Below are 122,082 nucleotides of genomic sequence, written 5' to 3'. Positions count from 1 at the left end.
GAATGAATTCCTTGTTTTGCTTTGTTTGCTGCATGGCTTTTGCTTTCCCTATTAAACTGTCTTTATTTCAACCCACAAGTTTTCTCATTTTTACACTTCCAGTTCTTCATGCTGCTTGTGCAGGAGTGAGGGAGCAGCTGCATGGTGCTTAGTTGCTGGCTGGGATTAAACCACCACAAGGAAGTGGTTTAATCCAAGGAGATAGATTTCATTTAAAGTAAGGAGGTATTAATGTCATTGTGTAAGGCCCTGGTAAAATCTCATATGGGGTACTGTGAAAACGTCTAAGCAATTGTTCTATAGCTAAGTCTGAACTAAAAGAGGGCTAGAGGGAAGCTAGGTCCATCACCAGAGACCTTGAGAGTCTTTCATAAGGACAGATATTAGGATGGTTCAGCTTGTTTACTGCAACAAAACAAAACTGGAGAGGAGACACAGGTGCTGTCTATAAATATATCAGGAAACTAAACATGAAGGATGAAAACCATCTAATTGAAGGGGAAAGACACAAGAACAAACAGATATGTACTATTCAGTAATAAACATATCAGGAAATCAGAATAATAGTTTCTAGTCACTACTGCAATTGAATAATGAAACTGCTTTCCATGGAATTAGTGGGAACAAAAATATTTCTGTTTTTAATATGGCACTTGATAAATGTATGAGGTGATTGTACAACAGAGCTTTTTTGTAGTGGCAGGGAACTAGGCCCTGTCATTCAGGAGGAATGTTCTGTGTTACCATGCCAATTCATAGAATAAACAGCAGAACATTTTGTCCAGATTTATGATTAATAATATGGGAAGGACCTGTCAGTTTTCTCTGAATAGGAGGCAAGGTTCAGAAGTCCTTACAAATGCAAAAGTCAGATTGTGTTTCTGTGACTTCAATACAGCATGTGATGTCAGCATTCTATAGTAAAGAATAGAAAGAAGGAAATAAACAAAAGAACTTTTAAGTGAGATGAAAAAAGCGCAGGTAAGCTGCAGATAGTTCTTCAAGGATCAAGTCACAGACTGAGCCTGTTTGGCCAAATTTAGAAATATATCCTCTGAGAGAAGGCTCTCTGAGAGAGACTGTCAGACTCAGCCCTCCTTATCATGGCTTGGTCGATCACTGGATCATGTGACAGGGATCCCAAATGCTTCGCTTCAGCACCGTCCAGCATCACATCATCACCTGCCGCATCCCAAATATGGACCATCCAACTTATTATGGATTCCTCAGACCTTCAGGTGTAATCCTTTCTTAGGCTGTGAAGGTCCTTTATGGACATGGACTCAGTAATGGCTTCTGTGCCTGAGTCAGTTGGTGGTTTTGAGGTTCCTTCCCCTGCATCTTTTGAGGTCCCTTCCCCTGCATCATCATCATCTTTCACTGGGCGATCAGTTTTGGTTATGTGCTTCTTCCTCGTGACAGGAGCCACTGTCAGTGGCTTAGACTCTCCATCTGGTTTGGGCTTGCTGTATGGTTTGACTGCAGTCTGAGTGACTGGGGTGGCTGCAGGCTTTGCTGATTTATCTTCCTGTCTCTCTACCATTACATGCTGCAGTGTGCGATAGGCATATGCCAAAGCCCAACATATTGCAAGGAGCTTGTTCTCATTGGAATTGTCATTGTATTTCTCTTTCAGATATTTCCCCACCTCAGCTGGTTTCTGAACTTGTTCAGGGGGGAAATTGCAAACCACTGGGTCAGAGAATTTCTTCAGGATTTGGCCCATATCCTCCCATTCCCCACACCACTCAGGATGTTTCACCTCTGGGTCAGGTGCCTCAGCAGTCACCCTGGAAATCTGAGCTCTCATTCTAGACAAGCTGTGAATCACATGGAGGAAGATTACCAGATTAAATACCAGGAGGATGGTGTCTAACATCCAGGGGAAACTGAACACTCTCAAAACACCTATCCTCTTCTAACAATGCGGGTGCAATTACTAATAATTTCCCAAAATAGGCTACTGAAGCTAGGACTGGGGTTAGGAGGGAGAAACCATTTATCATACACACTTTGAACAGCTGCCTGTACCTCTGTCAACTTCTTATAAATCATTATCACCGAGCACAGCAAAATAGAAATCCAAATTTGTGTCCCTGCTCTGCAAAAATTCCTTACCAAGGATAAGATCAGAGCAAGTTGTGGATAAGCAAGTAGGCCGAGGGACCAGAAAGGCACTAGTACCTTAAACAAGCCTACGGACCAGAAATACATGAATATGTCAAGCCAGAGAGACATTATGAACTCAACCAACATGATGACTATTTTACCCCAACACAGAATAAGTAAATTCAAAGCAAAATGTAATTAGCACAGGCTTTTCACTTTCCTTCGAGCCCCACACTGGATGCCACTAAATTTGTGCTGGTTTGGCCAAATTTAGAAATATATCCTCTGAGAGAAGGCACAACCACCCTCCCCCACCAGGTTCGGGAAAAAAATAAATTTTCCTCAAAGGAAAGTGAAAGAGATAAAAACTATTTATTTAACAAACATGCAGGAAAAGGATAATGATGGTAAATAATAAAACCTCTTGCTCTGCTGAGAGAAACCTGGGAAAATTTCAGAGTCCTTCTGTAGATCTCTCTCTCCCCCTCCTTGCAGCTGGGACGGGGTGGTGGGCCCACCTCCAGGGCCAAGGCCTTGGTGGAAATTCCTCCCAATGTGTTCTGATGTTGAAACAGTCCAGCAGAGGAAAAAAAAAAAACCAAAGTCCCCGGGAAACAAAAGTTCAACGCTCTCTCTCTGGAGAAAGAAAAAGGAGCTGAAAAACTGGCCAAAACCAAGCCGGGTGCCTTCGCCACTCTCGCTCCCCTGCCGCAGCTGAAAAAAAAGTCTCTATCTCTGTGTGACCTTGAACAAGCTGCAAACTGCTTTGAAGAAGTTTTCCTCAGGTTCTCCTCTCCCCTCTCAGGCTCAGTTTAAAGGCACAGAAAGGCACTAAATTAATTTCTGGGCATGGGGCAGCAATAGGGGATACACATCACAAAGTCAGCCAAGACGTTGGCCCAGAGCTCTCCGTGGATACCAATACAACTATGTATCAACTTACACCCTTTTGGCTGTGTTCTGCTTTTGTGGTACATAGTGTTTGAATTCAGTCCTTATGAATTTAATCCTTACAACTGTTAAGAGCAGCCTGGTCTGAAGCTGGTCCACTTAGCAGAGCCTTAAATTCTGTGTGCTGCACTTCCTTAACATGCAGCAGGAGGTTAACAGGTGAATGTGTAGACTGGCCCAGAGCTGCCAGCAGAGCTACTAACCAGTGTTAATTGATGTAATCAATCCACAATTTTACCTCGAAAAACAGAAATAAAAAAAAAGCTGGTCTCCTATATGCAACGAGTTGAAGGTGTTAAATTTATTGACATAACACTAGATTTGTTTCAACAGAGAGCGAGCTTATGCCAACAAGCTCACGCCAGCAGGGAATTGAGTAACATTTCATTTGAAATGTAGCATTGTGCATTTTCTGGAACCTTTTATAACATTGAGTGGCTCATCACACATACATGAGGCTCAGAATTACTGAAACAGAATCATTTAACACTCTGAAGTTTGAGGATATTTAGATGTTTCATTGTCCAAATACTTTACTTCAAAAGTGTATCTGGTCCCCTGAAGAGATTGTTTTCCAGGGCAGGCAGGGCTGATTCTATCACCTTTCTCTCCTGTTTGCATTGAGTTTGTGATACTTGATCTTCTGTAACAGGGCTGTGAGCACTTCACTGTCAAGGCTGATAGCAGAACATCACTCTGTCATTTCTTTACTTCAGAAGCTGCTAATCAGTGATGCAGAGGGTGACTCAATTCTTTATCCTCAGTGAATCAATCCTGTTTAGGTACAAGTGTCCCTATGTCACAGAGATATCTATAATTCAGTCACAAAAGGCTGGTAGCATTTTAAAGGTTCCCAAACTGATTTATACATAGTCAATGGATATTCTGAGTTTCATGATAAATAATGCTTCAGTACCTGCTCTGTCATTCTTATTGTGTACTTCACATATTTGTATATGATTGCTTGAAAATCACAAGGGTACAGCTACTTCAAATCACAGTTTTACCTCTCTGTTTCTTTTCTCTCATGATATAAATTCCTAAGTAGTGTACTGTCATCAACTCTAGCAAGAAGCCATAAAATCTCTTCCTCAACAATTTTAAAACTTCCACCAGAGGTTTTTTGAAATTTGTGCTATATATGCTGTTTTTCTCAGTCTAGAGAAGAACTAATGTCTATGGCAATATGCAGAAATTAAGCAGAATATTTTAGCAACAAATCTTTATTTAGAGTTGAAATAATTAAAAAACAAAAGTCAATTTTCCTTCCCTTGCCTTTCTGAACATGCACACAGCTGGTAAGTTGGCATAATGGTCTTTCTAATTGAAAGAAATAACTACAAAAACATACCCAAGGTCCAAATATTGTAAAATATTGATGTATTAATTTTACAGTTTTATGGAAAAAGATAAAGAGATTTAACCAATATCAAGGATACACTCTTCAGTACAACGAAGTCCCACTAGATGAAGGCACCTCAGCTGCAATAATAGAAGGAATAAGTGGAAGTACAACAGTTTAAAACACATGCTATAGAAAGGTAGCAATGTTGAAAGAATTTTGAGGGAAACATTTCATTTTGCCCAGATTTGGCTATCAACTAAAAAATTAAAAATCACAGAAATAGCCACTTTTACTATGAGCCATATGAGCCATCTCATAAAACTCAAGTGTCAAGCAGCTGTGCTGGAATCTTTGGGTTTATATGGAACATAAGCTGCACCTTTGGAATTCTTTCGGAAGTCCTGCAGAATTAAGAGAGCAACAAATTTTTTCTCTAAATCCCATTTATATTTAGCCACTAGCTCAAAAGAAATCTTTCCAAAGTACTGCAGTCTGAGTGACTGGGGTGGCTGCAGGCATTGCTGCTTTAAGAATTTTCCCCTTCAGCCCAAGCCTTATGTAGCTTTCAGGTATGTTAGATTTTACAAAGGAGGTCATAGATTGATTATTCTTGACTTTCCTTGACCTTTCTTGTTCTGAAATAGAAATTTTAATAACTAACTTAATAAACATGATCAGTGACTCTCTTCATGATGCTTCCATCCTACAAACCTCATTCAGAACTCCCATGTTGTGCTTTCAGATCACAGGGAACACATATAATATTCCACAGGATAATTAGTTGCCAATAATTTTGGTATCTACCAACTTGAATTCATGGGTCCATCCTTGTTCCAGGTGGCATTCTCCCAGAGGTGATGATCCCTCAGTGCATGACTGACAAAATGCATAACATCAGAAAGGAAAATAAAATATGGAAGTCAGCCTTCAGAACCTTTTTCACTTGGAGAGGTGATTTTTTAGGTATTATCAATGAATTCTCATGTATATTCCTAAGAGAACATTGTTGATGAGGTGGCATTTTAAAAAGAGGTATTTTTATTTGAAAGGATTTTACCAACAAAAATCTCTATCTTAGCATTTTGATTTCTATAGTTGTGTTCTGCAAATACTTTGTTTTAAGACTAAAAATGGTGGATGTAACTAGAAAAAGGAAAAGCAAGAGGAGGGTGATAAAAATAAATCTGTAGGATGAAGAAATATGATCAAAGGCTGCCTTCAGTGGCTTTTGGGGTAGAAGGAAATCACTGTGTTTGCACCAGTATCCTGTGCTACTACACCTAGATGTTTCAAGTGGGAATGAAATGAGAAAGGACTGATGCCACAGCCAAGAAGCTGTGGAACTACCCACCTCTTTACATGCCTTTAAATGCCTTTGAAATTTTGGCATTTTTTAGTGCATAAAGCAGGCAAAAAGGGAAAATTTTCTTAGCTTGAAAACTTACTGAATGCTTTATTTTTTATTAGTGATACAAAGGAACTCACTTAAAGGTAGGTTCCTTGTGAAGTCTTCCTAATGCTTTAATCTCTTTGTTATGAACACGCTTTAGAATGTCAAGGAATAATTACAACTAATAGAGCTTTAGCTCCTCTCAATAATACAGTGAGTTCAGAGATAAGCTAACTATATTCCAGTCTTCCAGATATTTTCTGAAGCAAGATTTTGAAACAGTGTTGATATAGCTTAGCTGGAAAGGCTTCCAGAAGATACCTAATTATTGTGAACACTGTCATTTCAGAGCAGATATTTGTGCTTAAGTACTGTATATATTGGTTTTTAGACAGAAATGACTATATTTCTACTTGAAAGAACTGACTGTTCCTGTCATGTTGCACTCCACCAATGCATGATGTGAAACCCTAACAGACCCAATTTTACCACATATTTGTTCTTTTTCATTACTTGGAACATTGTCCCTGCATGTTCTGGTAGGTAAACAGGAACATGAATGGAAACCTAGGTTTATGAAATGGGAGTTTATCAAATGGGAGTGTTCATGTTCCTGATTAGGAGAATGATTTGCTATCCATTGTGTTTTCCTCTCTCTGACAGCCCTCTGTCCCCCCTCTTCCCGAGGAGCCGAGACACCTCCCATCCCCAGAAGGCAGTCTCCAGGTGAGGCCCCAGCCCAGCCTGGGCTGACACTGGGTGCTGCTGCAGAAAGAGGTGGGGCTACCACAGCCACAGCTCCCTCCACCCTTCCACCCACCTGAGTTCAGCTGCTGCTGCTGCTTTGCCAGTGGCAATTGTCCCTGTGCACTGTAACCTCAGCATCCTCGGAGCACCCAGCAGTTTCCAGGCACTTGCAGCCCTCTCGTTAATGTCTTTCTTTTTCCCCAAGTGGCTGACTCCTGTTTTTCAAGGCTACTGTTTTCCATCTCCTCGCTTAAATACTGTAAGTACAGCTTCTGCTGTGGCTCTTTAGTTACTGCCTTTGTGAAATTCACCTCTCTTGTACTGAATAGTGGGAGTTACTTGCTCAAAGTCTCTGAGGTTTGTTGTGGTCTCTGCTCCTGTTTGTGGTGTTCAAATGGACCTTTAGCATTTCAGTTTTTAGCTGGATTAAAACATGAAACCACAACAACTCAAAATGTTGGTGGTTTCCTGGCTGATGTTTTCCTACTTTGTAGTAAATTGCCAGTGTGTCCTTCCTCTGAATGCTGGTGCATAGTGAAGTAGAAGTGAGAAGAGAAGCATTTCCATCCCTACTTGTTTGCTGGAACCAGTTTTCTAAGAACACAAAGAAGAGGAACTAATGTATGTTGATCAGCTCTCAGAGTGCTGAGGCAGGTGGTTCTGCTGCCTGCTGAAATCTACCTGGCCCAGGTTTTAGGAAGGAGCTAGGTTGGAGGGTATCTGTCTGGCTCAGTTCCTTGGGCTCTGAAGCTGAAGTAAAGGAATACATGACTAAGGACCTCAGGTGGCTGCAGCAGTGTGATTACACATTCAAACTAAAAATCATCCCAGAACCCCGAGGCTGCAGCAAGAAGGCCTATTTCAAGCTGTCTTGCTTCCTAACCCAGTTTGGTGCCACTGTGAACTCCATGGTGTCACCCCAATTCTGTATTCTTACAGACATTCCACATAAATGTTATTATCATCTATGGATTATTCTCTCTTTAATTGCATCCTAGGAGTTGCAGAAAGAACATCAGTGTGTTAGCACTTTGAAGACATCACAGACTAACTTTTCATATCGACAGTGCCCAGGGATATTTTCAGTTGAAGAGCACACTTGCAATTCTGGCCAAATTTCCAGTAAAATTTGCACAGCTGCCCAAAATGTTGCCTTTTTTTTCTTTACAAAACATCACATAATTTTTGCAATTGTATTTTACACTCTGAATTGGAAATTGGAGGAAATAAGCATGGCACCAACTATTTAAAATGGAATTGATTTAGGATACCAAAATAAGGGGCACTGTCTGAGAGTTTTGACTGTCTTCTTTTTCTTCAGACTTCTTCCTATGTTTGTCTTTTTTGTTTGTTTGATTGGTTTCCTCTTTATGTTTATTCTCCTGTTCCAGTGCACTTTATCTTGATAGGAAGGACTGATAAAAAAAATTATCAGGTGTTTTAGTGCTGTTCTGTCTAAACTTGATTCAAGGATATGGAATACACATAATAAGGAGACTGCATTTTTCCCAGGGGGAATTTGTGTGTAGTAAAGAATACATATTCTGTAGCATTTGAAGTTTTCCTTATGCCTCCTGTGTTATTGCTCTTTCCATCTCTAATTCTCCAGATAGTTTGTGTGTTTTGCATATATACTAGAAATAATAATGCCAAAATCTTACCTAATTTTCTAGTATAAGCCAGAAAAGAATTTTCCCTCTTCCAGTCTTGCAACAGCTACTGAATGAGTTCATAACATGCCTACAACTCACCTAATACAGTTTATGGTCTGGTTTACCATTCCTTCATTACCATCTTTCTGAGTTGGACTTTCCATGAAAGACTGCCTGTTTATAACTGTTACTTGTTTGCAGTAATTTAAATCAGCATTTGACTATGACTCTTTAAGCATCTGCTATTAACCTGATTTTGCTGACAATCCAAGCACAGGAGTTTAAGGGAAGAAGTCTTGGTCTCAAGGAGCAGTTCTAACATAGGCTATGGTCACTTCAAACTTTTTGCTTCAGGTTTTCATGTTCTAAATGTCATTAACAATTTCTAGGTGCAAACCTAACTTCCAGCATTAGGGTTCATTGGTATTTACTGCATTTATTTTTCTGAATACCTGTATAAATCATCTCTTGGGGTACCCACAAGTTATGTGGCAATGAACTACATAACATCAGAATCACTGTGATTTTATACTCTTCTTTTCAGGTATCTTCTTGAAGGATGGAATTTGTATGGAAACGATGGTGGTATCTTCAGCTGGGCTGTATATTGATAGTGAATTTGGTTTATGCCAATCTAGAGTATCAAAAAGAAACTCCTCCAAGCCTGCGTGAGATTGACCATCAGTGCTGGCAGGTATCGTCCCAAGGGCTGGTGGAAATGAAGAAACTCAAGGTAGCAGATACAGTCATTGCTCTCTGGGACTTCATGATGTTCCTAAAGGAATCCCCTAAGCCCAAGCACAATGAACTCTTCAATGACTTAGCCCAGAACTTCTGGGATATGTATGTAGACTGTGTGCTCTCAAGATCCCATGGAATGGGCAGAAGACAATTAACATCTCCCAAATATTCTTCCACATACTCACACAGAACTTTAGAAGGTAACTACATGATATGGTACTAACATTAAACTGAACCAACGCTTCATCCTCATCCTCGATTGTTTAGACAACTCAATATACTAATTTACAATTTTCTGTCTCTACTTGTCCAACCTGTTTGCATCTTTCAATGGTAGCTACTTTCTCAATACACGAGTCACAAGTTGTTAGGGTACTACATTTCAATATTTAATGAAGTGTAAAAAAGGCTGGGTATGCATGTGGGAGTGTGTGGAAATGGATGCTGCATTCTCTGTTTATCGCTGTGTGCATATAAATGACAGTACATTAATAAAGTAATTACAATACTAAAAAGTTCGCTGGTATTAGGAGTTCAGTCTCAGCTTTGGGTAGTCATTGCTCTGTAGAAGGGAAGCTCAAATCCCTGACAGTTTGAGCCCTATTCTTCCTACTAAAACTACTGACATATAATGTGATGTCATGGTCACTGTGAATCACTAAACAGTGACAGATTCTGGTCATCATGATTGGGGTGAGTATGAACTGAGATCATGTAGGTGACTTTACATCTTACTAATCAGTCCTAGATCTGTTGTCCCCCTTCCTCCTCAGCAGCAGACTTTTTTCTGATGTACCCTGTCAGATGACTCAGGTTTTCAGAACTGAACATGAAGATTATTTAATCATAGCATTTCTAACATATTGCTTGGACAATAACTACCTGTCTTTCATAATCTTGCAGGGTCTGCTTTCACCAATCCATTTTAGGCCAGAAGGGGAGAAAATGAAGATACTTAAGGCAACATCAAAATGAAGGAGCACAAAATCACAACATATATTGTAGATGCTTGGACAAATCCTGTGGCATGGTTCAATCTTTTTTTAATCTTCTTTTTGTATAAAGTAATTAATCACTCCTAAACTGATAAGTACACAAATCCCCACACTACCACTTTTGCTTTCCTGTCTTGCAGTCTACCAAGCTTGCCTTTTCCTCACTGCACGTGTGAATGCTTTTGTATTTTGAGTCAACACCTTTGTTCTCCCACGTAAACTTTAAAGTCTGGATGTGTCATATTTTTGTAGAATCTTGTCTTTTCCAATAATTCTCTTTTTGAAAGTTAATTTTGATGGAAACCCAATATATTTTTATACATTATGTAACAGAGAAAATGTAAACAAATGCATTTTATACATTGTCTTGCACATGCTCTTAATGTTAAGAATTGCAAAAAAAAAAAGAGGGGGGACATTAAGCTAAAGGGAAGGATTATGCTCATTGTAATGTCCTGTGCAGTCTAAACTTTGTATTTTATCATTGCTTAGTCTATGGATTAATTAAAGTATTTTTCTAAGCAGCAAGGTCTGAATAGCAGTAGTTTTCTTGTCTACTAACATGTTATTTGAAAAACTGCTACTATGTGACATTAAGAACAGTGCTTTAATCAAGACTCCAGATAAGGGGATGCAGTCCATCCCTGTCACTGCAGGCAGCATCGCAGCTGAGACGGGACCCAGGCACCAAGTGGTTCCAAAGAGGGACAGACTGACTTGGCTACTGCTCTCAGTATAAACCACAGAGAATGGATAAAATAATTCAGGGAGATTAACTGCCTACTTAAACCAATTCTTCTGAGTATAAAAAGCCTGAGAAATACTGAATATTCTCTGCTTTACTCCTTGGGCAGTGCAGCTTGTTCAGTCCCTGTTGTGTTTTAGCCTTTTACGAGATTCCAGGTGGTTTTAATTATTTTGGAAATAGTACTTATGCTGTAACAGCATATAAACCTTCATAAGTAACAAGAAATCCATCCCACATAATGCCTAGCTCATATATCGTTTGTAAAATATCCAACAGGTCGCACAGATTTGTAAACATTCATTTAGGTAAACGCAATATTCAACTGCATCTCCTGTATGTCTCCTACAGTATTCTGGAGAGGGTACAAAAGTAGTGAGAGATTTTTCTGACTCATAAACATCACTTCAAGTTCCTGATAGAAATAATATTTTTGAGCAAATGGAGTTACTACACACCCAAGCACAACAACTTCAGGAATTGATACATTATGATGAGCAGCAGTTTGAGAGCCATCACCTTACCTGCCCCAGCAATACCCAGTTTATAAAGCTGTGTACTGGATTGCATTTGTAACAAATGTAACTGGCATAAATCACATAAACAAATGCCCCTTGTTCACCTACATTGATCACCTACAGAAGTGTCAAAGTATAATACATTTTAAAGGAATTGTTTCTGATATTAGTGAGCTTTTAATTGAATGCCAGAGCAACATATCCTATGCAGTTTTAAAAGCTTCATCCTTCTTCAGGCAGTAAGCCTTTGTTTTAATTAGTTTTCTATAAGACACAAAAGTGCCTAGCATTACCATAATTGGCTGCAGAATGTTTGAACAATCAATTGCTATAGTCACCCTGCGGTGTCTGGCAAAGGGGCAGCTGATTGTGAACCCCATGAACACAGCAGCAGCAAAACTAATTCCAGGCAGACACACTATAGTGTACATCTATGAAAGCTGTGGAAAGGCACAGCTGACTACTCCTGGGATGTTAACAGGAGGGGTTAACAGTGAATGGGATGATCTTTTCTTCCACCAGCACCCCCTCTGTTTCCATCCCTGGCTTACAGCAGGGACAGCAAGCCCAGTTTCTTGGGTGTTGTATGTTCCCCCCTGCAACAGCCAAACTATGTTCCATGGCTGTCTGGCAAAATCAAATGTTGTTTGTGCTGCTGTAAGCCTTGTGTTAGTGCTGATTTATGAAGAATAAATGTATGTATTTGGGAAAATTCTGTCTCCTTCATTCTCCAGTCATTATTAATTAATATTAATACTCAATTAACAAGAGTATTTGCATTTGCAGCTGCTCATTTGCAGTCACAGTGTCTGTAGCAGAAGCAATACAATTGGGGAAGAAATGCCATGGGGCTCACTTTGTGCCTGATTTAAAGTTTTTGCATAAGCAAAACTGATTTCCAGTTAGAAGTTCTCTATCCATACCTTGGCTATAGTGTATTGCTGTAACCTTGGCTATAGTGAATTGCTGTAACCTTTGCTCAGAAACTGGAAGGACATATAATCCTCTACATTTTTTTTCAATGGGTCTTTGCCTTGCTGCCAGTAGTAATGAGTCACCCACACACTCACCTAAGTGCAAGCATGTAAAAAACCCTCAAAATGTCACAGGCTTTGGTCTCCTAGTAAAATTTGTTTGGTTTGGTTTTAATTGTGAAAAGACAACACACCATACATTCTCTAAACCAGTAATAAAGCAGCAAGTCTGCTGCAGAGCTGTCAGAGAAATATAACCACAAAAAACTGAGCAAGACTTTACTTGACACAGAGGAGTTCAGTTAGAGAATCTTTATATACCTTAGCTAACCTTTCTTGCAGGCAGGCAAAAAATACGTACAGGCTAGTTTAATAAAACAAACTTTATACAGATAATTTTGGGAAAATGTATAATGAAACTAGATTATAGCTAAAAATTATCAGTCAGCAAATGGTCAGCATAAAAAATTAAATTAGCATAGCTCAATTTAATTTCTTTAGCTTTAAGTACTAGACAACTTTCTTACTCAACAAGGGTTTAACAGACCTGCCCATAAGAAAATCCTTCTGATCTTTGGAAAACACATGCAGAGATTTTTCTAAACTTCAAATACTATTTTTCATACATATGTTTTATTTATTTCATTATTTTCTTAGAGTTTTTCTTTTTATAGAATTTAAATAGTCAATTTTTAAACAAAACTATTTGCCTTTATTTTTAGTGCCACCACTGCTATATCTTGTTATAGAGACAAACAAATTTTTATGACATGCTTATACACACACCTATTACCTCTTCCATGAAGCAAAAAAAGGGAGTTGGAATACGCTAGCTTAAATTTATTTTATTTTTTTCCAGCTGGCAGTTAAAATAGCAAAAGTTTGTGCTTTTCTCAAGATGTTGCTTACAGGCAAAAATGACAGACTAAGTGCCAGTTTGTATGTCACAGCATAAAAGCTTGCAATGTCACAGAAATTTATGCCCTAGCACTGGATAGCAACTGGTTTTAAAATGAAGAGCCTCAGGGAATCTTCTCTATTGTAACAGCAATTTCTGGCATGGCCCAAATTAAAAAAGAAAACTGCTCAGAAATGGAGTCATCTGCAAAAAGGTCTGCTGCTCACCAGTTTGTGGAGGTATTCTAGATGTGCCAGGGTGGAAGAAGATGAATTTTTTTTGGAGACAATAGGAATAAAAAGCTCAACAATTACTTAGATTAGTAAGATCAGTTAAAGAGCTGTGAGCAACCCAAATGGAGCAGGACATTCCAGCATGTCTCTCCAACAGGCTGGGAGAAACTGTTGGCACAAACAAGCTTCTTAGTGAGTGTTTAGATGAAAACTGACATGTCAGAAGTCCTGATGCTAAAAGTGGCAGTTCAAGAAACAAAATGGATTTGGATAAAAACCGTGTGGATATGGTATCCAGGAAAATGAAGAATTGAAAGTGTTTATGTGAAAATTTATCACCCTGCTCAATGAGATGCTTAAACTGCAATGTATGGAATGCGTCAGCAAGAGATGGAAATGCAAATAGTGGACTGCTGACAGTGGATATTAGCACACAAAGTTACTAGACTAACATATCTTTGTACCATACTGTACAGGGGACTTTATTAATAAAACATCCCCACATTTTATTAATTAAGGAAAAATATAATTTTACTCTTATGATATTCTAAGCAATTTATCAACTCATTAAAAACATATTTATCTTGTATCTACATATAGGTAACTACGTATTAATACAGCACTCTTTGGAACAGCATTTATTCTACAGGTACCGATTTTTTCTTGACTGAGTCCAATGTTTTATCTCTTTTGATCTTTTTTAAGGCTCCTTTAAAAACAGAGACCCTTCTAGGAGCATGGTCTGTAACAGCCAGTGGCCCTCCACCGTACTGACGAGGTGTACTTTCCACAGTTACTAAGCGACCAGGTCCGACCTGAAATACAAAATAAATACATTGCTTGACTTTCATGCTAGTCTTGCAAATGAGATGAGATGTGAATAATGAACTGCCTTTTGAAAATATTATTCAGTTGGTGGAGACATCTGCTGAGGTCTCTGAGGGTTACTAAAACTATCCTTTATACTAAATTCACAATTTGTCCCCATCAATACAAAAGAAAGGAGAGAGTGTTTTTTCAGCTGGTACTTTTATGTGCTCTGCTTTTCTGCCTTCATGTCTGATCTTATGAATGGAAAAAAAGAAAATCAAGCCTTTATTCCAATAGAAGTTTGCTGTACAATGTTATTTGGATTTGAATAGAATATCAGCCACAGTTTGCAACCTCCCTATAAATTATTACTTACTACTTCAAATAAAAAAAAAAAGGAACAGGCCTTCTTTCTCTCAGAATGCAATTGCATAGAACTACTGCTCCAAAAAATCTCCAAGACTGAAAGACACATACCCTTTCCAGATTCATTACTACTCTTTATACTGAATAGGTTGGAGTCTTGGCATAAATATCCCTGAGTGACAGCTCTGTCTTCTAATCATGACCTACTGAAAGAAAATGCAACTCCTTGAGTGCATGTGGTTCACATGTTTGACTACTTGACCTTGACTGCTTTGCAACAACCATCTTAGCTTAATTTTCATCTCTCCCTGCTAAGGGTGTGTCCTGGGTTGCAGTGTATTCTATTACCATCCTCATGAGCTGTTGAAATCAGGTGGGGCAGTGTTTCCTTGCCTCCTCCCCCCAGACTATCTTGCTGTTAATGGCCCATCATTGTCCTGCTGCATGACTCAGAGATAACTCCCTCCGGACTATCTTCTGTTAATGAGCCTAATCAACACTTGGCCTCATGACTCATCACCCCATTGTGAGATGCTCCACCCAGAGGGAGGAACCAAGCATTCCATCCTGGATATAATCTGAGAGTCTGAAGACCAGAAACAACCCTTCCACTGGATTTCCAGAGGACAGGAGCTACACAGCCACCACTGGACCTGAGGAGGAGCAGACCCTTTTCTACAGGATCACCGCTTCAGAGGACTGCAGCCACCATTCTACCAGACTGCTACCACCACCCTGCCTAACAGGGTGTCAGGTTGTATCTTGACTCTGTCAGTTTGAACCAGTGTTTTATTTTCCCCATTAAATTGTTATTCTGACTTGGTGCCTCCCACTGGTTTGTTTTCAAACTAATACAGGGTGTTTGGTAGAGAAGAGGAAGATGGCTGCATTAAAAAAATTTCCAGCCATATCTGTCATTTGTAATTGTCCTAAGCAGTGTACCCAAGGAATTTTATATGATGTTGCTAAAACATTTGTTTTCTCAATACACCTTTTCTGCAAAATGGACTAACCTTTTCCTTGTTTTTATCTACAGTTATTGAAATATTGATTATAGAACCAAGAAGCTACTTTCTTGTTAAATCCTCTCCCTCCAAGATATGAACATTCTTGGCTTGAGGTTCAAGCCTTTAAAATAAAATCTAATAGTATGTTTCTCTTCACTAACGATTTCCAGATTACTCATGTTTATATCAAAAATTTTCAGATACTTTCTGCAAAATATTGCTGTTTAACAGTCTCACTGTTGTTTATGCAAGTACCTAAATAATTTTTCCAACCCACTTCATCTTGCATTCACAGATGTTTTCCTCCATATCTTTCTGAAGTTTAAGAAAATGAGAGAAAAATTCTAGTCCAGCACTCTGAGACAATCCCCTTGCTTCCTATTAAGCTCCTTGCCTCTCCATCACATCAAACATGAACTTCATCTTTCCTTTTTCAAGTTGCAGCCACCTTAGTTATCATTATTCATTCATGCCAGGGAGCCCGTGATAATAGAATCTCTTGCCCTCATACAAGTTTGAAAACAGCACCTCATGTTTATCCTTTTTCATTTTTCCTCACATGCAGGAGTAACTTGCAACACGAAACTATCCCCCTAAAATTCTCCTCAGCTGTGACGCTTACAGAGAAACAACCCAGTTAGCACAAAACCAGTTATTGGCTAGACTGAGGATTTCCCTATGTCTTGTCATAACATCTAAATATGCTGCTAGGTGTGAATTAGATCTTAACAAAGGCTTTTTATTTTCTCACACTTCAATTAACTGATAGAAATGAGAAAAAATGTTTTCTGCAGATGCAACAAGTGGCTTATCTGCAGACAGTCAGGACGTGTTACTGATAAAGGACACCTCTACAGATGTATCAAAGATTGCACAGATGTACCCAACAATGAAAGGAGGAGGACTTGACCTCAGCAAGGTTTCATGAACGGCTCTCTCACAAGAGCTACATGTCACATAGCATAGGGATCATCCTGCCCACGCTTTTTCAGAGTAATTTGCAGATCTGAATCTCATTCTGGCCAACTGCTTGTCTAAGGATATGTCAGAATGGAAAGTGGTGATTTGCAGAAGATACAGATTCTTTCTTATGTACTTGCACTTGTCAATATAACATTATTAAAGAAAGCATAAGCAGCAGCACGTATACAGCCAGAATAAACCCCATACCACTTACCTATTAATGAAAATAAAACAGTGTCATTAAGGATTACTTACTGTTGTATGGAGTTTTTTAATATCAGTAGAATGGACTGGTCCATTTTGAACTTTTGCTTTAGATCCGGAAGCCTCTATTGATATTTCCTGAAGCCTTTTTGCTTTCTAAAGATAGTAAGAAAAAAGGCAAAATTGTTTTAATGTGCATTAATTGTGTAATTTGCACTAGTTTGAAAACATACAAACAAAATGACAAAATAAATGAGGTTATAATTCTATTTGCCTTTAATTTTAAGTACCCTTCCCCTGGTTTTTGACTCTTGCTTGTACTGATGACCCTAAAACAGAATAAATGGACATGGCATTGCAAGGGCGGGAAGGGAGTCCCTGCTTGCACTGAGCTGTGGGCTGTACTCTGTGCAATGCAGCCCTGGGTGCTGTGAGCCTCCATGGCCACAAGAGCACACTGCTGCCTCACGATCAGCTTTCACCCCAGGCAGAGCACACAGCCACCTCTCCAGGCAGACCCAGCTGTACTGAGGCATCACAACTCAATCTCAATACAACCCGGATGAATGACTTCACGGTTTTTTTTTCCCTGAACTTCATGAGCTTTTGGTCAGCCCATCTGTCCAGTTTCTGAACAGCAACCCTACATCCCAGCATGTGGATTGCTTCCTCCAGCTCAGTGTCATAGAATTACAGAATCACAGAATGGTTTGGGTTGGAAGGGACCTTAAAGTTTATCTAGTTGCAACTCCCATTCCATGGGCAGGGACACCAGACCAGGTTGCTCAGAGCCCCATCCAGCCTGGTCTTTAACACTTCCAGGGATGGGGCATTCACACCTTGAACTTGATGAGGATTGATACTGATTCAATATCCAAATCACTAATGAAAATGTTAAATCAACACTGTATTATCAACCCTGTAACTAACTCTGAGGAATATCACTCAAAACTGACCACTAGTTAGATTTTAGTCACTGACCACTGTCCTTTAGAGCCCATTAGTCCAGCCAGTTTTTCACACAGCTTGTAGTCCACCTGTATGTAATCTATCCCCATTTTGACTACAAGAATGCTACACACAGGACCATGCTGAAAACCTAGCCAAAGCCAAGGGAATAGGCATCCACTTTCCTTTTTCTCCAGGACAAATAATTTTATCACAGAAGGCAACTATGTTGGCAAGGCATGATTTGTCCTTGGTAAATCCATGACAGTCTATACCAATCTCCTTCTCCCTCATGTGCCTAAAACTGCTTTCCAGGGACTCAGTTAAAACTAGCGAGTCTCTAGTTCTTCAGATCCTTTTTCTGGCCCTTTTTCATTTCTAATTCTAGCATACATCTTTCCATAGGCCAGGGAGGTGCTTGCATAGAAAGAAAATTGTTCTCCTTTGCAACTCCTTTGGGAAATGAAGAAAAATTAAATTTAGCTACCAAAGTTTTTCTTTTAAGTCTGATTTCATTCATTTTGCAACTTAATCTGGTTGCCAAACCAGGGCTCTAATATTCTTATGTTCTTCTGGGAAAGCACAAATATTGCTAGAAGAAAATGCTTTTTTCCTAAATTATTTCCCACCTTGAAAGATTTTTGCTGTACTAAAAAAAGAGAGTCAAGAATTAGAAAAAATGAAGTAAGAATGAACAGACTTGTAGTTTCAACAGTTTCATAAGAAATATATATATATAAATCCACCCCTCAACTGCAAGTGACAACGTTGATCTCCAATTTGTGATGGTAGTCAGAAGAATCAAAGATTGTATAACTTTTCCAATACATCTTATGGTTACTTCTTCTATGTCTGTGTGAATAAAAAAATTACGATCACTTCTACTTGAATATCCACATAATTCATTAAGAAATGTGTTTGGAACTTCACAATTATTATAAATACATCATGAATGTAAATTTTTTGCTCCATCAGGTTTCTTACCTTCAATGCCTCATAGTTTGATGTCCGAGTCATGACATTTTCCCAAGATTTATTTATCAGTTCTTTCTGTGGATGGGTAGCTTGGATCTGTAACGTAAATGAGACTTACAGCATGCAACAAAATCCTGTTCTTCTGATCTCTTCTGATTTCATTGCTTGTACTGTTTGAAAAGAATGTTCACCTACACCTCTTTGACTACCTTAGCTCATCCCTCTCACCTGAGACTGGATAATAATGTTCTAATAAAGTACTTGCCTTTTAAAACATTCACTTATGCACTGCCCTTAAAAAACAAAGAGAGGCTTACTTTGTGCAAACTAATTTCCCTCTCTTCCAAAACATATGTTGGACAAGGCCCAGCTCTTTCAGGAATACTTTCTGTATATTCTTACTCTCAAATGTTTAATAAAAGAATCAGTTCAGGTGACAAAAGTGCAGTCATCATAATGCAGGACAATCCCCAAAACACTAGCATGAGATTTCAGACAACTGGACCAACTGATCTTATTTTTCAGAAAGCAGGAGAGGGTGAGACAACAGATGAGCAAAACCACCAAATGTTTGCCTTATAACCAAAGCTGGAAAATGTCTATATCTTCTCATTCTCAGCATGCTGGGAAGTGCAAAGCCCTACTTTCTGAAGTAATAAACCTTTGTGAATATTCAGCAAGGGAGCTTATAATAGAGACTTATATTTCATTTTAAGAAGCAGGTGTAGTTGTAATAGGTACTTTGTATTGTTATCTGCTACAGACGAACACAGGTGCAACTCTAGTAACATAATGATCATTTCTTGTTAGCCCATTGCTGATGCATCGCCAATGACACTGCTTCATTTTTTCATGTTGCTCTCTAAATACTGTGGAAATTATACAAGCTGGGAGGACTGAGGTTATTCTAATTTAATTTAAAGTTAAAATTTTGCTGCTGAGACAGATTAAAACATTTTCAAGCAGTGTACACATACAGGATTCTCAACATTATATAATAAGAAAATCTGCACATAAATGGACAAAAAAGCTTAGGTGGGCTCTCATTTAAATACTCCTTGTCTTACTTCTTTATATGTTTTTTCCTCCTCTTGGATTTTCTGTTGCTGTTGAATTTTAAGCACTTCCATCTGCAGAGCAACAACTGTTCCTCCAGTATCTTCTGACACCTTTGAAATAGCTTTCAAGGTTCTCTCATCTGACGAAACAGGCCTGAATTCTTCTTTTATTTCTGCACATATTTCACTCCAAACCTCTCCAACCTGTGGTGAAACATACACCACAGTACTTGATATTTATCTCATTTTCCAGTTCCAATTATCCAAAATAATATAGAGAAACCATCTCTCTCTTTACTGTTTGAATTCCCAGAATTTTTATGCAAGGTTAGACTGCACTAATACTGTGCCAAATTCATTCCTGATAAGCCTCCCTAAGCCTTCCCAAGTCCAAACTTGATTCCAAAGAGGAGTAACAAGAATGCTGATAACTACAGCAAGTCAGAAGAAATAGAGATAGCTCCAAGACACCAAATTACAAAAGCAAAGTGTTGAGTCCTACTGCCTACTTCTTAAAGTCTCAAATTGCAGACATTATTAGAGTAAACTGCAACATGAGCCATCAACAGAAGCTGGAATTATAAACCAAACACTGAGTCTTGCGATTTCCTGAACACTGCAAGCTCTCACAGAGTTTGTTCCTAAGGATAAAATTATCATAAACTAGGCATCTTTTGAGCAGGACAGCTCTCACAAAGCTTGTTACCCTGCTCTAGTTTCCTATAGCCACACCATTTTTAACTTTACACAGAACGGATAGATGGATGGATGGATGGATGGATGGATGGATGGATGGATGGATGGATGGATGGATACTGCATGTGGGGATAAAGACAGGAAAGCACAGAAGAACCTTTATAAGAATGTGTTTTTCATGTAATTTTTAATAGTGTCCCCCTAAACTGACCTTACTGGGCAAGGACACAGTCCTACTCTCCAGTCCTTCCCCAATTTCTTACTCCTGACACATTCCTGTCTTGATCTGGCAAACAGTTAGAACTATTTTTTCCTGAGTTATTTTTAACTAGCATTAGTTTCTAGTCTTATTTTCTGCATGGTCACAAACATTTGTAGCAGTATGAAGCAAGAACCTGGGGACTGAGGCAATGTTGGAGGTGGGATTGTTTCTTTTGCTGGTGAATACTGGCTTTCACTATGTGAAATTATAGGTGACTTGTGACAGAGGGGACAGATTTTGAAGGATTATTTGTTTGTTGTGTCCTGAGATATACTTGCTATTTTTGAGAATGCAGGTACAGTAGTAATATTTGCTTGAACTATACTCACTTTAAAGTCAAGATAATGTTGTATAATAGCAAGTGTAACAAAATCCTTAGTAGATAAGCCAGGTACATTTTCAAAACCTAAAAGAATATTAATCACATCAGTATGATGAATTTATCTTAAAATATAATATTCTAAAAGAAGACATCTGGTCATATAAACACATGAAAATCTTCATCACACATACACCAGTCAGTTACTCTTGATCCCGAGCAGGCTTTTGCTGATAAAAACCCCCTGTTTCTCCGTAATACTTTCTCTCTATAGTAAAATTTTTACTTATGAATGGCTTCATCAGCCTTCCAATCACTTGGTAGGCCAGGATGCTACACTTTCGTGGTAAGGGTTTGATTTCTGTTAAAACAGCTGACTCTAGAGATCACCGGTTCTAGGGCAGCAGTTCAGCACATAAAGAGTTTGCTTTAACTGTGAAGTAACCAACAGGAAGATTATACTGGTGCTTTGTTCCAAAGCTGTGTAATGAGGTTGTCCTCCACCTTGTACACTTTTGTCTTCAGCATAATGCCTTGAGCATCATGACTCCATCTTTTAAAAATGTTTCTAGTATGTGCAAAAGAATAAGACAAGGAAGTATGGTTGCTGAGACTATGTTACATTTTTTTTTCCCACTGAATGATAATGGTACTTAATTAAGAAAAAAACTAAGCACAGTCTATCAGATCTCTTTCAAGACTTCATCATATCATCTGTGTGGTAACTGGGAAAGTAGCATCTGTCTAGAGTATAATTACATCATGTTTTGAAGCTAAGAAATACTGTAAATAAAGACCATTTACCACCACTGCTTTTCTAGATCATTGTGTTACAGGCTGTTATTGAGCTTAATAGTAAGAGGAAGTTGCAGAGAAAAGACTATAAAATATTTCTGTATGTTATTATCTTTCATATCATTTTAGTACTTCACAGGACAATGTATATAACTAATGTGGAAGATATCTGTGAATATAGGACAAAGCTGGAAGAAAATCTTATGCCTTTTTATTTTAGTAAAGAATCCAGCTGTGATCCAACATTTAATATAATTAACACTACTAAAATTAGTAAGAACCTGGGTTACAACAGAGGAGCAAATAGCTATAAATTATTAGAGAAACTAAGGGTGTTTTCGAACCAGTTCATTCTCTAGGTAAAGCAGAGAACCGGCTGAAGCAATCTCAGAACAATTACTGATTATCTTTGAACCTGCAGAGGATGGACATGAAAACAAAAGTAAGCCTACAAGAAAATCCCTGAAACCAATAATTAGACAAATAATGTTTATGCAGCTAAATGTTAACAGCAAAAAAAAATTAATATCCAACATGAATTACTGAAAACTAAGACCCAACTTTTGTCTACAAACAGAAAAAAAATCTCATGGATGTGGAAGAATTTATCACTTATCTTGACTTCAGTCTAGGTTTTAAGTCAAGGGTATAATAAGTATTCATATTCAGTGTGTAAAAAACGAAAAATTAGGAGGAACTACCACACTTTGAAAGAAAAGATTAAAATGCAAATTAATCTTGCCACTCTGAAAAATTATCTAAAACCACAGAATTTAATTCAGTAAGGACAAATAAAAAATTCTAATTGTAGGAATAGCCATCTGTACTAACCCAGGATGGTAGATGACTGTACAACATTCTAAGCTGAATGAGCAAACAATATCATGCCCCTAAGAATACAGCTATTGTTACATTAATGTCTGAATGTTTATTACAAGATGTGTAGAATAACATAACTCTATTTGGCTCTGAGGCTTCTGTTGGAATACTGTGTTCAGTTTTGGGAAGAATTTGAATAAATTGGAAAGACTCCAGGAAAAAAAAAAGAACAATTAGAGATTACGTTAGAAAATACAATCAATGAGTAATATCTTTTTAAATCTAAAGAAATAAATGTAGAAGTGCTAAAATATGTGAAAGAGATATCATGTGTGGGAAAATAAATAGCAGAGAATTTCAAACAAATTTTAGGTTTAGTCCTAAGAAAACTCTTCCTAGCGGTACGGGCAGCAAAGTAGTGGGGAAGTCCTGAAATCCCAAACAAGGACTTTTAAAAACATAAGGAGCAAGCATCTATTAATTAGAGAGTATTGATGATGCATCTCAACGTTTCCTTTGACCTTGTTTTTTTTTCTAGTGACTTTATCGATCACCAGTGAACAAGTTTAATGACAAATATGACGCTGACAAGGCAATTCATTTGTCTTACCTAGCTTGCAAAATAATGAATAAATTTTTGCCCGTATGCTCTCTGAAATTTCCATGATAGCAAAGGTGGGACAGTTGGCAGGCACAGGAATGATCTTTTGCTGTCTCTGGAAGCTGGTAGCAATAGGTTTCTTAATGTCTAATAATATAAAAACACAAAACCAGAGTAGAAAAATGAAGAGGTAGTAGGTTCCCAAACTTAGAGGAAATCCATCTTATTCTGTAGACACCATGTAAATTTTGATTGTTTGGCCAAGAATTTGAACATAATTTTTCGTCAGGAAATTTTAATTAGCATGACCAAAAATTTGTGAGAATAGCACTCACTTCTTTTTACACCATACAACAAAACACAATGCCTGTTGTGGAAGAAATTAAGTAGTTTAACTGTCCAGCATTAGAAAAGCTGGTCATGGTTCTGTTCAATACTTGGTTAATTCCCAGTTGATGTAGAAAATGCTATATAGTGGCCAGAATGAAAAGAAAATAAATGAATAAATAAAATGAAATAGAAAACAAATGAAACAGAAGATTGTTTAGGTTTGGTAAGGATTCCAGTGTAAAGTTATAAATGCTGATATTTACTGTCATCAGGATTCAAACTACAAAAGAAAATAATGTCATTATTTTACTGGACTGGTCACAGTTTCACACGCATCATCAAACTTACCAACAATCACTCCATATTGGTCATGTTTGACTCCCAAATCCAACTCCTCCTGTCTCCATAGCTGTATTAGAAGGTTAGCAGCTGTTTGATCTCTCTTCCCTCGCCAGATACTCATGTGCAAAGTGGTTTTAGGGTTGTCACAAAATTCAACCAGGATTCCAAGAATTATATTGCACAGGTTCTTTTCCTTTAACTTGGTCAAGGAAAAAGTAAAGAAAGTTTTAATCTGTTCAAAACACAGTGATGTCTACCTTCTGAGAAATTGGGTAATATGTAATCAAGTAACTGCAAGCTTTTCATCACTAGTTTTGCACAAAACTCGTGTATAAACTCGTAAATCCTTAAAGTTTCTGGAATCCTGCTATGCAAAGTTCCATAAATCAAGGAACATGAGGGGCATGAGTGTAGGATCATACAAGATGCACATTCCTGTGTGTAGAATTACTCAGTAGGTTTTGTGTACATGCCTCCAGGATCGCGTGCTGGAGAATACATTGCTACCAAAGTTTACTGTTTTAAGAAACAGACTCTGAAGGCAGAGGCTGAGCAGTACAGCACATCTTCTGTTTTGTGGCCAGATCTTTTGGCAGCAGCTGTGAGGAGGCAAGGGCTTCAAACTGAAAGAGGGAAGGTTTTGATTAGGTACTGGGAAAAAATTCCTTACTTTGAGGATGGCAAGGGACTAGAACAGCTTGCCCAGAGAAGCTGTGGATGTCCCAGCCCTGAAGGCTGGATGGGACAGGCTGGATGGGGCTTTGAGCAACCTGGTCTACTGGAAGGTGTCCCTGCCCATGGCAGGGGAGCTGGAACTGGATGATCTTTAAGGTCTGTTCCAACCCAGGCCATTCTATGATTCTGTTATTCTGAGGGTCTGCAGCCTTGTACTGCAAGAACATCAGGAGTTGGTAGTACAACCAGTAAGAATGAGGAGTGAATGAACAAAGGAAGGTGTGTTGTGATTTTGTAAGAGGTGAAATGTCTGTGCCAGCTGTGTGTCCAAGACCCCCAGAAGTAGCCATACACACAAGATACACATACAAAGTAACTTCAAACATAAAAACTGTTAAAGCCATCAAGTGTTCTTACTAACTTCAATATGAACTGAAGTGCTTTTCTAAAGAGAGGTGTCATCCAAACTATGAGCTTAGTTTGAGTTTTCTTTTCAAAAATAGTATAGTTCTGTTAAGTTAAAAACTTCCTCTGTCAAATATGTATTAACAAAAAAAAAGAAAAAAGATACAGGGAAAATATATACAATAAATTCTGAGCAGATGTCTGGGTCTGTCTCAGGGAATTAAATGCACTGATTTTTTGGTTTTTGTTGTTTTTTTGTTTTTTTTTTTTTGTAGTATAACAGTCTTAGGAGATACTGCAGCAAAAATAATGCAATTTTCCATGTTGTTTTCCTACTCTTTCGTTCTACAAAACCAATAATAAAAATACCTACTGCCAACAAATCCAGAAGGAGAAAAATGCCCTGTTTTTCAATAAAATAGTCCTCTCCAATGTAACATCCAATGACACAGGACCTTAAACAGAAATAATTTCACTTATGTAGAAACACTTTTATGCTTCAGAACATTCTACAACCATCTCATTTATTTTGCTGAATTGCATACCATTTGGGATGCAATGTGCTTCATACCTTCAGGGAGTAGAAAAATCATGTTTCACGTGCCTTTTCATTTACACCTATAACTAAATATACCCTGCTTGACTGCTCTTTCTTCTCCTGCAGATGGCACATCTTCCTTGAAGCAGCCTAAGAAATTTGGCAGGTTCACAATGAATTGGAGTATGTATTTAAACTGAAACGAACTCAGTAAACGAGCTTAAAATTTAACCAGATCATGTCCCTAATCTGGTTTATTGTAGGGCTGTGTGAATATTTCTGCCAGCAAAATCAAGGGGGTGAGTCAAGCAAGACTTTTTTTTGGCAAGGGTTTGCTTCTCCCAGATTAAAATAATCATATAGCCAGCATTCATGTGGCTTTTGCTTCCTTATTTCCTCAGCTATGATCATTAACAGAGAAAATAAAGAGATCTCCTGCATCAGTATTTTCTCCCAGCAAACATATTCGGTTTTCAAGTATTTATCAACCTCTGCCTTAGAAAAAATTAACTTTTTATTTTCCTCCTATGTATTGGCAATCTTTCTGGCCCAATATAGCCAGTTTACAAACAATTCTTATGCTTACACAGTTTTTTGTTAATATTGGTCTGTTCTTGAGTACTGTTTACTTCTCTAAAGTTATTTACAGACTCTAGCCATATGCATCTCTTAGAAAGTCTTGAGTAGCTCTGCATGTCAGGAGGTCACTCAGTGCAGGGAGTGAGGCTGTCATACTGAATCTGTATTTGGAATATACTGCATGTAAGATTTTCTATTTCATTTGCATCATTTTTAATTAGTCAAATTTTATTAAGAATTTTTGTACACTGTAAATAGAAGAAAGGCCTATATGTGCAGAGAAAGATCATAGCACTGCAGACCTAAAAAATACAAGACTTGACATTTTTCCGAGTTACTGCTGCAAAAATACTTCACTAACCACAAGCAGTCGAGTGCACTGAGGAGGAGACAATTGTGGCCTAATCCACTATATAACTTCTCTGGATCCATCTTAAAGAATGGGATAAGTATAGCAATTCCTTCACAGCTGAAGAGTTCCTGTTGAAATGTTAATTAAAGCAATGTTTCTTAAGCAATATTTACTAAATGTAAACATGTAAGAAAATACAATGGAAACTGAGAAATGTAAGTATTTATACTGTAATAAATTTGGTCCACAAAAGCAGGATATACTCCTTATACATAAGAAAAAGAGATTTTCAGTTTTTCCAAAGTGCTAATTCATTTCTTAACACACTTCCATAAAGCAATTTCAAAATAATGTAAATTAACAATCAAGTATCTTCAGCACTTGCTAGTGGATTTCTGAGTGTTTTTGCATTTTAGCTGTGTCAAGAAACATGACTTGTTAACAACGAACAGTTGACACCTGCCTTTAAATTAAAACAGAAAAAAAGTGTCCCTTAAATGAAAATAAAACATGTTTTGGCAATGTCTGCACAGTATAAGATAGAAAGATACATACCTTTCTGTGGAGATCATTATCACAGAGAACAGACAAAATAAACAAGGTATCAGCTTGGATTTCCAGTAGAAGGGTACTTTCTTTCTCTTTAGATTTGTTTGCTGCATACTTTAAGATGTCTGTAAATGGATATATTTTATATAAATGAATGCCCCTATACGCAATTCAAAATTCTATTACAGCTGTTGCTTTTTAAAAAAACTCAAATTTACATGAAAGGATTTTTAAAGTAAGTTCAGTTTTATCTCCTGTGTTTTTATAACAGCTTACAGAAGTGCAGCACTTTGATGCTGCAGTTTCATGGCCTTTACTCTTGGTGACAAGAGTTAATGACAGCAGTTTGCACTGATTTCTCCCTTGTTCAGACTCTGTGCTGCCCTTTGTATTGTGCCAGTGCAAGGAATTCAGGGACCTGATGTGAATTAAGGAACTCTCAGAAAAAGACAACAAACTAACTGGTTCACTCTACTGTGCAGCTTCACAAACGTTTGAACTGACAGTGGAAATGTGGGAAAGACATGAAATACCACCGTTGCTGAGAAAATCTGCCTTGGAGCCAGTCTGTGAAAGAGGGCATTCATACACAAAGCTCCCCTAGAGTAAGAAAAGTTACTTGATTCTGATATGTAAGGTATAGTGCTAATGTTGCTTTCAATAAAAGCTGTAGATTTCCACTGGAGTTCAACTGACGCTATAAAATACTTTATTTCTAGGCTTTTTATTAGAACATACTCTTTGAATTCCAAAGGATCTTTCCTGTTTTGTTTCCTTCAGAGTACTGAAAACTTTCTGTTACTGTAAGAAAAGAACTTAAACCAGTTTGTTTTGGAACTTAAACCAAAATTTAACAGTAGGTATGTGTTACTGAACAGGAAATGAATGCTCTAAAATTGCAGGAGCAGTGGTTAAGCAGTTTTGTTCTGCTTTTTTTCTTCATGTTTTTCATACAAAGGCACCTTGTTATTAGTTTTATTCTGTGCTAAAGAGGAGTTGTGGAAAGCAACACTGTAATAGATTTAGGTGGAAAACTACTCATGGGCTGGAGTTTCTGGGGACTACCACTATGAAAACAAGATGTACCAAATGCAGCAACATAAAGTGAGAATGGGCAGCTTTTGCTCTGAAATTAAACACCTAGACTTTTAGAACTGTCTGTTTTGCTTAATTCATTCAATGGGTGTTGAAACGTAAAAAAATTTAAAATAAAATCAGTTACATTTTGGATTAATTGGTAGAGGTTTTTTAGTTTTTCAGCAGTCAAAGGAATAACACACTAAAAACACAGCACACAAAAATACATGAACATTCTTAGCATCAACAGAAATGTACTAATTAAACAACAGCAATACAAATTGTGCTTTACCCAGTAGCTGGCTAATTGCTCCCTGGTCACACAAATTAATGTTCACAGCATCATCATAAAGGGACACAACAAATCTCAGCACTCGGAGGCCATAGCCCATTTGTGTAAGTTTGTTGCCACAACCACCTGTTCCATGGAAACTGTTACCTTGACCAAAGAAAGGATCTGTGGAGCAATATCAATGAATAGTGGTTTTTGCAGACAGTGTATGTTCAGAATGATAATGTGCTCAGGAAAAATAAAACCAAAAAACACCCCAAAACACAACAACAACAAAAACCCCCAAATCTCCTTGAAGTTAGAAATTACTCTTGTTTAAAACCATCTAGTAATATGCCTTTCCGTGTATGACTATACTTTTTACATGCATAAGAAAGGTAAGATTTTGGTCAACATTTGAAATTATTGTACATTTTTTAATCTTACTAGGTTCATGAGCAGTTTTCAAAACTCAAAATATGTTCTTTAGCATGACATTTAATAGCAACATTTTGATCTCCATTCAACCCAAATAAAAATTTCTTCCCAGGAAGACATACCAATTTTATAATGAAAAATATCTATCCTTAGAAATCTGGTCAACAAAACTGAGTGCCCTTAGTTATCTTTTTGCTTAGCCCACACTCTTATCTGATGCCCAGAAGCCAGCTTTAGTCCGGACCCTGTCTCTCTGAGTTAACATGTCCTGTCTCATGGCAGGAATTACTGGTCTCACTTGCCCACAAGGGAAGTTCCTGGCTCACGTAAAACACAGACAGTAGAGGTGTTTGGCTGCCCACACAGATGAAGGAATATCAGTATAGTGGTACACAGGGAAAGGGGCACCAGCTTATCCATCAGCAGAAAATAAAAAGGATGGCTGTTTGTTTTTTTGGAAACATTTGATTCCTAAGTGACTTATCGAAAAACAATCATTCTGACATCATGAGTTTTACATTTTCCTTTCCTGTCAAAGAAAGTAAGTTCAGCTGAACTGTTTTGAGGTTACCTGTGTGTGAAAGCCATGAGCACCCACTGACCTTGGCCTATACACCATTCTAGGAACACAAGGAGAAGAGTATTCGCTTGGCAGGACAAATATTTATCTACTAACACAGGAGCCACCGAAGCTAAAACAGCAATTGCATGAAGCTGTAATTCTTCATATTGGACAGCAGACCACCCATGAAATCCAGGCTTTTGATTTGGTTTTACATAATAAAGTAAAGCTGGCATCACATGATTTTCCCTGAGGAGCTGCCGAGTCCGGAAAAAGAAAAAGAGAGACAGTTTACAGGTTTTACATGCAAATAAGAAAAATCTAAAGCATGAGTCAACTTTATCTGTCCTACACTAACAAAATTTTTTTTTATTGAGAAGCTATGTCATGAACACTACAAGTACAGGCAAATTCTCTTTATATTCTGTAGCTTTCCCACAGACTGTGGTTTGTTACATTTTATTATGTTCTTCAGGTATATTTCAATAATGCTCTGCAGTCACTTGTCAGCAATTTTCCTAGCACGGTCCAAGTTTGTAACTTTCTACAGAAATTGTATGCTGCTTTCCAACAGCAGGACTTGGTCTGAAGCTATGTATGAATTCCTGATTTGGAGATCAGATCATTTCAGTGTACTGGGCTATGCCAGATGGACAGATAAGTAATATTTTTGTGATTCCTTTGTCTTTTTTTTTTTTCTTTTTTTTTACTTATTATTTCTGTTCTATTACAACTTACCTGTGCAGCAGATGGGTCTTTAGATAAGACTGCTATTACATTAAATAGTAACTTCTTCATCTCAAAGTCCTCGTAAGAGTAGGTAAGTTTAAAACCTTTTACCAAGGGATTGGGAAGTCTAACTATGAAGGAAATTGTAGATAAGTTACAAAAAAATCATAATTAAAGGCAAAAATTGTGTAATTATGCAGTATGGAATCTCTTACCTTCAGTAAATGTTGCAAGTACTATTAAGAGCTCTGCAAATCCACTTTCCTAACAGGCATTCAAAAAACATACATTAATTAAATTAAATTGCAGTGACATTAGGACTTATGATTTCATTTTGGGTTGGCATTCTTCTTCAGAACACGGAATTTAATGTATCCTATGGCAGGATAAACAGAATTTTATCAAAGAAGACGTCAACCATTTGGACATTATACAGCAATAACTAACTGCAGTCCTAAGGGTACAATTAAATCCATGTTTCATTCAGTACAAGTCTGAACTTCTATGGGGAAGTCCCAAACACATGTACTCACTACTATAATCTAACACAAGAAAACCATATTCTCAGTGCTCTTAGAGCTGTGTTTTTAAAAATGCATTTGTTCATGTTTTACATCAGGGTCATCAGTACATAAAATTTTGTGGCTTCAGTTATGCAGACCAATACACTTCAAGTTTAGTGCATTTACAAGTAAACATATAAAAACTGCATGTATGGACAAGAAGAACTTGCCAATATCACACATGAAAAGCTCAGAAAATAAAATCTTGTAAATCATAGCTCCTAGAGAGCTAGGAAAAGGACAATAATGTCTAATATAACTACGGATAAGACCAAAGCCAGGAAGTGTCTATGCAGCACATTAGAGAGTTTTGTTTCTGAGGTAAGCAATTAACAAACACAGAGTTTTATTCTAACACAGAGAAATAATCATCATTATGAATTTTACATATATTTTAGTTTGGTTGTGATGAGAAAACTGTTTTCCTTTTCAAAGGCTCAGATTCTTATGCTGATTTCTGGACTACGTAAAATACAAGACTGACTTTTCTGAAGTTGCTTGGATAGTATATTAAGAAAAAAAGGAACATTCTGAAGCAAATTTCTCTAGTATGATCTATAAGGCAGGATTAAATGGTAATATTAATGTTGTTCCTACATGATATTTATACCTTGTAAAATCTCTAGGCAGGCTGAGAGTAAAGAAGCTAAATTGCTTTAATATTTTCTTAGCATAGAAACAATTTTTCTTCCTTTTAGTATAAGGAATTAAAAATACATATCCTGTTTACTTATCTTGTAGGAAAAAAATGCCCTGTTTCTACAGCCAGATAAACAATTTGAATGTTCTTGACATCAAATATGTTGCTGCTCTAGTACAACAGACATTTCATACTAGTTAGTGTTAAATGAAAAGCTTGAAGTAAAAGTCTGTAGGATTCATTACAGACTACAACATCTGTTTAGTAATACAGCCAATTGGAAAACTTCTATTCAAGAAGAAAGTAATATATTCCTGAACAGCCAATAGATCCACAGGGATTTGACTGCTTAATTATTCAATATGTTTGTCACAACTTCATTTGAAGTTCTAAATCTTAACTGTAAAACAAGAGACTAAAGGAACATTAACATCTATAAAAAATTAATTTTTCTGCAGGTTTCTCATAAAAATTCTGGAATATTACAAAAGAATGAGTCATCTACATTGCAGGCAAGTCATGGTAGTGCATTATATGATGTAGTCTTTAGAAGAATTTATGTGCCTCTTATTAACTGGATCTAAGCAATTATTTTCTCAGAATCTTACTTAGAGCTCCTGAGCTGATTTTTGGACAACCCTTCTTGTTCCCAGTTATGAGGCACACATTGAATTTGGGTCATATGAATACAGCCTACATCTTCAAACAACAAATGAGATTTAGTGCAAAACTCATTATAGGAGAATGGCACGTTCAAGACTCCGTACAAGAATTCAAGAGTTAACATTAACTTTTGTACATAAATAACGTTAATGTGATTTTCTAAGTATTAAATAAGGTTGATGCTAGTATTCTGGGCTAATGACCTACAGATTTTAATTCTCTTTGAGGTAAAGACAATTGCCGAAAGAAAAAATGTTTTCTTGCTCAGCAAACCCAAGAAAGAAAAAAGCTCTGGAAACACAGTAGAAAAAAATATTAGAACCCTAATGGGGAAGAATACTGAGCCTACAACAGCATAGAAGAAGTGATTAGTCACAACTCTAAATACTTACAACCATGGGTACTGCAGGGTTTTCAGCTACCAATGTGGCAATCACCAAGAGGTCATTCCGTAGCTCAAAATCGCAGCGCCGGAAGCCATGCATGAGAAGGTCTACAAATACTTCTTTCAAAGCACTTAAAAGAAAATGAAATGCATTTTATCTTTCCTTTGATATTCTAATGTTAGACAGCTCCCTGTATATGAATCCTTATTCAGAATCATACTTTTCAAAGCCTTAGGGTTTAACTGCAAGTGAAATTACTTAAAACTTTATTATGAAATGGATTCTTTTGGGTACCACTTGACATCCAATTTATTCATACATGCAAGATGCATGTATTAAAAACTGCACCTTCCACTGTTTGTGTTGTAATTAATTATTGCAAAGACACAGTATTTACTCAACTGTGGAACTGGACATTGCTGAATGATGATTGAGAAGAAATATCTAATCTTAAATACTTAAAACAGTCTAACAGGAAGAACCTGTTATTTACTCCAGCAGAGGATCTAGAAATAAACCTTGTATATCATAGCATAGAAATTCCTTCTAATTTTTTAACATAAGCATTTCAACATTGAAGGAATACTAGCCTGTTGAGCCTAACGTGGGAGCTTGAAAATGCTGCAATTAACTTTTTTATGGTACAAAGCAATAGATAGGGCTATTTCTCCTGCACTGTGCAGCAGAACACCTTGTTCTTGCCCTATAACAGCAACAAGTGTGTTAATACTGAAAACTTAATGAGGACATAATAAATCCATTTGCATTTCTCTCAGTCAATTTCAAACAAAATGGTACACCACAGAATACTTTAGATGTCTCCAAAATTACAACATTAATTCATAAAATACTCCATGGACTTACTGTACACATTCCAAGCTACTGAGCTGATTACCAACTTCCTCTTTTGAGGTGTTTTCTAGCAGGTTCCATAGGATATCTGAGGAACGGAACAGCAGCTGTCCTGAGGGATCAGCACCATTTAGATACAAACAGAGCCTGCTGGCTGCTTGGGCCTTCACCATTAGTCCGCAATTTCTTCCTGAAATTATCAAAATCTGAGTAATTAATTCTCTGTAGGCCAGTAACTGTTTCAGGCATGTTCACAGAACAAATGATCTAAGATCAGTGGTAATGAGATTACTGAAAGAACAGTTTGTACTAACCAGAGATGGAAAGATGCTGGAGAGCTTTGAGTACCCACAATTTCTCAATAAGTTGATTTTCAACTAATGCTAGTGACAAAACAAGAGTTTCTGCTAATCCTCCTACTTCAGCCATCTGGATTTTATAGCTTGCACTTGTTGGCTGGTAACCTGCACATAAAATAGCTTTAGTTATAATGCAATAAATACTCAGAATTTTGGTTATTTCATAAAATGTTCATCCTTTCTCAGGAAAGAATTGAGAATCAAGTACCACATTTCAAGCAGTCAAGAAAAAAAATCCAATACACAAGACCTGCTTTTCTTGTATCTGAATAGTGCCTAAAACATATCCAACAGACTCACTCTCAAGCAGACTTAAATGCTACATAAACAAATTAATTGTTTCTTAGGATTTAGACAATGAAAGCAAAAGCAAGGTTATAGAGGTGAAAAACTTTCTTCAGTCAGGCAGGAAGTTGTTGGTGCACAACCTAGTTCTCTTTGGTAGCCTGTTCACTAGAGAATTATTGCATTCTATCATCATATTACTTAGAATAGGTGAATCCAAACTTTGATTTACAAGGTTGACTTTTTAATGTGTCTGCTTTTACTTTTGTACATGCATATGCAAATCTGTATTTTATTACTGAATTATGGGGAAGGTGAAACATTGAGAAAATAAATTTATATTTATAGATGATAACTCATGAAATTAAATTTTATCTTAAGCGGCTTAAATATATATATACATGTGTGTATATATATAAATATATATATGTCTAATGTCACGAAGTACAAGCTTGATAAATACAGATAATGCACATGGTGAAATGAGATGTAACTAAGCATAAACTCTGATAGGCTCCAAGTTGATACTACTTTATAGATAAGAGAACTCTGCAGGGTCGAACTTTGGCAAGATCTACATATATTCTTAGAGATGAAATATTTGACTTTAAAACATCACACTGAAACACATTCTTAATTTTAAGATAACATATCTTATTTTCCAAATCAGAAGAAGAATAATAAAATTGCTCAATTATATTCACTTATCCTGAAGGAATTATTTACAGATACAGAACTAATTGTACACAGAGCTACTTGCAGGATTTGAGTCTTGTTCATAAGGTAAAAACAGATTCGGATGCTTTCATATTTCTAGAATTTTGAAAGGGCTGTAGTAGCTGCAGCTTCTTTAGGCCTCCTAAAATAAATGACAACTTGTAAGAGGGCACAGGACTAGTATCACACTGCGTGAACACAGCAGGGGAGCACACTGACATCAAGCACGCTCCTTGACCTGCACTTGTAAGCCAGACTGTGGCAATGTTCACCTGACGTTTGGCTGCCTACAAATCCAGTGCTGTCTCAGAGCACAGTGATGCTGTGCCCCTGTGGGAGGGGATCCGTGACTGACTTCACCTGACAACAGTCTCTGGCACCACCGTAAGAGTCAAAGGAATTATGTAACAGTGGATTCTGACCATGCCTGAGCTCTCTTTTCTGTAGAGACAAGTCACATGATTTATTCAAACCTATGCTCAAATGTGTCCATATAATACAAACTCAATCAAATTTAGAGAGGTTCAGATATATCCCTCACAACACAAGTGAAACCAGAGCCGCTTCTCTCCAGGCTACATATAAGAAAACAGAAAACTACATTTCTCTTCTTATAATTCTCATCCTAACTACTTTTTTTCCCCCCTCCACTACCCACATTTCAGAGATCTCATATCAGTTCACAGTTTCTGGATGCTATTTAATGCTAATTCTGTAAGTGTAAAAATTAATTCCTTGTACAATGATGAACTTCTTTCAGATTTAGAGTATGCACCTATACAAAAACATGTTAATTGCACATTTGCCAATTATATATATGCTATATATTTAATATATGAGATATAGCAACCATAGTTATAAAGAAAAATTTGACAGCTAATTAAAAGAGGCACTTCAAAGTAGCTGGGATCACTAAAAAGTAAAAATACTGTGCTTTACCTGAAAGTAGTTTTCGTGGTAGCTCCATATTATAAAAGCTAACAATACACTTACAGATTTGTATTTTAACTTGAGAGCTTGGCACTCTCATCAAGTAACCTGTCAGAAAGAGAAATAAATGTAATTTACAGACTTTTCAATTTTTTTAGAAAGTATTCTTAACACAGTATTCTTCTTTTTACAGCACTTAGTATTACCTTTGGTCATATCCCTTACAAATCTGTAATCTAATGCAAAGTTCATAAAATATTCAAGAGACAGAGACTCCCACACCAGAGAAAACAAAGGGGTGTTAGAGGAGTAGCATAAGTTTAATCAAAAAGTTACCTTATGTTTCACGGCTACAGACACTTATAAGATGCTGGATGATATTCCAGACGTTGTGGAATTCTGAGGAAAGCTACTACACTAAGCTGTTGTCAATCATTACCACGTCATCAGAAACTCTTCTTCTAAGCAGATATGATATGAAATAAAGGGAGCATAGAAAGAGATCTTTCTCACAAGAGAATTTCATCTAGAGCTACCAGTGTGTAATGTGAATAACATAAACAATCTTTCACATTTTAGTGTCTTTTCGGACATGTAACTCTAAAGAGCACCTAGAACTGTCAGCAATGACCAGGTGGTCATTCTGCTTGGAGTTTGTGAAAATAAAGACTTCTAAAAGTCTTTTTTGGATTTGTGAAAATAAAGACTTCTAAGAGTCTTTTTTTACCCATTTCAAGGATATTTCTTTCATGTGTCACAGGCTGATTGAGCTACCTTTCTACCATTTATGTCTTACTATTAACTGAGCTGTATTACCACTCTTGCTCTATTCTGAATCCTTTTAACCTACAGTGCTTGCAGGATTTTCTTTGAAAATCACAAACGTGACATGAAAGAAGATGTAAAAGGATCACAAAAAGATATTTTGGTATTAAGAGGTCCGGTGACATTAAGACATGACTTTGACACCTTTTCCTCCACAGCACTCCTAAAAAAGATTTCTGAAAGACAGAAGCTCATGGCTCAGATGCAACAGGAAGCTGAAGCCAGAAACTATTGCTCTTAGTAAGGCATGGCATTAAACTGTCTTGTACATTGCCTTTGTAGGTGATAATTCTCAGACTTTTGGGTTTTGAAGGTTTGAGCTGGAAGTCACGAGTTACTGTTTCTCACTTGTGTCTTCCATTTGGTTTCAAAGCAGCAGGAAGGATATGTGTTCCTCACATCCCAGGTTTCAGTGTTTACAGTAATACCCCCATTCCTCAGATCAAAATGAAATGAAACAGGCTATATACAGGTTTAATTCTTCATCTGTACTGATAAAGTATTTTCATGTAGCTTTTGACACTGGCAAATAGATAATTCTGCTAGCCAATCTACAGGTTAGCTGTAGAGCAAAGTAAAAATTGTTTCTAATACTATAAAGCACAGAGGATTGAATGAATAATTTAAAGAAATTACCTACATTTACTAAGGAGTAACAATAAATTAAAATCATGCTAATAATACAGTTGATTTTATTGTGGCATAATAACAATTTTATTGTGGCATATCAGGTTACACTCACCCAGGTGTGCAATGGATTGTGAAACTTCAACGGAATAGTTTACTTCATCAGATGATTTCTTTTTTTGAAATGGTAACCTGAAAAATGAATTTTTAAAATATTACAGCTATGCTTTAATCAAGTCACCAGAAAAGTTCAGCAGCTCTTCTCTTCTTCCTTGATAATTTTTGCAGATAAAGACACTTTTTCCAGGATGAACGCATTCTTTGCAATGCTGATTCTACACTGACAGCTTCACAATCTGCAATTACATGTTGGCAATTAGTGGTACATATTCATAAATAATACTTTCATAATTCAAATATGATGCAACAAGATGTTCTGAATAAACAAATGTAATTTAAATGTGGAAGACTAAATCCTACAACCTAGACACTGCCAGGCTACTGCAGAGTTAGGCTATGCACAGACATGTGCAGAGGTGGAAAAAAAAGGGATCATATCTCTGGGCAAGACCTCTTGAAATGGATAAAAGTAAAGCAAATAAACTAAATTCCAAATAGCCTAACAACAAATTTATTTTTAAGAACCGAATATTAATAAATCCTCAATAACATATTCAAAATATTCATATATGACATAAACATGTAAGTGCTAAAAACTGTCTGACAGTAAACATTACAATATTATGCTGAGGTCTCTGTAGCACATACTGTAGAAGCAGCTTTCCAGTAGGTTTACCTCTGTAAACACTGCCAGAGAAAAAAAAGAGAGAGCAAATAATGGAAGAAATGTTGGGGGAAGGAGGGGAGGGAGAAACAAGACATTAAAAAAAAAAAAAAAAAGTGGGAAGAAGACAAGTAAATAGAAGCAGTTATGAAACAGTGGAATATTTTACTGGAGAAATTAATGTATCTGAAAATGAATCTAAAAAAACCAAACCAGCCCCTGCCTCTGGTTAAAGGATTCTCTGTCATATGAAGTAGTAGTGAATTGTGGTGTAATTTCCATAGTACAGAAATTAAAGCAAAACCCAAGGGTGCAATTTTCCAAAATATATTCATTGCAGAAACCACAATTAATGCTGAACTGCTCTAACAGATGAAAAGCCTCACAGCTGCATTTTATCGACTTTATACACTCATTCTCAGTTTTGTCACGCTTCTACCAAGCACCAAAGAAAATTAAACTCCGTGATGTACCTCCTCATTCCCCACTGTGTGGCAGCAAAGACAAGCAGTACAACTGAGGGTGATGAGGGAACTAAAAGTTTTGGCTGAGAAGTTCTCTGTTTATTAAGCCTAACAACTGAGAGGAAGCTATGTAAAACTGTATTTCAATAACTGTTTTACTATGCCACTAATTTTCTACCTGGCAGTTTGTTTTTTTTTTTTTTCCTTCCTTATTCTCCCTAAGTTTTTAAACTCACTTAAGAGCTTGTCTGAAACAGCAAAACACACCTCAGTACTACTTAGCTGCTGAATCTTTTGAGGCCAGCAGTCCCAGAATGACTTAGGCAATAAGACACCTTGGGGAACCTCGCTTCCAAGCAAGCTGGGGCCAAGTCCAACACAGTTTTGAATTATGTAGCATCTAACTGCATAGATACTGAACTGTTAAAATGGACCCCTCCTTCATGTCAACAGAAATTGGACACAAGTAAAAGACAGTTGATGAAAAGGAAGGATGATGTGGGATATGCCCAGCCCTTGCCCTGGAGGGATCTCTGCTGAGACAAGAGATTTTGCAATCGCCCAGCAGGACTCCCTGAAAGGGGCAGCCGCTTCTTGGGTCATGGCGAGGAAAAGTGGACCCACAATCCTTTGAGAGACACTATGCAGATCCTTCTGTAACCCATTGGTCTGTCCCAGACCCTCTGTAACCCATTGGTCCCCCGCTGATCCCCTGTATCCCTATAAAAGAAAGCCACCTAGCTCTGTGGGGGGGAGAGCTCGTCCCTGGTTTTTCCCTTCGCCGGAGGGAACCAACAATAAAGCTACCTCTGTGCGGAACCAGCCACACGGGCCTTCTCGTCTCTCTCTGGTCTGGTTTGGCCTGGAGGATGCCCTGCAGAGCTGAGCTGAAATCACGAGCTGACAATCACTAAAGAGCTGACAGCCTCTGCAAGGGCCCTCCTTTGCCAGCAGCTGAGAGGAAGACACTGGGCCTCGGGAAGGCGATCCCTTCCGGGACCATCTCTCCGGACCAGTCACCTCTTCCTGGGTCAGAGCCACGGACCCCTACCAGCTGAAATAGGATGATACAATGGATACCTTGCAGATGCAGGTGCTTTGTAGATAGATGCTGTATGGATGTGTCAGTTGCCTTAGAAAAGGTATAAACATGTTAATAAGCAGTGTTTAAGTCCCTAAAAGAGGGGCTGAGGTACTTACCCAAATAATTTAATAAGTTCACATAAAGGCTCAGTGAAAGCTTCTTGTTCATTCATTTTTTCTGCACACAGGTTAAGAATTTTGGTAATTTGTGCTACATTCTTAAGGGGCTTTTAATGTAAAATTAAGGAAATCATAAAGTTGTACCCCTATGAATCAGAAGAAAAAGCTGAAAACTGTGCTCATTACACCTCAAAGACACAACCAAGAAAAAATAAGACCAATGCTTCCAAAGTTAGGTGTTTAAAAGAAGTATGTGAGTCAAAAATTAGGCTTTTTGAAGCAGCCTTACTTTTACATAAGTACAACTTTTGCAAATCTGACTTAGGTGTCTTCTTAGCTGAACTCACTGGAAGTTCAGCACTAAATTTCTACAAATGAAGGATGAAAAGTTTTACATCACAGTGTCAGATTTACCTATCTAAATTCTGAGACAGCCTTGTGATATTTAAATTGTTTTCTACTCTATTCCCAAGTGACTAACTGAAGTTTGAAAATCCGGACCCAAATACATATTGAGATTATTTAATCTAGGGTAGAGGCACAAAATCAAAACTGAACAAATAACTGAGACTGAGAAGTTACTACCAATCCACTGACTCATAGAAACTGCCTTTAAGTACACAACTCAGCTGTAGTGTGATGCCTTAAATCACTGTGCAGTAATCTGAACTGTATGAAATTAATCACATTTTTCTGTATGCTGACACCCTTCCTAGTACTTCTCATTATTGGAACCTTTCAGTTTGTACTGTAAACATGAAAAAAAGTTAGTCTGACTTCATTTTTCCTTAAAATGTCTCCTTACTGGAAGTCATTGCTTTTTTATCTGCTGTTTCTTAAGTAGTGGCAATTATAATGCTTTTCTATTCTGAATTGAAAGTACACCAGTTACATTTCGGCTGCTGTACAGGTGAGAACCCTCTTTTGAATTTTGTGATGAATATAATATCCAAGAACCTTGCCAACCTACCAGCCTTGGCTGTGTGCAGACAAGAAGGCTAGTGGTGAGATGTATGTGGATCATCCCTATTCTCCATGTGGAAGCATAATACAGCATCAAATACTTGGCTGAAAAGTCAGAGTATTACCATACATAAAACATCACGACTTCAGAATTCTACAGTGGCAAAAAGGATACAAGTCCATTTTCAAAATGCTTGACTACCTTCTTGAGAGTTTTCAGCTGCTCTTTTTCCAAATCTTTCTTAAGTAAAAGAATGAAAAGCAGGTTTTAATTGCAGTTTGCCCTAGAACATTAAACGATTATGTTTATCCCCTTTTAAGTTTAAATGAAAGTGGAAACCAGATTAAAAAGTTTACAAGACACAATGAAATTCTCAAAGTGCTTTGCAGCAGGATTAACTCCACAATGAAGCCTCATTTCTAAGTATGAAGTCTGTTCTCTTGTAACTGAAGAGGCTTTTAAAAACTCCTGTTCAAACGTGTGGACTCCTTCTCTTAAATTCTTTGGGGTTCTTTGCAATGCAACTAAGAAAGTCAAACCTATGTCACCCACAACATAAAGGTGTAAGCATGTAGATCTAAGTGGCTTAGAGTGCTCTGCACCACTAGGAAACAGCCTTCAAAGCTGAAAACAACTGAAGTGAGGATATGTCAGGGTGTGTCAGCGATGTACAGCGTTCATTTCAGCTCTCCTGAGCACCTGCAACTTGAGGCAGGCCAGGAAGCCGTTTCAGGAATCTACAAGCCCAGAATCCTACAGGCATTTTATCATATATCTGACGCTCTATACAGAAGCAGTAAACAATATCATCTCGCACTTTTTTCTTCAGACAGCAAGTTTATTCTATCAGTTCTGTATTAAAAACGGGGGAGAGGGGAAAGATATAAATACTTCTCTGTGGGGAATTAATTTAAAATGTGCTAAGTTTAATCAAGTTCTTGTTTAAGAGTATAAATTATCCATATTTTGGATCAAAATTATTTAATAGCTTAGTGAATTTAATCTGCCAAATCATGTTGTGGAAACCAAAAATTGTCTGGAAAAAGCCCATGAGATGCTGCTTCTCCTGTGTGCCTAGGTAGTTGTATTTATTCTTCAACATTGACCTTTGTGTATTTCTCCTTCATTTAGAATCACCTCTTTGGAGAACTGTTAGCAGTTAACTTGGACAATTACATGAATTCACGACATACTTTCAATAAGGTTGTATGTATATATGTTTCCTACTGTAGGTTTCAGTACTCTAAAATTAGCAAACAGGCTAGAATTCTTCACGTCTAGTTGTTGAGTGTACATGCTTTTGTCTTTTTTAAAGTGCCTGTGTGATCTCTTTAACATAAACCCAGAATTGGCACAATTATTTTAAAACAATTATCATCTCCAGAAGCATTCAAATACCAGAAGAAATACTCAGCTTTGCGCTCTGTAGCTCCAGTCATCTGTGCTGGAGTTTATTCAGGGTGGGTGCACTAAAGTAACTGTATAAAACATTTGTCTAAGCCTCATTACTGCCTGTGTAACTGAGATAGCGAGGTACCAGGGTTATTTACTGAGTTATCAGGGTTACTTACTGAGTTATCAGGGTTACTTACTGAGTCCGAACCTTTGAGTAGTTTGATGACATGATCCAGATCCACTGATCTCAACTGTGTATCCTGAAAAAGCAACGCTTTTAACTTTTTTTTTTTAAATTTCGAAATTTTTCTTTTAAGGTTTTTAAAATGTGAAATAGCCGCGTTAAACCAATGTGAATTTACCCAGGGACAGGTAAATCCAGGCTGTGTGTGGAGCACAAAGCGGGGCTTGTTCTCAGTCCGAGGAAGCCGCCAGGGCAGGGCAGGGCAGGGCAGGGCAGGGCAGGGCAGGGCAGGGCAGGGCAGGGCAGGGCAGGGCAGGGGTTCCGGGCCAGCAGCAGGGCTGGCGGTGCCCCTGCCCGCGGGAGAGCTCACCTGAGCGGCGTCCGCGGTGTTCCTGCGCCGCTCGCCGCCGCTGCGAGAGGGGCCGAGAGCCGGGGAGCGGGAGGGGCCGAGAGCCGGGGAGCGGGAGGCCGCCCGTGAGGCGGGGGGCTCGGCCGCGGCCAGCGAGGCCATGGCGGCTCCGCCGTTGCCATGGGAGCGGCGCGGCGCCTCCTGCCGGCGCCGGGGCCCGGCCCGCCCGGACCGCCACAGCCCGCAGAGCCCGCCCGGCCCCTCCTGCCTCGTTCCGCTGCTAGGGCTCTGCCACGACCCCCGAGGGTCACGCCCTCCTCCACCCTGCCACAATCATTTCGTGGGCTGTTATCTGTGAACGCGACCTCGGCGAGAAAACCATTTCCCCACCCCGTGCGGTGCAGAGGCTCGGCGGCTCCCAGATGCTGTGGAGCTGGAAGGGAAGAGGCTGGTCAATCCCTAAGAAATAATCATGAAAAAACCCTCCATGAAAGATCACCATGACAAACCCCAGACAGGAAAGCGCTGCCTGGAGTAGCATGGCAGCGGGGAAGGGGGCGAGAGGAACCTTTTCTCTGCATAGACCAATACAAAAAAGTAATAAAGGCAGGGACAGAAGGGTAAGGGGATGTAGATATGTTCTACTTGCAAACAGCGAGCAGCTGTTTGAGGCTTGGTTGACAGCTGAGATTCAAGGACAACACGGCGCTTGGTGGGCTCACAGGTATTCTTCTGGACTGCTCACTTTAGCTGCCCTTCCTAGGATTTGGATACTGATGTCTGTATAACTTAGGTCAAAGTAACAAAGTGCTTATATAGCTTGGGTTATAAGATATCTATGTAACCTTAATATCAATATAACCCAAATCATGACTTTTTATCAATATAACCCAAAGAATATCAATATAACCTGAAGCATAGCCTTCTGTACTTATATAGCCTGAATCATAGCTTTTACTTATGTAGCCTGAATCATAACTTCTATACCTGTAACCTGATGCTTATATGATCTGAATCATAACTTTTGATACCCATATAATCTAATATTAATAACTTTTTATACAATGCAATGGCTAGTATATAGTTAACTGGTTGCTTATATGCAGACTAGAGAAAAAGAGAAAGAAAAACAAAACAAAACTTACCAGGTGTATAGTTTTAGAGATAGATAAGTGTAGTACTAATGAGAAATTGGCAAGCCAAAGCCAATTAGGCACAATACAAAGAATTTAGGCCGGTTAAGACCAGATGGACCGAAGTTATACCATTGTAACTGCGATGCCCTGAAGACAAAGTTGAAAAGTTCAAGTGTGAAGAAGACTTTAGAAGCCTTCATCAAAGACCCCTGAAGACCCCCAAATTGGGGAAGTGCATGCGCAGTGCAAATAAAATCTAATAACCGTGAGATCATGCTATGTAAATTAGTTCCAGCACGTATGTGATGATGCTGTAATGACATAGCAACATTAAGCAAAATTAACTGTATAAATATACTACAGCACTTGACAAAGGCAGCTGAGTTAGGAGGAAAAATCCCCCTCACCACCAGCGCTGCAATAAACGCATACCTGCTCTACAGACACCAGACTATGGGGATTTATTTCCAGCCTATCTTTCAGGCATCAATAAACTTTGGGCAAGTTGCACACACATTACGTTGGATATGCACATATCCCAAATCTTTGAGTGCAGGCCCTGTTGATGCCAACCTCAGTTTTCATTAACAAATAATTAACTACAGTGATTCCAAACAAATATTTGAATATGTGAATAAATTTATTAAATGCTAATATAGCAGTTTAAATCTCCAGACAGCTTTTATGTGAAGTGATTTATAACAGTAAAGAAAGACACCTTTATGGCTCCAACTATAACCAACACAGGTCTTATTTTCATTTTTCCCAGCTTGTATGCTACACCCCTCCCATTTCATACCTGCCTTCTGCAGAAATAAGGTGCATCTCACGTTTAGTACTCACATATGCTATAGAGTTCTCTTCCCATCAAAGGGTAAATACACAATATTGTGTATACTCACAAATATCCATGCACACTCTGCATTTAGTAGAAATTCATCCTGTATGCAACTCAAAAATGATGGGAAAAATAGAGCCAAGCATAGTACGGGACTCTGAATTTAGGAAATGCAATGACTCCTCTGACATCCACGACATCCTGAGCTGCGATCATAGAACCCAGGTCATCCAAAGGCAGGACCTGTAGCACATTACACAGTGCCCTCACACCATGTGACAATGCAGTTGGAGCTGGTGTTTGACACTTCATCTGTCCATGTACACACACCTCTCCATTACTCTAACCACTTTACTGGCCCTTCCATGTTCTACTTAAATATTTGTTTCTGTGAGCGTTCTGTTTTGTATCTGGGCTTACACTGGATGGAACAATATTTTCTATTAAGCATCTGAGATTAATTGTGCTGACAATGCTTGTATGTCTGCAGGCAGTTAGCTGAACAAGCTGAATATTTTTTTCCTTGGTGCCCAGCTAGGAACTGAAGTTGTACGTACTCAGTTTTAAAGCTTATATAAAAAAACCTGCTAACATTTATTTTTATTGTAGCTTAGCTGGTTTTAAGTTTTTTTGCTCCGTGTTTTGAATGACAAATGTATAGAGAATATACCTAAATTGGGCAACTTACTCTGTAAATTATAAGCTTAGGTCACATGCCATTTATTGGCTCACTGTTCCAAAGATCATATAGCAAAGGTCCATTTGCTCACTGTGCACCTTCTTCAAAATGAAGCTTTTGAAATTTGGGATGAAACCTACGTTATGCAAGTTTGAATACAAGGATTCTGCTGCCCTTGGGAAGTGGCAAATGCCCATCCTCAAAAGCATGCATCAACTGTGAAAATATTTACTCAAAAGTTAATAAAGCTCAAACAGGCTTATATTGTATTTTAATCACATCTACCTCTTCTGTTGGTAATGAAAATATTCAAGACACCAAGGCCTTACTTATGAGAGTATTGATTTTTAAGTCTTACAAATGCTAAGAAATATGTTAAAAAAGTAGACTTGATGTAAAGAGGATTTCTGTTTTGACAGACGACAAATTATTTTGGTGTGAAGACAGTTCAGCAAACTCTATTCTTGAGGTAAAACTTAAATTTTATAAAACCACAGGATTCTGTGTATAGGACACAGCTGTGTGTTAGAAAATCAAGATTACATATCGAGGTCTGCCAGTAATCTCCTGTTGACTTTACTGACTGAATTATTTCCTCTACCACTTGGTATTTACTGTTTTACAAATTAGGTTGCAAGTTTTTAAAGGACTATTATTCAGTATATACCTTTCATATGCTGCAATGGGGGTCTTCAGGTCTAGTCAAGTGATGTCCTTTCCTTGGCTATACTGAATCTGTAGGTCTTTAAAGTACAGAAATCAGAGTCTTCTTAAGAATAAGTCTGTTGACTCCTTAACTTCCTTTTCTCCTTTTTTTTTTTTTTTTTTTTGTGTCCTGACAGACCTTCTGTGTTTGATATTCACAGAAAAAAAGGAAAAGACCTGTGAAGTGGCTGGCAGTAGACTTTACTGTAATCCCGTAAAGTCAACAGAGCTTCCAACATCTGGATTTGCCTGCCTGTACTATTAAAATACAGTGTTGAGGTCATGGGGTGGTAAGGAATTGATGGGAACTTTCACACTGATCTTTATTATTGTAAGGAAACACAGTAAATCACAGGACACAGAACTTAACACTCTTGTACAGTACAAGGTAAGGCTGGACAAAGGTGTAAGTTTGGGGCCCCAGCTGCCGGCATAATATCAACATTCAGTAGAACAAGCACTGAGATATAGATATATGGGGAGATGAAAAAAAATAAAAGCCATGAAAAGACAGACTTTGAGGTCCAAAATGTTACTGTTAGGTTAGGCATGGCACAGATATTAAATGTTCTGAATTTTAAAAATACCTATATTCAATTTGGGAGTCTGGGAAGGCCATGTAACCTAATGTGAAAGCAATGCAGATGCTGCCAGCTCCACTGACCCATGCATCTTTACTTCTCTGCACTCAGCACAGTTTATGCTGCCAATCAACAGTGAAGCAGGATTATACCTCTCATGTATTGTTTTCCTCTTTCCTTTCATGCTGGTGTAAGCCTCCTAGGAAAAAAGTTACGTATTTCCAAATGAAGGACTGCAAAGTGCTTCACCTGTTTGTTTCATTTAAAGAGTAATGCTTTTTCATACACACAACCAGACACTTGGCAAACTTACTGGTGCCTGGCCAAACTTTTTGTTGAATGAAAAGTGGGCTGAATATATGCTGATAGTACTGTAGTGTTTGTTCACTCTTGTGTCCTGAAAGCATGGAGAATATCTTAGAGCAGGATAAGGGATATAGCCATCCAGTGTATCTGTGTGAAAAATCAGTTATCCAGACATTGAAAGAGAAATAAATTCCCCTTAGAATGTTTTTATGAACTCACATTCAAGTTTTATCTCTCACAGAAAATGCTGATCAAAGCACCCACATATTATAAAGAAACACAAGCTAAAATTTATTCGGCATAAGCACAGAAGAAAAAGCAAAATACCTTACATTGATTTTTATTGATTTTTGTGTAAAACACAGTCTATGAAAAAATAGATAAAGAGCATTACTAATAATTTATAATAGCCCTGTTCAGAGAGACAGCAAGAACAGTCTGACAAACACAACTACAAAGAGAATATTACACATGGGAGACATATTATGCTCACTGTAAGACACTGCCAACAAGGCATGAGAAACAATATATAATGACAGAGATCATTGTTCAAGTCAGTTAAACGTGTCACTTATTTTGAAGGCTGTAATCTAATTAATTCAAGCAGTCTCATACAGCGATACAATATCAGTACTGCAACATTACTCATTATATTGACAGAAAATACTACAGGATGAATAGCCAAGAAATCAAAACCTTGTGTATTAGGAGATGCACTGTCTGCAAGGATCTATGCATATGCACCCATTACCACTGCATATATGAAAATACTATACTGAAAAACTCAATCTATCTAATTTTATGCACCTGATATATCTAACTTTTAGAGGAAAGCTGTTTCCTAGCTATATTTATACCCGTGAAATTTATAGCTGCTTGAGAACTCATTGCCTTATATTAATTAATGATTTCCTTTAATGCTAGTTGGGCAGCTAATACCATACAGACACAAACACAGAGACACACTATTTTATAGGCAATTAATGCCAAATAAAAATATGAATGTACTTTCTCATGTTGGCACATCATATAATTCACAATGTTGGAACAAAAAATTAAATATGGCACCAATTCACAGTAACCATTACCACAAGCTAAAGACCTTGCAAAACAATTACAAAATAATTAATCTCTGAATAACTAAAAAAATCTAAATAATTCAAGAACATGTGCACTTAATTAACTTGTACACAGTTTCCACAGTTAATAGAATTGTAAGATAAAATTAAAGACACACAGAACCTGAAATAGAACTCTATTTTAGACAATGTTAAGAAAGAATACCTTAATATCCATAGAAAACAAATAACCTGTTGCTAAATACATAGAGGTCTCCATTTCATAGTACGTGTACAATTCTGTATCACATATTAAGCACTTTTTTTAAACTCTACAGTAATTAAGATAAATTAAGCTTATTTAATTACTTATTTTCATTAGGAAGTTAGGCAATTTATATAAAGCTACACAAAAATATTTTTATAGCAGGCTATTCCTCAAAATATGTATTTATTCTCCTAAGTAACTAAGATGTCTAAATTAATTTAGTTGTTTATATTCAGGCAATCAAAACTAAACAATTAGCCTCAGGTATTTTTCCAACGAGAAGTCCTATGGTGAGTTCTATAGAAATGAATGTGTTTGGTCACATGAATAAAGATCCCTTGTGGGACTAAATATGTGCTGGATATAAAGCTTGCTAAATGCATGACTGCTGTTTTACCTTCAGGCTTAATAGTGTCTTGTTAGAGTGAATTGGTCCTTAAAGAACACTACAAAATATTAAATCACAAGTCAACATGCTATTCCAGTTAGAAGTAAATACATGGCCTAACAGGAAATCGTATGTCATTTCTGTAGCACAAATACTTCACAAAATACCTTCATATACTTGATCTAAAATATTATCTATTTATTCAAGATTTAAACCTTTCAAGTAACATATAAAATTAAAACACATTTTAAATTTTCTACACAGTTTGAAAAAAGGAATGACTCATCATTATTCTCTCCAGACACCTTTGGCAGTTTAAAATTTAGCAGTTGAATCATTCTTGAAGAAATTTAATGATGAAATAACTTTTTGCATAGGAACGAGGGCCAATACATTTCTGTATATACTGTCAGTGGATGCATTACAGTACAGTATCTATGGACTTTTACAGTAATTTTCAATTAGTACAGTATCATAGTTCTGCAACATTATCCCTATTGCATCAAAACAAATAACTGTAGGGAACATGAATGTTAATTACATATTCTACAGGAGTGTAAAATTACTGTAAAACAATAGCAGAATATTTAATTTTGAAATATTGTCAGATTGTCAACGGTAATAGTTTCTACCTATATCTGTTCAGAGGTATGAAATTCTGCTCTCAGTTATACCAGCCCATTCTAGTGATTTTTTAATTAGGTTTCATGCACAGGACTGAGGTAGAACATAGCATGATATTTATACCATTAAAATTCTCCAAGACTTTGTATGTTCTAAGATTTTTTGAATTAATTTTATTTAAAGGAATGAAGCACAATGCTTCAACCTTGTGTGGTTTCACTCTGCAATAATGAAATAGGAAACAGTCCAGGACATTAAATTCTGCAAGACTCTTAAGAAATATACACCTTTTGGGACTGGAATGGAATTACAAAGTTAAGTTAGAAGTTGTAATTGTTACTTGTTCTTCATTTCTATGTGAAAATCGCATTTGTATTAGTTTAGGCTCCTGTCTGTCTCCAGCAATGACAGGGTTTTCATTTAAATGTCTAGAATGTTTGATAAAACAGTATTGTACTTGTGTATGACCACAAGTATCACTGAAATAGCTGCATATTGGAGGAGGAACAATTTAGTAAGAACCTTGAAACAAACTTATTTGGCTTTGGAAATAAGAAGGAATGCAAACATTTTTTATTTATTTGATAGATTTACTGAACTTTTTTTTTTCTTTATTTTTCTGTAAAAAATGGGAAAGTTTCAAATTTCTAAAATGTTTGATAAATTTTTGGAGAAAGTAGCTGTTAAATGCAGTAGTCCAGAGGCAGCACCTGTCTCAGATAACTCCAAAATTACTGATTTCCAAGAGGCTGAGAAGTTATGTTAGGAAAAATCACTGGACACCTGCTTTCTTTTTGGAAGCATCTGCCACTTGTCAGCTATTGGAGACAAGTCTCAAAGACCTTAGTCTGACCAATTATAGCTGTTATTATCATTTACTTTTCCAAAAAAAGTGACATAAAATGCATTATTTTCCTTCCAATTGATTCCATCCCCAAAGCTTAAAAAGGAGGATAAATCTGAGCTTTCCAACTATGTGAAATTGAAAATTTGTGAACTAAAAAATAAGTATCAAATATCTGTTGACGGGCATAACATAGTTGTTTTTTTCAAAAAATGTTTTCACAAACCTCCATTTTCAAAAAGAATCCATTGACCTCTCATTCAAAACAAAACATGTCTAGAGACATATAAAAATGCTTAAATTCTGAAAAACCATCATGCAAGTATTTCATTTTTCATCTCTACATTTGAACATGCTTAAAATGAAAGAAAGTTCAACTGTGTCTCAGTTTGTAACAAACCCAGAATATACACAGGCTTGATGTATAAGTTTAGGGAATTTGAATACTAGAATAAAAATAAAATGGTTGTAAATATTTTGAATTTGAAATTATATTAAGAATAACTAGCATGAATTCTTTAGGCTTAGGTTGGTATAACTGGGGGCAGAGTTTGATTCTAGAATCTTGTTTTTCTGTGAAGCTGTTGGTCTTATTACAACCAGAGATAATGAGATTTACATGACCAGTGATGTTTAAGGATAAATTCAAGCTTAATTCTGTGCATTTCTGATGTATGATATTACCACAAATTCTTCCAAAGTAATAAATAATAAGAGAAGGTTCAGCTAAGAAAATCAGAGATTTTAAACAGCGCAAATATAGATAAGAAAAATATACTTTCATACAAGTAAAGAAAATTAGGACCAAATACACACTCTGACTCACTGAAATAAAAGTTTTGCTAATTAAGCAGTAGTAGCCTGAAGGTATGAGTTGAGTTTGGCTATTTTGATAGAGAAGAGTAATTACTACTGGAAGAGCAGTAGTAATAAATATTTGTGAACATTATTTAGAATCCAACAGGAAATGCAAATGTCAAGGTTTAGAGTTTTTTAAGTATAAGAATAATAATTTGGTTTCTCAAAACTTCAGGCATAGCCCAGAGACACTTGTTGTAAAAGTTAGACCTTTATATAAAAATAGAAGATTGGATCTGCACAAAAAAATACTAAGAATTTAAGACACATTCTGGGAAATTCATTTCTAACAACTGAAACTCCAGTGTAGACACATATGGAACATGAGTATTGTGATGCTTCCAACATACTGGAAGTCTCACAGTGAAAATGGATTTTTATTGTTGCTGAATTCTCAGCTTTTTGTTTTAAAATGTTTCCTCATATTTCAAAAGCATTAAAAAATCAAAAACTAGTGTGCACACATATCTTTCTATAAATGTATAGCACTGTTTTGAATCTTCATCATATGATTTATGGAAATAAAGAGACGCCAAAGGTCTAAAATCCTACATAATACTCCGGGAAAAAAAAAGGTGGTATTAGTACAATACCCTTTGCTTACAAGATGTACAATCACACCATAATTGAAACCGGGTTTGCATATTCCAATCATGGAATGGTGTAAAACCACACACAGATGAATGTACTGTACATGTGCAATACACTTGACCAAGTGCAAGGTGCTGCATCTGGGTCAGGGCAACTCCCAGTATCAACACAGACTGGGGGATGAAGGGATGTGGAGCAGCCCTGCCCAGAAGGACCTGGGGTTGCTGGTGGATGAGGCTGGACATGACCCAGCCATGTGCACTCACAGCCCAGAGACCCAAACGTGTCCTGGGCTGCGCCAAAAGCAGTGTGGGCAGCAGGGAAGGGGAGGGGATTCTGCCCCTCTGCTCTGCTCTGGTGAGAGAGACCCCACCTGGAGCACTGCATCCAGCTCTGGGGTCCCAGCACAGGAAGGACATGGACCTGCTGGAGCGAGTCCAGAGCAGGGCCACCAAGATGATCAGAGGGCTGGAGAACCTCTCCTCTGAGGAAAGGCGAAGAATTGGGTTTGTGCAGCCTGGAAGAGATGATTTAGGGGTGACCTAATTGCAGCTTTCCAGTACCTGAAGGAAGCCTACAAGAGAGCTGGAGAAGGTAATGGCATGTAGTGACAGGACAAGGGGGAATGGCTATAAACTGAATGAGAGTAGGTTTAGATTGGGCATTAGGAGGAAATTCTTTACTGTGAGCGTGCTGAGGCCCTGGAACAGGTCGCCCAGAGAAGTTGTGGATGCCACATCCCTGGAAGTGTTCAAGGACAGGTTGGATGGGGCCTGGAACAGGTCGCCCAGAGAAGTTGTGGATGCCACATCCCTGGAAGTGTTCAAGGACAGGTTGGATGGGGCTTTGAGCAACTTGGTCTAGTGAAAGTTGTCAAGGCCCATGACAGGGGGATTGGAACTTACTGATCTTTAAAGTCACTTCCAACTCAAACCGTTCTGTGATTCTGTGATCATTACAAATTAATTTGTTTCAAACCCTGGTTATTTCCAAAATAATTTACTTTATATTCTGAATTCATTAACCCAGAAATGTGGTTGTAATAGAAGAAATACTGCCCAAAAAATGTGGTATTAATAAACAGCACTCTGACACATATGCTCTAAGTCAAAAAAATATCTGAAAAGCCTGGTTCTAATAAATAGTATTGTGATATAACTGTGCAAAGGAACATTAAAATTTTATTTCATAATCATCTGCCCTCTGTAATCCAAAACAAAAATATTTTTGTAGTTAGCAGAAGTAGCAGTCTTCTAGTTATAAACTTCTCATAGTTTGGTTAAGAGCTTGTACTATATGCGAAGCAAGAGACTTTACAAAGATTCCTACTTAACTAAACTTCTAAAAATGCAAGTTTATGACAAAAAAACCCAAGCCCAACATGTACAACAGTGTTAACAAATATCATCACATTACAGTTATCCTTTCTGGGGAGAGATGTGGAACAGACCCACTCACTTCTTCTATAACATGGCTTTTCTCCCATCCTCTTCGAATTCTCCTCAGTTTCCTACTTACACATGGCAAAAGTAATATGATCTTACCTAGAATTACAATGGAAGGCAGAACAAGGGCAAGAACAAAATTTGGTGGTGTATAAAATCTGTAATACTCTTCTTCAAAAGCTCTCTTCCATCCGTAAATCAGGACATGGAAAGTACTTATAAGCAGAGCAATGTATCCAAGTGTAGACTTTGAAGAAAGAGAAAACAAGAAAAAAAAGCGATATAACAGCACTTGGTCCTTCACCTGACAACTCTAATAATGCATTATTCTACCGTTTCTATTAGACATCAAATTAAAATCTCTTACCTATTCACTACAATAAATTAGAAAGATATGGTTGTGGTGGCCAATGAACTTACGTTACAAGGGACAGAGAGTTCTCAGTAAAACAAGTCCCTAGAACCACAGGAACCTCATTATGTTAGGGCGACCAGAAAGGCTTCTCCCAGGGTGCATTGTTCTGTTATGGTAATCTACTCCAGGTTGGCTTCCCCAGCTGGCTGTCAGCCTCTATCCCTCGTCACGCCCCCAGAGCTCCCCATTGGTCCCCATTCCCTAGTCCCGCCTTTTCCCCGCCCCCAGATAAAACCCCTGAGTTGGGACTTGTTCTTGTCTTTGCCCCCGAATGTTCGGCAGTGTACAAGCAGTAAATGCTCCTGCTGGAACTCATGCAAAGGCCCTTCCCATCTCTTTGCGACCAACTTTATACTGAATACTGTGCGTTTGTGTGTGTGCATGCATGCATGTGACCCCACAGAGCCGGACAGAAACAGTAATACATGGTTTTAAGTTCACATTCTGAAATTTACAGACTGAACGAAGCACTGATTTACAGAGTATCTCTGCTAACATCTACAGGCCTTAGTCAAAGCTGCAATGATGTCTGCCCAAATTCTAAGTAATAGAAGCCAACCTCAGGATATGTATACTAAGAAGGAACAATTCCCATGTAGTTACTGGAACAACATCCATTGTGATTGGAAATTAAGCTTCCTAATTCTTAACTATGAGGATAGATCACTTCCAAGATTCCTTATTATGGAACACTGCAATTCCGTTGTAAGAGATTTGGGCCTCAACTTGCATATTTTTAACACTCTGAAATGCGCAGCTTACTTCTTCCTCACAAAGGCCTACATCCACTTGTCTGATGTTAGCATAAATCATCCCCTACCTTCTCCATCAGTTGTTGCTGACTGGTTAATGGGAATATCTGAACTGCAGGGCTTGGGCACAATAGCACAAAGCAGTGGTGCAGTTTACCATAAACAGGCAGTGCTGGATAAAAGGTGAAAGAGAAGGTTCCCACAGCAGCCTGCAGACGACAGACCTCGCAGCACATGAATTTAGAGCTTGCCACAGAAGGTGGTGATAATAGGGGTCATTCACCAGTTCTGCGAATCTGTCTTTTTAAGGACCCTGTAATTGTAATGCTTTGCAGACTTGACAATGCATCAACCTTAACTTTCCCAAAAGAAAAGAAGTCTACTTGCTTTGACTTCTGGTGGTGATCAAATGAAGAAAAACTCTGGCCAAAACTGATGTAATGACTACTTTGGCTGGGAAACATTTGTAGAAAATCACTGAAACAGAGAATGAGCATTAAGAAAGGTATCTGGCTACCAAGGTATGGTTTAATTCCAGTAGACAGACAAGCAAAGAAAAATGCAGCCTAAGGGTCTATAATACGTAGTGAAAGAATTAATTCCTTCTACTTCAAGATTAAGTAGTTTCTAGGGGAAAAAGAATGTCTGAGCTAATACTACTTGCAAAGATTCAGAGGTATAATGGTATAAAAGGAAAATACTTCTGGTAATTTCTTGGGATTGGTACTCTGTTTTTTGACTTGCCAATATTTATGTATCTTTTTTTGCCAATGTTTTCAGGGCCATTTTGTTAGGCTTTAGATATGTTGCATACTTTTTCTTAAAAAACCAAGTTGCTCCCAAAATATCCCACAGTAAACAGAACATTTAGACAAACACTTGAGGATATGAAAATGGCATATGTGGTATCTGAACGGAACTTCTGGTAAGAAATTTGGACAGCAAACAATACTATCAAACCTAATGTTTTAATATGTTACTGCATATTTTTGTTGGTATGACTGTCCTGAATTCATTGTTATATCACTGCCAGCAGGGAGAATGGCACAAGTGAATCATATCCCTTATTTCCTCATCAGGATTACTGATGGGAAATGTAACAATTCTTGAAAAAAGAAACAGAAGGGCAATATTATACAGTAATTTCCAAATTATTTTAGTTCTTATTTTAATTCAATTTGCAATCTATAGTTTTGAGACATCTATATATATATATATATCTTTCTAGCTAATGGTCAAAATGGAAACTAAGAATGTAGTACTAAGAATGTACATCAGTACATTTTAAACTAACAACACAAGGACAAGAAAAACATATGATGTGCTTTTATTAAGTTCTTTTTTTCACCCTGTGAAGAGTTGCCATTGTTGGTAGGGCATGTGCTAGTGTGTACTGGACAATTTCAACCACACATCTAAAAAACTAACAAAGACATTCCCACAGGAGCTTCTGTCAGCTACTAATGCTATCTTCTTCAACTGGGCCCTTAATTACCATTACCAGGCACCAGATGATAATTCCTTTAAGAGCAGAGAACATCTGAAAGCAGCAAGAAGCAATACTATTTCTTCACTGCTAAATTCACATTGAACACTGCAGTGAGCAGCAATATCAGCTGTAATTCTTGGGAACCCTCTGCCTGGGCTTTAGAATGGCTGCTGGGAAAAATGGAAGAATATCTTTGGTTGCTTTGCTTCCTTATCTTCCATAATACTGTGTTTCCTGATAGCTGAGTAATAGATTAGCACATTTCCTATGGACTCCCAAATCTTAGCTTTTCTCTAACTTCTCCCTGTTCTGTTTCTTTTCCTTCCTGATCAAAGTCAGCTTTTAGCCAATACGGGAGATTCCCAGCCAAGGCTACTGATAAACTGGACAAACTGGCATTGTTTGGGAAAGGAACCAACAAAAGTTAGAGGAGCAGGAAAGATGAAAGAGAAAAACCCCTAAAATGTTACCAGCAAGATATACGTATTTAGAGACAAAAATGTGCTGTGGGGCAATCTGCCTCAGGAATTTCTACATTCACAATGGTCTAGTCGTTTCAAGCAATTTATAAATATGAAAGATATTTTCAAAATTCTACATTTATGCAAGATATACTTCAGATTCTGCCAATAACAGGATATTGCTAAACTTATAAATTGTCTGTAGTAACTTCTGACCGGAATCTTACCTATAAACTTGCTAAATACTCAGGCCTCAGTCTTCTTTACTCAGGGGAGAAAGTATCCTATTTTTGTGGGAGAACCAAGGCAGGGCAGCCTTTCTCAAAGTGTATGCACGAGAAATATTTTAGTAACACTGCCTCCAAAAAACTTTAGGATTGTGCTAGGAGAGAAAAGGAGTATCTACAAAAATGTCAGCTTCCTACTACTCAAATGGCAGATTTGTGTTGTTTTTTGCTAAAAACCATGAAGCTCAGCTTTCAAAACCAGTCTGCTCTGTCCATTGCTACTTTAAATGATGGGTTTTGGACTTGAAGTCTTAGACTGGAAAACAAAAGCAGCCGTCATGTTTACATTATATATTTACAGTTTAACTTTCCTCACAAGACTGAAGGACCCAGTGCAGCATAGCTTGTATTTTATTTCCTTGTATTTTATGTGACCACTCAAGGACTGGTTTCAAAAAATGACTTTTTTTCTGTTTGCAGTGTGTTGGTTTAGGCTGTTTATTCTGCCTGCTCTGACAAAATACGAATTCTTTTGTATTTCTTGCCCACGTCTTCCTTTGCTCCTTATCCAAATATAATGAGATGAGAAAAAGAAGAGTACTGAAGTGCCATTTAAGATAACTGATGCGTTAGTTTATCAGCCCCAGCTTTCTCCCCTGCTGCTTTTCTCAGTAAACTTCGACTCTGGGTCACGTTAAGGTGCCTGCAAAGTTTCACACTAAGTTTCCATCATCTAGGATCTCCTACTGAGAAAACTCTTCATCACTGTCTCATTCTGTGGTTCCTCTATCTGGATATTATGAGTGTTTCTCTCCAAATCATAAATCATGATGAAGTTATCAGACCTTTATTTTGTACAGTTGTCAGCTCTGTACTGTAGCAATTCCTGTTTTCTGCTGGTCTTTTAGCTCCTTCTAGGACTGACACAGTAATTTCCTTTTGCACTATTAAACCTTCTCATATCTCACTTTGCTCATATTCATACTATGAGCGAAGGAGTGGCGCCTGCACTGCCTGTCCTCTCAAAGTCCTTTTCCCCTGATGAAGCAGGCTGGAATTTTTGGGGCTGCTGACACCTGCATTTGAAATCAGGCTAGGTAAGATGGAGGCATCTCCAAAATAATTTGGGATATCAAAGACAGCAATGATTTCTGTGCAAAAATACTGAGAACTGTGTTTCTTTAGAGTATTAGGAAGACCGTGTTGGAAGTCTGTTTGAAGTGCTGTAGGTTGGGGAGATGCCGCTCAGGGCTTGTACTACCGGAACAAGGCTAGTCTATACTGCAGTTGTTAATAAACTCAGATTTTCTTAGTATGTTCTAGTGGTAAAACTCTTTAGGAGAGGCCAGACCCTTATTTTGATGAAACTGCATTTACTAAGATGAGCAAGCAATAGTGTGTTGCTCTCAGAAGGAAGTGCTGAGCTGGGAAACTGTCTGAGTGTGCTGACTGACTGATTCTTCATCTGTCAAATGTGAAACAATTTCAGCAACTGTTACGGCAAATCATCTGAGATTCGGGACTAAAGTAGAGACATACTGCTTTTCCCAGATGAAAAGCAGCAATAGGATGATGGATTAGTAGTTCTATTGTTTGTTCCCCTTAGAGAAGATTGAGAAATTTAAGTTCAATTTTCCTTCATTGCATTACATTTCAGAAGAAGAAAAATATAAAAGAGAGTAAGTATTACAGTGTTTTATCTGCTATACTTGCATACTGGGTACAGTGAAACATGCAGAAATACAGACTCCTTTTACTTTAGTAAGCAATCACTGGAAGTCTGTTTTCTGATTGAGGAAAACAAGAAGACTTTTTTTGACAAGTAACTAAATGAAGAATAACTTACATCCTGAGAGTTAATGACAAAGTAAATATTCATTAACATTAAGAAATTTTTAGTAGTCCAATACTTTCATGATTAAGAATTGCAAATGACCATAGTTCATTACCAATACCAGTTATCTTCTGCACATAATGCAGTATGAACTCTAACACGTCCAGAGCAAACAACTTATTCCCAAATAAATTCCTCAAAATACTGACACATGGGTCGTTAAAATTCATTATTATTTAAATTTGGAACTATTTTGACTTAATTTACGGTGGAAATAACTGCAGTAAATATGCAGTTGTATTGGCATTATCACTGTGATTATTGTATGGGTTTTGACTCAGTCGCACAAGCCTGAAATTTCAAAACATGAGTAAGGAAAAATAAGACACAAATGCCATGTTTGTGGCTGGAAGTTATTACTGGATAAAGGCACCATGTCACTCACAAGTGAATACATATTTTTCCCTTTTGCACTAATGGTTTATATCACCCAACAGCAGTACTATTGTCACCCCACCGAGAATTCCAGATGGCAGAGATGTTGTAACAATACACTTGAGTATTTAGTCCCTCTGAAGGCTCAAAGCCGTGACTGTGAATAAACAGTTCTTTCAGGGTAACTGCACTTTGAAAAACTTTTCAGCAAACTTGTTGTAGGTCTACCTGCAGTTTTCCAGTAACGGAAATCATAAGGGAAGGGAAGACATTACAGACAGACCTCAGACAACTATAGCCATTGAAGTGTTCCCCACCACTCTTCTTTAAAACGTCCGTAAATTATGAGGTACAACCCAAGCCCTGACCTTTAAAGTCAGTGCCCACGTTCTGAAGTGAACAGGACTCAGGATTAGGCAATATTATTACAATGGGTAAGTTGAAAAAAAAATGTTAATCAGAAAAGACTGAGCTAAGAATACAGTACTAAGGCCAAAGTCAGAAAACAAAACATGACAAAACCCAAAACTGCACACACTTAGGAATTTTCACCAGACTGAATCCTAGTAAAATTTCTTATACCTGACTGCTACCTAAAACTACTGGCAATTATGTGTAGGAGCCAGCACTGAGATGTTTATTAAAGCCCATATTTCTCAGTATTTTATGCTGGTTAGATTTGCCTGTTGTAGATATTTATTTGAGGAAGGAAGGCAGCAGATGGTGTGCCAGGGCCTTGAAAAGCCTCTGATTTTAATAAGCAAAGCTTCATATTTTACTAGTGGGTATTTTCAGCTAATGGGAATAATGCAGTTGAGAGGTGTGTTAAGTCCCACACAATGGGGGGGAAGTAAAAATCAATGGCATCATGGCTGTCAGAGGGTTGTGGAATAAAAATCCTGCAGAGCAAATGAGGTCTTCAATTTTACTCGTTATGTGCATCTACGTACCAGTATCTCAACAATATCATTGCATTTAGCAAGTTTGTCCAAATTTATCTAATTTGACATTAGCAAGAAATTCTAAGAACAGAAAAGGAATAGATTAGTGATCATTTGGTCTTAGTTATGCTGGTTATTTAAGATCAAGAAGTGTAAAAAGTCCTGTTCTAACACTCATGAAGTGCTTAATGTGCCTTCGTGGTAGTTTATTTGCTAAGTAATTGTTGTTTTTATTAAATTACCAGAGATAGAGGAAAAAAAGGGTTCTTGTCACATTGCAATGAGCTTTTGTTTGTGATCATGATCATGATTAAGAAATTCTTGTTAACACCAAAACCCCCTTATTAAAAAAATAACATACCTGAATAAAACTGAACTCCCTCCAGTTCAAGGCACTGTTTACTGAAGGGATGGAAGTTACTGCCAGCAAAGAAAGCAATCCAAGACTCATTATTCCAAAGGAGATATACATTTCAATTCGCCACACTTCTTCCTCATTCCAAGAATTTTCAACATTTGCATGAACCTGATGAAAGAACAGAAAGGAAGAACTTTATTCTAAAGAATACTAGAAATACCAACAGAAGGATTTTTCCTCACTTAAAGTTCACTGTCAGAGGACAACTATAAAATGGGGTCAAATATTTCAGAGGTTTCCTCATGCTTTGGAGAAAAACAACTACTTCCTTACTGCTGGTACTGGCTCTTGCTATATTAAAAATATGTTAAACATGGAAATTTAGATGGAGTGCTAAAAGAAAATGTAACATTATATACCATTAACAACAATACTGTTATAAAATCAGGTAATTCTGCACATTCTTACACACTGTAGAAAAGGAGCTGTGTTCTTCAGACTCTGCAAACTTAAATTCTGTAACATAAATTGGATGAACCTGCAATTTCTTTTTAGTTTGTTACATTTAGAAATAGTTCAGCATCATTTTCTGACTTTCCTCCAGCTCTCTGTGCTGAGTCCAAGCTTGTTTCTCTCTTTCACTATTGACATCAGATTTTTCCAAGATGGTTCTTGCTGGGGAGCTTTACCAGAAAAATGAAACAATTGAGGACCTTGACAACTAAGAAGCTTAGATATTCTTTTTTCCACTTCAAGGTTAACTATTGCAATATGACATGTCTTGAGAAAGGTTCACTAGAAATATTAGCAAGTAATATTTTTACAGTATCATTAAAACCAAGATAATTTCTTAGTAAAATTACCAGTGAATCCTTTAGCATTACTAATTTAAGTGTGAATTAGTTTCTTGTACCTATTATAGTTTTGCCCTTCCTTTCTCTTAAGTTCAGTTTTTCATGCTAGCTCTTTCAGAGTTTGTGACACTCCCTGTTAATTTGTTCCATTTGATTTTATTTCCTTATTTGGTTCTTCTTTTGTTCTATCACATCTCTCTTTTCCACAGATTTTATGTGCTGAATGGCAATGATATTTTAATGGCAATGATATTTTTCTGGCAATGCTGCCTTTCTGCCACTTTAAAGGTTACAATAAGCTGTCTCACTGACAGTCAGAAGCATCAGACCCTCTTCTAGAAGATGACAGATTTGTGGGAGAATGTTTCAGGGTTATGCAAGATCAATTGTTCCCAGGAACTATGAGTCAATTTCTATTGCCTGCAATAGATGATGTTCACACGATTTTAAAAGAATAAAGTATTTTTAGCACTGGTCCAAAATGTTACAAAGTATCAGCATTTTCTTTTTTTTTTTTTTTTTAAGATAGAAGTATCTGTAAGCATGATTACAGTATCTACCCTTATACTTTTCATATTTGTAAATGTACTTACAATATACATACTTCCCCCTAGTGTTAAGTATATATAGAAAGGAACATACCTCTGAATTCTCCTGCTGTTGCTCTTATCCTGTCTATCCTACATTCTCCTAATGTATATTGGTATAAGGAATTTCCTATAAGTAGGACATGTCCTTGATTCCCCCTACCACACCAAGTTGACTTCAGATTGACACACAAGGTGAGCACAATGCACAGACTTTCAGTCTCCTTATTTGGCACCACCTATGCATAAGATAACCCATAACATTCTGTGCCAAAAGCAGTAGAACAGATTAAGAAAACCCATCTTGTTGTATTCAGGAGCCATAAGCACACAGCCAAGGCATTTCTGGCTTATTGAACTAAAGATTGTCTCACCTGTTGATATGCCATGTTGAGGAACAAGTAGCGCTCTGATCTCCTCATGGGCAAGCAGAGGCTGTACACCACATGCACAGCTGCAAAGAAAAAACTGAGCAGTCCAAGCTGCTTTCGACACTGGAGCCAATTGTCCAGCCAAGGAGGAAATCGCCGATACTTAGTCCCATAGTAAAGCTGATAAGCAGCTGCAATAAGTCCTGATAAATACACTAGAGAAAGCAAAGTGATTGCAACAATTGGCAGAGTCTTGTTCACAATTTCAATGGGAATCTTGTAAAAGTCACTCTGCTGATTTCTCATGTATGGATGGATGACATCTCTGAGAAAGGAATAGATGAAGAAAAATGTTGCCAGGCTAATGGCAATCACTACAGGCCCCTTCCACAGGGTGAACAGTCGCAGAGGCAGGTTTTCAATCTCCTTTGAAGATGACAATGCCCCCAAATCAATAGGAATGAAACTGAGCTGACGGGCAAGCTCAATAACTTGATGGCGAGCCTGAACATTGTTACTGCATATATAGACCTGTTGGGAAAGTCAAGGGAATTGTCTGTAGTCAGAGAAGGAGACTCAAAGGTAAAAAAAACCCAACAAAACCCACCAAAAACCTTAAGGGCCTCCAAGTCAAAACACAACTACTAAAACAGTACACTTTATCCCAGCTTATATCACCCAGATGACAATAAAATCACATAAAAATCTAGCCAAAGTGCAAATATGCACACTGATTTAGCAAGAGAGTAAACAAAATAAAATTGGCTTTTTCTTGGATTTAATAATGGGGGATGTCTTGGTAATCTGTACACTGAAACCTGTCATACTGAAATGTCTACAGGACTGGATTACCTTGAAGCAACAGCTAAAAGCATTTCAGAAAATTCCAAATCTCTCAAAAATACACGCATCTTGAACGATGACCCTTAAACAGCTATAGCATACACAGAATGAGAAACAGCAAACTGTGTAATCTCTCCATGGGTAACAATTTTAGCTTAATTTCACAACCCAGATTTCCACAGAGTTCACATTTGAGTAATTAATAGAAAAGACAAAAAACTAGCTGCTGGATAAGAACTTGTTCTAAAGGCCAGTTTATTATTCACACACAGTGAAACAAGTGTACTGCTACAAAGTACTTCAAGGTTCCTTTAAAATTTACAGTGGGCTATAGTTTGCCCAGCACCGTTTGCTGATCATCTGCATTGAAGCAATATGATCTGTTTTGACTGAAGTGAATTATTTATAGTGTTGTGCTATTCTGAAAAGGGATAAAAGAAGTATGGTGAGGTTATTTTTTAAATTATGCTAATTCCATATTAATTTAATTCCATTTAAATCTACCTGAAGTGCCAGAAAACTCAATTTAGTCTCCAGCAGTCATGCTACATCAGTTATTTCTTATGTATTTCTCAGATTTCATAAAGCTGTGAAGGACTGGATGCTTGCACAGGCTTAAATCCTTTATATCACTTCAGCAAAACATGAAACACATAAAGGTGCCTTTTCTATATGCAGGATGGAGTTGCAGAACATACTGTGAAGGAATTTGAACATGATGTTCCCAAGCAGCCCTGGATCAAATGAATGATCATTTAGAAACATATGAGCCTCCTTCTGTTCCTTCATATTCATGGTTTTGGGGTACTCTAAAAGCTAGGTAAGTTCTTTCAATCACTGCTGCTACATTGAGTGCAAGTATTTTTACAACAGCTGATTCCTGAGCTCTGGGATCAGGACCTCAGATTTCTGTGCATCTTTCAGTTCACCCCAATGCTGTAACTAAAATACACTGGAAAAGACTGTCTCTATCCTTGTATTAATCATAAGGTTACACATGAACATATTTCCTACGGAAAACATTAAGACCCAACTCTTCTCCTCTGTCTGTAGTCATCAAAAGGTCAGTTGTCTAAGCTAGAATCCACATTTCCTCTGCAATCTTTAAAGACAGGCAACACAGGGAAAAAACTGGACCACATATTTTATTTGTCTTACAGTAGGATGAACTAAACTCTGAAGGTTTTATTGGCTACTACAACATAAGCTAAAGGCCCAATATTTTAGACATGTTAAGTCAGGAAGGGTATATCTCATGAATTCTGGCTGTTACATTCAGTTCCTGTCATTTTCATCTTACAAATAAGTTAAATACAAACAAAAACATTTACCTGTCTGCTGGCATCCTTTGGTCCTAACTGCAGTGACCATGCTGAAATGACGTTGAATCCTTTGACAATTAGGGAATCGGGAAAAAGTGATGCCAAATACTCTGCATTGGAGTCTGGATATTGGTCTACTCTTGTATTATTGCTGACATCAATCAGAATTTTACCAGCAAGTAAATGTTTAAGGTCCCACAAAGAAGTGTAATGTTCTCTGTGTATGGCTACAAAAATGATGTTTGTTTTAGCTACTGCATCTTCATGGTGAGTGACATCAACCACATGGGGAAAGAAGTCAGCAGCATGTTTAGGATTTCTACTCCCTACGACCACGTGGTACCCACATCGGATAAGTCTAATTGTCAATGACTTAGCAAAGTCTCCACTTCCAATGATGCCTATTGTGACCTTATTGGCATCCTTGATGCCATTGGCAACATTTGGTAGAAAAGTTTCATTGAGGTTCTTGGGACTCCCCATCATAGAGATTGATTCCATACTTCCAAGACACCAAACCTACAGTGATTTCTTTGGGAAAAAAAAAAAAAAAAAAGAGGAAAGAGAAGAGAAGAAAAAAGAGAAAACAACAGAAAGAAAAATCAGCATCATACAATTTTATGAGACCTCAAAATCCATTAACATCTCTGAAAGCAAAATCTTTGGTTCAAAGTTTCATATTATATTTTCTCCTTAATCAAGTATGTGCTAATCAACTTTGTATTGCAATGTGTCAATAATAGAAAGAGAAACAAGAAACATAAAATACTTCAAGTACTTCAATTATACAGTTACTTAATTAAATAACAGTTTTTTCATCTTCTCCTATTTTCTACCTTCCACTGCCCTAGAATACTGGACCACAAGATAACTTTGTATTCCTGAAACTAATGGTCAATAGAATAATGAGAAGAAATATGTTAAGAAAATTGGAAAATAGTAGAATGTAGAGAGCACTGGCCTGTGATCATCATGAGGACAGTGAGTACATGGAAGCTGAATTCCATTAAAAGTTTATGCAGGTTATTATTGTGATATCCTCTCTTGGCCATGAAGGAAGAGATGCAAAAGTCTCAAAGCTACAAATCGTCATGGCTACCACCATGACAAACATCCTCACCTGTCAGCTTGGAAAACGGGCTGCCCATGTGGATCCAATGGCAAAAACAACAAGGGAAATTACAAGACCTTGTCATGAGATCACTAATGACATTTCTAGGTCAGACTTGTAGGCCTGGCCATGGATGTATAAGGATTAACTGTGGATGCGAGGGTAAAGGATTCAAGACCATGAGTCACAAATATGCTTAACAGAATTTTCTATCCAGGGAAGTAAGATAAATCCTGGAGACAAATGCATGGGACAGCCTTCCATAAAAAGCTAATGGCAGGAAGCGACAGATTTCATGCAATAATAAAAGGAAAGATTGTTTTAGGGCTCAAATTGAGTGTAGTAAGGGATGTTTTGAAGAAGAGCAGAAGCTAAGGCTCGCAGAAAAATAAGAGAAATACTGCTATATCCTTGGTCACAGAACTGCAATAAAGCTGTAACAAAGACATTAAAAAACAACAGAACAACCCTCAGGAGGCAAGTCTTCACATGAAACCACAGTTATGACATAATTAGATCTGCACTGTTGTGGGGGGTTGACCCTGGCTGGAGGCCAGGTGTCCAAAAAGGTGCTGCTCTATCACTCCCCTCCTCATGGGCTGAGGAGAGAAAATACCACTAAAGGCTCATGAGATGAGATAAGGACAGGGAGAGATCACTCACCAGTTACCACCACAGGCAAACCAGACTCTAATTGGGGAAATTAACTGACTTTATTACCAATCAAAATCAGAGGAGGATAATGAGGAGTAAAACAAATCCTAAAAACAACTTTCCCTTCACCCCCTTAACTTTATTTCCGATTGTCTACCTCCTCCACCTCTGCAGTGCAGGGACACAAGGAGTGGAGGTTATGGTCAGTTCATCACATGGTTTCTGCTGCTGCTTTCTCCTCAGGGAGAGAAGCCCTTCCCCTGCTCCAGCATGAGGCTCCTCCCACAGGAGAGTCCTATACAAGCTTCTCTGCAGTGTGGGTCCCCATGGGGTCACAAGTCCTACCAGGAAACCTGCTCCAGTGTGGACTCCTCTTTCCACAGGTCCATGCCAGGAGCCTGCTCCAGTGTGGGCTTCCCATCCACCTGCGCTAGTGTGGGGATCCTCCACAGACTGCAGGTGGATCTCTGCTCTACCATGAACCTCATGGGCTGCAGGGCAACAGCTGCCTCACCATGGCCCACGCCAAAGGCCGCAGGGGAATGTCTAACCCAGTGCTTAGGGTACTTCCTCCTCCTTCTTCTTCACTGGCCTTGGCGTCTACACAAGTTATTTCTCTCACATATTCTCGTCCTCTCTTCTGCAGCTGCAATTACTTTTTTATTCCTTCTTACCTATGTTATCCAAGAGGTGCTACCACCATTGCTGATGGGCTTGGCCCTGGCCAGCCATGGGTTCACCCCAGACCCAGCTGGCATTGGCCCCATTAGACACAGGGTCTTGCAGCTTCTCACAGAAACCACCCCTACAGCACCCCTCCCCATCCTGCTACCAAAGTCTTGCCAGGAAAACCCCATACAATTGTAGAACAGGAATAAATTCTGAAAATTAAGAAAGCAATGAGGAAAGGCAGGCTAAGAAGGAGCAAAAAGAAACCACAAGGTTGCTGTCTTGGGAACAATCAACAACAGACCACACAGAACCTTTTCCTGAGCCACCATCCAAGAGCTGATATGATGGTAAATAATCACCTGTGGGGGACATTACCCACCCACTGGCTATAAATACAGCATGTGTGGTGAAAAACCCCCCACAAATAAAAGTAGCTTTGTGTTACAGAAATTAGAGGAAGCTACTAGAAGAATGGGCACTTTTCATTTCAGCTTTGACTAGAAGTTATGAACTCACTGAAACTGGACTCAGAAGTTAAAGACAGAAAGCAGTATGTGAAAGCAACCACAAAGTCAGTACTTGAAGAAAAGATTCAAACAGTGAATCCTTCTGGCAGAGGCAGAGCACAAAGATTTTTATGCATACACTGAAAAAAGCATTGACTTCTTCCTTACTATGTGACCTGGAACATATTTAACACATGACCAAACTACCAGTATTTCCTGTATCAGGAGGGGTTCACACCCAGGAACATAATGAGAATAGCTGTATTTTCATCAGATAAGAGATATATCTGGATATGACAGAACATGTAGGCTTTCACCATGTGATTACAGGGGCCCATTTCAGTTCATGCCATGTAACCAGAAGGTGCTGCAAAACTTTGAGATTGAAAGGGAACCACCATAAGGAAATGGGCTACCAGTACCATTTAACCATGCTGCAGCCCACTTTCAGTTTTAGTCCAAAGGATCCTTGGGAGAGTGGGCACACAGGACTTGTAACATGATGAGTTGCTCTGGTGAGCTGAATTTGGCCTGCTGGCCAAAGTTTCTCATTGCCTGTTCTAAGGAAAATACAGTGTCAGTAACAGAATCAAACTGACAGACTTCATAAAAAGCCCCGAGGGAATAGGCTGACATGACTTTTAGACAAGTAATCTAAGAGATGTACAAGAGCAGAGAGCTAGCAGTTACTGAAAGGGACTACATTAAATGTACAATAGCAAATCAGAGGCGAGAGTGTGTAAGACTGTTGTAACTGCAACAAGAGAGCTTTCCTGACCTGAAAAATCACACAAGAATTAAAAAAAAAAAAAAGTTTGTGTGCATGGCTAAGGAGCAGTATAAAAAGATAAAGAGACAGTGCTATCATGTATGGATAAGATCAGAACAAGGATACTAAGAAGTGAGTTTGTAACTAGTGGAGAAGATAAATAGCAACAAGTAAAAGTTCCATAAATACAATAAAAAGACAGAAGACAGAAGGCAAGGTTTATAACTTCAGAGGAAAAGGAACAAGTTATAAGTTGTACAAAGTAGGATGAATTGTTAAATGTCTTCTTTATTTCAGCCCTCAGCAGAAAAGTTAACTGTGAATAGGTATTCAAAGAAATTCCTTTTACGGGGAGACAGACAGTGAGGTCAAAGTGGAAAAAGGTAAGTTAAGAGTAAAGGATAAAGGTAAGATAAAGATTTTCAAGTGAGCAGCCACTTATCAAATCAGCCCTTGATGCTTAAAATGCTGATCAAAGTGACATTTTCAGAACCACAGAGATGACAACACAGGCAGACTAGCACATATGGCTAAAAGAAGGGAGGAGGACGACTAAGGAAAACAAAGACTTGTTAGCCTAACTTCAGCCCCTGGACAGATTTTTCATCAAGTTATTGTGCAATCAATCAGTAAACAAATGGGAAGATAAGAAGCAGCTGAGGTGGGTTGTTCAGGAACAGATTTCAACAAAACCAACCTTCTTTTATAAACTACCTGATTTCAGAGTTACAAAGTAATAAAAGTGACATAGATTTGACATATGCTCTTAAATTAGCTAAGAGAACATCACAGAGCTATGTCAACCAGATGGTGACACACGTGAAAAACTGCTCCTGGAGAAAACCTACTGGAGGAGAAAACCGAACCAACGCAAGCCGGGCCACTGGATTTATGACCCCCCGCTCGGGCGGGCACTTACGGGGCGCGGGCTGAGGCGCGGGGCTGGCGGGAGGCCGGGCGCGGGCCGGTGCCCCCTGGGCGGGCTGGCGGGCAGCAGCGCCGTGCGGAGATCCAGCCCGGAGCAGCTCGGCGGGGCCCTAGTCCGGGCCGGCATCTCCAGCTGCAACGACAACACCGCCCGTGACAGGAGCCGCGGCCCCACCGCCCGCCGGGCAGAGCCGGGGCAGCGCTGCCAGGCCCGCCCGCCGCGGGGCGGGGGCTCGCCGGCCCCGCCAGGTACCGGAGCGCCCCCGCGGCTGCCCGAGGCCGGGCCGCACCGCTCAGCGGGGCGCCGGCACCGCCAGAGCCTGCCCGGAGACGGGGGCAGCCGCGGCGGAGCCGCCGCCACCGCGATAGGCAGCAGGGAGAGCCCCGCGGGCAGCGGCGGCCGCGCCAAGGAGCGCCCGGCGGGGAGGAGGCCCGTCCCGCCTCGGCCCCGCTCACCTCCGCCCGCCCGCCAGGAGCACCGCGCCGCCGCTGCTCCTCCTCGCACTCGGGCCCCGCAGTGCCGGGCGGGCGGGCGGGAGGCGGCGCCTCTCCCGCCGCTGCGACCCGCCCCCTGCGGCCGCTCCGGCACCGCCGCCTCCGCGGCCGGGCGGCTCCGGGGGCCGTGGGAGCCTTGGTGGGTGACGAGTTGACCATGAGCCAATGTGTCCTTGCGGTCAGGAAGGCCAGTGGTATCTTGGGGTGCTTCGGGAAGAGTGTGGCCAGTAGGTGATCTTCCTCCTCTATTCGGCCCTGGTGAGGCCACATCTAGATTGCTGAGTCTGTTCTGGGCTCATCATTGTAAGAAGAACTACTGGAGAGGGTCCGGGGAGGCAACAAAGATGATGAGGGATCTGGAGCATCTCTCTTATGAGGAGAGATTGTGGAGCTAGGCCCGTTTAGTCTGAAGAAGACAAGACTGAGAGGGATCTCATCAATGCACATAAATATATCAAAGGTGGATGTCAGGAGGGTGGTGCCAGGCTCTTTTCAGTGGTGGCCAGCAACAGGACAAGGAGCAATTGGCTTAAACCAAAACACAAGAAGTTCCACCTCAACATGAGGGAAAACTACTTTACATTGAGGGTGGCAGAGTGCTGGAACTGGCTGCCCAGGGAGGTTGTGGAGTCTCCCTCTGGAGACATACAAAACCCACCTGGATGCTTTCCTGTGTAACCTGCTCCAGGTTACCCTGCCTGAGCAGGGGTTGGTTAGATAATCTCCAGAGGTCCCTTCTAACCTTAACAATTCTGTGTTTTCTGTGACAGCACGGGGGGTCAGTGTGGGGAAAGAGAGGGGTGTGGATGTCCCTGCGGTGCCCTCAGCCTTGGCCACGGTGGTCCAGCCCCAACCCCTCTGGCCTTCACAACATTCCCAGCACAGCTAGAGCTGGATCCGGGGTGCTGCTGACACAGGAGCAGCTGTGAGCAACTGGCTGGTCCCCAGAGGAGCTCATGGCCCAGAGGGCAAAATACACCTCCCAGGCCGTGCCCTGCCTCAGCTGCCCTGGCCTAGGCCATTCTTCAGCAGGAACCCGTCACCAGCTGCCTTTCCTTATCCTCTCCTGGTGGAAGGGTGCTGCTGCAAACAGTGCCAGCTGTAGGGTTGTGGGTGAGGAATTGTACTGTTGTATGTCACAGAATGGCAGGGTTGGAAGGGACCCTTAAAGGTCACAGAGTCCAACATGATTTGTTGCAATGAGCATGAACATCTTCCACTAGATCTGGTTGTTCAGAGCTCTGTCCAGCCTGACTGAACATGCTCAACGATGAGGCATCCACCACCTCTCTGGGCAACCTATTCCTGCATTTCACCACTCTTCTCATGAAAGATTAATTCTGAGGGGGTGTTGGGTGTCCCTGCAGCCCAGAACAGCTTCCCAGGTGTGGGTAGTGGGGAGGTCATTCCCCATGTTTGCTGTGTTCCCAGTATACTCTGCGCAGATGGAAGTTGTGCTCTAATTTCAGTGTTAGATGAAATGAGAAACACATGGTTCAGCCACATAAAAGCAAAGCTGAGCCCCAAGATCTGAATTTCATGTTGTTTGATATGGAAATTTCCAGCTGAAGATAAATGGAGCTTTTCCATGAAAAAGCGTAGTTTCTGATTTTAATATCTTCTGACTTGCCTAATAAATTCTACCTTTCAATAAGCTATATCTATAACAAGGTATAACCCTCAATCCTTTGTTTTTAATGTATTTCAAACTGACCAACCCACATGAAAATGTGTCTCTTGTGTTGCAGTAAAAACTGACGAATGCACAGGTAGTTGCAAAGAAGCCATATGATGACACTGAAATACTGAAGGTAAGTTTTCATCCTTGGTGCATGCTGACTTGTTTCTATAGTGCATTAACCGAGGACTTCAGCAAAACAAACCATGCAATTAATTCAAACATTTGTTTCCATATATAATCATGATAACTATGCTGTAGAATTTGAAAATATGACTGTGACACTTTTCTGTTGTAGTTCAGAAGCCATTCATTCCCCTCCCTGATTACTAAATAAGTAATATTCTTGATGTTGAAAACATATATTTTTAAACTATTTTTTTTAGGTAAACAGGTGCATGGAAATTGTATTGCTTGATTTTCTAAACTGCATTTTTTGCTCCCAGACACTGAGGACTGAGTTGATACTCCACAGAATAAAACAAAATGGTGAATCCATTGACAGACTACTCAGAACTGATTTGGTGCTTTCCATGATGAGAACCAGCATTTCAGCTCTTCATTTTCTTGTTCTAATATTCTCCTTTGCTATTGATTCAAAAGTCATTAGCCCAGGCTTGTTTTTTGGTAGCCAGTCCAGCTGCAATTGTATGAACTCAAAAATTTTAGTCCAACCAACTAATGTGTCAAAAGAAAAAAGCAGAATGGCTTTCCTGCTTTATTTTTGGCTGATTCTCTTTATGTGCTACTTTATGTGACTCCTGTTACCAGAAAAGCATTTACATGAAAATGGGCATTTGAGTCATGTGCCTCAAAATGATAATGTATCACACAAAATCCGAGCAGTCACAGTCTTATAATTCTTAATTTATTTGAATTAAAGCCTTAATAAGAAGGCTATAAATTGGAATGTTTGTCATTGCTTTCCTGCGGGAATTTTTTTACATTATTATTGCAGCATAAAGTCTTGAACAGAAGACTCCGACCTTTAGGAGATGATGTGTTTTATCTGTGTTGATTTTCTTAGGAGGGAGCTTTGTTCTTATGCAGGTACATGATTAACGATCCATGATTTGTTACCCTTTCTTGAGCAGCTGTTTGGCCTGCGAGTGCTGTCTAGCTCCATTTTCATGGGAAAGTGTCACAGGTTCTGTCCTCCAGCCTGCACTATGTAGGGTGTGCCAGCTCTGACCCTGGTCCTTCATTCCTAACCCACAACCCCCTGGGTATCATTCAGTGTAATTTCTCACCTACATTGTTCATTTCTTCTCCAGTTGTTTCTCCTCTTGCTATGTGCAAACCTACCTGACTTTAGCCTTTGGCACAGGGGTAAAGGAGGGAACTTTTGAGACATGGTCATTTACCAGGCTGTTGAACAGATACACTAACTTGGTATCTAGTACATTTAAAAATTAAAATCAAGGCAGTTTGATGGATTTAACTTGTTCTCGTGATTTCCTTCTACATTTTTGAGGTTTTGCAGTTTGAAAATTCGTATTTGAAATTGGGACTAAAACAACCACAGCCTCCCTTCCATTGCTGTGTAACTGATCTGTTCAAACAGGAAAAGCATAGCAGGCCCTGTTTTGCATGGAGATTAGCATGAGAGCAAGGGTAAAAAAATACCTTTTATACATTTAAGCTCTCAGCAAAATTGGACCATGTCTCTTTAGTGAGAGGATGAAATTGGATAGTTACAGTTTTCTCAAATTATGTACAAAGATCTATGGTCAGCATAGTTGTCAGATACCCTGTTAAATGACTACCTTAAACAATCTGTTAAAATAGCAGATTATTTTCTCTTTGCAGGTGTTTTTCTTTTTTAGCAAAGTCCAGGGCAGCATTATTATTTCTTCCTTTAAGGGATATAACATAACAAAGGATTTTCCAAATGGCAAATGGAACAGATATTCTGATTCTTCCTCTTGGCAATGGGAAAGCAAAGCCCTGGGGATTTCCTTGTGGCAATAGATTGAAAACAAACACATAAAATTTTGCTTCCTATCAGGGCAACAAACCCAAATACAGTAATAAGCATACTATGCTCAACACAGCTAATTTTATAACCTAGCAGAAAAATACAGTGTTTCCCAGCCAGGAACATTTACACCAACTAATTTTTTCTTATGGCAGCCTGCAATGACTCTAAAAATAAAACTTATACCTCTTACCCATTCTTTGTAAGGATGAAATGGATCTGAGAGATATGTCATTGTTTACTTGAAAAAAGGTTTTTTTTGTTGAAATAAATATACTATTAAAAATACCACCACCTTAGAACTAATTAAACAAAGAACAGAAATGAATGGTAAACACCTCAGCTAAAGTCTCTTCCTCCACTAATTGGATTTCATCAATTTGTGATGCCCCCTTTTCACTAACTGTTAAGGTATCACTACTTCTCTCAGACCCTGTAGGGTCTGAATTTCAGTAGTCAAAAGCAAGGATAGAAGCACAAACTGAAAAAATGAAAACCATTTAGCTATTCTTTTGAGAAAGAGAGGAAAAGAGTGGAGAGAAAAGAAGTAGTAGTAAAGGAAAGGAAAAAAGAGAAAGGAGGAAGGAAAGAGAAGAAATGCCTTTATAGAGCATGTTTAATAAGCTATAGTTAAGAAATAGTGGCAAGTCATGTGAAACAAGACAAGGTATCTCTTTCTTCCCAAGAGAAATTACAAATTAAGGGTGATTCACCCAAAGTAGAGGACTATTCTACCCCCCTCTTCTCCCTCTGCCAAAAAAAAAAGAAAAAGAAAAAAAAAATCCAGGCTTACACTTCTATTTCTAAGGCAATCCAAGTAGAAAAACAGTGAGGATTGTTTCTGATTTTATGATCGATCAGATTAATTTTATTCACCAGAAAGACGCGGAAGGAAACCTTTCCTAGATTTCTCTGACTATGATTTTCCACAGCTGTTGTGATGACCAGTTGAGGGGTTTCAGGACCTTTGTTCTTGGTTTCATGTGGAGAACAAAGTCATGTGGGGCCTTTCCACTTCTCCTTGAAACAACATTTACTTTGTGGTGTAACAGAAGGTCAGAATTTTTTTTCTTGATTTGTGGCTGCTCATCTTGAAAGGTATCTACTAAGTGAGACAGTAGGTTCTAAAAGTGTGATCTTATCCCTGCAATAATTGTTGGACCCAAAGTCAGGGGAAAAATAGATTACGTTTATAATGCAAACAATTGCATCCAGACCAAAGTTTTCAATCAGTTGACTTCTTAACCAAGAACAAACATACCTCCTTCCTAGTGAAGCATAGATATTGCAAAACTGAAAAACTTATTCAAAAGACAAAAATACTTGCCTGAATACTAAAGTAGCTGAGGGAAGCATAGGCTGGATTGTGGCTTGGCCACCATTTGACAGTCTAAGACTACTGTGTTTTACTGTTTTAGCTCCTTGATTTCAAATTTCTTTCACAAAGTTGCAGATCACAGGGTTTTTCTTGAGAGCAGAAGTGAAAGTCAAGATAACAGGTGTTTCAGGTTGGAAGGGATCACAGTGGGGCATCTGGTCCAACCTCCCTACTCATGCAGGGTTATCCTAGAGCACATGGCACAGGATTGTGTCCAGATGGTTCTTGAATATCTCCAGTGAGAGACACTCCACACCCTTTCTGGACAGTCTGTTTTAGAGCATGGTCACCTGTACAGTAAAGAAGTTCGTCCTCATATTTAGGTACAATTTCCTGTGCATCAGTTTCTGACCATTGCTTCTTGTCCTATTGCTTGGAACCACTGAGAAGAGCTTGGTCCATCCTCTGGGCACCCTCCCTTCAGACATGGATGAGGTCCCCTCTCAGCTGTCTCTTTTCAAGGCTGAACAGGCTCAGCTCCCTCAGCCTTTCCTTGTAAGAAAGATGCTCCTGTTCCTTAATCATCTTTGTTCTCCTCTGCTGGACCCACTCCAGGAGCTCCATGTCTCTCTTGTACTGAGGAGCCCAAAACTGGACACAGCACTCCAGATGTGGCCTCACCAGGGCTGATTAGAGGGGCAGGATCACCTCCCTCAATCTAATGGCAATGCTTCTCCTAATGCACCCCGGGATACCCCTGGCCTGCAAGGCCACAAGGACGCTGCTGGCTCATGAACAGCTTGTTGTCCAGCAGGACTCTCAGGTCCTTCTCCTCAGAGATGCTTTCCAACAAGTCAGCTCCCAGCCTGTACTGGTGCAGGTACTACACCGTGTAGTGTGTATCATCATGGTGATGAAAACGTGAAAATATTTAACATGTAAAATATTTGTAATCTCATTATTACATGTACCTTGTCATAGATTAGGTCTTCAGTTAATTGATTCTGAACATTTTGTTTCACTGAATGGGATCATGCTGGCTGTGTAAAATATTCCCTGACAAACAAAAATGAAACCATAATTCAATATCAACTTAGCACTGTAAAAGGAAAATCTGTATGTTTATAGAGCAGTGGAATACTAATTGAGCTCCCAGTCCTGTAAAGAATTATGTAGTTAATTCCACAGATATGAACGGAGACCAACAAGTTGCTACAGATCCTAAGAGTTAAGCAATTTTTCACTATCAAGGCAATAGCTTTTTCTTTAAGAATTTAAGTTGTCATTCCTAACATATTTGTTTTCCAGCCATGAAACTTAAGAGGAATGTATTTGAGCGATTTACTCTTGATGTAAGGGAACATAAGAAACCATACTTGGTCAGACCAATAGCCTGTCTAAACCACTAAAACATGTTCAAGAGCAGCAAAACAAAATGCTGTTTAAGGAGTGTGCAATCTTGGCCACTGTATTTTGTACTCTCCTCCCAAATCAGTATTTACCCTAGTGATGTCATAGGGTACATACCTACAAAGCCCTTTTGGTGTTGTTTTAGGGGCTGTTGTTTCTGGATTCGTCTAACCTCCTTTTGAACCTCCTGATTCTGTTTGTTTCCACAGCCCTCTGTGGCAGCAAGGTCCAAAATTTGTTCACTGCAGAAAGATGCACGTTCTTAATCAGTTGCAAACTGATCTCCTATTTCTATTGAATCCTCTCTATTCCTGGTAAGGTAGATTTGGTGAAAGATAGTTCAGTGCTTATCTTGGTCACTGTCTTCAATATTTTGTAAATCTTGATTGAATCCCGTTCCACCTTCTCCCCTCTTATTTGAAGAGCTCCCACCTTTTTAGTCTCTTCCTGTAATGCAGCTGCTCCATACTCTGCTCATGTGAGAAGTGCTTCTGTGTATTGCTGGGTTAAATTATCAAAGGCTAATTGTGGCAAAACCAAAGACCCAGCGAGGGTCAGAGGAGCAGTAACAGGCGAAGGAACCCCAGCAAGCCAATGAATGAAAATGAAGCCAAATTGCCTACTGCCAAGACCATCGAAGGGGAATGACCAGATCATTGTCACTGGGGTGAAACCCACCAGGGTCATCAAGGAAAAAGACTGTTTCCCCTGAATGTAATGGGAACTGAAGAGGTGTTTTTCTAAAGAGATGTGGGACTTGGTATGATATGCAAGGGAAAAAGAATCGTCTGAAAATTATTGCTGGATATTTTAGGGGGATTGTAAGAATGTGCAAGGCTTACTGTGGGATGTTTAGGAAGGGATCAAAGGTGGGGAAAAGGAGGCATCAAGGAGGATAAGGCTGGAATAGAATGTGAAAACAGAGGGAAGGGGGCATTAAATTATGATTAAATAATACCCCCCTTCCATCTCCCAAACTTTCTGTAGGCTCAGTTTCCCTCTGCTTCATTCATTCACCCTCATCTCATTCTAATAGCTAAGTGTATCTCATTCCTACTTACCTTATGTACTTCATTTTCTCTTCCTCACCATTGGCATTCCCCACCACCAATTTTCCCTTATTTTTTAACACTTTGGTGTCAGAAAGATGTAAGAGCTCAATTACGTGGAAGAGTTTCCAGGGAGGTTGTGCTGGTTTTGACACCAGTAGGGAACTGCATTCCAAATACACCACCCCCGTTTCCCCTGCCCCTTCTGGTAAGGGAGGGACAATAAAGTATAGGCTATGGATTGAAATAGCAATTTACTAAAAGAGAATGAAATAAGAATGGAATAAGAAATGTACTATAACAATGGCAGTTGTTATTAATAGCAAAAGTATGCAAAAGAGAAGATGTTTTACCCACAAAAGGGTATTCAACACCAGGAACAAAACCCCCAGATGGAGTGCTTCAGGCCAGGCTGATAATAAAGAATGGTAATACATTTAATTGCTGTTCTCTTGATAAGGCTGCCTTGATGGAAGGTACATGGCACGACAGTCCATCCAAATACTGGAGGAGGTGAACAAGTTATTGGTAATTGCATTAAAGACAGTGAAGACATGAAGTATTTCTGTGACTGTAGTGGATAAACGTTGCTCTAAATAGCTAAGTAAAAGTCCCATTGGTTTCACTGGGAATTCTGTCTCCACAAGAACTAAATGGTGATGATTTAATACTTGATGTAGAATAGTGGTATCAGTACAAGGATAAAACCAAAGTTCTTAGGGATTTTCTGAATATAGTGTAATGCATCATCTAAAGCTGGTTTCAGTTGGTTCCTTATTTTGCGTAAGTAACATTTACGAGTGGTTTAGTTTCATTGTGTCTTACATAGAAGTTTTCCTTCGTTCAGCACGTGATGTACACTTTACCAGGAAATAAAACAGCAACGTCTGCTGTTATTTGAAAATAACTCACTTTATATATAGACTGTTATGAAAAGTGGAACAGTATCTATGACTCATTCCCCAAACTTCAGAAACAGTGTGTCACGGAATGACTTACAACCTTGCTGGTGTTCTTCTATATCACTGGATTTTGAACAGATTTCCCAAGAAATGCCTCAAACAGTATTTCAGGGTCGGAGAGATATTTGCAACTTAATAGGTTCTGCAGGTCAAACTCTATATATACCTGGGCTCTTTGTATTTATTCTTCCCATTCCCCAGCTCCATGTGGATAACCAACCCTCCCATCCCCTCTGTTTCAAGGATTCACTTCAGTGTTTTCAGACTCTCCCACCAGTCATTCAGTTGTCCTCCATTTTTCCCATCTCCCTTACTAAGGATTTCTATTCCCTACTAACTTGATGATGCTCATTCATCTCATTCAGCATCCTCCACCTACTTATTTTTACCCTTTAACATCCATTAAACTCCTATACTCCTTCCTCTCTTAAGAAAATCTGAGTGCTTGCAGTGTCTCCTTCCCTTTTTTTCACAGATCTCTATTTGTCCTGTTCCTTCTGATTCCATGTTGATGCCTCTTTGCATAGCTTCATAGCCCCAGAATACCCTTTGGTCCATCATTAATTATCAGGGAATAAATAATTTAAGATGTTCATATCCTTGTGAATGTACAAAATCTATTGCAAATTAGAAGGGGGAAAGCCATCATTATTTTAATTACGGGTGACATCTACCAATTGTTAGATTTCTAAACTAAAGTTGCAGAGATACTTGAGGAGCTCTGAAAAGTGGTTTGTTTTTTTCCAGTTCCAGCTTCTTGTTTGTTTTCTTTTTAAGGATTTCCTGTTAGATACTTAGAATATTTTTCAGTGAATGAGATGCACTGTTCAGAAGTTATTCTGGTACATGCACAGGTACATGCAAGAGAGAAGAGCCATTCAGTTTTATATATGAGTCACAGGACTGAAAAAATAAAGCAGAGGAATAATTAGAGGTGGGTTATATGGCCATTAATTTAAGTCCAGCAATAAGATACTTCTCAGCATTCCAAGTAATGGAGATATTCATATGGAAAATTCTTTTTCAGTAGAGTACATTCAACAATGAAGTGTAAGCATGTATATAAAGACTGCACGTGACTGAAAACTACAAATTTGACCATTCCGTTCAAAAAACCCCACCTTTGCCTTGCTTCTTTTTTAATAGTTAGCCCTAAAAGATGAAATCTAAGAACTAAAAACTTCTATCAGTAGCAGTGGTAGTCTACAGGTCCCACAGAGAGTACACATCTTTAACCAAGTCAAACACATAGCATGTTTATCTCAGCAATATACTTTCATGCTATGAAGATGAAATACACATTTAAAAACCCCCAAAAATATAAAACAACTCTATCTTCTGTTGTATCATCGTTATTGAAAGTAGCTGTAGTCTTTATGTTTATAGAGTTTGGTTCATGGATTGGTTTTATGTATTTTCAGTTGAAAATCTCTGAAAAATTATTAGGCCTACTTAATAAATGAGCCTCACTACACCCATTCAAATATTAAACTCAATCTACAGAAAAGTTTAAAAAATGATACAAAAATTGAACCCTGATGCAACTGAATTCAATGAGACTTGTTTTAATAAAAGAATAAGAAAAGAAGTAATTTTGCCATCAGCAACAGAATAAGCTCATGGGATCAAGAAATCCTGGCACCACTGAAAAAAAGTGGCAACGATCAGCCATTGCCAGATGCTTACAGCAACTACAGCAGGTTACATTCTTCTGGGGTAGATTCAGTGTGTTTTCAAAAATTGGTAATTTTGTTTTTATTCCTTTGAATTATTCCTTTCATGCCACTTAAAGAGAATCAGTTTAAAAGAAATTAGTTTGAATTTCAAAAATGTTTTTTTGACAACACAAACCATTTTGTGTTGTCAAGGGACAGTACTAGAAACTATGGATGTAGGAGAAAAGAGGAGATGTGAGATCATCATCTCTACAAATGAAACCACAGAGCCCACAGTCACGTAGAGGCCAGTCAGTTTTATACGGGTTTTGATGACAGTTTCTAGAACACATTTTTGCCTGCTGATTCATGGAAAACTAAGAATGTGACAAACAAATGAAGCAAAGGAGTAATCTTGCTACTGAAATAGGATGAAATAATCCAAGTTTTAAGTTTTAGGAGCACTTGGAACTTTGCATTTAGGGCTGGTTTAAGATAAGCTAAGCTGCCTGTTTACACCATTCCTATTCCCATCCTTCCTACTGACCTATGTGCATGGCTGTCAGGTGAATCAGACCCATAAATGGATCTGGCTGAATCATTCTTCTCTCTGCATCACCCTTCAACTGGATCCAACACCCTACTCTGATGAAGTTCACATCTTTAAAGAGTTGCAGAACTCAGAGAACGGAGAAGAGTGGCCAAAGGGAGGGACTGCTTACAGTAAATGGTGCTCTCAACAGGAATTTGCATTGCACAATAGCCAACACAGCCCTGCCTCTAGCTTCCTGAGCAATGATTGTTGCTATGACTTTTTGGGAAGAGTATTCTGGATATGACCTCTCCAAATGAATTTGGCATAAAACTCCTCAGGCCCCTTTAACAACTTGTATCTTCAGAGTTTCAATTCTGTGTCTCTCAAAAACATTGGAGACCTATAACAACAGAAAAATGTACTTTTCAGGCCTTGTAGAGGCATTTTAAAGCCACTACTATTAGAATGATGGATCCTTACCCAAAAGTATGCCCATATATGCCTCTCCTCAATGCCCTTGCTATTCTTGAACTTTTCTTGGTCTTTGATCAATATTTCCAGAGATTTTGGGTCTCCTTCCAAAGCCTCCTCTTCCTTCTCACAAACCTCCTCTGAATGCTAGAATATACAGGCAGTCAGTTAAAGGTTTTGTCAGGAAAAATGTAATTTCATTACACTATGAAAGTGTAATTTTGCTTTCACACCTTTGCTTTCTTTCCTTTGGAGGCTCCAGGCTCTTCACCAGCATGGAGAGAATGGTTCCCCTTGACTGTTCCTATCAGCAGCTCTTCTAGAGTCTATTGTGCCTTTTTACTGTTTTATCCTGGTTGGATATGACACAATGACAGACACAGCATACATTGAAGCATTTAATGATGCACAGTTTTATAAAACTAATTAGTGTTAGACGAATAAGTGCCTAAAATGTGCACACACATTCAATTAATGTATTATAATAGTATATAGGCCTATTAATACACTGAATTTTGAAATAGGTACATAAACATAAATTAAAAGGTACATATTAACTTAGTTTCATTAGTGTTGAACTAAATCAGATCTGCTACAAAGGGAGAAGTTAAATACTGTCAATGGCATTTTCTTCTTAGCCCTATACAGACCTTGCCTGACCCTCCTCTGTCACTGTTGTATCTGAATGCCTTATAAGCAAATCAGAGAATCATTTACATTGAGTCCAACCATAAATCTAACACTGCCAAGCCTACCACTAAATCATGTCCCTAAGCACCTCATCTACATGTCTTTTAAATACCTCCAGGGACAGTGAGTCAACTATTTCCCTGGGCAGCCTGCAGACTGGGAAGTGAGTTACTAAGATGTAGTTTACTAAAGACTTAAAAGCAGGGAAGAGTCAATATGAAGTCTCAAATTCTGGCTATAAGCATTCAATGGTAGCTTCCAGAGAAATGGCTAGATGTGACAGAAGACCTGGCTCCTACTTGAAGCAATCAGTGGGGAAAAATGTGCTTGAATGTTTGGATGTTATGTGTGATTTTTGGAATAGCTTTTGGAGACTGTATGCAAATTTCATCTGGTAGAAGACACTTCTGGATTTGCCTCTGGGCAATGCTAGAGAGAAAAGTCTGAAGTGTGCTTAATGTCCCCAGCTGAATGATGAGTGTAAAAGGTCAGTTTGGATAGTATGTGATGATCTTGGAATTGGTTTGCCCCTGTAATTTATGTTAGGAATTCAACCCATATTAACTGGTTGAAATGAATAAAGTTATGCTATCTTGCACTACCTTCTGTAACAAGTGAATAGAGCTTATGACTTACAAAAGATTTATTTCATTCACAGAAATGTAAATGCAAATGCAAATGCATTGAGAGCCACACTTTTCCTGCTCTGTTAGAAACTGCTTAGATTAACATTGCCATCCTGTATTGTAGGGTTTTGGCCTCTGCCATGCATTACTGGTTTGAAACATAATGGTACAGGTTTCAATCTATATTATACAGGCCACCATGCTCCCAGTTACATTCACAGTGCTACATTATGTGCAAATAAAGAGGCCAACTTTTAAGTTGCAATAATTTAACAGTAACAACCAGGAAAATATAAAATGTAATATCCCTGTAGCTCTTTACTTTGTCTGTTATTTATGCACAGTGTAAAACTCCAGAAAGGGACAACAGATTCATTAGCACCATGTATTACATATTTTTTTTAGGCCTATGTTGTTTTCCTGTTTGTTGTAATACCAGAGCCATTACCAATTACAATTCTCATTCAGATGATTCCAGCAATAGGTGGCATCAACAGTCCATGTCCTAGTCAACTCCTGCAGGCAGACTGGCAGAAATGTTCCTGATGTTGGGTGAAAATATTAACTACCAAATAACAAATTTCAAAACAGATACTAACAAATTAATTACTAATTTAAAACATCCAGCCAGACCTATGCAACATAAGGAAAGTAGGATTTAATGATCTCATTTAAGTTATAATGAAAATTTCTGTAAAAGCAAATGCATTTGGAAACCATTTTACATGAGAATTTCACCAAATTGGAGGCAAGATTCAAATGTCTATTTTTAATGTTTTTCTTCCAGTCACACAATTGTGCTGGCCCTAGAGTAAACAATAAAACACATTTACCTGATGGAGTTATCCCACTGGAATAATTTGGGCAAATAAAGTTTAGCACATGTCAAGGGCTACAGGCTTAGGTCAAAAGCATGGAAAATTTCCAGCATCAGAAACAAAAGAAGGTGTTTGTGGAATAAAAAATGGGAAATGTTTTATTGTTTCAAGTAAACAGAGACACACCTAGTCCTGGATAAGATAGAGATCTGAGTCTAAGAACTCTTTTTTTAGACTGTGCCCAAGCCTTGGGAGATATTTACCTTGTAAAGATCCCTGTAATTCTGCTTGCCCAGTTGTGTACATTCAAGACCTGGCGGGAATACAGTTTCTGTCAGGCTCATATGCCAAGGTCCCTATTCTGCAGAGTGAAACATAGGCTGCAAGTGCTCAGAGGGAACGGGGTGATAAATACTCTAGTTTTTGTCCCATTATAATTCTGAGATTTAATGAAGGTACACACATGGCTATGTGAAGCAGAAAGCATTCTTGAGCTCTGTGGTGTAATCATTTTTTTACTTTCTGTGGTCATCTGGAGAAATGATTTATGATTGCTTTTGCCCACAAAAGAATTGGGATTGAGACAATTAAACACTTGGATTTTAAAAGCAGTGAGTCAGAAGAAAGAAATCATCAAATACCGAAACACTGAATAGACTAAAGTGTAAAACAAATGTTTTCATTTCTGTCTTCGAAAACTACAAAATTGCATCAAGTATCTCATACTCCTGAAGTCAAAAAGAAAAGTGAAAAAGAAACATCTATAGAAAATGTGAAAACAGAGCTCATGAGTGAAAATTTCATGGCCTTGAGCATATTTACATGCGTAGACAGGAAATTCCATATTTCATCTACAGTCTGGAAGTTATGCTGGTTTGATTGGCTTCTGTGTTAGCTTCCCAACCACTTCTGATCTTTCTTATCCTCTTCCTAAAACATGGGAGGAGCAGTAAGCATTTACAAAGCAGAACCACAATAGGAAGAAAAACCGCCACCATAAATGAAGGTGGTGTATACCAGATGAATTGTTTAGCATCAACCCACTTATTCCAAGCAAACACCAGTGCATGAACAGTGCATAGCAGCAGGGCTAAATATCCCATCTTGCTCTGAAAAGAGAAAGAAAATAGTAAGCTATTTATTTTTCCCAATTTTGCAAAAAAGTACTCTGTTAAGCAAATATGGAAATCTGGACAGGCCTTGACCAACATGCTCAAGTCAAAGAAAAGAGACCACTGGCTTTAAACTAAAATGTAAGAACTATAAGTCAAGACTCCAACTGTACCCCTTTATATCACTGTAAAAGAAAATGGATGAGGAACATTTTTCAAGTATTGCTATACTTAGCTGAAATACAGAAGAAATTACAGGTTACTCCTGAAACGTGCTCAATCCTGAATATCTCAATTTACAGATGCCATCTGTATACTAAATTACTTTAGTTCTGTGATAAATTATTTTGAGTTCAGCAGCAGATATTTTAAGGAATTAACTGATTACTTGCAAAGAAAAATTCTAAGCTAAATTAAAATCACAAACTCTAGTAAGTCTAGTACTATGGCAAAAGCACTGTACAACTACAGGAAACTCGAGTTTATTTCACTTACAGTGATAAATTTGGCTTAGCTTTTTTACAAAATTCAGGAGTAAAGAAAATTTACTGGTAATTTTGAGTTTCTTGTCACTTAACAATCTTGTACTCATTAGTGAAGTCAAACACTGCCTTTCCAACTCCTGAATTTACAGAACCCGATTTTTGAGTAATAAGGTTTTTTTATAAACTAAGTCCAACACAGAAGTATTACTCTTCTGGGTTTCTTCACCATAGTCTTTCAATACTGAAAGCAGGCATGCATTTGGAGACTCCCTCCTGACTTGTCCATATTCTCTGTACACCTGAAAACTTATCTTACAAATGATGGACTTCATAGAATGTGCAGAGTATCAAATCACTAACTGGTGATTATATACTTCAGATCTGCTTTTAAAATAGAAATCAAAATTTGAAGTGCCAGGTACTTAGTAGGTTATTGAATTTTCAGGTTTTGCTGTTTGAGGGCCTGTTCCAACACTTGCTTAAGTCTAGTCTCACCATACTGATGTCAGCAGAACCACCCCTGATTATTATTGCATATGACATAAGAGAATTGAGAGCAAACCAAATGCTTGGGTGAAGGAGAGAAGCACAGCTGTAGCAAACTTGAGACTGGCTGGATGTGATTATGCATCTGTTCTAAGATGTCTCTTTCAGAATACACTGTGTCTTTTTGGAACAGCATTGACTGGTTCAATGCCACCTACTCCCAATTCAGCAGGACACAGGGCATTCAGGAAAGATAAGATGCCTAGAAGATGACAAATGTCTTCAGCACCAGAGCTAAGAAGAGGTCTTGAAGGGACAACTGCTGCTGGTCACTAAGGCAGGAGGAGAAAAAAAAGTAGTATGGGGTTGTCTTTTCTTCCCACTTTATACACTGAATGCAACAGCTTGTTCTCCTGACAAGAGTAAATAAAAAGAACGTTTCTCGCAAACCAATTAACAAAGAGTATGGAATAAACTTTTAGATTGGTTTCACTAACTCCTCTGTGTTTGATATTTCTAACTCCTAATGGTCTTAGCTGATAACACACAGTTCTACAAATGGGACTGATGACGTGCAGTAATGACATTCATGCACACCTGAATGTAGTGGAACTCTCTCCAAGTCAAAGAGTGACTGACAGATGGAATTGATGTTATTGCCAACAGGGCCAGCAAAGCAAGTCCCAGAATTCCTAGAGACACATAAATCTCCATTCTCCAAACATCATGTTCAATCCAGGCATTTTCTTTTTTTTGTTTGACCTGCCAAAAGAACACCACATTAAAAATTACAGACTGGCACACTTGGCTGTTTGTGTGAAATACAATTTCACTATTTTTCACTATAATATTAATGAAATAAGCAAAGAAATACCGTATTTTGATTTGTTTGAATGTCTTTGAATGTAACTGCTATTTACTTCTGATAACAAAGTCTTTACTAGTATCTGCAGAGCTTTTAGAGAGAAGAATTTACACTTCAGTGTCTTGGCCCAGGAGAGCCTAATTCTGAGGCTGCCTTCACAGCAAGAATAAATCTTGGTTTTGACAAGAAAAAAAAATCCACCTATGGCTAAATACCATATCAGGGAGATTATAACAACAGGAAATATATTAACAGCGCTACTTCAGGGAAGTAATTCAGCAGGCCCTCTTAATAAAAGTATCCTGCCAGGGTAGTTGTTTCACTCTTTTTTTTAAAAAACACAACTTGGTACATTTGTGATATTAATAAACTGATGTCAAAGCTTCTCCTGTTTACAACTACTTGCAACAGCACTTTGATCCTGCTCGTGATCACCATGGCATGATATGCCCCAAATATGATCATTTCTGCATCTTGAAGATTGGAATCTCAAGGAAATTTCTAGTAATCCAATAAAGTCAGATTACCAGTAAGGCTGATTTCAGAGTTTTCAACACGTAGTTTGACTGCTTACAGAAATCTACAGACATCATCATATTGTGCTTTTAACAGAACTCTAGATTAGACTTTGGGGGCAATAAAAACATACATTTGAAGTCTATACCTTATACTGGAATATTCCTAATACTGCAGTACTTAAGAGTACTCAAGGTGATAGGTGAGCATTAGGAATTCTCTAGTCACAGAGGACGTTGGAGAGCTTTGCAAGTCAGCTATTGCCCATGAGTCAGAAACAATCATTGAAATTCTATCTTTAAACACAGTAGCATGTATCAGTCCAATTGTGAGCCATCAGTATTCACAAATTTAGTTTGTGCAAATACAGATTACTGTGATTTAGCTCAGCCTTCCTTTGCTGCGAGCTGACTCACTTTGCAAAGATGTCTAAAAATGTTGTGTTCAGTACTCAAGTTTTTGTTGATAAATTTCACTAGTCCAGAGAAGATTAATCTAAACTAAACTAATAGTGTGACAAAGACTTAAATGTTCATGTGATGACTCTTGACTATTACATGCTTTGGCAACTAGGTCCTGCTTCATCCCTTAAGAGTGCTCTCTGGGAATCTACTTCAGAATCAAACAAAGGCAATGAAAATGGCTTTCCCCCATCCAGATTTGCTTGAATGACCAAAACAAGGATTTTCTGAACACAGAAGGGTTGGTGTTTTGTGCCCATCATACCTGCTGGAATGCCCAGTTCAGCAGCTTGTATCTGTATGATCTTCTCATTGGATAGCACAGGCTATAGCAGGCGTGCAATGTAGCGAAGAAGAAACTCAGAAGTCCAAATTGTTTCCTTGATAACATCCATCTATCCAGCCACCGGGGAAACCTTTTATACTTGGTGCCAAAGTAGAGCTGGAAACCAGCAGCTAATATTCCTGGTAAATACACTAGCGCTAAAAGGGTAATTGAAGTCACTGGTAAAACTTTGTTTATGACAAGGATTGGAATTTTATAGAAAACATTTTCCTTTCTGGTTATAAAAGGATATATGACATCTCTCATAGAAGTGTAAATAAATGCTAACAATGAGATCACAGATGCTATCTTCATTGGCAAGTGCCACTCAGGGAACAGATCCTGCTTGCAGTGCTGTTCTGAAGAGTGTTCAAACTCACCAAAATGGTGTGCTTGATGTAAATCAAAAAGTGAAGCTGCTTCTGATGGGTTGGCAACCTGCATATCCACATTCTGGAAGAGACAGAAAGGAAATACAAAGTGAGTTCAAGACAAGATTAAAAACTTCAGTAATGGCAGTATTTGCCATCATAACTTTTACACATACTGCAGTGAAACCATATACAAAACATATGCCCTATTAAAGACAAGGTACCCTGGAAACGTAACATTTCAAACAGCATAGTCAGCACTTGAGCAAGGCACCTGTAGATTTCCCATTCTTCATTATCTGCAGTTATTTTAAAATAGATTTTAATTCCAGGAAGATAACTACACTGCAAGGAAGGAAGGATTACATTATGTGAAGCATCATTTCAGCTTATTATATAAGTTATAGATTTCAAATGTCAAATTTCAGCTATAGACTTAATGATGTAGCCCAAATAATATGCAAAAGGAAGGATTTTTTTTTTTTTGGACCTTTTTTTATGTAATGTGGAAAACTTCCTGAATGCAGTGTTGCTATCATGAAGATTCCTCCAAAGATAAATTTTATATTCCTGTGTAAAAATCCCAAATTATTTCTATGGAGTTTTGCTCATCTGGTAAGATAAAATTAGCAGCTATCCTCATGACGTTTTTAGCTGCCCCAAACTTTGTGTATTTTTTATCATGGACTGTGATTAAATTGAATGAGATGTTCTTTATCTTTTTATCTCTTCAATCTCTTCATGTCAATATTGTGACAACACTTCAGAAATATTCATGATATGCCAGTGTGATGGTAACACTGTCTCTGAACAAAACTGAATCAAAGATTGCAGTATTCTATGTGACCTATGAGCTGCTTTTTTACAGAAACATTACCAAGTAGTTAAGGTTTCCTGTATCTCTTCTCAGCATGATGTTCTGACCTGCATTCTGATCAATGGCACGATTGCCACCTTCCCTCTTCTCCATTGTGGAAACTCCCTGCAAAACAAACACAGGGTGTAAAACAGGTTTTGAAATGCCATACTGGGACTTTGAGGCCTATTTCCCTCGAATTGTTTCCTTCCTTGTCCACCATATATTTGCTGGAGAAGGTACAGTCAACTAGGGAAAGTCTATCCTCTGGGAACGGAAAAGCTCAGCTTATTTTCTGGGTAAAGCAGAGAATAGGAGAGAGCATAAATCAGTGGAACAAAATCACTGATGACAAATATTTAAGCCTAATATCCCTGTCCCTAGTGGAATAAATGCATTAATTGAAGAGGAAAGTTTTTAAATGACAACAAATTAAGTTTGAAACAGCTTACAGAAATAATGTAAAATGTTATGAAGATGGATTTTATTAAATTCATGAGACTTGCTGATGCAAGAAGCCTGTGTGTTGTTACTAATGTATTTTGGGGTTTAGGATTGGTCTACCTGACCGTCACTCTGGGGCTTTAGAGGTATATTTTCCCTTCAAGATTGTCAAGAAACTGGAGCTTCACTCATGCTGTTCCAAGGTATTTTGGCAGTACTCATCACCACAAGTATCAGCAGAAATGGTTCTAAGCTATTAGGGACTACAAAAAAATCAGATGCCAGAAAAAAATAAAGTGAGAGAATTGATAAACTGCAAGAGATGTTTCTGAAAATCCTAGGGTATCAGGAAAGACAGTATTTTGAAGAGTGTAAAATAACTACAGAGACTGCAAGGACCTTGCTACAAGGACTTCCCAGGTATATGTCACACTGTTGCACACTACAGGAGAGGCACTGGCACCACACTACTGGAAATTCAGAGTGCCATACCACTGGGTGAGCTTCTGTGGCAGCCTTTATGAAAATTTACTAGGTGGCTCTTCCATGTAGTTTCCTACTGATTACTAGATATTAAACTTTTTCTATGTACTGATTCTTTTATATCCATAAACCTTTTGGGAAATTATATAGAGAAATCAGACTGACAATTTTCCTTCATTCACTGTGTCTGGTTCCTTCAGTGGATGAGTCTTACAGTCTTTTACTGTCTTCTATGAGGGTTTGCTCTCTGCCAAGCCACCAGGCACCTAAGCTGACGTATTTTTTTTTGAAGTGTTCTTTTACTTAGTATTTCTCTTTGGATTTTTCCCTCCTGGCAGTGAGCTCTCCCTTTGAGCATAACCTTTCAGACAAGTGTTGCAGAGTAGGGCCAACAAGAGTTCTGTCTGAAGGTCAGGCTGTTAACCCATTCCTACACCAGCTAATGGTGTAGGAAAAGGTTATCCTTTGTATATCCTGCACACAAGAAAGCATGGCCTGATGAGGGCACATTTCTGTTTGTTGCCTCTATTCTTAGGGCTAGTCCCAGTGATTTTAGCAAAAGTTTTGGGGTATCACATATCTTCATAAACCTCAGATTTTAGAATTTCTACTTCTACATGTTTCAATAGACATAATCTCTAGCTGTTACAATTCAAAGAATAGTTTACAGCTAGAACTTAGTATGGTGAACTTAACTGGAAAAAAAACAGTAACAAATACAGTGAACTCCACATCTATTTTTAAGGAACTTGTAATATGAAGGACATTCACTATTATTGAGGCCAACCTTCTGGCTACCACACTCTCTTAGAGGTCCAAAAGCATAATTTAGATTGGGAAGCTCTGTATGGAAAAGCCTGACTCACCCAGTCCTCATGCTGCTATCACTCTTCATTCAGAAAATTGAGAAACAAAGCGTCCAGTACTAGTTTCTAATTAAAGGTTTATATTGATGAGGCTGTAATAAATGATATCATGATGTGAAAAAAGCAACCCGTGAGCTACAATGCGAGCTGCTGATCCTAAGAGCTGATTTATTGGTTGTTTTGGGATACAATGTTTAATACAATGTTAAATACAAAGCTAAAGGTTTATGCAGCAGAAAACAAGACAGAAAGAAAAAAAGAAAGTGTGTGCGAATGAATGCAGGTGTTCTTCCATAGAACTATGGGTTTCAGCCATGCGACTGCATGCAAGGAAACTCAAGTGTCATAGCATTGCATTCCACTTGGTTTCTGATACCCGTTAATATGAAATTATTCCCCACTAACAAAGCACAGTAACAGCTTTTGAAAACCCTAAAAAAAGAGCACTTACAATTCACTACTCAGTGCCTTATAAATTGCCAGGAAGAAGTAATTTAGACTGTGTCTTTTTGGAATACATCTGAAGAAAAATTAGGAGTCTTGCAAGAGACAGAGTTAGTCATCTAACTCACAACTGTTATGAAAGAAAACAGTGACATTAATGTCCATCCTCAGTGCACACCCCTTCTGCTCTGGGAGGCAGCTGTCAACGAGGGTGGAGGGCGTCCCGCTGCAGAAAGCCAAGTTTCCAGCGCTGTGAGTATGGTACCGAATTCTGTACCGAGAAAGCACACTCATTGTAAAACTGAGCCATCAGGGATCCACACACGTGCAGACGTGTTCACCGCGGAAAAACATCATCCCAAGTCATTGAGAGGTTTTCCTGAGTAACGGGTTTCAGGGCTGGCTCCACGAAAAAGAAAAATGGGTAAAACAAACAGGCTGTGACAATAAGGAGGAGGTGATAGAGGAGGCACGGGATAGTGTCTGCACCTCTCTCTCTCGGCACTATCGGAAAATGACAGCATGAAAGTGCTGGGCATAAGTGCTTCGCTTTCCAAGTGCCAGCTGCATCGTGCAGGACGCTGTAAACACTCGGCACACAACTTCGTAACTTTCCCTGCTCTTCAAAAATTCTGCTGAGCTCGGTGGAAAACCGAATGAAAGCCCGGAGGGTGGGAGCCCGAGAGTGTCGCTCAGCGCTCCTCGTCAGCCAGAACGAGCCCGGGGCACTCCCCCTCAGGGCGCCCGAGCCCGCCGGGGGCTCCCGGCCCGGCCGCGTGGCGGGCGGGGTCCGAGTCGGAACCGCCGCAGCCCGGCCGCGCGGGCACACGCGGACACCTCCCCGGCGGCTCCGGGCACGGCCGGCCCCTGTCCACCCCCGGGCTCACTCACCTCGGCCCGGCAGCCCGGCTTCTCCTTCCCGCCCCAGGGGGCGGCGGCAGCGGCGGCCCCGGCCCGGCTCCCCCCGCGGGGGCAGCGCCCGGCGGCGAGGCTCGAAGGGGAAGGCGGCCTCGGGACAGCAGCAGAGCGCTTGCCGGCCTCTGAGGAGATGAGAGGTGGCGGGGGGAAGGGGGGGCCGGCCGCAGCCTCCACCTCCCCTCCCGGCCCCGCCTTCTGCGCCCATCCCGCTCCCCTCCGCCCGGTGGGTGTGAGCCGCAGTGCTGTGCCCCGTCCCGAGCAGCGGAGGGCGGCGGGACGGCGCGGCCTCGGCGGCTCCCCTCCGACACCGACGGGCCCAAAGAGCGCCCGCCCGTGGGTCTTCTGGGCCCTTGGCCGGACAAAGGGCGCATTCACCTGCTCCCTCCCTGCCCGGCCGCAGAGAGGAGGAGGCGCCGAGGTGCGCTTCCTCCCCAGCCCCCCTCGCCTCCGCCAGCCGGACTTCTGCCCGCAGCCCCGCCGCTTGTGACGGGGTGCACTGTGGGGCCACGGGACACTCCGGGGCTGCTCCTGGCCCGCCACTGGCCCGCGCCCCTTCGGATCCCGGGAACCCTTCTCCTCTCCCTTCAGTCCGTTCTCTCTTCCCTGCCGGTTCCTCCCCTAGCCTGAAAAAATGCTCTATTAATCCCTGCTTCTCATATGAGCAGCCCTCGCTTAATTTTTTTCCCCCCTAAAATACCATGATTCTGTACGTTTGTTTTTTTTTTTGTTTTTTTTTTTTTTTTTTTTTAAACCTGTGCTGGCGATTTTGAGAAGGCAGCTGTCTCCTGAAATTTTAGTCACACAGTAATGTGAACTATCATTATCTTGTGAAATCTCTGTTTTAGTGGATATTTTGACATCTAGTGGCTTACTGACGTTCAAGAACACATGGCCAGTTCGTCTCAGGAATGTTTTCATACAGAGCTCATTATATCCTCCTGAGGATGTCTTCAAAGAAATTATGCCAAGTTCCATGTCTTTGTGTCTTGGGAAGGGAGCAGGTTTTTTTTCTCCTTTTCAGTAGATGTTAAATGGACATAGACTCCAGCTGATTGCCACATCTGAAAGAAAAGAAGAGATTGCCTTAGAAGGAATAGAAGACAAAATAATTGTATCTTCTGTGTTAAAACCTTAACTTAAAATTTTTTTTTGGTTATCTTCATTAGCATGTGCTTTGCATAAAGGCTATTTCCCTCGTGTTTTCCATTAGTTACTTTTTTTTGCAATGGATGCTAACTTGGGGTATGCTTTCACTTTGTGCAAGTGCCATTTGATTTCCTTCCCTACTCGGTTTTTTTTTGCACGGTCGGTTTGGGATTTTCCCCCCGTTCCCATCAGCAGGGTGACGCCTGGCGGTGGGAGCGCACGGGAGGAGGCTGCCTGCCGCAAGGTGTGCCGGGCGGCTCACACGCCCCGGCTAGGAGACTTTGCACTCCAAAGGGCTAAAACCTTGTTCCTAGTGAACTCCATGGCAAAGCGCTCAGAAGCCCTGGTGTAAGCTCGTATTATGAGAACTACATTTTTAAAAGATAGCTCAAGATGCTGAGAGATTGCAGCATCTGGGTATGCTAAGAATAGAATGTACTATCTTAAGGATAGAATATCCTTAAGGTATCCTTAGCCTTTTCATAAAACACACAAGCTCCTGCATGCACATTCTCAGAAGATGAGATGAAAAGCCAGCCAAAGTGTGAACCTGGCTATTGAATAAGTACCTGCTGAGCTGTTATGCACAGATGCTTCTAGGTATCCCTGGACAAGCAATCCCCTCTCTAGTGTGCATCCTGAGTAGTATTAGGTGCCTGTCTGTGAATAAAAATGGAAAGCTTTTATGTGGGTGCTGACAAAGTGAACATAGATTCAAATGCTAGTGAAATCTTTCCTTTCATAGCTACCCTAAGGCATGACTTCCACGTCACTCAGAGTACCACTTATATTAGAATGGTTACTGGAAAGCAAACTGCATGGCAGTCCTGCAGACCATTACACCCAGAGGACACTACTGCATACTCACAGCTTTGAACTGGTATTTATGAGATGTGCTTCGCAAGAAGTCTGAGGCTGAAGGTAGGAAACACCACAGGAATCAGGAGCTGATTCAAAATGAGAGAATTTCTCTTGGCACATGCAGAATGGGCATGATGTAACTGATAAGAATGTAAAGTTGTGCAGGTTTGGCTAGCTCCAGAGGTTTAGAAGAGTGTCAGTATGCTTTAACTCTTGTAGGAGTTCGGGGAGGAAGAATAATACTTTTGTGGTTGCTGAAGTGTGTCAGGGTTTTTTCCAGAGAACAAAAATACTCTGGTGACACGGTCTTAGCCCATCTGTTTTATTCCCTCTATATTCTGATCAAAGTCTGTGTGTGATGTTGACAAAGAACATGAGGGAATGCTTGATTACATTTTCTGGAGGAAAAATATATTGCATCATTGACAAGATTTCCAGAGAGTTCTTTTATCTTGATAACAGTTTCATCAGAGTTTTTACATGGAGAAGTCTGTGGTCAGGACAATTTGTCTGCTTCTGCAACTGTTCTTTAGACTAGGAGTTCTGAGAAAAACTTGCCAAATGGCTGGAAAAGTGGTGCAGTGTTCCAGTAACACACAGACCTACATATAATCATGCTAACAGTCTTGCTCTGAACTTGTTGAGTAAGCTAAGTGTAACCATTAGTGTCAGCAAGATGACTACAGCATGCCCTTGTGTGACTCAGAAATGATGCTACAGAGGGGGAACTGGTGGGGAAGGGTGGAAACCATTCCCTGTAATTTAACCAAGTGCAAATGGGCTTGGTTCAGCTGGGTTGAAATGCTTGAAAGGTGACTGAGTTTCCAGGATGGCACTTGAAGGATTCACTAGAGGCTTACCAAGGTGGTGAAGGGCTCACTGCTCATGCTCCCTTGGGGAGAGATGTGGGGGAACTGGGCTTGTTTAGTCTGGTGAAGAGCAGACTAAGGGATGACATAGTAGCAACCCTCCATACTTGAAGGTATGAAGGTGAGGAAGCCCAACTCTTTTGGTAGTGCTAGGGAGTGTAAAAACAGTCACGGATCACAACTGGCAGTTTGAAGGTTAGCATTGGGTACTAGGGAAAACTTATTGACTGAGAAGATAGTGAAAATCCTCATTGTGTCCATTGCTTCTTGTCTTTTCTTTGAGCTCCACTGAGAAGGGTGTGGCTCCATATTCTTTACTGTCTTTCTCCCTCAGGTATTCATATGTTATATTAAGAGCTTCCATGAGCCTCCTGATCTCCAGGCTGAATAGTTCCAGCTCTCTCAGCCTCTCATTGTAGGAGAAATGCTTCAGTCCTTTAATCCTCTTCATGATGACCTGCACAGAAGCAATTTCAGTACATCTGTGTCTTTCTTGTACTGAGGAGTCCAGAACTGAACACAGCAATGCAGTTGAGTCTCAGAGGGGCTGAGGGAAGGGGAAGAAGGACCTGCCTTGACCAGCTGGCAGTGCTTTTCCTAATGCAGCTTAGGACTTGTTTTGGTATTGACAGGGGTCTTCCTTTGAGTGGGACAATGAACACAAAATTTTACTGCATTAAAGTTTTTGCCCATGAAAATATGTGAGATGACACCAAGAAGACTCTTGCTCAGAATCCCCAAACTCAGCAGTCTGCGAAAAGGAACATAAAAATGTAGGTGCTACAAAGAATCATGTATGAATTTGGAAAAGTATGAAAGAATTTCAAAATTCCTTTGACGTGCTATCAAACCTAACCTGATTTTGAAAATTACAGCTTAAGAAACTGCAGTGTTGACTCCTAAATAGGAGTTGGGAATGGAAGTGACAAGTGCCCTGTGTTCATGTTGTGAGTAGGAGTTGCAGATGCAGCTGGTAGAGAAGGCTTGTCCCTTGTGGACTAAGGCCATTTGAGAACAGAGACATCAGACAACATATTTGGTTTACTGTCATTTAATAAGCTCCTTTATCCAAGGGAATATGTCAGAAGGAGATCAGATAAGCAGACAACTGCTCTATTCCCTGCTGAATGAGTATGTAGTACAGGACCAGCTGTTCTTAGTGAGGAACATTGTTAAAGTCAAACAAATTTCTTACTTGGCCTGGATTTATCACACAAATTCTGATTCAAAGAAGTGGCACTCAAGCTACTTGAAACAGTTGAATTCCTCTGGAGGATTTAAGTCATCGGTGCCAAGTAACGGGAAGCTGAGGAAAATAACTACAGTGAAAAAACAGAGAGGCTCAAGATTGTTTGAGAGGGCTGTTCAATCTCATCCAATATGCATAAGAAAATTATGTACTACTTCTCTTGAATTATGAGAACTCAACAAAACCACATGACACTCAAATAATTTTTTTAACAGTGATACTTTTAGACATTGTTGAAAGTACAAGTAAAGACCACATGACTGCCACAGTTAAAGTTCAATGAAATGAGTTGAAAAACAACTCAGAGGAGAATAGCAGTATTTTATTTTCCCATTCCCTGTAAAAAATTGCATTCTGGATTTCAAGTATATAATTTATAGACAAATACAGAAAACACTTCCATTCTTAATTTGTTGAACTAACACACCTTTTACAGCATTCCTCTCTGATAATGCATGTTGTTTCTTGGAAGCGACACAGAATTTGTTTTATATTTAAGAAAAAATTTGATTGAATCAGACATAGTGATATTCTTTGGGTACAATCACATACTCTTAATGTAATGCTTGCCCTTCCCAGTGTGTCATTTTTGCTTACATAACATTGAAAATTGTACTGTTATCCCTTGAGGCAGCTGTGGTACTTCTCTGTGGTGTTTTGTTGATTTCAGGATTTTGCCACACACATGTCACTGGAGTCTAGAGCTAGCTGCCTTAAAATACTTACAATAATGAAACCAGTGATAATAAAAATAACAGTAATTTATATACAAATTAACAACAACAACAAAGCCACAACAACCCTGAAGCACTTCAAGGCTGTAAAATGTAAAGAATAAAAGGGTAGAAATAGACTCACAGGGAAAGGCTTACTGAACAAAGACAGAATATTGGTCATGCAGGGTTTTTTACAGGAAACCTAAATCTGATTATGTAATAGCAAACAGCAGTGATATGTTTTCTGCTGTGGTATATATGGGTATTCATTACCTCTAATTAATAAAAAAAAATAATGTTTTACAGTATTTCTACAAGAATCTTTTGAAATTAAATTGCTTTGGAACATATCTTGTGAAAAAGTGTGGCTTAGTACTCATAGCTATGGTTCTTTGATGGATTTTGTTGGATGATTGTTGTTGTTTAACCCCAGCCAGCAATCAAGCTCCAGGCAGCAGCTCCCTCACTCCCTCCTCAAAGGAATGGGGAAGTGAATTGGGAAGATAAATGTAAGAAAACTCATGGGCTGAGATAACATTTTAATAAGTAAGAAAAAGGCTATGTCACAAGCAAAGCAAAGCCACTTCCTGTGGGCAGGCAGGTGCTCAGCCATCTCCAGGAAAGTAGAACTCCATCAAATGAGTATTGACTTGATGATTTGGGTGACAAACACCATCACCCCAAACATTCCCCCTTCCTTCTTTTTTCCCAGCTTTGTATGCTGAGCATGATGCTGTAGGGTCTGGGGTATTGCTTGGGTCAGTTGGGCTCAGCTGTGTCCCCTCCTAACTTCTGGGCATCCTCAGACCATTCACAGATGGGGTGGTGTGAAGAGCAGAAAAAGCCTTGTCTCTGTGCAAGCCCCACTCAGCAATAACAAAAACATCTTTCTATTATCAACACTGATGCAGTGCAAATCTAAAACACAGCTCCATGCCAGCCATTGTGAAGAAAATGAGCTCTACCCCAGTCAAAACAGCACAGTGGTTTAGGAATGGCATTCTAATGTCATTTTACTTCCCATGAGGAGTTACAAAGGCATGTGGTGACACTGAATTGTCAAAATGTTGTAGCATCCCTCCCACAACCATGTTCTTTCCTAGGTCTTCTACCTCAGAAATTTATCAGAAAATCTTGTTCCAATGCAGCGTTTTAAAATCCTTACAGCTTCTATGGAAGTTTTTGGCACTACGCCTGCTACAAAAGCCTACAGTTTTTTCTCCTACCCCCTTAGTGCCTACAAACCACAGTCCCTGATGTTAGATGCGGTGCAAACACAAACCATGGGCACTGACGCCTTCTCTGCAGGCCATGACGTAGGTTTCACATTCAAAACAGTGGGAGAGAGGTGATGCAAGCACATGGGGAGGAAGCTGAACTGAACATGGTTTTAGGAATGTAATGAGAGGGTGATGGTTTGGATGTCAGGCTGTGGTGATAACTGTCCAGTATGATGATATCAGTCTCAACTGCTGGATGCTGTTGTAATAGCAACAGCTTCCCAATTTTAAAGAGGGATTTGAAAGAAGACAAGGAATTGGCTTTGTCAGAATTCATAAGTAATTTCTTGGTTTCTAGGATGTCTTTGTGAGTTGAGCAGGTGGGAGAAATTCTTAAAACACTATGTTAAGGATACTGATGTACTTAAAAAGACGCTAAGTTTGTCAGACAGTTGTTAGAAATTTGATATGATCTAAACAATTGTGGATCAGAACCTGCTGATGCATTTGAAATTACTTAAATACTTTAATCAAGTAATACCATAATTAATTTAAATAAAGCAAAGTTGTCTGCATCCAATTTTGGGAAAATACTTTTTATGTGGAACTACTGCATTAATACATTTATTATGGTTGACTGGTAAGGGAATTGTTGCTCACACACAAAGATTGACAACACAGTTACACATATGTCTTCAATATGGAAATAATTGTTCTAATTAGAGCTTGTTAAATTGGATATTTTGCTAGATTTGGAATTAATTTTCAACAATTTAAGTGCTAATCTTGATATTCTATATTAATTGTAAGTTCTTAGAGCAAGAGTATTTTTAAATCTGAACAGTTTTCTTATTTACAAAGGAAAAGACTGTTTGTTCAAAACTTAATACTGGAATTCTGGTTTAAGATTCTACTGTTTGAGAATACTATCCATGGACAAAATTAAAATGTTCCTGCCATCCAGAAGCACTATTCTATGTGACTAACTTCACACTACAAACAACACTAGATAGCTGAAGTTAATTGTCAGAAATAATGCAAGAGATTATATCTAAAATGAGATATTTGTTTGGACTTATTCCCACTGCCTGGGGCACTCGTCTACTCTAGAAGCAGAGCAGGGACTCAAAAAATAACTGGAGCAGGAAATGAGGCAGGGCTGAAACAGACAGGGAACTCAAGCAGAGCAAGAACAGCAAGCTCTAGCATGCTGCAGGTTCCAGAGAAAAACTGTAAGCTTCCATCTAACAGCCATCCCATCAGAAATGAGCTTTGCAGGAGACACAAAAACTGGGTGGAGTGGTACATGTACCAGATGGTTGTGCTATCATTCAGAGTTGCTTCAGCGGACTGTAGAAACGGGCCAGTGTGAAGTTCAGCTAAGTCCCACACCTGGGAAGAAATAAACCCATACACCAGAACAGGCTGGTGGCTGACCAGCTGGAAAGAACTTGGGAGAGAAGGCCTTGGAGGTCCTGGGGAGACAGCAAATGGACATGAGCACCCTTGGAACAAAGAAGGCCATCAACCTCCTAGGCAGCAGCAAGCAGAGAATTGCCAGTGGGTTGAGGGAAGAAGTTATCCTTCTCCTCATCTATCAGTCCACATCTGGAATGCTGTGTACGGTTCTGGACTCTCCACACTTGAATGAGCCCAGTGAGGGCTGGCAAAGACAATTAAAGGATTGGAGCATCTGATGTAAGCAAAGATGGGCTGCGTAGCTTGGAGGAGTGAAGGCAAGGGGATATTTTATCTATGTGTAAATACCAGGGAGTAAAGAAGAGGCAGACATTTCTTGATGACAGAACAAGAGGCAATGGGTACAAATTGAAATACAGGAAATTCCATTTAAACCTAAAAGAAATATTCCTGATGAGCTGTGGTTGAGATTGCATTGATTGTGAAAAGACTGAGGTCAAACTCCACCCTAATGACTATGGATAGTTTCAGGAACTGGACTTGAGAGTGCACTAACTTGAATAGAGAGGTTGAGTGATGACACAAGAGCTTGACGAGAACTTTAAATCCATATCAGAGGAAGTGTAGTCAGAAATCTCTTTTCAGGTAATTTTTTTGTTTGGTTGTTGCCCTTACTTGAAGTCTAGAGTAGAAGTCTGCTTTTCTGCTATTTCACTACTTACTCTGGCACACTTGCTTTAGTAGAGTTGTTGACCTAAGGTGACTTAGGACCATTAATGGTCCTCTGAAAATTCCGTCTCTTCCAATTCTTCTTGAGATCTCAATGAAGATGGAGGCGAGGAGAATGTAGTGAAAGCAAAGACAGACACTGGCATGGATTTAATCGTTGCAGGCTGACAAATTTAATCTTGGCAATTGCTTCACAAAGAGATGAGAGTCAAGCCAGAAGGTCTTTAAACTACTTAGTAGAAAAATTGCATGTATCTTATCTACTATCTAGTTTCAAAAACAATATTAGAAGATAAAACAGTGTAGAGAAACCCAGTGTGAGCATTCATAAAGAGCAGCAAAGCTAAGGAAACAAGGTTTTCTTAAAATGATTTATTATTGTAGTTCCTTGATTGTCAATATAGATCTGGTATAATCTACAACATGATTTTTTTTCCCCTTCCTAATCTGTGTCAGCTGATGACATTGTCCTGTCTTACTTAGTCAACAGTTCATGAAAAAATAGAGACTTCAAAGACAGGAACTATGCTCCTAAATATTCAGGTGATCTACAAGGGGTTGAGTGTTGCTATTTATCCTTTACTCTCACTTAAGAGATCCCCTATGATTACAAGCACTTTTTTTCTTATTGCCTAAAACAACTGTCTGGAGCTTTGTGAATTCTGCAAGGAATCTATCTGACTTTTAGGTGTTGAGGTGCTTTGCAAGCCTAAAATTCTGAAGTAGGCTGATATGCTTAAGGATGCCTTAGTGTCTTTGAGGAACTTGCCTAATGACTGCTGTAGTGGTATTTAATGAATGTTCTTTAATAAACTGGTGTGGTAAACTATAAACCTTTTATCTTTGTCTGTAAGAAGATACTCCTTTTGACTGACTCATGACTAAATCGTTCCCAATTCTACCAACTGCCACTTGTAAATTTAGAGCTTTCAGCAAAACAAAAATCTTCCTAATATACAGACCCAAAACACAACGTAGAGGGGAAAGTTAAAATAAAGTAATGTGAATAGATGTATTTAGTATCCCTTTTGTTTTTTAGCCTAGAATGTTGCTTAATTTTGGGCTAACAAGTGCTGTATTATGTTGACAGAAATTGAAAATCCTGATTTTCATTACTTATCCTGATTATCTTGTTTAAATGTAACTCAAATCATGTGTTTCTATTTATGTAAAAGTCACTGATATAAAAATAGTTGAAATAATTTATTACATTTCAATAATGGTGCTGGTAAAGTTATAAAAATAAATCATAGATTTTTTTCCAATTTTGGTTAAATTCATACTGAGTTCTGCCCTATTATTACTGCTTTGGTGCTGAGGAAAAAAAACAAATTCTGTCTTAGTATTCTTTTTTTGCACTGTTAGTTTGTGTAAAGCATGCGTAGTTATTTATAACCCTAGAAAAAATGACAGGTCAGGTTTTTTTATAATGTCTTTGGAAGGAAGAGAGGTGTAACACATTTAACAGATCAGTAGAGCAAAGTAAAATGGTGATGAAATAAGTTCTTTTGGTAATACATGAATTTCAAATGCAAGTTCACACAGAACATTCAGATGTTGCAAGAATTTTCATAAATGAGTTAAATACTGTGTCAGTGCTAGATGTATATACATACAGTTGTAATCAAGAAAAGGGCTAGAAATTATGTAAGAGAAAAATAAATACTCTTTTCCCATATAAGTTTTCCTTTCTGATCTAAAATGTAGTTATATTGCAGAGTCAGAAGTACTAAATGAAACACTGAAGCTGTTTGGTATAGAGTAGTGCATGTGGGTTGGAATAAATGGAACTGCATTGAAACAGAGAAAGAAGTTAGCTTGTATTTAAAATTAAATCAGTAATTTGAAAATGAAAATGATTGGTTGTGATGCCTAATTCTACTGTTGTGGAGTTGATTCAGCATCACATCTGCTTGACACGAATGTTGTGTTATCGTTGGTGGAATTGTTTCGTTCCTTCTTCAGCATCACAAAAGAACACGGCTTAACCTTATAGAATGTCCTCTGTGGAAATTCCTCAGTAAATTATGGGACAATTTAATTCATGTGTTAGATATGGAATATTCCATACTGAAAGAGGTTGTGGTCCTTTAAATATGGTATAAAAATACTCTTAGTTTTACTTTTACCCTTGAATAGCAGCACTTTATAGTGTAATACACAGGAGCAAAGTTCATCCATATGCTAGCAAGCCCTTTTGCTGCTAGAAAGGCTTTGGAGTTTTGAGGGCATGGGAAATGACAAAACTCTCTCATTAAATAGCTTCTCCCTTTACTGCCATGCTGACCACCTCTACTTTCATTCATAAATTCATCTAGCTATCTCTCTGAAACACATAAAGTTATATTTTGACTCAAGGGAAGAAACAACAGCTTCCTGTATACTCTCTTCTCATCCCAGCTGTTGACTTTTACATGTGGCCAGATGTTTCTCTGTGACAACGTTCCCTCTTCAGAACAGCATACTTTGGAAAATATAAGACATTACTCTATTTCTGGAAAATAGCTTCTACTCGCCCCCCTCCATTCTTGGCCATGTTCTGTGGCCTGAAGAGTAAAACTTCAATATCAGTGTGGGATTTTTTGTTTGTTTTAGTTGGCTTGTTTGTTTTGTTTTTTTTTCCTCATTGTTGTTTAAGACCAAAAATGAACTGAAGAAGTAATTTCCATTGTCCTAATTCAAATGTTTTGTTTTATCTGGGAGAAACAGGGAACTTGGATGTGAGTAACTTTATTTTGAGGAAAAACTGCATGAAGTCCTCTAATATGATAAAGAAAATCTCTGGGTGAGGAGAAATCTGTGTGGGAGTGTTGGGTCTTATCTTGTTTGGGTTCTCTGAAAAGTCCTTTTTTGTTCACCCCCAGTACTACTATTACTAAATTAGCTACAATGCAAGAACATGCTCATACCCTAATACCGCCCTAAGAACTTCCAGCTTGCAGCAGCCAACCTTTCCGCTAGTGATTTAAATTAGTACATAATTTTGTAAGGGTGAAAGCCTGACCAAAAGGTCGTTGAGGACAAGGGCAGATATTTTGCCACTGACTTCAACAGACTTTGTATCTGGTCCTTTGTAAGAAGCTGTTACACCAGAAGCTCCAAAATGCAGGTCAGTGTCAGACTCAATGCTTGCTTTCCTCTCAAGCTGAACACTAGAAAGTAGCTGTGATTCCATGGTGAACACACACAGTGTCTTGGTGACACTCAACAGAGGCACCTCAGAGACAGGTTGGGTATTCTTTTGGCTCCCTGGGTATTTTCTAGTTTGTGTTTTGCTGCAGTGTCTCCCATCTGCTGTGCCCTAAGAACAGGAACATATAAAGTTACCATAACTCAGTTGGTGTTTGATAACTTGTTAAGCTGCTGTCAAATTGTAACAAGGTGTGAAGTCTGAGCATGAATACCGACTACCACTCCCAGCAACAAATGGGAATTAAAATGTTGTATCAATTATGGTTTTTATAGCAGGAATAAATCTGTTTTAATTACTGAAATGGGTTAAGTCATGTCCAACAGGAATAAAAATGCAGTGAAAACATCTATTTCCTAAACTAACAGGATGACATGAAACAGCCTTCCTGAAGTAAGAAAGAATTAGGCAATGAAGTATCTGTAATTAAATACTTCATAAGGGAGGCCTAAACTTACTGTGCATTCATTGATTGTTTCTACACTAGGTGTTTACTTCATAAATCCACTATAAACAGAAGTTCACCAAGTCATCAAGGGTGCTGAAAAGGAAGGTGCCAGCATGTGAGCCAGCATGTGAGCCAGCATATGCTGCTCATCAAACTTTTGACAAATCCCAGAGCATAAAAGAGATAATTAATGCTGGAGGGAGAATCCAGAATGATATCTTCCATGATGCTCATATTTTATCTGGGCGAGATGTACAGAAGTATAAACTCCAACACAACAGTGCTTCCTAGCTACTTCAGAGTATCTGTTTTCTCAGCCAAATGTCTGTCCCCTGAGCCAGATGCTGCCTGTGGGTAGTGTCCTGAGGGAGCATTTTTAAAGGGGCTCTCGTGCGGTTGGTGGGAGATGCAAGGCAGACTGGAGGAAAGCCTCCTGGAGTAGGACTCTGATGGGTTCATTCCTGGCCACTTTTGACAGCTTATTGGATGTCTTTGGAAAAGATCACTGCTTTGTGTCTCTGTTTCCCCTCTTTAACATAAGGATGTTCATTCTGATATCTATGAAAATATTTTGAGGTCACTAAGGGCAAATACTACAGCAGAGAAGGAAAGTAGCAATTGCCATACTTGCCAGTCTTGGGATGTGCTAAATTGTAAGACCAAGACTTCACTTAGTCTGTAGCACCAAAGTACAAATGCTTCTGTTACTTATATGTACTCTTCCTGCAGGTTTACACACTTCTCTCCCACATGTTCCTTATTCTTACCCAGGTGAATAGAGAAGGTGTATCCATGCTCAGCATGTTCTGGGTTCTTACTGATCTCAATTAATTCATGCACTTTGTGGCAGCCAGACAGTAGCTATGCTGCTTCCTGAACGTCATGTTTGGCAAATGAAGGAAGAGTTATGCCCTTAAAAAATAAGCAGGTGTACTCTCGGTCCTAAAGCCAGTTGGTCTCAGCATATGATAGATACTTGACTCTCTTTTGTGGAGGTACAAGTTAAAATAATGTTCATCTCTCTTGCATGAACTTTTTTTTATGATTTATTAGAATGTAAAAGGGTTTCACTTGGAAGCGAATTTTGGGTTCTGTCTCCTGGGAATAGTGGATGTCTTGGGTGATGTCTGTGAAAAGTCTGTTAGGGATTAGGAATGTCTGATGCTCTGCCACTATGCTGCACATGATAGAACAGCCTTAAAATTATTTTAAGTATTACCAGTCAGAGCTGGTGTTGTAAGAACCATTTGCTGCATGAAAATAATAGGGTGGATGGTGATAGCTATTCATCCTCTTGGCCTTTTCTTGCATTGCTCTGCTGAGACTACAGGAAGTAAGTGGAGAGAGGTGACTGCCAGTTCCATGATTTTTGAGGCTCCACAATACTGAAGGCCATTACAGATTACTTGAGGAATCAACAAGTATAATAATATTGTGCATTTGCTTTGGAATGATAAATACTTTGGTCATGAATAAAACCTTTACTATGTGTCTTTATACAGTAAAATCTTCTCCAGTTGCATTTTAAGTGCTTTTGCTGTTTAAAATTTACATTAATATATTTGTAATAATAATTTATTAAATGTTATGTATGCCTTTCTATGATGCCAAGCAGTCTTCATTGTGAAATAGGATTCTGCTGTACATTAACAAATGTGAATTCTAATAATGATGGAAGAGTAGCTAAATATGAGAAGAAAACAAGTATATAGTGGGAGCTATTGATCTATGGAGAGAAAACAAATAGATACTAGCCCTTAAGTCAGCATATCCAGAGACACTTTATAAATTTGTGTTCAATCAGAGTACCTCGGGAGACCTGTGAATCAACAGCAATGAATCTTTCTGTAACTGATTTCAGAATAAAATAAATCTGGGTTTTTTTCTTGTCGGACCTTTTTCTTGTTCTTTATGTTGTTTTCTTCTTTTTTCTTTCTTTTTTCTTGGTTTAGACTTTGAAAATGTTGATATTGAAAAGTTGTATATACAGTCTTTCACATTCTGATCTGGATATACTTTTGGATATACTGGATATACCTTTTTTTTTATTTGGAGGGTTTATTCGTTCCGTTGCTATTTGTGTATTGCTTTTAAAAAGTAAAACTATAAATATAATTTAAAAAAGAAAAGCCATACGAAAAAAGTTTGACCACAAGGTGGCAGTGAAGACACGCAAAAGACACAATCCTACATTTGAATAGAAAACAGTTTAAAGGAAAAATCTTAACTCGCCTAAGCTTTAAGAATATTATTGTTAAAAAAGTTTCCAGTTAGGCTGCATGTTAATGCACCCTGAAACTCCAAAAGAAATTTGACTTATTGAAGTAACTTACTGCTTGATAAAAGTCTGCTATTGACTTGTGTGGACTGTGTGCAAGACAGGAAAAGAATGGCTTTGCCTTGGCATTGTCTAATGCTCAGAGAATAGATGACAGAGGGCTCGAATGGCTAGGATTGAAATGGAAACACCCAAGGCACTGCCCATCCATCATTCCCAGTGCACAATCTACATGGCTAAACTGCCTTTCTTTTGCTCTTCTGATTCTATCTCTGAGAGCAAAGGAGGAGCCAACACTTGACCTCTTTGGCCCATGGTAAATCTCTGCATGCTGTGCTGCCGGCTGCAGACCCTAAGGGTGTTTGGTTCACCAGTGTCTTTGGGGCACATCATCTATGGCCTATCCTCTGCTGTGCCTGCCAAATGTTTAGCCAGTTAAGTAACACATATGACATTGCACTCACTCTTTTGCTCCAGAAACTGATTTTGTCTTAAAAAATTATTTTCTTTGTTATACTTATTAGTTATGACTGTAGCTAAATAATCTAGTTGTGCTCTATAGAAAATCATAATTAAATGGATAACTTCTTCCTCAAGTAGTATTACCCTAGGGCTTAGTTTCCTTTTATATTTTTAAATTGCTCCTCACTTGCACAGAAACATAAAATTTGAAGAACACACACACACACATATTAATGTCATTGCGGAAACACTCAGATTTTGTTTCTGCCAATTTAGCCCACTGGCAAGGTCGAATTCCTGTAAATGTCTTTTGTTAGCTCTGAGTATTTTTCAATGCATTTTCTCCTGAACATTAGTCAAGTATATTATGGAAAGTAGGGGCAATGTATATAATGAAAGACAGCTTCATTTATTTATATGGCTGCTTTTCACAATTTTTAATCCATGGATCACTTGATTTATAAGACATCAAAAACTTGTCTTTGGAAAAAAAAAATAGTTTTAAACAAGTTGTGATGTCTTCAGCATAAGTAAGCAAATAAAATAGTGGGAAATGTGAACTAAAAAACAAATATTCAAGATATAGCCTGATTTTTATTTGGTTGGAAATTAGAATGCATTGTGAGCACCCTTTTTTTACAGAGCTGTAAGTGGTTCTCCTTGTGAAAAGAGGTTAAACAACGCTGTTAGCCAGTATCCTACTGAATGTGTGATCCAGCCAGCTTAAAAACCTGACAGCCTGTCCTCTGGGAAGCTGCATCACTGTGTGATAAATTTCTTTGCAAGGGAATTTTCATGCCATGCAGCCCAGATTTACTTGGCATCACATGATGTTCATCAGGTCCTACTATTTTTTAAGCCTGAAATAAGCTGGAAGTAAAACCTACAAATGCTGCAGTGTTTTAAGATGCTGTATTCTTAAAAAGCCAATGGATAATTTGTGTAGGTTAATCCCATTAAAATTAGAAACAAATTAGCTTGACATTGAGGATGGGAAAATCAATCCTTACTTTACTGAGAGCAATCCTTTATTTTCACACCAGGAATTGGAAAATGCTTTTCCTGCCTTCCCAGCTTTCAGTATATGTATTTAAGAATTGTTTTTCTTCTCAATACAGTTCAAGACAACCAGGGGAAACCACTGACATGAGATACATTAAATGTATTTACTTGAATCACATATCTTTCTGAATAATAAATTTTCTGAATTTACTAAATGAAGATGCCACAGAGCTTGTGTCATTTGGGTTCCTTGTTCTTCCAAGGACTCACAGCTGTAGATTTCGTAGATCAGCTCAGTTTGGAATGTTTGTGCAGTTTTGATGGCAATTGCAAATACTTATTTAACTTGTCCTAATTAAATTCTTTGCAAACTGTTGATGAACCCTGAACAGATGAAATAAAATCAAGGAGATAGAGACATCATAAACATATAGTTAAATACTTGCAGAGATCAACACATGGAAATTGCTATTTTTTTTAAGTTCATGCTGTGAGGCACCTTTTGAGTTATATACTTTTAGGTCCTTTTTTTTCCCCTTTTTTTCTTTGTGTGTGTGTGTGTGTTAATCAATCAGAGTAAAGGTGTCATATAAAAGTCTTATGTAGCTACCTGGGAGTATTGGGGTGGCTACTGAGAAACTCACAGCTGTTTTGTAGTCAGTAGAGCTGCTTCCCCTCTGGAATGGGTGCTGGAAATGCCTGAATGTGGACTTACATCTGAGATGGCTGCAGCCTCTCCCATTAGCTCTGTGTGTATAAATGCAGTGCTCCCTCTGTATTGTGTGGCATAGAAAAAATTGCAGCACTGTTGATTTGGCTCCCTGAGATGGGACTTTTATTGTGAATCTTCTGTAATAGCAAGGTTCTCTTGTCAGATTTGGCTCTAAGGAAATCTATGCCCCCCTCAATGGCATTAATTTCACTCTCTCCCCTGTACTGCTGTTATCACTGCTGCATGTATAGAGATCTTAAGATGGAGGAAGGATGTGCTGTGTGCATGTCTAACTGAGGCTGGAAGGTGACAAAGAGGTTGGTTCTCCTCATCTGGAGGAAAATCAGTGTTGAAATGAGCTCAGATTCCTTCATGGAATTAAGGAAATGCCCCCATGTTCCTGACAGCACCCTTGCAGCAAATGGAATTCGTACCTAGGGGAGGGCAAGTCCCTTTCTGTTTGCTTGCTGATGGGGTATAATCTTCCCATAGCACCTGATCAAGACAGGTGGGACCTACTTTGGCTTTTGACTCCCTTGCCTCCTTCTGAAAATGCAATCTACTTAAAGCATATATAGAAGGCTTTGCTAAACATTGGAAAATAGAGCTCTGTGTTGGGAACTACAAAAAAAGAAAGACAAAATGCTGTGCTTTGGATGAGATACAAAATGTCATATTCTGAAATTTGACCTGAGTTTAAGAAGTATATACTTAAAACGTCATCCCTCTCGTGTGTTGCAATTAGTGGTGCAGAAACCTGCTGCCTTCTGGAAGACAGACTACAGGTGATAAACAGTATTTCTTTTCCTTTATAATTATAAAAGAAAAATAATTATTTGTAAACAACAAAGAACCACCTTCTTTCCCAGCTGCCAAAAATAGTGTGTGTAGTTTCTGGGGATTTTTGTCAGTAAAATTAAAACAGTCCTTCAGTTAAAAAAAGATAAAGAAGTATTTGGTTGCATTGCTACTATTCCATATAAACTTGAAGTAACTCCAAAATTTAAAGCTTTTGGATGAGGTCACTGGTGATTTGAAATTCATCTCTTATACGGTGGATAAAAAATTCCAGTCATTTGGAAAGAGATTTATGTGGATGAAAACAGATAAATTTTTCATATTTGAATGGAGAGGGAAGGACTTTCTTGTAGAGAAAAAACCCAGGAAAATTCATGTTGACAGTTTCAGAAAAGGAAAGGAATCTGTGATATTTTTAGAGTTGCTTCAAATACAATTTATATATATAAGCTGAAATGTCAAAAAGACAGTGGTACTTGAATTTTAGTGAATTTCTTTGGGAAGTGTGTACTCAACTACATATTGTCCTTAACCTCACTCATTAGGTATACCTCTTTTTAGTTCCAAAAGTGAAAATTACAAATCTAAAGCATGGTTCTTTAAGTCCTACATGTTATGGAATATAGAAGGTCCCATTAACATTGCAGTTCTACTGCACTTTATACTTAGAGTTTGGATACTGTTTCAGATACAGTACATAAAAGTTTTGCTGAGGACAATTTTTCCCTACTTCCACATACACAAAATCAGCATCAGTAATGCCAAGAATCAGCACTGGCTGCTGCTATGCATTGCTGATAACATCCATTTGGCTGTTGTGCCTGGATTTCCCTCTGTGAAAGCTGCAGTGCTGAGGGTTGACTAGATGCATGCCTGGATCTAGCCCTGATAAGGAGCTTGACTATGCTGTAAATTGTGCCTAGGATTGGGAACTTGAAAGGACAGGGGATTTGCAAAGTAAATGTAGCTTTTATGAAATAGCTGGAGCCCAGTCAGGGGGTGGCAACCCTTATCAGTGTCTGTTAAAGCTTCAAAGTGGGGCATAGAGAATCTCTGGGTAATGTTTGCTTTGAATAAATCTTTGAATAATGACTCCTGCTATTATCATTGTACTATTATAATCTTTGTCTACAACTTTTGTTATACAAAGAACTGATGAACTTAGCTTGTCCTGTTGTGTACAAAACACATCTCCTTTCAGGTTATCCTCCTTAGTTCATGCTGTTTATTTCCCTCTCAAGGTATGTAGTGAATGCTTTTTACTTTCCCCTGCAGACAGAAAAATATCTTCAATTAGATATTTATCTAAAGCTGTTATAGGCTTTAGCTGTGTTTGTTACATAATGGAATTCCCATGCAGCAAACCCAAGCAGGCCTGCCCTGCAGCCCCATCTAATAACAGCAAGAGGTGCACATTAAACTCACAGTATGGTCACATTAGATTCACAGCAACTTTTATACATTATCACAGGACAAAAATAAAATTAGCAGCCAGTAATGTTGTAACCAGGAAAGCAGCACATCATAGGGATCAAGAAAGAACAATTTAGAGCTATCAATTATGAATATTTAATGATAGCAAGGTACTTTTTTTGCAGAGCTTATCTTAGCTGGATCCCTCTTTGCCAACAGGAGCATCTAATTTTTTTTAAAGAAAAAAATTAATTCTGGTTTAAACAATTACTAAGCCCTTTTGTCCAATTTCTCATGTTCCTTCTTATACCCTTGGTATATGACTTCCACTGAGAGCCTAAAGCAGGCTGCACCTTTCTTCCTATTGAAAACATTTTTCTTCTTACACCTTGGGACATAAAGGTAAAGACCAGAATGAAAAGAACATACAACTTCTAAGTGGGAAGTGATGTGTTCTTTTCCAATGCATTTGCTCAAAATATATACTAAGCTGTTGTTAGTTGTTAGATTAACATAAACCAAGCTCTTTCTAGTTTTCAGATGTTGTCATTGATTTGTGTATCCGAAATCTGCAAGGCTGTTGACATCTGCTGCTTTGAGACTGAAACACGCTGAATACTACTAATTGTTCATTGAGCTATGGAGCCCCTTATGCAATTAGGCCACATTTTTTTGATGAGAAAATCAATTTTAAATTAAAGGACTGCACTAGGGAAAGGTGTAACTTAATGGTTCTACCTAAAAGGAAATTGGAAAACTATACTAGAACTGTATTGCTTTATCATGCAGCAGATCTGAGGAGCTTTTATTTCTGCAATGCACCTCGGTACCTGAAGATGAGCTTTTTGCAGAACATGGTAATTCACTTTCAGAAGTTTAGTTACATTATTTTGGAGTTGGCGTGATTGTTGTGCTGGTGATAAGACAGTGTTTGGAGACCACAGGGTATGCATAAATGACACCAGAAGTATACACAGGACAACTGAACAGTGATGCTTGGGGAATCTTATTTGACGCACTCACATGTTATTTAACTGTGGAAGTATTTTTTCCTAGTGAAGTACAAGTGCATTTTTTTGCCAGGAGAGTAAATGCACTTGGTGCAAAGAGCACCCTTTATGACATCCTGAGGCCATGGTGTTTTCCCCCTCTTCATTCTTATGGTGCCAAAGCAGGCAAGCAAGCTCAGACAAAGAGCTGCCAACTGGGCTACTCCACTTTGTATAAACTAGAACAACCTGAGCTTACATTCTTTCACACCACTTCTAGCTGATGCTGATTCTCCTTTTCACCTTTTGCTTTGCTTCTAGGTGTATGTGAGATGCCTCTGCTTCATGTCAGGTCAAGGTGTGAAACTGGGCTAAGTATTAGGTTTGTAAGATCCTTAGTCAAACTTGCTATGTTCTGTCTGAAGACCTTCAATGATCTTCCTTTCAATTACTATCATTACTTAATCTGGCTTGGCTTGACTACGTTAGATGGTGAGTTCACACTGATACATTGAGACTCATATTTAGGCTGAACTGCTTGAATCCTTGCCTGTAGTCATGGACAGATGGACTGGAGATGAACAGATGTATCAATGTCCAATACCCATAAAATGATCCCCTCACAATGTCAGAGATACTGACCTTTCCAGGAATAGAAAATGTCTCACTCACATGTGATCTATTTGATCTTCCAAGAAAATAAAATATAATGGTGATGTGAAAAGGTTGAAATGCATCCTTTCAGTCAAAGCATTGGTTGGTTTGAGTCAGGGATAGTTATGTATGGATAAAAAACTTGAGTACTACAAAAATACAGGCATATCTGTGCACATGCAAGTATGAAGTATTTAGATGATATGCTCTTTACATTTCCCAAGCATGGCAAGCATATGTATTTATGTATTAAAGAAAGCTTTTTTGTTCCACCTAAACTTAACTGAGATAACACTCATTTCCTTGGCAAAAAAAAAGAGGCATTATTTTAATTTGTCTCCTTGATGGTGCTTTTAATTAATTATGCAAATTTCCTGACACAAAATGAAAATAAAAACACTGGAAAGACCTTTCAGTTCAATTCAGTTCAGTATCTTCTCCTTTAACTAGTCTGCCATGGACTTTTTGTTAGATATTATTATAATACGGATTTCAACAAAGAATTCACATGGTATTATTTTTATATTTAACATACTTTTTGTATCTAAACCTCTTTTAAATGTCATTTCATGCACTACGTCCCATAAAAGGAGTTGCAAAGAGATGCTAAAGGTATTGTCATGTGGACTTGATATGTTCTCTTTAGTCTGGTAGATTCTTTTCTTACAGACAGATTATTTCTGCACAATTTAGCTTGGTGAACTACACAGAATGTTGAGTCGTACAGTCAGAATTCAGCAAGTTGTTATGTGCCTGACGTGTAATAGTCTTATTACAGTAAATAAAAGAAATACCACTGTTGAATAGGTGCTATCCTTGTTGAGATATGGAAGTCAATGTACCAAGTTCTTATGTAAATGCCATCACTGCATCTGCCTTGTGTCTTTTACTTTCATTTCCCCATATTTCTTTTCCAACAATGAGTTTCTTCCATTCCTTCTTTGGTGCACAAAAATGTAGGAGTGGCTTTATCTGAATAAAACTGCTTTTTTGCCCAAAAGTTCCTGTCTGGAACTTTTATCTACTTGAGTCCTTGAGCTGTGCTAACTCAAGTTTGTGGTAACAGACATAAATTACATTATGTTGTGCTGCTCCAACTGTGTGCTAAGGGGATTCATTTCAAGGCAATATATATGTTTCTGTCTCACTGTTCTCTGTGGCTTCCAAAATGGGAGGGCAGCTTTAATTTGCTCTGGAGGGGTTGGTAGGCAGGGATAGTGACTCAGTTTCTTATTTGTACTCTGCATTTCTTTCCTCCCTGAGGTAATGCAATTGACAGCTTGGGTTACACAAGTGTCTTTGTAGAGAAACATTGACCCAGTCTTCCATTTGTGAGTGTTGTTCTCAACCTTGTCAGGACGTAAACTGATAAAAACATTTGTGAAGCCCTTATCTGTGTGCTGAATCATTTGTCTTTGTGGTCTTTTGAACGTGGGCCCTCTGATGAAACCCATAGAAAAATGTGGTGACCCTTATCTAGGGCCATGTCTAGTACAGGCATGGGCAGCACAGCCTGTAAGGGGAACATTTTCAACACTTGCATGGAGAAGCAGCACAGGAAGATCAGGAGAGGCCTGTTCCCTGGCTTAGCTGAACCGAGACCAAGCAAAACAGGGTATCTCATTCCATGGTTGGTGGCTGGTAAGTCTGGGGGTTATTATGAGTAAACACTAAAGTAGTTTGTGTAATTCATTTAATGTCAAAGAAACCTAGGCATTCACTCAGACAGTTTCAAGCCCAAGTTCATTTAATTTAATGTGCTGTTATTTTATTAGTGAAGCAGATAACTTCCAGCAGCTTGCTTATGTGTATGCACTTAGCAGTTGTTGCCTTGATCAATTTGAACTACTATAATGGCAATTCTGGTTGTTACTTTGCCCAATCCTGATTTGAGACTGCAAATATTTTTGCTCATTGCATTTTGCTATTTCAGAATATTCCCTGACCTGCAAGAATTGAAATTCCAGGGAAGCATATTTGGGACCACAAAAGCCTTGATCTTAGAGCTACATCTCCCTCAAAACCTTCACATAAATTAGGATATATATAGATTGTGATCATTTAATATAGAAAATTATACTTTCCAGTTTTCACAATTGGTACTTTAGAGATACACTTTTATTTACTCATGCACTAGCTCAAGATTGTGAATAAACCAGAGTTGCAATCAGTTTAAATACAGACATATTGATGTGCTATAATGCATGTGCCCAGTGCAAAAAAAAATCACAATGTGTTTGCAATGGGTGGCAGTGGTGTTATTCAGAAAAGGATATGGAAAGCATGATGGAGAAGAGACTGTACAGAAAATTGTGTACCTGTGTTGGAACCCTGGGTTTAGAGAATTTAGGTTTCTGGGATATAATTATATTTATGTGTAACAATATGGAGGATTTTGGGTGTGGATTAGCTCCTCTTCTTCTTCACAAATCTGAGTGTTCTGGTATGGGTTCAAAAAACCTGCATTGTGGGTCATGAATAGATAGCTATTGGATTATAAGTAAAAACATATTTCTTGGTATTTCATAATTGGTTGATTTGGACTTTAAAAAGCCTTAAAAGTTAGAACTCACAGCCATTTTCCACCTTGTTAACTAAGAGGCACATCCTGTGCAGCTGTGCTACAGATAAGAAAATAATAAACATCAATTTGAAGAAAAGCCTGGCGTCTCCTGTGTTTTAATCTAAACTCTGAGTAGAAGAACTTGTGGTTCAAGAGGCAAGAAACGAAAACAGAGAACATTAATATACCCGTGGACAAGTTCTGAAAAGGGAGTGCATGGGGCTGCCCTGAATGAATACTGGATGAGTATGACTGAATACAAGATACAGGAACACACTGACTTATGAAGAAGTAGTATTGCTATGAATAGTTCAGTTTAGGGTCCAGGGAAGACTATTCAGTAGGAAGGTTGCAAGGTGGGAAGAATAGGAAACAGGCATAACTTCTGAGTACTCTGTTACAGAGTAGGACATCTGTATTTCTAACATGCCATGAATGTTCCATGGAACAACAGAAGCACACTAAAAATCATAAGATTAGTCAAATTGTTGAATAATTTATACTTTTTATGATGTGCAACATAGAAAGGCTAGTAAAGTCACTAAAGTGTTAAAATATTTGTCTTGCGCTTTCTGTAGAAGAAAGAATATGTTAAAATTGCAATATAAAGGTCTTCTTAAACTGGAAATGGAGAGAGAAAAGAGGGAGTCATGATTCCAGGAAGTGCTTTGAATATCAAAGGCAACCCTGAATATTTCATTTGCTTTGAAAGGACACTGATCAAGCTTTGAATGTTTCATTTGCATTAAAAAGGGACAAGAATACACAGCTAAGAGAAATCATCCAGGATTGGAGGAAATCAGCCAGCAGATGGAGTAATTTAACGGATTCTGCACCCTTAGCTTCCCCAACAAGAGTTTTTGGGTGACTGTTATTTTCTGAACACCTAAGAAGAAAACATTTTGCTATTAAAATTTAGATGTGCATTATTAAGTGTAATTACTATTTGCAATCTAGTTTAAAAGTTTGTAATTAATTGTGCAAACTTTATCTTCATAAACTAGCATTTATTGTGCTTTAAGCTTTCATACTCACATAATATTATAGGGGAAGTTTGGGTGAAGCTGAGAATTTGGGGATTTATAATCTCTTTGAATGTAAAAACAATTTATATGAAACAGCTTCCTTGGGACAATCTGCACACAAAATAATGTTTTTAAGGAACATGTGTGCTTTTCTGGTAAGCCACAGGATCTGGTATGCAGCCTATTAAATGCAGAAACTGGTCCAGTGAGCAACCATCCTAAAGGCAGCAGACCATGGAGATACCTTACCACGAACTGTGAGGAATGGAGCAAGTTCCTGCAAGACTTCTTCATCCAGTCTACTTGACCTTAGGATCGATTGAATTGGAGCAGAGTCAAACTAAAGCAGGTAAGCTCTCTCTTATCCTCAAATAAGATTGTTTGAGGGTTTGGCCTGAAACCTTGCCTAAGTCAGAGAGTTCAGTTTGGCAGTAGCTTTCAACTTTTATTTTCTAACTCCACTCCTCCCTCAATGCAGGCCTTTAATTCAGTCTCTTTGCAACTACAGAATACAAACTTTGTGAAGTCTTCATAGCATTTGTGGAGGTCCTCATGGATTCCAAAAATCTGGCATTACTTTGCAGATAAGCATAGAATTTGTGAATCTTGTTTTGCCAGTCTGGCAAAACTTTTCTTTTTAAAAAGAAAAATGTTTAGATTAAATTAAGGAAGAGTGATATTGGTGAAAATGCCAATGTTGAGTGGGTGCTAATACAAAGAGACAACCTGCCAACTAGAATTAGCCATTGTACCTCCCAGTCCTCCTCAAAGACATTTTGGCAAGCAAAACCAGAATTTACAACAGAGTTGTAACAATTAAGGAAGGTGAAGAACCTTCATTACAGAAGTTTGGAAGGTACCTGTGAATGGCACAAATTACTGCTCAATTTATTTGATGAATTGTGACACAAAGGTTCTTGCCAGAGCCCTTGGCTTGTAAGCTGAAAAAAACCCCAAACCTCTTACTACTCTAATTAGACACATAAATCAGGTCAGATTTATTCTATTTTGGCAAGAGATGGACAACTCATAAATACAATTGTAATTGTGCTTTGTAGGAATTTGAAGGAATGCTTTGTAGCATTGCTGCTGGGCACTAAAAAAAATAGGGTTGGTTGGGATTTTTTTCTGAAACTTTGAAGGAAAAGGATTCAGTGCCCCTTTTAAGAACCAGATTAAATTGTTATATATTAAGCCCTCATTAGGGCAAATAACAGATAATTAGATTTCAGAATCTTTTTCATTAAAGAAGGAAACTCTTTGCTACTCTTCCATATTCTGTTGTGTTCTGTAAGTTATATAGTGCATGCAACAAATTAAAAAGTTTTTTGCAGATGATGTCTGGTTATAAAACCCATGAAGACTTGCTTTCAAATTATGAGAATGCTTTGAGAACTGTATATATCATGTGCAAATTTTGCAGAAAATTCTTTGCTCTAGGATAGATGAAATACAGTTTTCAAGTTTAGCAAATGACACTGAAATATCTAGGATATCAATACTAGGGAAGGAAAATAGCTGAATGTGCTGGTTTGGGCTGGGGTAGAGTTATTTTTCTCCACAGTAGCTGGTGTGAGGTTCCATTTTGGATTTGAGGTAGGAAGAGTGTTGATAATACAGAGATGTTTTTGCTGTTACTGAGCAGCACTTACACAGTGTCAAGGCCTTTTCTGCTCCTCACTCCACCCCACCTTTGAGTGGGCTTGGGTGCACAAGGAATTGGGAGGGCACACAACAGGACAACTGACCCCAATGACCCAGTGGACATCCCAGACCATATGGTGTCATTCTTAGCATATATAAATTTGGGGGAAGAGAAGGAAGGAGGGGTCTGTGCAATAACTGAAGCATCTCTGCAATAGAAGCCCTGTTTCCAGCACAAATCCGAAATGCAGCTCCATGAGAGCTACTGTGAAGAAAACTAACTCCACCACAGCAAAACCAGCATGCAAAATCAATGCCATTATTGCACCAAGCACTGAAAACTGGTTGAATGAAGGTATTTCCTCTTAGACTCTGAGAAAAGAAAGATGGAAATTATTATTTCTACCAAGATTAAGTAAGCCTTAGAGAGATTCCTACCTCTATAGTAATTTCAGAAAATGGGGATGCTCTTAAAATTGAGAACCACCTTCTTACCCTTACCCTGACACTATTTGGCTTCTAAAGCTGTAGTGGTATCATATTTGTAATAAACCAGGCCAGACAATGTCTACTTTCTATCACAAATGCAATGCCATTGTGGTCTAGTTCCATTATTTATGGTTCTGGACTTAGAATTTTAGTTAATATGCAGTATTCATTGGACCTGTCAGATAAAGGCCAGATTAGTGTCCCGATATCAGTTTAGGCTTCATCCCATGTGGAGAAAGTTTCCAGCTAAAAATTGAAGACAAAGGTTCAGAAAAGACTGGCTGCCTCACATGTACAGATACACCTCCAAAAATATCTGTTAGTAACTGAGGCCTGGATTCCACCTATCTTGAGCTGCCAAGAAGTCTAGCATGTTTTTAAATAAGGGAATATGTTTAGATATATCACATTAGAATGAAGTCCCAAAATATTTATGTCACAGAAATACCCAAATCCCCTTCTTCCTGAAAATGGTACTATTTATACAGACTACCAACCACGCAGTGTTAGTTTCCACTGACACACCAAAGTTCACACAGACCAGTATTATAAAATTATAAAAATGTACTTACATAGAAAGTATGTTATGTATTATAAAATTATATATATATACGGATTATTTATACACACATGTGCACATGCACCAGTAGACAGAGACACACATAAAGTTATAAAACGTAATAAGAATTGGGAGGAAGCACTTTGCTCACTTAGAATAAAAATGAGCAACATAGGAGATAAAAGGAGCATTCTTTGACCACTGTATATATCTCATTCAATTTTAACAGAGATAACCTTTTAATGCCTTGGCCACTTCAGGGGCCTTAAGAAATAGAAGTTGAACCAACTGACTGCTATTAAAGGCATAGGGGAAGAAATATCAGATAGGTTTTTGTTCAAGTTGTGTCTTCCAAAGTTCAGGTCTGATATCAGTGTGATTCTAAGAGACTTCGTTGACCTTAATAAATGGTGTCTCTATACAGTGTAGAGCAGGCAGTTTACTAGATTTTTGGTGATTGTGAGATGTGAAAAAGAACACTGAATGAAAAGCACTTGCTAAGGAACTTTAGTCCCCCTGAATCTGTTAAATGGATTCTGTAGCTGGAGTCTTAGACAAACAGCTGAAGTTAAATCCATATATTTATTTTCTGTATTCTTTTTCTCTCTTCTTCACTTTGCATATTTTTCTCTCTCACTTTATTTGCCCTGTCTTTGTGTGTTTATTTGCCCTGTGTTTGTTTTAGTGTGTGTCATATTAATCAGTGCAGAGGAACTACTGTGTTCTGTGTTCAATATACAGGCATCCAATCACTGAGAGAATATTTTCATCTGTTCTCATGTTTAATATTTTTTTCTTGTGTTGACACAATTTGTTTGGTTTGATTAAAAAAACAAAGATAAAAACAGAGGAAAGCTAAAAATGTTTAATAAATAATTAAGGGGATATGTTGACAACTCTGTGACAGTCAGAGAAGGAAATACATAAAGAATTTTAAATGAAAACACAACCCCAGCAGGACGTGAACACAATGGTTTTTGAAGTATGCCACAGACACTTTTTCCATTACACTTCAAAAAAAATGGTTTGGTTAATACCCAAAGGATGCTAAAAGTATTTTTTTTTGGGTGGTAGGTTCACAAAGTGCTCTGTTAATTGAATAGGAATTGAATCTTAATCCCACAAAGTTTGCAAGAAATTCTCCTGAGATGGCACAATAGTATTTTTTAGGAGGAAATACTAAGAAAGCAGAACACTTGCTGGTGAGTTCTAACTGAGTCTAAGAATTAGAGGAGTCTGAAGTGACAGAATTTTTAAAACATGAATTTCCTGATACCCCGTTTCTGTAAGTCTTATTCTCTTTCTAATGTAAATACTTCCTTTTTATATGTTAAGGACTTAATCATTTGTCCTTGTGGAGATAAAGTTCCTATTTGTGGACATAGTGATCCTTAGATAATATGGGTGCAGTAAGTTCCCCAAGTTTACATGAAGTAGGCTGCAGCAATCGAAAGACAAGTCACTGTACCCTCATGTCTTTAACCAGAATTTGACTTGAAGGATATATTTTGTATTCTGAATTTAACTGTCTCCTCCATAGACAAAAATCTGTCCTAATTTCCTAATTAAATGTGTTCATAACCACATTTATCCATTTATTCCAGTGTACTTGTTGCATTTTGTCCACATGAATTATTCTTTTGTCTGGTGTTTATCTTTCTAATGTAGAGACTCATCTTTTTCACTCCTCACTTTCATTTTGCTAAGATAAGCAGGCCAAGTCCTTATAGTGTTCTCTGTAGTACTTGTTTCTCTAGCCTCCAAATCATCTCAGCATCCTTCCAGTTTGCGTTCACATTTTTTGGAAAGAAAGATGTCCACCTAGAGAAGTTCTCAGTGACACCTATTAATATAGCAGTAATTTTCCATATTCCCACAGGAGTGCTGACTCCATCTGATATAACCTAGGATCCTATTTGTGCTTTCCATGAAGTCATTGCAGCAGTAGGCAAATTGTGTCTAAAACTAGCCAAGGGCTCAAGACTCCCATGTTCTTTTCCTATCTTATTAGCTTTTCCCTACCAATGAGCTCCCAGGTTATGGCAGAAATACTTGTTATGCCCTGACTGTGGGTCTTTGCACCTTTTCCTACATAAATTCTATTTGTTTCCTAGTACATAATTTCTTCCCATGCAAGTTTGCAGTCATCCAACTATGTAATTTTTTAAATTGTTCTAGAAAATGTCATCATATTGTGGTCATCAATGGTGACTTTTTTTTGAGAAACTCCACTACAATGACAACTGTTCTTTTCAGAACAACTCACTATTTTATTTTCAGTCAAGTTTTACCTGCCTTCAATTCTTGTAGTCCCAGGCTTTATTTTAACTGATGATTTCTCACAGGATGAACACAGAAAAATTTGTTGAAGACAACTTTGGCCATATCTTTTCAGTCTTAAAAATCAGTGATCTTATTGAAGAAGAGATATGGCATGATTTACCCTTAGTAAATTCATGCAGGATTTTTATATCATGTTTTATTTAGCTTCAAGTCTTAATTTTTAAGGTTACCAGGTCATTAATATTATTGAGTTGTTAATTTTTCTTGCCTATATTTAGAAGTTTTATATTTGCTATTGTGCTGCTGTATGGAACAGTCCAATTTTGATTTATTAAACAACCTCTTTGATCTTTGCCTTGGATTTCACAACATCCTTTTAAATATACACATTGTGCATTGTCCCACTCTTCTGGGAATCCAGGAGTGCCTTTTCTTTCTGTCATTAAAGTCAACATGAATACTAGATTCCTCCTTCCAGGTCTTATCCTCTGGTTATAGGTTGTTCCTACATTCCTATTCCTTTTTTCTCTTTGAGTCCGTCCACTGGTTGTCTCCACCAGAGATTCACTGTTTCAAATGGAGACGGCTTTGTGCCTTCTTCCCATTCAATTTTTTTATTATAGGAAAGGAACATGGTAAATATGTATAGGATCTCTCTGATTTTGGATGTATAAAACACCTTGAGTTCTGTGTGGTTGTCATTACTGCTCATCTAGAGGATTATCTGGTTTTCATCCCAGTGTGGTCCATGGAGATCATACAGCTTGGATCCTGTGCTCCTTGCTGTATGGATTTTGTCCAAAGTCAAGGCCACACTAACCTGCGTTAGGATTCACTCCAAAATTACTTTATTTTTTGCATTACATTTATGACTGATGTTTCATTGTTGTAGATTTTAGAGGTTAAGGGTTTTTTTTTCTCTTTTAAGGAGTTAAATGGGACCAGAAAAGAAAGGATTCTGAGGCTCTCTTTACTAGCTGGATACTAGTTTTTGAAGTGCTGGTATTCAAAAATTTACTTAATAGATTGTAGAAATGCAAGAGAAACCATGATAATGACTCTGAGAGCTTACTGGATTCTATTTGAACATTCAATTAAATATTGTTATGAAAACACTTCCTCCTCATTTTTCTGTTAGTAACTTTCAGTCTCTCTCATGCCACCTGTTGTCAGCTGAGATCTTTAGGTCCCAGGCCATTTCAGGTCTCTCTACTCAATATATTTTCTTTTAAGCATCTTCACCCACTTCACGATCAAGAAATGTTCCAATATCCCAGATTACTGTTACAGGACCTGCTACATGCCCTTTCACATGCTCTCAGTCTTCCAGGAACACCATTGCTCTCTGGTTTTTGTCTCATTGGACTGCTGGACAAACACAAACTTAGACCTCTCCAGAAACATGCAGAGTTTGTTCCATTGCACTTAATCTGTTCTTGGAGAAGGGTGCTAAAACAGACACTACATGTAAAGTCGAAAAACCAGATAACATGGCTCTTGTGGATACACTTCAGCTGTGCATACCCCAGCTACCTGCTGCATATTGTTTTGCTGTCTTTGCACATTACTAGGAACAGAACTGGAATAAAACTTTCATTTTATGGCCAGCAGGGCCTTCTCTTATTCAGATATGTGGAACCCTGTGAGCAGAATAATATTACAGACCCTTAGCATAACAGAATTAGGCCCATGGCATTCAGCATTCCTGCGTGCCACACTTCTCTCTGAGGAGTTAATTTAATAAAAGTGGGACACTAACAGACAATTAGTGTGGTGAAACAGCTGACAACAGTGTGAAAACTCTGATGCAATGGACTTCTTTCCTCCCAAAGTTAAAAATCTGCTTTTCGTTTTACTTTTCCTCCTGCAATGTAACATCTTGTCTTTGACATGCTCATAGATCAAAGGTATTTTCTCCCTTGACTGGGGCCATAATTTGCTCATGCACTGTTTCAAAACTTACTGAGCTCAGTTGTACCATGGTAGTCATCTCTGTGCACTACATCTGGGCTGTCCTCTCCTATGTTTGACTCCAAATCCTTAGCTAATTTCTGTGTTTGACTCTGCAGGTTCAAAGGTCGCCATTGTGCTGGGAAAATAAAGAAATCTGACTGCCATGACAAGAAAAAGGGTTTATCAACAGATTTCTGTGGTGGCCGTCTCAGGTATGTAGCCTTTAGAAATCAACACCAGCAGCATTCAAGATCCCAGCCTTAATGCCATTAGAAATCAACTTCATAATGCTGTCAAACACTTTGTAGTTCTTTGGTAGCACGAATTTTAAATGTTTCTAGTTGAACAGGAATCAAACTTCCTATCTAATTTGTGGATAAATAAAAGATATGTTATATAAAATAATAAACTTGATGCCTTTAACAAGGCTTTCAATTTTCATGTGATGGATAGAAACTTGTGAAATTGAATCTTGAACCAGGTTCCAAAAATAAATGATGAATATACTTCTAAAGATACTAAGTGATTAGAAAGACATAAACAAATGGTGAATGGGGAGAAAAGAAGGGGAGAAGTACTAAGGGAAGAAAGTTAGAGAAGAGAAAAACTCACTAAGTAGTTAATTATAAGTAGGATGCCAAAGGATGTCTGAAAAGAGGATGAGAGTTTAATTATGGTTGTATAAAACTAGGCTGCTTTTAAGGGCTATTAAAGAAAACAGAGGTCATAAAGGGAATGTGTCATGTGATCTATTCACAGAGATATATGTAAATTTGAATCTTGTTGGCCAGAGAAAAGAGTAAAACAATTTCTTTACATCAGGGAAAATTTGCATTATTTGGGAAAATTTTCCAATGTCTTGGACTAAGTGGTCTGCAGGAAGCATGGACTGTAGGTAAGAAGAAAGCTGTAGAGAACCTGTAGGCCCAATAAAATCATAGCAAATAATAGCGTAAGATTGTTTTAGCATTTTATATCCTTCAACTTTCATTCATGAAATTTGTGCTAGAAAACAAGTTATAGGGTTTTTAAAAGATAGAGGATTATTACATTGGAATTGGTTGAGAAAACTGAAATTGAAACAATA

At 38.5% G+C, this 122,082-nt stretch overlaps 4 protein-coding genes and 1 long non-coding RNA gene across 16 annotated transcripts; 2 read left to right on the top strand and 3 right to left on the bottom strand.

The window, feature by feature from the left end:
• The first annotated feature begins 6,484 nt into the window (after positions 1 to 6,484).
• FAM237B (family with sequence similarity 237 member B) lies at positions 6,485 to 11,560 on the top strand. Its single transcript, XM_069005766.1, has 3 exons — positions 6,485 to 6,801; positions 8,739 to 9,135; positions 9,839 to 11,560. The coding sequence occupies exons 2-3, from the start codon at positions 8,754 to 8,756 to the stop codon at positions 9,862 to 9,864; spliced, it is 408 nt and encodes a 135-aa protein (XP_068861867.1). The 5' UTR covers positions 6,485 to 6,801; positions 8,739 to 8,753; the 3' UTR covers positions 9,865 to 11,560.
• A 671-nt stretch (positions 11,561 to 12,231) lies between these two features.
• CFAP69 (cilia and flagella associated protein 69) lies at positions 12,232 to 42,395 on the bottom strand. 7 transcript variants are annotated; one of them, XM_069006772.1, is made up of 23 exons: positions 42,180 to 42,395; positions 41,823 to 41,885; positions 40,405 to 40,470; positions 39,264 to 39,373; positions 36,931 to 37,007; positions 35,373 to 35,471; positions 33,387 to 33,536; positions 33,085 to 33,262; positions 32,227 to 32,350; positions 30,184 to 30,232; positions 29,978 to 30,099; positions 29,280 to 29,496; positions 28,261 to 28,425; positions 26,898 to 27,016; positions 26,352 to 26,470; positions 25,247 to 25,328; positions 23,800 to 23,992; positions 23,131 to 23,268; positions 20,917 to 20,993; positions 19,639 to 19,833; positions 18,581 to 18,667; positions 16,700 to 16,804; positions 12,232 to 14,113 (listed from the first exon to the last, which is right to left on the bottom strand). In XM_069006772.1, the coding sequence occupies exons 1-23, from the start codon at positions 42,318 to 42,320 to the stop codon at positions 13,937 to 13,939; spliced, it is 2,853 nt and encodes a 950-aa protein (XP_068862873.1). In that variant the 5' UTR covers positions 42,321 to 42,395; the 3' UTR covers positions 12,232 to 13,936. The 7 variants fall into 7 exon arrangements, with proteins under 7 accessions (XP_068862873.1, XP_068862875.1, XP_068862876.1 ...); XM_069006774.1 differs by lacking the exon at positions 28,261 to 28,425; XM_069006775.1 differs by lacking the exons at positions 25,247 to 25,328; positions 26,352 to 26,470 and having other exon boundaries at positions 42,180 to 42,394.
• A 3,429-nt stretch (positions 42,396 to 45,824) lies between these two features.
• Positions 45,825 to 68,522, bottom strand: STEAP2 (STEAP2 metalloreductase). 5 transcript variants are annotated; one of them, XM_069006782.1, is made up of 8 exons: positions 68,464 to 68,517; positions 68,000 to 68,140; positions 63,378 to 63,899; positions 61,207 to 61,734; positions 59,395 to 59,559; positions 52,579 to 52,726; positions 46,411 to 46,550; positions 45,825 to 46,296 (listed from the first exon to the last, which is right to left on the bottom strand). In XM_069006782.1, the coding sequence occupies exons 3-8, from the start codon at positions 63,867 to 63,869 to the stop codon at positions 46,141 to 46,143; spliced, it is 1,629 nt and encodes a 542-aa protein (XP_068862883.1). In that variant the 5' UTR covers positions 63,870 to 63,899; positions 68,000 to 68,140; positions 68,464 to 68,517; the 3' UTR covers positions 45,825 to 46,140. The 5 variants fall into 5 exon arrangements, with proteins under 5 accessions (XP_068862883.1, XP_068862884.1, XP_068862881.1 ...); XM_069006783.1 differs by lacking the exon at positions 46,411 to 46,550 and having other exon boundaries at positions 46,186 to 46,296; XM_069006780.1 differs by lacking the exons at positions 45,825 to 46,296; positions 46,411 to 46,550 and adding an exon at positions 46,644 to 51,551.
• Positions 68,523 to 70,032: 1,510 nt separating this feature from the next.
• Positions 70,033 to 72,248, top strand: LOC138105644 (uncharacterized). Its single transcript, XR_011148589.1, has 3 exons — positions 70,033 to 70,173; positions 70,251 to 70,313; positions 70,627 to 72,248. It is a non-coding gene; the product is annotated as an uncharacterized lncRNA (long non-coding RNA).
• Positions 72,249 to 79,999: 7,751 nt separating this feature from the next.
• STEAP1 (STEAP family member 1) lies at positions 80,000 to 90,437 on the bottom strand. 2 transcript variants are annotated; one of them, XM_069006770.1, is made up of 5 exons: positions 90,298 to 90,437; positions 87,191 to 87,295; positions 85,883 to 86,395; positions 84,373 to 84,537; positions 80,000 to 82,801 (listed from the first exon to the last, which is right to left on the bottom strand). In XM_069006770.1, exons 2-5 carry the CDS (start codon positions 87,281 to 87,283, stop codon positions 82,544 to 82,546), a joined length of 1,029 nt encoding a protein of 342 aa, XP_068862871.1. In that variant the 5' UTR covers positions 87,284 to 87,295; positions 90,298 to 90,437; the 3' UTR covers positions 80,000 to 82,543. The 2 variants fall into 2 exon arrangements, with proteins under 2 accessions (XP_068862871.1, XP_068862872.1); XM_069006771.1 differs by lacking the exon at positions 90,298 to 90,437 and adding an exon at positions 89,560 to 90,090.
• Between the last annotated feature and the right edge of the window lie 31,645 nt (positions 90,438 to 122,082).

This window comes from Aphelocoma coerulescens, chromosome 2, assembly GCF_041296385.1.
Source record: "Aphelocoma coerulescens isolate FSJ_1873_10779 chromosome 2, UR_Acoe_1.0, whole genome shotgun sequence".
NCBI lineage: Eukaryota > Metazoa > Chordata > Aves > Passeriformes > Corvidae > Aphelocoma > Aphelocoma coerulescens.
The sequence above is the reverse complement of the archived record's forward strand: the minus strand, read 5'-3'. Positions and strand labels throughout refer to the sequence as shown.

Bases quoted from the DNA above. Each gene is read 5' to 3' on its own strand.
- FAM237B (XM_069005766.1), top strand. From the start codon at position 8,754: ATGGAATTTGTATGGAAACGATGGTGGTATCTTCAGCTGGGCTGTATA. The intron at 9,136-9,838 runs GTAACTACATGA...ATAATCTTGCAG, and splicing joins CTCACACAGAACTTTAGAAG to GGTCTGCTTTCACCAATCCA.
- CFAP69 (XM_069006772.1), bottom strand. From the start codon at position 42,320: ATGGCCTCGCTGGCCGCGGCCGAGCCCCCCGCCTCACGGGCGGCCTCC. The intron at 30,233-32,226 runs GTAAGTATTTAG...AATGCCTGTTAG, and splicing joins ACCCTGCAGTACCCATGGTT to GAAAGTGGATTTGCAGAGCT. The intron at 20,994-23,130 runs GTAAGACAAATG...ATATTCTTTTAG, and splicing joins TTCATTATTTTGCAAGCTAG to GTTTTGAAAATGTACCTGGC.
- STEAP2 (XM_069006781.1), bottom strand. From the start codon at position 63,869: ATGGAATCAATCTCTATGATGGGGAGTCCCAAGAACCTCAATGAAACT. The intron at 61,735-63,377 runs GTAAATGTTTTT...CTTTCCCAACAG, and splicing joins CAAAGGATGCCAGCAGACAG to GTCTATATATGCAGTAACAA. The intron at 51,552-52,578 runs GTAAGATCATAT...CATCTCTTCCAG, and splicing joins GCCTTCCATTGTAATTCTAG to GCTGCACAAACCCAATTCTT.
- STEAP1 (XM_069006771.1), bottom strand. From the start codon at position 89,700: ATGAGTGTGCTTTCTCGGTACAGAATTCGGTACCATACTCACAGCGCT. The intron at 86,396-87,190 runs GTAATGTTTCTG...TGTCTCTTCCAG, and splicing joins CAGGAAACCTTAACTACTTG to AATGTGGATATGCAGGTTGC. The intron at 84,538-85,882 runs GTATGATGGGCA...TTCTTTTGGCAG, and splicing joins TGAACTGGGCATTCCAGCAG to GTCAAACAAAAAAAAGAAAA.